Source organism: Podarcis liolepis, assembly GCF_965112155.1.
Source record: "Podarcis liolepis genome assembly, chromosome: 10".
NCBI lineage: Eukaryota > Metazoa > Chordata > Lepidosauria > Squamata > Lacertidae > Podarcis > Podarcis liolepis.
Window position 1 is genome coordinate 16084501 of NC_139562.1, and position 144179 is coordinate 16228679.

General features: G+C 44.4%; 1 protein-coding gene across 5 annotated transcripts; it reads left to right on the forward strand.

The window, feature by feature from the left end:
* Positions 1-19505: 19505 nt before the first annotated feature.
* LMO3 (LIM domain only 3) lies at positions 19506-113547 on the forward strand. Of its 5 annotated transcripts, none has more exons than XM_083461666.1 (4): positions 19506-20115; positions 42258-42471; positions 101994-102119; positions 111759-113547. In XM_083461666.1, the coding sequence occupies exons 2-4, from the start codon at positions 42266-42268 to the stop codon at positions 111862-111864; spliced, it is 438 nt and encodes a 145-aa protein (XP_083317792.1). In that variant the 5' UTR covers positions 19506-20115; positions 42258-42265; the 3' UTR covers positions 111865-113547. The 5 variants fall into 5 exon arrangements, with proteins under 5 accessions (XP_083317792.1, XP_083317794.1, XP_083317793.1 ...); XM_083461668.1 differs by lacking the exon at positions 19506-20115 and adding an exon at positions 23934-24152; XM_083461667.1 differs by lacking the exon at positions 19506-20115 and adding an exon at positions 24259-24537.
* The last annotated feature ends 30632 nt before the right edge of the window (positions 113548-144179 follow it).

Here is a 144179-nt window from a genome sequence, read left to right on the forward strand (position 1 = left end):
AAATATTAAAATCACTATGGGAGTGACAGGAAAAAATGGAGTGAGACAGATTCCTCTGGTCTGATCCTTTATGATTCTTTGCTGGTTATTGCGTATATAAATTTCAATCCCCTTGAACAAGTGGAGGAGGGGAGTCAGAGAGAAGCGCATGATTATCATATCACTCAAAGCAGCACAACTTTTAAAAAATCAGCTCCAATATAAATTCACTCTATATAAAATGACTTTTAATATTCTTTTTCTTAACATAAGTATTAAATTTTATATGATTAAAAATTTATTTACTTGCTCTTTTCCCTTAATTTGGATTTTTATTTGCTATTATTGCCGGTCCCATCTGATCTCGGCAAAAGGAAAAAAAAGGGAAACCTCTCTTGCTGCACGTTATAACACGAAAGGATGTTAAGACAAGAGCATGCCATTAACTGTGACACACTGTTAGGCTTTGAAAGTCAACTCTTTAAAAACTAAATTAAAAGTGACCTTCTCAACAGGGTGGGCATGGCCCATCATGCAACTCTGCGGCAAAAGGGGAGCCCGCGTTTCAATGGCTAGATTAGTAATTCTGTCAGAGGAGGCATGTGTAGGACAAAGCATCAAGTCCTGGTGTGTGGCCTTCATATTTAAGGCCTGTGTTCAAGGTCCAGTTCTCAATGAGGACGTAAACCTGTGACTGGGCTGCTCCAGTTCACACTGCAAGTGGGGTTCAGTTTCTTCATTGATGGGGGGGGAGGCTCTGCACATAGAAGGGCTATAGCTCAGTGGTAGAGCCAGTGGCGTAGCGTGGGTTGTCAGCACCCGGGGCAAGGCAAGTAATTTGCGCCCCCTAACCCGTGGATTTTAGTAGGGGCAGAGAGCTGCGAGTGCCAGCGCCCCCCCCCCAGATGTTGCACCCGGTGCGGCCAGCCCCCCCTGCACCCCCCATGCTACGCCACTGGGTAGAGCATTTGCTTAGCATGCAGAAGGTCTCAGTTTCAATCCCCAATCATAGAGTTGGAACGGACCCCTGTGGATCATCTAGTAGTCCCACCCCCTGCCCCTACAGGGATCAAACCTGCAACCTTGGCGTAACCGGCACCACACACTAACCAACTGAGCTATCCAGGCTATCCCCCATGGCATCTCCAAGTAGGGTTAGGAATGCATCCAGTCTGAAACCATGGAGAGATGCTGTCAGTCAACGTAGACACTAGTGAGCTAGGTGGGCCAATGGACTGACTAGGCATAAATAAGCTTCCTAAGTACAGAGTAGACACACACACACACACACACACACACACAAAGTAGGAATAACATTGTGTACAGCCCTTCTGTGCTTCACACAGACAGCAGAAGCCTGCCAATTATTTGTTCTCAGACAGCAGGGAAAAACATACTTCTTTTCCCCAAGTCATAAAACCAGGGGGAACGTTAAAAATTTATGTTTATCAAATAAAACACACTGCCTCCTCATTGTTCTGAAATCCTGGAGAGCAGCTGCCAGTCAGTGCAGAGAATACTGAACTAGATGGACCAATGTCCTGACTCAGTTTAAGGGGAGTTCCTATGTTCCTACACAGGGAAAGATTTGTTAAAGTTAGGAAAAATAAGGAGAAAATTGACAGGAAGGAAGAAACTGTGATGGGATGAAAGCATAGACAATTTCAGGAGGTGCCAGGGGGCACAGAAAATTGGGTTGGGGGTGGCACTCCCAATTTCCCACCTGTGCTTTAAAATGTCCAGATCCGGATTCAGGCCTGGTAGTAGATGAGTCATGGCCATGGGAACCAACAGCTTTTCATCGCACTCTCGGGATTCTTGCGTGAAGCCTATGGCTTTACACTTTCAAAAGAAATCAGCCCTCATGATTGAGGAGATAAATTTTAATGTGCCGTGCCAAGAATTTCCAAGGTGGGTTTCACCGGTGGCAATCTAATGATGCACTGCACACAGTTACCTGAGGAGTCACTGACATTATCATATCCTTCAAAATAGACAGCCCGGTCGATCTACATTTTCCTACCTGAGCAGTTAAGGAAGCCTCTGAAAGAGGAACAGGTAGGCCTATCAGAGATAATACCTGTGTAAGATGGCTCAGACTACAATGATATCCCCTGGGATATATAAGGAAAGCCCACAATATACACCACAGCCACTTCTTTGTCAGATCTCCCTCCCTCCCAAATTTGCTGACACATTTTACTCTGTTGGACCTCGATATGGCCCACAATGGCATCCACCAAGAAGGGCCATTTGGAGCATAAAAATATGCTTTATTTCAGGTCAGACTATTTGTCCATATAGCTCATCTAGTCAGACAGTGAGGCCTAATGTGGCCCCTACTGAACAGAACCTCCCTGTTGGTCTCAGATGTCATATGGCAACTACTGTCCCATTGCAAATATCCCCTTCCTGGGCAAAGTCCTCAAGAGGGTAGTGGCTGGACACCTTCCGTTCCTGGAGGCTATGGATTATCTAGACCAGGGTTTCCCAAACTTGGGTCTCCAGCTGTTTTTGGACTACTAGTCCAACCATCCCTAGCTAGCAGGACCAGCAGTCAGGGATGATGGGAACCGCAGTCCAAAAACTTCTGGAGATCCAAGTTTGGGAAACGCTGACCTAGACCCATTCTAGTTTGGTTTCAGTCTAGGGTTTGGTCACACTGGTGAATTATCTTCTCCAGGAAAATACAGATGGAGTCTTACCTTGTTGGTTTTCTTGGCTTTTTTCAGTGGCTTTTGGTGCCATCAGCCATGGTAAACTATCAGGTAGATTCTGCAGGATGAGAAATGGAGATATGTTGTTACAGTGGTTCCACTCCTATCTGCAAGGGTAGTTCTAGAACATGGCAGTGAGGGACATCCAATCTGTTCCATACCATTTGTGCCGTGGAATACCAAACAGTTCCGTCTTGTTCCCTGTCCTATTTAACATCTACAGGAAGTCACTGGGTGATGGCAGCAGGGGGGGTTGGAGTTGAATGCAGTCAGCATGTTACAGTGGTACCTCGGCTTACGAACTTAATTTGTTCTGGAGGTCCGTTCTTAACCTGAAACTGTTCTTAACCTGAAGCACCACTTTAGCTAATGGGGCCTCCCACTGCTGCCGCGCCACCGGAGCACAATTTCTGTTCTCATCCTGAAGCAAAGTTCTTAACCTGAGGTACTATTTCTGGGTTAGCAGAGTCTGTAACCTGAAGCGTCTGTAACCTGAAGCGTATGTAATCCGAGGTACCATTGTATTGACATTCAGCTCTATTTCCCTCTTTCGTCTGGGTCCAGAAAGTCTGTCCAGATGCTAGGCCATTGTCTGGATGTTGTACTGGGATGGATGAAGGCCAGTATAACAGATTCAGTCTCAACAAGACAAGGGCCCTGTGAATAGGTGGCTCTAATGTTGAGGAGTTAAGCAGACTTGTAATGCAGGAATCTCATGAAGGAGCAAGTGCTGGGGAGCCCTCCTGAATCAAGCTTTGATGCTGGAAGCTCATGTTGCCTCCGTGGCTCAGAGTACCTATGGCCAACTTTGGTTGGTCTGCCAGACATTGCCATTCCTGGGCAGTGATAGCCTGACCACATTAATCCACCCCCCGGTAACCTCCCAAATGTGCTGTGCTCTACATGAGGGGGCCCTTGAAGACAACATGGAAGCTACAGCCACTGCAGAATGTGGTGGCCAAGCTGCTAAGTGAAGCAACACAGAGAGCCAAACGACATTAGATTTAAAAGAATTGCATTGACTGCCAGGAAGCTCTGGGTCCAATTTCAAGGTGTTAGTGATGACTTACGGAACACTGAATTACTTGGGGCCTGGATAACTGAAGGGGCATCTCTCTATACACTGTTCTGCCCAAACATTATCAATAACATGTTGCTTTTATTCAGACTGTATGTGTATAGTGGTACCTCAGGTTACATACGCTTCAGGTTACAGACTCCGCTAACCCAGAAATATTACCTCGGGTTAAGAACTTTGCTTCAGGATGAGAACAGAAATCGTGCAGCGGCGGTGCAGCGGGAGGCCCCATTAGCTGAAGTGGTGCTTCAGGTTAAGAACAGTTTCAGGTTAAGAACAGACCACCAGAACGAATTAAGTTCTTAACCCGAGGTACCACTGTATTTTAATACTTATTTATTTCATTTATATCACCTTTTTCTCCAAGAAGCTCAAGGTGGTCACATGGTTCTCTCACCCATTTTATCCTCAGAACAACCATTTTAGCTCAGCTGGTAGAGAATGAGACTCTTAATCTCAGGGTTGTGGGTTCGAGCCCCACATTGGGCAAAAGATTCCTGCATTGCAGGGGGCTGGACTAGATGACCCTCATGGTCCCTTCCAGTTCTATGATTCTATTTTATGTTCAATGTGTGTTAGGTTAGGCTGGTCACCCAGTGAGCTTCATGGCTGAGTGGGTATTCAAACCCTTGTTGCCCAGGTCGTACTCCAAAATACTAACTTTTACACCACAGTGATTTTCTAGGTTTTGACATTTAGTATTGTAATTTTGTTTGGTAAACTGCTTCACGATCCTTGGATAGGAAGCTGACTCTAAACCACCACAACAGTAACCATGTAGATTTCAGTTAATAGGCTGGCTTCTGTTAGCGTGTCTATGTGTCCACTGCCTGTAAGATGGGGACATTTCCCCTGCATCTCATTCATCTGAAACTTGACAAGTCTGATCCCTCGAAGTAGTAGCAGAAGGCCTGGGAAAAAAATTATGCCAGCTGGATGGAAAACATAGATATTACTAGCAGCAGAAGAGTCTGCCGTTGGAAGCGATGGGAAATTAAAATTAATGGAAAGAATCAAAACCAGTGGGAATAAGGATGCGGTTTCAACAAATGAATAACAAAATGAAAGGCATTTTAACAACAAAAGCAAATAGAGTAGAATAGAATAAATAAATAAAATTCTGGCAGACCGCTGGCACTTGCACCACTCCTTCCATAGGAGTTTGATAGCCAGGGTTATACGAGAACTAAAAGGATGTTATTGTGCTACTCATAAGGTTAGGCTCTTTGGCCATCCCCGCTGTAAAGAAATGTGCAGCAATACAATGTACCTACTGAGTATTCCATTTCCCGGACTTTATTTGCTGAAATAGAAGAACGAGAGGAATCTGAACAACAGTAAATATCACATCCGAGGCATTAGAGAGTGGAAGAAAAGATTGACAACGTTAGCTCGACTGCTCCATCCTCCCCCTGCCAAAGCACAATTTAGTCTGTAGATAGATAGACTGAACTTCCGTAATAGAACTCCTATCTGCGGTAACTATCTAAGCATTTATACTTCACACATCACGGGTAGCTATCAGAGCAGTTGTGACTTCTGGAGCTAAAGGAAAATGCCTTGGGCCTGGAATTTGCAGCTGGAAGGAAAGAGAATAAAGAAGAAATAAAGAGAGAAATCAGATTCCGGGGTAGGAAAGAAGGGGTTGCATGTGTTGTGTGTCTTCTCAGTGTATTTCAAGTGTCCCATAGGATGTCCAGTTTGGGTGTTGTGTGGTGCCTCCATTTATGTGTGCGTCTGTGTTTTAGGTGTCTGTGTTGATTATGTATGTGGTTGATGGGAAGTGTTATGGTTATGGTTTATTTGGGTAGCTGAAGCCATTTAAAAAGCAAAATACGTAAAAAAATAAAACCAAGTGCAATACACTGTTAAAATAATTATTAAAACAAGGCATTCTGTGGAATAAAAATTTTCTGTGCTAAAAGAACTGGACTTCTCATCCCCACACACTTATCGCTTTAAAATTGCCGACATAAAGGCAGTGCATGCACAGACTTTCTCTTCACATAGAATTTGGTGTTTGTGTCCTTCAATGGAATGCATAGACCTGAATCACAAAGCTTTGGTGAAAAAAGGAGACTCAGCACCCAATCAGATTCTGAAATCACCAGCTCCCATTGAGAAACTGTGTACTCCCAGGTGTTGATGGTGGAAGATCACGCACATAAAATTCAAGATGTTAAGGAAATTTCCCTGCCGTAATTGAATGTCTATGTTTCAGTATGGTCTGAATGAACGTAACTGGGTGTAGAAACATTGGCCACAATTCACTCAAATTAAAATTACACTCACAGACCAGCTTTAAATGTGTTTACTCAGAAGTAAGCCTTATTTTCAGGAGGACTAAAAAAAAAAATCACAAATGGGTGTGGTAAGGTTGAGAACTGAAGTTAAGACTGGAAAAGTGGGAAACAGAGAAACCGAAAGGGAGAGATTCACCCCTCCCTACTCTCAGGTTATCCTAGCTCTGCAGGAATTGAAGAGTTGTTGCAAATGGTGTAAAGATCTACACAATACCTCCCATCGCAGTATCTTGCCCTCTTGCCCTGGTACAGCTCCCTGCATTTTTAAAAGTGCACTAACTGGGAGCATGAAAAACTCTTGTGCAAACATGCCCTTGATATAACGACACAAATCCAAATTCAGAATGCAGCCCTTATGCTTTTTAAAGCAGACATATTTCACTGATTAGAATATATAGCCCCATTGTCATTACCTGTTTTAATTAAACTGTACAGTCTGAAACTTACATGGTGACAAATCATGCTAATTACGCATGCCAGAGTTACCTCCTGAGACTGGTCCATATGTTAGACTCTGCCGTTTATTGTTTAATTGACAGGGGCACTGTGGAAAGTTAGAAGCCTCATGTTTTCTACGGGATCACACTGCTAACTACAGAAACCTTGGTGCCATTAAATGGAGGGGTGGGTTTTTTTGTTTGTTTCTTTCAGAAGCGCTAGATATGAGAAGTCCCTTGGTGCGTCCATTCCAGTGGCAAACACTTCACTGAGAAAAAACAAAAAAATTCCTTCCAGTAGCACCTTAAAGACCAACTAAGTTAGTTCTTGGTATGAGCTTTCGTGTGCAAGCACACTTCTTCAGATATCTGCACACGAAAGCTCATACCAAGAACTAACTTAGTTGGTCTTTAAGGTGCTACTGGAAGGAATTTTTTTGTTTTGACTATGGCAGACCAACACGGCTACCTATCTGTAACTTCACTGAGAGTTTGCTGAGAGAATAAGAAGGTTGGTTGCAGTAGGAATAGCTGGGGGTGGGTCCGCATTTTAAACTGGGGGGGGGGAGCCTTAGGGCTGGGGGTCAAGTCTGCTCTTCTGCACTGGCGACTGGCCACACCACTCACCTGATCTACTTTTTCCCATCCCTGGGTGTTTTTGCATGGCTGGAGTATGTCCTTCAACTCTGATAATGCCTCTCGCTCGCTTGGACGGAGGACAGAGAAGGGTGTGTGAGCATGTGCAGAAATTAGCCCACTGTACAAAGGTAAAACTCACACCCTCCAACATTTCTCTGATGAAAATAGGGACATCCTGTTCCATCATCATCATCATCATCATCAGAGCTGCACTCTGGGCAGCTTCCGACATATATAAAAACATAACAAAACATGAAACTTTAAAAACTCCCCTATACAGGGCTGCCTTCAGATGTCTTCTAAAGGTTTTCTTCTCTTGGGGGTCAAATAACTCCATACCTTTCAACAATTCTCCAATGAAAATAGGGATATCCTAAGGAAAAGCGGATCGTTCTGGGATCAGATCAGAAACCGGGATGGCTTCTGTAAATCCGGGACTGGAAAAATTCCTGGAAAATAGGGACACTTGGAGAATCTGAAAACTTGCATCCATTGCTCTGTCCTCTTTTGCCTCTGACCCCTCCCACTATTGGGATGTGGCCCCCAGAATGTTTCTCAGATGGGAATGTGGCCCTTGGTCTGAAAAAGGTCCCCACCCCAGAGCTCATGCATGGGCATCTAAAGGTGTTGGCCAGGCAGCCTGCTAAGTTTTGGGGATGGGGTCAGGAGCAGGGCCCCCACTCCCTAGTAGTCTGGTAATGCCCCTTTTATTTGAGTAATCTAGAGGGTGCAGATAGAGGACCTAAAGCGTTCCACTTATGCGGAGAATTATGCTTTTAAGTGGATGTATTTCCAAGAGAGGATTCAGTTTTATCGCCAAAGTGTTGCGTCGAGCATGCTTTTAATCAGCGCTCTCTTATCTGCAGACCACTGCATGTTGTCCTTTCCCAAACCTAGGCTCGTCTCCCTCCCCACCAGGCACCCGCCCCGTGCATCCTTCCCCCAGAGATTAATGTGCCCTCAGTGGGTTACAAATTTCAATAAATAAACACTCTACTTAGAATTATGAAAATGCAGGCAGCAGCGTGGGATTTCTAGCAGAATATCTACTTTATGAATCAGCACAGGCTTTTTCTCCCCCGCAGTTACATGTATATTAATAATAAAAAATAAGAGGCAAACAAACACCTCGGAACACCACTGAAGGGAAATAATTTTCGGAAGATTTTTAAGTTGTGGAATCAGATTAGAAAGGTGCGGAGCCGAGGAAAAGGGGACATACATCAACGGGAGGAGAAATAGCCTCGCAGCAAGGGCTGCTAAAATGCAGAGTGTAAAACAAGGAAGCTGCATTACACCCAGGCAGAATATCGGTCCATTTAGCTTGATGCGGTCTGCACTGACTGGCAGCATCTCTCCAGTATTTCAGGCAGTGGTCTGTCTCAGCTTTACCTGGGCATGCCGGGGACTGAACCTGAGACCTTTTGCATGCAAGGCAGGTGGCTCTTCCACTGAGCTACAGCTCAGGAAATGCTACTTATAATAATACGGCTTCGTCGGTAGAGCATGAGACTCTGAATCTCAGGGAAATGGGTTCAAACCCTTCGTTGGGCAACAGATTCCTGCACTGCAGGGGTTGGACGCTTGTGGTCCCTTCCAATTCTTCTTCTTGTTGTTGTTGTTTAGTCGTTCAGTCATGTCCGACTCTTCGTGACCCCATGGACTAGAGCACACCAGGCACTTCTGTCTTCCACTGCCTCCTGCAGTTTGGTCAAACTCATGCTGGTAGCTTCAAGAACACTGTCCAACCATCTCATCCTCAATTGTCCCCTTCTCCTTGTGATCTTTCCCAACATCAGGGTTTTTTCCTGGGAGTCTTCTCTTCTCATGAGGTGGCCAAAGTATTGGAGCCTCAGCTTCAGGATCTGTCCTTCCAGTGAGTACTCGGGACTGATTTCCTTAAGAATGGATAGGTATGATCTTTTCGCAGTTCATAGGACTCTCAAGAGTCTCCTCCAGCACCATAATTCAAAAGCATCAATTCTTCGGCGATCAGCCTTCTTTATGCTCTTCTTCTTCTTCCAACTCTACAATTCCATAATTCTAATCTATTTTTTGCACCCAGCCCATCTGGCTGGGTTCCCCTAGCCACTCTCCAACACAATATACAGAAACACTACCACCACCACAACCACAACACAGAACACCAGACATTAAAAACATAACAATACATGGTTGCCTTCAGATGCCTAAAGAAAGTCATACATTTATTTATCTCTTTGACATCTTCTTTAGTAGATAAGTACCGCATAGAAGGAACCAGTTCTGACTTAGAAAGTGGAAGGGTTTTGTTTCTTGCAGAGCAACATGATGTTCGATTTTATACTCCACTCTTCTGCTGCCACCATGTTGATCAGTCAGCCCTGGATGAGAAAGCCTCAGGGACAATTAAACATCTTTAATGGTGAAGTAGGGGCAATAGGAGTCTGTGGCTCAGTGGCAGAGCCAGTGGAACAGGGTGGGTTGTCACAGTGGCGTAACATGGGTTGTCAGCACCCGGGGCAAGGCAAGTAATTTGCGCCCCCTAACCCGTGGATTTTAGCAGTCGAGTCTCTTCCACTAGATTAGTTAGTGTGAGTGCGCCCCCCCCCCAGATGTTGCGGCCGGTGCGGCCGGCCCCCCCTGCACCCCCACGCTATGCCACTGGGTTGCCAGCACCCAGGGCTGGAGGGAGGGAGGGAAGGAAACAGACAAAGTATGCATGCAAATTAAACTGCCTAATGGCGTCCACGTCACACACGAGATCACAGCCACAGAAATAAGAAAATAAGGGTCATTACATTGTCCGGAGAGGTCACTTCCTGGTTCGCATGGAGAAGCCATTTTAAATAGAGCCCAATGACGGAAGCACACAGCTGTATTGAGGCAGCATGGGGTGTTGAAATTTTGCACCCCTAACGATTTTGTGCCCAGGGCCACTGACCCTGTGGCCCATCACGCTACACCACTGGGCAAAGCATGTAGCAGCTTGCAGGTTCAATGTTCCACCTCTCCACTCAGGTGGGATCTGAGACTCTCTAGCAGCAGGACTGATCTGCATCCAAGTAACTGGAATTCACAGGATAGTCAGTGTAGACCAGGGGTGAGGAACCTCTAGACCAGGAGCTAAATGTGACCTTTCAAGCATTTATTTATGCCACTTGGAACTCTGCCCAGGCCCACAGCCTCCATGCCCACACACCTCATTGACCCTGGGCTCTCCTCTAATGGTTTTACCTGTGTCCTTGAATTGAGATACTAAATTTTGCTTGCCTGGATGGAGAGTGGTATATGGAGAGTGGTTCACATCCACTTTTGCATACATCCACTGGTATGAGGCCCATGAGCAGAAGAAGACCAGGACAATGGCCCATCTACTCCAGCATCCTGTTTTCACAGTAGCCAACCAGGTGCCTGGGGGAAATCTGCAAGCAGGACTTTAGCACAACAGCACTTTCCCTTCCTGTGGTTTTTGGCAAGTTGGAAAGCATTGGCCATCACAATTACAGGTAATGCAAGATTTTAAAAATCAATGCACTGGGCTATTAACAACCAGACTGTTCACTTTCTCAAAACTGGCTTCTACAGCCACTGTCCAAATCAAATGGGAAGCTCCTTGTAATAATTGATGCATAATGTTGGACACCAAATCCCATCATTCCTGACTGCTGGCCATGCTGGTTAGGGCTGATGGGATTTGGAGTCAAACATCATCTGGAAGTCCAGAGTCACTGTCCCCAGAGTAAACAATGAGATTAACAAGCAAAGGTTGGTGTGGAATGACAATGAGCATGACCGCACAGCACAGAATCATTATTGCACCCAGAATTTTATTTCAAATAATGTTACTGCTCCATATCAATCAGTTGGGGAGGTGCCATTTTGATTTTCTGCTTCTTAAGCAAAATATTTCCAGCCAGCCATGCATATTTTGGCGTGCTTTTGTTGGGTTTTTATAAAGAGCATTTCACAATTGATGGTGATGTTAACAATTTGCCAATAATAATACAAAATAAAGCACCCCCTTAACTGAAATTTCACAGGAACGTGGAATTGAATGAAACTGCCAAATAAATCCCCATCTTTGTTCAAACACAACACAAAACACAATGGATCCTTGAAAATCCATGGCTCCATTTGCCAAAAACTGGGTCTCATGGAACTACTAGGTTTTCCTGCCAAGGCACAGTCCTAGCTGTTGGAAAGGCTTAGTGGAACAATTTCAGCTAGAACCACATGCTTCATAGCCCTTTTTACTACAGGTAAGAGAGCTCTGAAAGCCTGGTCTGGCAAGCCAGATCATGAGCCTAAGGAGAGCCCAATTAAAATCAACAGATTCTCTTTGATACGCCAGAAAATGGGAACGTGCACTTAAAATGGAACTCAGCAGTTAACATGAAAGGCAATTTATTCACTAAACATAATTACCAAAGAAAGAGTAACTCTCGACCAAAGGGGGTGGGGAATCAACCTGTTGAGTGTGAGATACAATGTGGTCACAACAATCACAAGACACTTCCCCCAGCAATTCTTCTTCCTGTCTGTCTGGCCATCCTGTAAGTAAAAGAATTTGACTCCATCACACTGTGTCTCCAGGCCAATATGAATTGAACACTAGGCACAGTAAGAAGATCAGGAGCAGATCAGAGATTTATGACGTTCTACATCTCCTCCCTTTCATCATACTTAAGCAATACACCAATGCCAACCAGAGTTCCCTCTTAACCAGAATTAACACTAGTCCCTCTAAATAGGTTGGACACAGCTCACCAATGCAAGGCAGTTGATTCAAGGCTCTATAAATCTTTCTTTTTGATGCATGCATGGCACTGCATAAAATGGGAGTGGGAGGCGTAGGAGCCATTTCCTAGTGGCCTGATCCTGGGGTCCAACAAGACTCTGAGAAGGACTCAAAGGTCTAGAGAACATTCCCGATGGCAGAGTCTTCAGTAGCTTCTCCTGTGCTCCTCTAGCTGGAGAACACAGCCATGCCACCATCCTTGGACTCAGGGGGACAAATCCCCAACAACCCCTGAATCTATTAGTATTCACAGAAGTCAAAGGATACAGAAGCAGGCAAGAACCCTTAAAAAAACACACAACTGGCTTACTTCATGGAGTTGAGACTCAATGCAGAAAAGGGTTTGCGTGCCTCTGTAAGGCCTCAGATGATTCTCTGTCCTGGTGAGGCAAGCAGGACTCAAGCACCAGGGCCCACTGGGTGCTGCCCAGGGTCCTGAATTCTACTTAGAAAGACCTTGCTTTTGTGCTTGCCTGGAAGACACTAGACTTGCCCACTTCCTCTGTGAGCTGTAAGTCTCAACAGAAGAGGAAGCCCCCAGCATTCACTACCTGAAAGAGCCACCTCACTCTCCCAAATGATCCATTATAGTTCAGCAGTTGGCTTGCAGAGGCTGGACTTTACTGCTCACCTTTGTGTGCATGCGCGCGCGCACACACACACACACACACACACACACACACACACCCTGTTTAAAATTGTGTTGGCTTGGTTTGCTTCTGCTGTCTTTCATTATTTCAGTTATCTGCTTTGGAACTGCACAAGGAAAGATGGAATATAAGTATTGTGATGAGTAATTAAGTTGCATAGGCCAGTTCTGGATGAAAGGAATCATTGCAGAGAAGAGGCTCTTGGAGGGGGGGGGGAGGCCAATCTGGTTGCCATTTCTCTGTGGAAAAAAAACCTTCTTTTGAACTACTCAGAGAAGAGAAGAATAGCGCACTGCCGAACGCAAATTTGCTGAACAGGGCTCGCTTCCAAGGCAAGACGGCTAAGATGAACCCTATTATTCTAATTTCGAGAGAGCACGTAGGTGTGGCGGGGGTGTGGTGTCATTACCCCCAATTGCTTTGTTTGCTTGAGACTCAAAATTACCATTTATCCCAAAGAACAAGAAACATCTCCTTTGATTCCCCGTAAGCATGTGAGAGAGGAGTAGCGATTGCGAATGCATGTGAAAAGGCCATTTAGAAAATTGGTAGTGTTTTAAAGTTTAGTTGTTCACTGTAATTTCTCAGAGCCATGTTTTTCATGAGCTCTCTTAACTCTCCCCCTTCAGGATAAGTTTGTTCAATTCATTAGGAATAGCTTTCAGCTGTTCAGTAAACTGTTATTGTCTGTATTTCTTTGCAGTAAGAGGTCACTCGCTGCTGCCATTATAAGCTCCACCACTCCTTTCTTCAGCTGTTTGTTGTAACTTGGCAGTTTCTAAATGAGAGCTGAAACTTGTTGTGTGTGGTTTTTCTGCCCAGATGCACTTAATGTGTATCAGCGTACACGCATTAACAACACAGACATGTTGCTGTTTAAAACATGACTATCCTGCTTTTCTAAGGTCTGCAGACAGCTCACCAAAAATGCGTGCCAAAGGAAATTAGAAACAGGAGAAACAATGGCAGAGAAGTCCTCTGAAAAGTCTGCAAGACTCTGGTTCAATCACATGCAAAAAAAAAAAAAAGTGGTTTACACTCTTGCGAATGAGTCATGGTGTACCTGAGAATTGCATGACATGCCACCCCCCTCCTACCCTCTTCTCTTGCATTTAAAGAAGAACGAAAGCTTTCAGTTTAAGAACAAACCATGGTTCCTTGTAGCATCCAAACTTTATGATTCTAAAGTTCTACAGCAACAGAGGATCTGAAACCACAGCTTGATTCTAGTTTGTTGTAACAAACTTTGGATGGTAGTCAACTAAGTAGACACAATGAAAGTAATGAACATGACTAAGTTAGGTCCATTGTTTCCATGGGTCTACTCTGAGTAAAACTGAGGTTGATTCCTCCATCCCTAGTTCTATGTCCAAACTGTGTGACTTCCCCACGAACATTACTCTGTCCCAACAAGTTTCTGTATTGATCTGCAATTTAAGGTGGGGAATCTATATGAAAATTTGCACTTACTATGTACTTTTAAGCCTATTACCTGAAAATGAAGAGGCAAGAAGTGCATCAGAACATTCAGGAAGAATGGAAAACGATGGGTAAGTAAGTCTGGAAGGTACAAATCACGTCTGTTCTACTGGAATTTATCAAATTCTTCAACCACCCCCAGTAAGAACAAACCACAGTTCTCTGAGTTCAGATGCACTGCAGAACTGTGGCTGGTTCTTAGCGTCAAAGTTACGTCTGCAATCCTACGCATACTTTCTGATGAAGAGGTTCCATTGAGTCCAATGGGGTCTACTCTGAAGTACACAATTACAGGCATAAGATTATATACATACATACACACACACACTGCACATTTCTTTATTTTTTATGTTGTCCTCTTCATCCAAGGAGCTGAGGCATATACAATTCTTCTCCTATTGTGCTTAGAAACTTCCCACCAGTACAAACAAATTACACCAGGGGTAAGGAATCACTTTCAATCCAAGGGCCGCATTCCATCACAAGGAACTTTCTGGGGGCCACAGGCCAGTGACAGGCGAGACCAGAGGCAAAAGTGGACAGAGCAACAGGTGCAACTCTTACCTTTCTACAGTAGACTACATCTCAGCCACTTAAAAGTCAAGGGTTGCTGCACACCAACACCCTTCCTGCCTTTACCCAGGTGAGCAAGAGACATGATTACGGTTCAAGGACACATTCCGGTCAGGCAAAGGCACTTGAGGAGAGCACAGAGCAGCACTGGAGATGGGGTGGGGGTGGGGGCTTAGGGAAAGTCCCAATGGCCAAATAAATATACCAATACCTATACCCAGGACTGAAGTCCCCCATCCCTATCACACATCAATGCTTTTGTCATCGTCATTGGTTCCCAGTCCATGTCTGGGCTCACTTCAAAGGGCAGGTTGTAAATCTCAGCTTGGGAGCCGGGCACCTGAAGGATCAGCTCTTATTCTATGGCCCTGTGGTCATCTGTTCATTTGAGGCCCTCATCTGAGTGTCCTGTCAAGCCAGGCTATGGAGGGTGACCATGAAGGAGTGGGGCTGTTTGGTGGTGGCTCTCTGGTTATGGAACACTTCCCCCAAGAGTATATACCAGGCATATACTTTTCTATTTCTTTGATGCCGGGTGAAAACCCTTTTTAAGAAAAAAATGAAATCCAAGGCCTTTAAAAATGTGTTGCTTAACAGGTTTACAGTTTTAACAGTTTACTGTTAGCATTCACAATGGTACAATGTTGTGCTTTAAACCCCATAAAGATTATTACTTACTATTGTTATTGATTAATTTATATACTGCTTGATACAAAAGAGGCTTCCAAGCAGATTACAAAGTATAAAAACCAGTTAACACAAACAATAATCATCCATAATTAAAATGGATAATAAAACAAACCCATCAGAACATTAAAATGTACACATCCATAATTAAAATAGATAATAAAACTATCCCATTGTGATTTTCTTCGTGGTATTCATTCTTTTGATGTTATGACTTTGGCTGAATTTGTTTTAATCTCTGGTCTGTTATTTGTGGCTGTGTTGTATTCCGTGCTGTTATATGATCGGTGTTTTTATTGCATTTTTTTTTTTTTTTTGAGTGTTGAATTATTTTCATGTTGTTCGTCGCCCTGAGAATTTTTTGTCACAGGGCGACTAATAAATGCAATAAATAAATAAGATGTGATTGTGCAGAGCAGAGAGATCAAGAAGTGAAAGGCAGAGACAGAGTAGAGAAGGCACCTCCTAGCATGAGGGGGGAAATTATATCTGATAACTGTGCGCTGGGGGCAGGAGCCCTCCCAGAAAAGAAGTTTGCAGTTCTCCACCTGGCCCCTTTGAGCTTTCCCCATCAAGAGTCCAGAGGACTGATCCCCACCACCACCAATAGTGAAGTATATTGTGGGGGTGGGGGAAGAAAATTCAGGTTTTCAATCCTAAATACATTTACTTGGGAATCAAGCTGGTTGAACTCAGTGGGCATATTTCAGGAAGGACCACAGCTCAGTGGTAGGACATCTGCCTTGCATGCGGAAGGTCCCAGGTTCAAGTGCCCAGCACCTCCACTTTGGGCTGGGACTGTCTGGAACCAATGAGAGCCATTGCTGGCCATTGTAGCCAACACTGAGCTAGCTAGACGAGTGGCGTCTGACTTGTATTCCTGTGTAACATGTGATGGGAAATGCCCTGAAGAGTTTCTGCCAGTAGGAATAGCAGACAATTACTGGACTAGATGAGCAAACAGTCTGGAATAAGACAGCATTCTATGTTCTAAGGGTTAAATGCTGTTGGCCAAACAAGTACATTTGTATGGTGATGTTCCAGTACAAAGTTCAATGCAGAAGGTACCATATATCTAATGAAAGATGCAGAATTAGAGATGGCTTAAGCCTCTGAGAATGGTCAGACCACACCTGGAATGCTGTGTCCAGTTCCGGGTGCCACAATTTTTAGAAGGATGTTGACAAGCTGGAACATGTGCAGAGGAGGGCAACCAAGACGATCCAGGGTCTGGAAAACAAGCCTTATGAGGAACGGTTGAAGGAGCTGGGTATGTTTAGCCTGGAGAAGTGGACACTGAGGGGAGATATGGTAGCCAACTTCAAATATGGTTCTGCACTTAGGAAGGAAGAATCAGATACACAAATATAGGATGGGGACATCTGGCTTACTAGCAGTACATGTGAAAAGGATCTAGGGGTGTTAGTAGATCACAAGCTTAACAAGAGTCAACAATGTGATGCAGCAGCAAAAACAGCTTATGCTATTCTAGACTTCATCAGCAGAAGTATAGTGTTCCAATCAAGGGAAGTAATAGCACTGCTCTATTCTGCCTTGGCCAGACCACACCTGGAATACTGTGTCCAGTCCATAATTTAAGAAGGATATTGACAATCTGGAACATGTGCAGAGGAGGGCAGCCAATAGGATCAAGGGTATGGAAACCAAACCTTATGAGGAACAGTTGAGGGAGTTGGCTCTGTTTAGTCTGGAAAAGAGGAAACAGAGATATGATAGCCATCTTCAAATATCTGAAGGGCTATCAGATATAAGATGGAGCAAGCTTGTTTTCTCCTGCTCTGGAGAGTAAGGCACAAATAAATGGCTTCAAATTGCATGAGACTGACCAAACATCAGGAAGAACTTTTTGACAGTAAGAGCTGTTTGACAGTGGAACAGACTCCCTAGGGAGGTTGCAGACTTTCCTTCATTTGAGGTTTTTAAGCAGAGCTTAGATGGCCATCTGTCAGGAATACTTTAGTTTAGATTCTTGCATTGCAGTGGGTTGGACTCAACCCTTGGGGTCTCTTCCAACTCTACAGTTCAACAATTCTATGAATACGGGGGGGGGGGTGTTTTGGTTTATTCAACATATTGGTTGGTTCCAAGACTATCAGCCTGCCCTTGCAACCTCAAAGAGTTGTATTTAGGAAAGGACTATAGTGCATCTGCTTTGCATGTAGAAGGTCGCACGTTCAATCCCAAGCATCTCCACAGATGACTTGGAATGCTCCCATGCCTAAAACCCTGGAGAGCTGTTGCTAGTCACTATATACAATATCAAGGTAGATGGACCCATGTTCTGACTTGGTAGAAGACAGCTTCCTTTGATCAGAAAAGGACCATGAAATGTTGGCGCTTGAGCCAGGCAATCCAAAGCGAGTTGCCATGGTGATTTTAGGGGGGGGGGCATTGTAATAATAAGCTAAATAATTGGCAATTGGTTGCCCTTCACTGGTACTCCAAAGCCCGCCACCTGCAGCTGACTCCCTGCTGCACACCAAATGCTCAGGATCAGACTGGAGGTGCAAGACATGCGCACTCAAACAGCCAGTTCAAACAGCACTGGGGCAGTGGGGGTCTGAAATCAAAGACCAAACGGGTTGTGTGAAGGCCAGTTCACTAGACTTGCCTGCATGTAGCAGACGTTTCCCCATTTTGGTCCAGCTTGCTTTACCCACATCTCTAAAGCTGCCCGAATCACAATGCACAAGGGATAAGGTGCAATTTGTTCTGTGCCTTGGCTCAGTCCAATTCCAGACAGGCTGTGATGGCGCTGCCAACTTGCGATATATTTTTGCTCACGACAGTCTGTTCAGACAACCAGTCTCCACAGCACAAAGCCATGCGTCTTGTGTGAACTGCCGCAGATTAGCCCATCACTTGGAAAGAAAATGGAGCATTTTAGCAACCCGGCGCAGAAGTTGCCTGCCACAGATTTGGTCCCATGAGCCCCCTCTACTGGGCTAGCTTGGGCCCAGTTTCCGTAGAAAGCAAAGGCAGCTTCCAAAAGGAAAGTGAGAGATCAGAAGGGAGGAGGAGGCAGAATTCTCAGATTCCAAATGCTCTCTCTCTCCCAAACTTTTTGTTTGCCTGATGGCCTTGGGCTTTTTCTCCCCCCACTGTAGCTTTCAAATCCGTTGGCAAACAGCTCACTGCAGCTCTGTGTGTAATCCTTTGGGGGTTAAAATAAAGGTAGCTTGTGAACTCTGTTCTCCTTCAAAACTAATGGACTCTTTCCCCCTCCCCCCTGTGCTTTACACACACACAGACACAGTTGCTCGCCGCCCCCCTTTCTCCCCAAATATCCCCCTTTGTCCACTTTTATGAATTGAAACATGCACTCCCAACGTGCACACACGGGGAATCCTGCCCATTAATTAAAGGACTTGTCAGCCCCAATCCTGGATTCTTACAGTGTAGGAAATGTCTCCCCTTTTAAGTGCAAAACCATAACATTACCATTTCCCCAAGTGCTCTCTGTTTTAGGCTGCTTTCCTAATTAGAGGGATGATAACAGCCCCGCTGATTGGCATTATAAAAGCACTAGTTTGGCTTCATCTGTCCCAGGTGTGCTGTGTAATTTTTCCCTCCCCCCCACCCTTCTCACCGGTTCAGAGCAATACCTCTCTTCTTCATTGTTCCTTAAAGTTTTCATCTGAGGAATTAATTCAGATAAAAAGACATTAGAAAAGAACCTCTACTGCCAAAGCCCATCAGCGAAACCTTTTATCAAAAGTACAAACTATACAAGCTAGATTTTTTTTTCTTTTACCCTTTTGTTTCTGAGGGTTAAAAAAAGGGGGGAAGAAGAAGGAGAAGAAGAGGAGGAGGAGGAGGAGGAAAGGAGAGCGAAGGAAGGGAGGGAGGAGGGGAAAAAATCCAGAGTTCTGTCAATGGACTGAATGCACCATTAAAACTGGCGTCACTACAAAGGTTAGCGTAGATCTAACTGTCAATACAGTGAGTGGAGTGGAGTCCGGTAAGGGGAGGGAAGGGAGCTTTGGTGAGAAAGAGATACTTTGATATTTTGGGATGTTAGAAGGGTGAATGTGAAAAATTGGAGGTTGGGGATCTAATTACCCAACCATAATTGGGGGCTAGGGAATAAGCTGCAGTCCTCTCAACTCACCGCAGATCAATTATGTTAAGAGAACATCTGTAAGTAGAACTTAATGAGGTCCATTAGAGCAACATGTACAGCCTCCTCTAACCGTACTTGTCAGCTTCTTGGATGAGCCAAAGAGAGCTGCTAACTAGGGACCTGGTGGAGGTGTTTAAATACTGAAGGAGGAGAGCTGGCCCGTTCAGGTCTTGCGCTCAGCTGGGGAAGAAAGTAAGGAAAGGGGGGGAGGAAAGAAAGCAAGCAGGCAGCAGCAAAGCGGAAAAATCTGGGATTTTGCTCCCATTTGATGCTACTGGAACTCAAGTGGGGGAGAAGAAGGGGAGATGTGGTGATCAAGTATAGTTTTTTGCACTTGAACTAAGGGGGTGCGAGCATCTATTTATTTTTTCTTAAAGAGGAAAAAAACCCCACCAGGATTTGGTATCTTATTTTCTCCCTCCTTGTATGTTCATTGTCTTTTTGCTCCACGATAAGAGGTGTACATCACAACGGGCATCTCTCTCTGGGACTGTACAAAAATATTACTGATCAGAGGGGAGGGGAAATTTTTCATTTCAAGAATTGGCAGGTGACTTTTTTAAAAGGACAAAAGTGTCCAAGCTGTGAAACTTGGAAGAATTATTTTACGTTATTGTTTTTTCCTGCAGAAGGCTTCTCTTGCACAAAGGTAAGTCTCACTCTCTCTCTTTTTAATAAGAAAATCTTAACACCCTTTTTAAATAACACCACCTTGCAAAATTGTACGTGCATTTTTTTTATAAAAAAAGGAAAGTGGAAAAAAGGAAGATGCGTGGAGAGATCCTCCAGCAAGGAGGGTAAAAGAAAAAGGACCCTAGTTGTTGGTGATGGTTTTGAAACATTTTAGGGGGAAGAAAAATAAAGATTGTGATGTTTCGCTGTGTGTCCGGCCTCCATCTGTAACTACACTGGACGGAGGGAGGGAACCGAAAGGAAGGTGTTTTTTGTCCGTCTGGGTTTGAGTCTTTAAGAACGTGAGGAAGTAAACAATACCGACAAATCCTGTTTCTGTGGCGATCCCGGTTTGAGGTATTTGGAAACGGCAGAGCTGGAAGCGGAGGGGAGAGCCCGAAAGCAGCGGAGCTGAGGGGGGTTTCTGGTCCTCCTCGCCCCAGAGTCGGCGTGCCTCTCTTCTTCAACTAGATGACTTTTCTCTCGCCTGCATCTCTGCCTCCTCTTCTCGCCCCCGCCCCCCCTCACACACACACCTTAGGTACTTTGGTTTTTCATCTCCGACACAACACTACCGATCACATCTGTGCAAAGTGCTTTTTAAAGTAATAAACCACTTCGTCTTCACTTTTCTCCCCTCTTCCTTCTCCCCACCCACCCCTTGCTTGTGTGTGAATAATTCATATGATTCTGAAGAAAGAGGGAGAAACTGCTTTTCCTCCTCCTTACTCCCTTCTTATTTTGCTATAGCCTCTACTCTCCTTCATTCCCTTCTTTTTATTTTGCTATAGCGCGCATATATATATATATATATATATATAATTTTCTTGCTGTAAATTGCATGATTGGGGAAAGAGCCTGCTTTCAAATAATTTAATTCATGACAAAACCTAATTACTGTCAGGTAATACCCTGTCAGCTTTAATGCATTTCATCAGTCATAATGAAAAGAAGAGCATTTTATGACCCATCTAATTATCATTACATTTTAGGGGGAAATGAATGGCGTGGAGCTGAATGTTAACTATTCTATTTTATTCCTTTACACATGTGGTTTGGCATATTACTCACCAACTCTCCCCCCCCCCCTTCTCTCTCTTTATTTTAAAAAGATCCCTTGATTGGTGGAGTGGGAGGGGGGAGAAACAGGGAACGATTGCAATTAGATGCGGAGCTGTTTGTTACACGCGCGCACACGCACACACACACAGCGCCAAAAGTGACAAAGTGCTTAATGTCTATTGCAGGATGGTGTTGACACCGGGTATCTTATTGCCACAGTCCAAATAGAGTACTAATTACTGCGCATGATGTCACCGTAGGCAGAGGAATAATCCCATCATTTAATTAGTTGAATGATTTAAACAAAGATTTGCATAGATGCACTAATCAGTTGCCATGAATTACGGAGGCGCCGTTGCCAGCGAGGGGTAACAGATCATGGGGGGGGGGGGGTTGGAGAGAGAGAGAGAGAGAGAGAGAGAGAGAGGAGAGGAGGAGGAACGGGCAGAGGGGAGAGAAAAGAGCGCGAGAGAGAATTTCATCTCCTTTAACATAATTAATTTAATTGTCCTCATTAGCTGTACCATTTGTTCTGATTTTATTTCTCCCTTTCTTCACACATAACCTCTCCGTCTCTCTCTCTTTCTCCTCCCCCTCCTCTTGAATGCCTTGGCTGAGAGAGAGAACGCGCGCGCACACTTTGCTGGGTCACTTCGGAGAGGGACAGGCGGGCTGTTTGTAGATACAGCGCGTAAACAGAGGCGGTCTGGAGGGTTCCAGGCTGGGATGAAAACTCGCCCTCTTGCCTGAAAGGGAACCGGGTGTCAGGTCTCGGCTACCGCCTCTCCCTCGTCACTTGTGCAAATCGGATCAACAGGAAGCGTGTCGGGGGGGGGGTTGCTGCTTTTGGGGGCGCGCGCACACACACATATCCACGCGCGCGCACTCCTGGATCAGAGTGCACTTTGGGTTTCGCAGCGCTTGAGCATGATTGCCAGCTTGCTAAATTAAATGAAGAACTGTCCTAGGCAGAGGCGCGGGGGGGGGGGGTGGCAGAAAACCCAGGAGTTAAATGTGCGCCTTCAAGAGAAGACACATTGCACCTCTCCTTTGGCTTTAATTATTATTATTATTCTGATCAGAATTGCTGGATTATCGGGAGGGGGAGGAAGAGGGGAGAGAGAAGAGGGTGAAGGAAGGATGTCAAATCTCTCCAAGGCCTTAAAAGCTTTTCTTGGGGGTCTTGAAAGCACCCTCTCTAATAATGGGTGTCATTTATTTTTTTTTTAGAGGATGGGGAATTCTAAGCTGACATCTTAAAAAAAGGCTTTGTGACAATCTTAGTGTGAGGCTCCTAATGGCAGACAACAGAGGAACACTTTGAAGTCTGCAAACTGCATTCACAAATTCTTAATCGGTTTTTACCCCCCCCCTCTCCCCCCTTCTCTACCAGCTGTGGGTTGACTCTTAAAAAATAGAAGATGACGGGGGATCTGAGAGGGTGGTGGTTATTTACGCAATAAATAGGCTCAAGCCTGCAAAAGGCAAGATATTAAGGCACGGCAGCAGGGCTGACAAATATTTAATATCCTATGTTTTTGAGGGTGGGGGTAAGGAATCAACCATCTTATTGCAGTTTGTTATTTAAACACCTCTATTGTCTCCAGTGCCTCTGTGATGCGCCTTTGCTCAGGGCAGCAGTCGGGGACAAGAGCCTTCTTATACATGCTTACTCAGGAGTAAGTCCCGCTGAGTTCATCGGGACTGACTCCCAGGTAAAGTGCCTTTGCTTTGGTTCGATGGAGCATGGAGAGGGATGGTAGAACGCATCTTTGTCACACCCCTTTCTCTCCCCCCCCCCAAAAAAAAAGGAAAAAAGAAAAATTGAAAGGATCCTTTAGCTCGGCTTTCAAACCACGTGCAGTGGGATCTACTGTTTGTGCAAGTGTCAAAATGCAGAGGAAACTGGAGGTCAAAGTGCGGTCCTTTGTCCGCACTTCCGTAAAAGCGCGCTATTGGCAGTTCCTCAGTTAGCGCGCAAAAGTTTTGTTGCGCACGAAAAGGAAGACTTTCTTCTCACATAACGGTCCTGAAAGCGCCACTCTAATCCCCCACCACCACCACTACTACTCTCCGGCCACAATCTCACTTTTTCTCGAGAGTAAGAAAGCAGTGTGTGTGACCATGCATGGGTGCTGAGGTCTGCAGACGTTGCAGAAATGGTGTTTAAAACTGGGTGAGTCGAGACGTTTTGCCCACCCACTTAGGACAGAAGGAAACCAGCCAGCCCGATGGGGAGGGGGTCAGGGGGCGTTAGAGCTCTGCAGCCGGATCCTATGAATGCTTACTGGGAAGCAAATTCAAACCAAAGGCTTCTTCTCAGGTTAAAGCTGCGCTTCGGTTGGGCAGCGCGGAGTTGCTCTCTCCGCGCCAGAGGTCACTTTGCGCGTGAGCCGGTGGGTCGCTCGCCGGCTGCCGCTGTCCCCGCTGCTCATGTCTAGCATATGCATATGCTTTTCTTTTCCATTCCACCCTCCCCCCCTCCCGCTGACTTGAACTCGCAGGCTTGTAAATTTTCACCCTGGGAAATTAGCGACAAAGCCCAATCTGTCTCCCGGCTGCTTTGCACTTTGCGAGAGGGAGGTTGTTGCAGAGCCGCAGATCGAGGTGGTGGGGGGGAGCGCGTTGGAGAGAGAGAGAGAGAGGAGAGGGAGGGAGGGAGGAGGGAAAGGGGGAGGAGGGGGGACGAGAAAGATAGGAGGGGGCACATACGAGAGAGTCGCGGTAAATAGCCTGAAACCGGCCACGAGCCGCAGCTTCGAGCTCGCACGTTCACACGCTCGCTCGCTCTCTCGCTTTTGCAAGCGCGCAAGCGGCGCTTGGCTGTCTCCCTAATAACAAGAGTGACCTTTTCCCCTTTGCTGTATTATGTCTGGCTGGTTAAGGGATTGCGTCCTGCAGTTGATACAGCCTCTGACTTCCTACAGCTCGGCTCCAAGCACGCTGCTTTAGGTAAGTTGCCGTTTAAACGGGGGTGGGGGTTGGTTGGGGGGTGGTGGAGGAAATCAGCCCTGGACTCCGGAGATCCACCGATGCCTTTCCAAATCTCTCTTTCTAGGTAGGAGGACACCTGTAGCTCTGCCGAGGCCAACCCAATTAACTTGGCGGCTCCGTGAGGACTTCATGATTATTATTAATAATACCAATACTAATAAAACCCAGAGACAGGCAATCGCGTCCTTGCTATCCAACCCTCCCGTCCTCCTTTCCCTTATTACTTTTCTTTCCTGTCTGCAAACAATGCTCCTTTCTGACCTTCCCGAAAGGAAGAACCAGCTCCAACCAGAGCAGCGCCGGGGTTTCTTGAACTCACCTTGCCTTGCTTTTAATTGAGAAGGTAAGTTGAGGCAGCGGTGTCCACGCCAGCTTGGCCCCGGGGGCAGATTTTTTTTGGGGGGGTCCTGTTCTTCCCCCCCCCTCCCTCATAAAGTCGGGATCCTGCTCCTCCTCCTCGACTCTTTCCCGTCTCCTCTCTGCTCCGCAACTTGGGGCTCCTCGCTCTTTTCCCCGCGGCGTGTGCGTGTGTGTGCCTGTGTGTTTAAATCAGGGGAGGTTTTCCTTATTTTTATGATGACGAGAGAGAGATGCGAGATCGGGGGCTGCAGGAGGCGAAAGAGCGGCGCGATTGGAGGGCTGGCGAGCAAGAAGCGCAGGCGAAGTTAAACAATGAAACGGGAGCAAACGCCCGCTCGCCCTTTCCCTTAAACCGCGTCGCCAAATCCGGCTGGCGCGTTCCTGGTTGCCAAACAGCGCGAGCGTGAAACGCGATGGTGAGAACCGACTTCATCTCTCCCCTTCTTCCTCCTCCTCCTCCTCCTCCTAAGAATCGGATCCCTTTTCTTTTCTTCCTTGCCCCCCTCGGTTTTATTTCTAATGAAGCTTGAAGGGGGGGGGGGTTCCCTGTCTTTTAACCCTAAGCGCCCTGCAATTTTAGTGGGAGAAAGGCCACCTTTTGCGCATGGGTTTTCTCTACTCGGTGCAGCCTTGGCCGAAAATGGGGAAAGAGGTTGGGGGAGGGACCGATCCGATGAGCAATTGTGATATCTAGCCCTCTTTTTCTTGTGATGGTGCAGTTCTCCTCTCGGCCCCCCCTCCCCGCCCGGCCACCCCTTCTCTGCCTTAGAGCCCGAGACAGGCTGGTGCAAACGCTGCATGTGACGGTTTAATCAAATCCATTTGTTAACCGCCGAGCTTAAAAAGAAGACCGCGGGGGCGGATAGAGTTAGGGACGCATGTGGCTCTTTGTAGATCGCCACCACCATTGCAAAGATAGATGTGTGTGCGTGTGCATAATCTCGCCCGCTTGCGAGTGCCTGCCGTGTGTGTTGGTAGAGGTGTCGCTTTTTTCCAGCAGTCGCTTCCCCCACCCGCCATCCCTCCACCCCCTTTCCAAAGTGCTCTGCACAATAGCCCTGTTCTCTCTTCGCTTTCAACGCAAACCTCTTCCACTTGACCCAAACTACGGGGAGGGACACGGACACACACACACACAAACACACTTGCCGCTTCTTGCTTTGCTCAATGCGAAGGAGCTACCCGAGAGTCCTTAAATCAACTCATGCAGAAAAAGGAGAAAAGTTTCGGTAAGGTTGCCATCGATTGTTTCGTTGCTCTTTTCTTAAATAGACATTATCTCTCCTCCCTTACCTTGACGAGCGTTGAGCAGACGTGCATTTTCAGTCTGGATGTTTTGGAGAGGAGGAGATTTTGGGGGATGGAGGGGGGTAATGCCTCCCCCCCCCTGACTTCAGCTTGTGTTATGAAATGCGCGCTGCCGCTTGGTTGGGTAGGCGAAGGCTTTTAGATTTTATTTTTAAGCCAGTTACTTATTTATTTTACTTCAGGTGAAGCGACCGCAGAAAGCTGAAAAACACTTTCTCCTTCCCGTCCCCCTTCTCCTGTAAAACAAAACAACATAACAAAAGCCAGCCCACACGCCATCCTTCTTGTGGCTTTGCAGGGGTGGGCAGAGAAATTAGAGGCGCCTGGCTTGTAGCTAACATTGCAAAGGGGGGGGGGGCTTCTTTGTTGTTAAAGAGAGTGTTTCCTCTGTCGTGGCTTTTTTATTTTTTTTATTTTGCATGTGAACTGCATCAAAATTGAGCTCACTCTTGCAAATCTCTTGTTGGCCTTTGCCAACCACTAGCACTTTGCTGCCATGGTAACTGTAATTAAACTGATAAGAGTGGAAAAATGTCAGTATCTCTCTGAGTCTTACAGCTGCATTGGAAGAAAGGAGGTGGGGGCTGAGAGAATAAAAATTGGCTTCCAGCAGCACCACATTGAATTGGGAGAGAGGTGAGGTTGGAGGGGGAGAGGGAAAAGAGAGGATAGGGAAATGGGTGGAGGAGGAAATATTGTGTATTTAAAAGGGTATATGGGTAAGGGACTTTAGGAAGAAAATATCCTCTTCCTCTACATCTTGGGGGGGGGGGAGAGGTGTTGGCACTTGTCCATTCTCCCAGCTCTCTAAGAAGGGTTACAGGGAAGCTCTTCGGCCCCCAACTAGCTCTCAGAAATTTAGACGATCATGACAAGTTGGGGGAAGGAGGGGGCAGCGCTAAAGAGAGGCAGAATGAAACCTTTTGTCGTCTTGGCAGTTGCCAGATTCTTCCTTCTGAATTGGTTCTCCCAGCTGTGGGGCTGCTGCTGCCTGCCTTTCCCCCCTGCCACTCACAAATAAGTTAGAACACTTTCCCCAGCCTCTCGCTTCAATGGTGCTGTTGCAATATATATATATATATAATTAATAATAATTGTTTGTGGGGAGGGAACAATTAAAGTGCAACGTAGGAGTGATTTAAGGTGGTGGTGATGTTCCTGGGTGCTAAGGAGTTGCAGTTACTTTTGTTGTATGAACTACAGAATCTCACCCTCTGTGTGTGTGTGTATGAATAGCAGAGAACAAGAGACCACAATGGAAGCAATCGAGCGTTAGGCTGGCTCACAATGCGATCCAGGCAATTAAAAGCTCACCAGAGTTTTTAAAATGAAATGGCCCCCGCTTCTTCCTGATCACCATGCTGTACAGGCTATTATTTGTGCATCTCTCTTTTTTAATTATGCTTTCCCTTAAACTGTCAAACAACTCAGAAGTAGCAGGGGCCTCGGGGGCAGAAGGAAAATTTCCAAGCACAGTCGACCTGAATGACTGACTCCTGTGCTGCTGGGAGTAAAGTCTTTGTTTATTTATCAAAATGCCTTTTCTTCAAAATAGGCCTCCACCCCCTTCATCCCAAACCTCTCTGAATAATTGTGTGTTGTGGAGGGAGCTCTGAACGGTTGCTTTATTGCTTTTGATTGGTACTTCTCTTAACCAGAAAACTTTGATATTTCTGTTGTCCGCGTGTAGTCTGAACATAACGCAAGAAATCCATAGTGGGAAAACACCTTTATTAGGCCAAACTGTTGCAAGCAAACTGTTGTTCCTCAGGCTAGAAGGCGAACAACTTGTTTTGTTTACTGTCTTGCCTGATGAAGTGTTCTGGTGAACTCGAAAGCTTGCACACTACTTGGTTAACATTTTGGCAACTGGCTGGCCTGATAAATGTATTGCTTTGCCATTTCCCTCAAGTGGACTTGGGTTCTTCTTCTTCCTATGGTCCAGCATAGCTACCTTGTTGCTCTTCCATTTTTAAGTTGTAGCATCTTAGCTTCGGTTGTGTTCATAGTGGATACAACCGAATTGTTTTTTAAACTTTGGAGCAAGTACCACCTAAATCAATATGACTTACTTCTAAATAAACATGCATAGGATTGTTTAGCTACTTAGGAAGTATCTAGCAGAAGCTGTATAGTTTTGCCTCTAGAGAAAGCCTTGGCCACTTACATGCTGACTCCGAAGTCTTCTTCTCAATGTCCCATTGCTTTTTAAAATACCAGATGTAAATTTTTGTAGGGTTATGCTTCATGTGAAAATATTGTATGCAGTAGTGTGAACTTTATTCCTAATGATGCTATTGGGGTGAAGGAAACAGCCGTAGTTCAGTTGCCTTAAATAACGTTTGCTGCAAAGTTGACAAGAGTTTTAAGACAGAAGGATTAAGCTATGGAATTGAGCTCAATGCTTGCTCATTTTTGAGGCCCAAGTAATTGGAGACAAGTCAATATTTTCTTTTTGGCGTTCTCATGCATTATATGTAAACCACCCCCACCCCGTCCTCCTGATTTCAGCAGGAGTGTGTGCTTAAGGCGACCATTGAGATCAATGGGCTTGAAAGACTTACCTGTAGGAATCTTAACAAAAAGCTTTAATCTGCATGCCCAGCGCATTGCCTGCAACATCAGCAGAGCATCCTAGTTTATGTGATGGTTTCATGCACCTCATTCCCAACCACAAACTGGTGCAGCGAGTCTTGAGCCCTATAGGATGGGCAGAAGTTTCAGGCTTCCTTACACTGCAAATCTAAAATTGAGAGTGTAGTGAATGGGGGGGAGAGAGAGAGAGGGGGGGGGAGGCTGTGTTGGGCAACAGAATTGTCTTAATCTGCAAAACCTCCACCTTAAGCCAAGCAAGTCTAAGGTGACTATTTCTCATTTGAAAACTTGGCAGGCTATTGAGCTGTGACTGTATTAATGTCAAAACCACAGCTCTACTTATAAAAAAGATGGCCAGTGGTTTGCTATAGTCTTCAGGGAAACCTGGCTTTGATTTAGCACATGCCACTTCCTAAACTGAAAGTTGGGTTGGATATTGTTGGTTTTTGTGTGTTGGATTTTTTCCTTTGTGGGTTTTCTTTGCATTCATCTAATATGGCAAGAATGGCTGTCTAAAGTAGTGCTGTGCCGGAAAAAAATTCTGCGTTGTATCCCACCCCCACCCCCGTTCTTGATCAATTAATATGAAAAGAGGCTGCATCTGAAAAACATCAAAAGGGAGAGGGGGAATTTGGTGAGAATCAGAGTTGGAAGGGACCCCGGAGACATCTAGTCCAGCCCCCTGCAACTGCAGGAATCTCAACTAAAGCATCTATGACAAATTGCCATCCAACCTCTGCTTAAAGACCTCCACAGAAGGAGAGTCCATCACCTCCCATGGGAACCTGTTCCACTGTGAGGTCCTCATGGATGAGAAATTTTGTTGTTGTTGTATGTAACTTTCATTTCACACGGGGGTGTTGATGTGAATCTTTCATTCTACAAATACTCTGCCGGCTTCTTGGACGCTCTGGCTTCCTGAAAGCCTAATGACCTCCTTGGCTGGACTTTGCAGTAAGTGCTGGAATGCTGGGAGGCTCTTTGCCATGCACCTGACAGCTGCTGCTGTTTTTTGTTTTGAAGGACAGTGTTTTTAGTTTTAAAGAAATTAGCGTGGGAAGGTTTTTTGTTTTGTTTTTAAGTGAAAGAAGAACTTCCCTCGCTCAAGATCAGTGAGCATGCGGATCTCAAAGGAAGCTGCCTTATGGTGAGCCAGACCATTAGTCCACCTTGCTCAGTGTGGTCTCTGACTGGCTCTTCCAGGGTTTCAGGTAGGGGTCCTCTCCCAGCCTTAGCGGGAGATAGCGGGATTTGAACCAGGGACCTTCTGAATGGAATGCAGTTCAGGAACTATGACGGTTCTCGGGAACTCAGTAGCCATTTTCATGAGCTTCAGATTGGAAACCAGGGGGATGTCATGAGACTACTCCTCTCCTGGGACTTTTCCAGATAAGGACGCATGGGCAGCTGGGGGAGAGTATGGGCAGAGGAGTGAGGAAGCGTTTAAAGGAAATAAAATTCTCATGTCACCCCCTGCCTCAACCCTGCACCCACTGAAATTCTGAAAGGTCCTGCAGTGAAACAGAAAAATGGAAGCATCTTTTGGGGAGAGTTTTTTTTAAAAAAAGAAATTGGAGGGAAAGTTTCCGCACAACCTCAAAAGATGAGCTATATTCGTATGCAACTATATTCGTATCCCAGTATAGCTTTTGGGGCTAATCCCATGAGTCAAAATCCTTGGGTTATAAAGCTCACCTGAGTTGCTGCCTGGCCTTAAAACAAGTCACTATCTCTCGGTTTGATCCCACATTATGAGAATAATATTGACACATCTCGCAGCATCGAGGATGTAGAAAGTTATTTGAACACTTAGAATCATAGCTGTCTACGTTTTCCTTTTTTTAAGGGAAATTCCCTTATTCCGAATAGGATTCCTTGCAAGAAAAGGGAAAAGTTGACAGCTATGCTTAGACTGTGCTGCATAAGTGTTAAGCACTCCTTAGGTTGGGGGTTTTTGTGAATGAGTTGCTGTCATCTATATGCACTAGATGTGTCTTGCTGGGGAACAGGATCGGCGGTAGTGTCTCCCATAGCTGTATAATAGGATTAAGGAAAGCATAGCCAACAAGGGACCTCCAGAAGTTGCTGGACTACAACTCCCACCATCCCTGACCAAGCTGGCTGGGGCTGCTGGGAGTTGAAGTCCAAAACCTCTGGAGTCCACCATCTTGTTTATCCCTCGACTAAGGAATGTTTGCGATGCTTAAAGGTAAAGGGACCCCTGACCATTAGGTCCAGTCGTGGCTGACTCTGGGGTTGCGGTGCTCATCTCACTTTACTGGCCAAGGGAGCCGGCGTACAGCTTCCGAGTCATGTGGCCAGCATGACTAAGCTGCTTCTGGCGAACCAGAGCAGCACACGGAAACATCGTTTATCTTCCCACCACAGCAGTACCTATTTATCTACTTGCACTTTGATGGGCTTTCAAACTGCTAGGTTGGCAGGAGCAGGGACTGAGCAACAGGAGCTCACCCCGTCACGGGGATTCGAACCGCCGACCTTCTGATCGGCAAGTCCTAGGCTCTGTGGTTTAACCCACAGCGCCACCCACGTCCTTAGCAGGACTTAAAAGTTTGGGTGTCACACTTTTGCATCCCCATTTCCTGACACTCTGGCTTTTTGACTGAAGGGAATCCTTTAGTGCTTGCCTGGGCAGAACCCTACTTTATCCTTAACGCCTTTGTTGCATTTCTCCACAAAACGGCTGTTTTCTACCTGCGCTTCTGAGCCAAGCGTTGCTTGTTCGGTCTTCAAGTTCCATGCCTGCTTCTCTGATGATAGATGCTGCCTACATCTGGCTGAGGCGATGCTTAAGGTAAAAAAAATATGCTTCTGCCATTGCCTGTTGCCGTTTGGTAAGACTATGGGAACCCTGTTGTCTAAAGAGGCACAATATGTAGAGGTTGGTGCTAATGAGGTGTTTCTCACCTCTTGCAAGCAAGCAGCAAATACAGGTAAACCTCTTTATCACTTTTCCAGCCACTGCCTTCAATAGAAAGCAGCGTGTCAAATGCTGTGTAGCATGACCTCATCTGCAATGTGGATCTTGACTATTCTGCATTCGCCTCCACTTCTCCTTTTAAAAAAGGAGTTCCTTCAGCTGCAGGGTGTTTGCCAAATTGCCAGGCAACCCCTGCTGACTGTTCTCAGTCCAAGGTTCTGTTCCATAGGTTTGCTCCTTGAAAAGTACTCCCCAAGTCAGTGCCATAGCTAGGGGGAAGGGGGTAGCCAGGACTTTTGCCCCAGGTGAAGACTCCAGAGGGGCACCATTGAGGCTCCCAGCCTGCCAGCTATTTACTCTGTGCTGGACACACAATTCTACTATTTGGAGAGACACTCTTTTCTCCAGCCTCTTTTGAACAACAAACGTGAGCAACCTTTCTTTTTCTCCTTTCTCAGAATTGGCCGTGTTTTAGGCTACTGAAGTCGGGCTGTTACTTTTAAAGCCAATTAAACATGGGGAAACTTGCTAAGCTTCAAAACTTTTGGCGAAACCGTTTCTTGACATTTCTAAACCTTCGATTGCAAATCTTGAGTTCAGCTGAAGCCTCTGGAAGCTGCCCTGCTGTAACAGAAACGTTGACAAATAATATCTTGCCTCCTTTTTATGCAATGTGTGCCTTTAAGAACAAATGTGCTGAGGCGTGCATGCGGAAACCTGTGTGCCGTGTGTGTCTGTGCCAAACCGAGTCTTTGACACAGGTGAAAGAAAGCCCGGTTTCACCCATGTCCAATTTGCAGCTTTATTTGTTTTTACATTACGATTTTATTAGTTGTTGGCTCTTTTCTATCTTCCTCCAGGATTCTTTGCTCCGCTTTCTTTCAGAAAGGTGATGGGGTTAGAGGCTGTGTTGCAGAAATGTGAGAACGGGTGGCCTGATGTAGAAGGAACATTTGTTGTTTAGTCGTTTAGTTGTGTCCGACTCTTCATGACCCCATGGACCAGAGAATGCCAGGCATTCCTGTCTTCCACTGCCTCCCACAGTTTGGTTAGACTCATGTTAGTAGCTTTGAGAACACTGTCCAACCATCTCGTCCTCTGTCGTCCCCTACTCCTTGTGCCCTCCATCTTTCCCAACATCATGGTCTTTTCCAGGGAGTCTTCTCTTCTCATGAGGTGGCCAAAGTATTGGAGCCTCAGCTTCACGATCTGTCCTTCCAGTGAGCACTCAGGGCTGATTTCCATAAGAATGGATAGGTTTGATCTTCTTGCAGTCCATGGGACTCTCAAGAGTCTCCCCCAGGGTCATAATTCAAAAGGAATTCAGAAGGAACATAGGAACCTGCTATGTAGGAGTCAGAGCGTTGGCCCACACAGCTCAGCACTGACTGGCAGCAGCTCTCCAGGGTTTCAAAGAGGGAATCTTGCCTAGCCCTATCCGGAGAGGCTAGGGTTTGAACCTGGGACCTTCTCCGTGCAAAGCAGATGTTCTTCCCCTGGGCTGTGTCCCTTCCTACAGACTTAGACTTTGTACACATGATACCTCTGAAGCACATTCAGAGCACTGCATTCTCTCAAAGACTTCTGGGCTTTCACCACTCAGAGTTGCAGTTCCCAGCAACAAACTGTAGGGCCCACAATTCTTGAAAGGGAACAGATGTGCTTCCAATGGGCTTCAAAGTTATAGTGTGTACACAGCCTGGCTTAATTCTTGGTCAACTCATGTTGAAGGCTGTGTAAACACAGCAAGGCATATATTTGAAACATTCCTCCTGCCGCTGGGGGGGGGGGGAATCATGGAAGCTGTAGTTCGTGAAATGTGTTCGGAATTGCAGTTTTGCGAGGAGTAGACTACTATTTCCAGGATGCTTTGGGTGAGAGAGTGGGCCTTCAATTGTGTTGTGTGCCTAGCCTGACTTAAGAACCTGAATTCTTTCCCAGCAAGCTCTTCATATGAATGAGGAGTGTATGCTAGGGGAAATGTCCTAGCTTCAGTTGTAGGGAAAATGCAAAGGGTCCCAAGTTAAATCCCTTGTGGCTCCAGGTGGGGCTGGAAAAGGCCTCTCCCTGAAACTCTGGAGAGCTGCTGCCAAACCGTGTTGACAATACTGAGCTCAATGGACCAGCTGCCTGAGTTGGAACAAGGCACTTTTCTATGTTCTTTTGTTGAAGGCTCTACCTATAGTGCTTGAAATAAGTTCATTGCCCTTGAGGCCTGAGGCCCCTTCCCAGGTGGGGAGAACTTCCTGGGCATAACGCATGCTGGTGGACCCCTATAAGCAGGACCAGCCCAAGGCATTTTGCTACCTGAGGCAGGAGATCCTGTTGCCCCATCTCATCCCAACCTCATCTCAGGTGTCTCTTCCTGGGAGTAACAGTAATAATAGAAATTTAACCAATAGTGCTTTCCTTCCATCGCACCCAAAAATCCCCTGCCTGGGGCAGCTGCTTCACTCTGCCCAATAGTAGGGCCTGCCCCGTTGGGCTTATCTAATGGCAGCACTAGTGATAGCTAGCTTGGAGCTGTCCTTTAAATTTCCTACAGTGTCCTAGAACACAGTCTCTAATCCACCTGCTGCTCAATGGATTGTTGCAAAAGGGAGGTCAGGGATGGATAGATTTTGCAACATGTCTAAATCTTTTGGTTGTAACAATATCTCAAAGCAGTTTGCAAGAAGAAGCAAACAATAACATTACTGAGTAGCAAAAAAACCAGTTAAAAGCCACAATTCCAAACATTTTAAAAAATTAAATAAAATAACCAAGCTCAAAAAACAGCTTAGAACACATGTCAGCATTCTAATATATCTAGACAGGTGTGTCTAAAAGTTTTTAGCAGGCGCTGAAAAGAGTACAGTGAAGTCACCTGCCCGATGTCAATAGGGAGTTTGAAAGTGTGGGCTCGCTGCCACACTAAAAGATGGGTTCTTTACAAATGTGGAATGGGTGTTATGTGGCTCTTTCAACAGTGCCAATTTCTGTAGATTGATCAGCTGAGTGGGCACCTAGGGAGTAAGGCAATATCACAAGTAAATGGGTCAACAGTTAACCTTTCCAGAGCTCTAGCACCTTGACAGTTGCCAAGAATGACTTGCTGTCTTTGCATGCATGAGGGGGCGAGAGGAGAGCATAACAAACTTGGGTAGAGCATATATTTCCCACGATTGCACCCCATTCCTTCTAGCGCGGTTATGTTCTGGTGGGCAAGAGACTCAAGACCAGCCTTATTGTCTTGTGGGGCTCATATGAGTCTATACCTATGTACACACACTGCATGACAATAGCACAATGGAGAAATGACTTCTGTGCATGAGTGAAGAACTCTTTCTGGCAAGAATGCCACTGTGCATTGAGTAAGTGGCCTGCCACCATTTCCCAAGCTCTTTGGCAAGAATGCCATGGAACAAATCCAAAATAGGAGAGTGTGCCACCACTTTAGTGCGCTTTGCAGTGTGTGTGCCACCCCTCTGATAGATTGGAATAGTTTGGCATCATAGGCAGGGAGTGGACTGAAGCCCTGATGGTAAGAAGAGCCTGCTGGATCCGGCCAACGGCTCCTCAAATCTGCCTTCACATGGCAGTTTATTCCATTTCCCTGACCTATTTCCCAACTATTAATTTCTGCATTAGTTTTGAGCTTTCGCATGATGTGAAAGCCACTTCCAGGAAACTAATGGACTGTAGTACATGCTTAGTGCTCATTTCTGTGTTGTTTCATTCCAGAAAAAAATCCATTTGCAGCCCACTTAACCTGGAAAATGGCAAGAGTTAATATGGCAGAATTTGGGGTAGTATACTGCCGTACAGTTCTTCCCTGTTTTGTTCTTTAATGGGGGAATAGGTCTACAGTTCCCAGACTGTATTAACAGTCAGTCCCCTCTTCATAGGGAATTCTTGAGAATTGTAGCTCTGTGAAAGGAGTAGGGGACCTCCTAACAACTGTCAGTACCAGTAACAAACCACAACTCCCATAATTCTTCAGGAGATACCCTGACTGTGCAAGCTGCTATTGTGGTGCTTTAAAGGTGAATGTGGCCTAAAATGGTTCTGGTTATCAGAATAGCGATGACTTCCCAGCGCTCTCAGAAGCATTAAGAGTTCTGTTAGCAAATTCATATTTTCCCAGTCAGTGGTCTCCCGGTCAATGTGGATGGAGCAAAGGGGATTGGGGGGGGGGGCATCGGTGCCATACTCCATGCCTGTGGATTCAGCCTTGCAATTACTTCTCATGCTGGTTTAAACCTGCAGCTGCTTCTAACCTCAGTCTGGCCAAGGGACAAAACAGTTTTTGAATGGGTTGGGAGGCTGCACTCAAAGAGAAAAAGTACACACCCACACCCCACAGATTTTTCCCCTTCCCCTTTAGAAATGCACGCTACCACCAATTTGATGTTTCTGTAGCTAAAGGAGGGTTGTCACACCCACCCACCCTCATAGCTGTCAACGTTTCCCTTTTTTAAAGGGAAATTCCTCATTCCAAATAGGATTCCTCGCAAGAAAAGGGAAAGGTTGACAGCTATGCCCACCCTACTTTCTTCAAAACGTGTAGCTCTGCTCTTAGGGACTCTTCTGCAAAATGGGGCTGCTAGTTCAGGTGGCAGCTTTTAGTTTGTACCATAGTAGAAAGAAAAGCCTTGCTACGTTGTTGCCCGTTTTCTACTGAACCGTTGAGCCAAATCTGTTCTTTGGAATATTGGAGAATTTTCTGCCTGTGCGACGGAACCAATATTGTTGGATGTGGGCAACTCTGCTAGGAAAGATGGGCAGCAAATTATTCTATATGTGAAATGGGCAAGGAGAATCCCTTCGTCCTTCACGAGCCTGTATTGAAAGACTACTCTTTAGTTACCTCCTTTAATCAGGATATTAGGAAATGCCGAGTCCCTTTTGCATGAAGGGAATAACAACTGAACAGGGCTTTTGGAGCAAATTGCGCACAGAATGCGCCTTACCCTTAGAGCGGTTCTGTGCATCAGTTTAATTCAACTTCCTTATTATTATTTCATTATTATTATACATTTATTAATAGTTGCAGTTTTTCTCCACTTGCTTTCAAATCTGTGACTTTAAAATTCACCAGTTCATCTGTTGTGGTGTCTGACTTGCTTGCTCTATAATGTTGACGTGTGCATTGCTTGTTGTATCCAGCGATTGTGTGAGCTGAAGGCAGTTCATGTGGTTGATCTTTCCATTCTGCACTCCTCCTCCAGCATCCTCCCATAGGTTAGGGAGCCCTCCTACACAATGACGGCTGTTTTAATTCTTTAAACTGATTTTTTTATTTTTATTATTATTAACAAATTGTCCTTTACGTATGTCTCAAGGAAATTAGCCATCATTCGGTCATACCTCGGTTGAACAGAATCTGTTCCGGAAGTCCGTTTAACTTCCAAAATGTTTGGCTCCCAAAGCATGGCTTCTGATTGGCTGCAGAAAGCTCCTGCAGCCAATCGGAAGCCCCATTGGACATTTGGCTTCTGAAAGAACATTAGAAAACCGGAACACTCACTTCCAGGTTTTGATCATTCAGGAGCCGAAACGTTGGACTCTCAAGGCGTTCGGGAGCTGAGGTATGACTGTACTCTAAAAATAGTTTTAAAAAACACTACAAAAACAACAACTGGAAACAGGTGTTCATTCTGTACTGTTTTTAAACCTAAGGCACAGCCCTTTGCATTTAGCTGAAAAAGCTTTTTTAAAAAAAAAAGCAAAAAAGCATTCAGTTGTTTCCAGAAAGCACACATGGAGGGCTGTGATGTATCTCAACAATGATGCTGTTCCATAGGCCAGGGGCAGCCAGACTGAAAGCCCTGCTCCAAATTATCCCTAGGACCTTTATGGCAGAGGGCCAGTAAGAAATCATCATCATATGGGGCTGAAGTGGGAGGGCAGAATCATCCCAAAATGGGCACGGGGATGTTGCACCAGCTAATATTTCCCCATTGCAGCTATTGCCTTCATTGCTTTCATTGAATTTCTGTGTTAGCCCCAGTTATTGGTTGCCTTTGGGTTTCTGTTAGGGACAGAGGGAGCAGGATATAAATGTATTTGGAACTGTGGAACAGCAGTGGGTCCCCTATAGCAGGCATCCCCAACCTTCAGCCCTCCAGATGTTTTGGACTACAATTCCCATCATCCCTGACCACTGGTCCTGTTAGCTAGGGATCATGGGAGTTGTAGGCCAAAACATCTGGAGGACCGCAGGTTGGGGATCCCTGCCCTATGGGTTCCTCAGATCACCTGATCTAGCTGGGCTGCCAAGCGATGACACGCCTTCATTGCGACAAACTATCAAATTTGCAATGGGCAAATCTGTCAATTTCATTTCCTCAGTTTCAGATGTTTCCAGTCTTTAGTTCTCCACATCATTTCCAATTTATTTATTTATTTTAAAAAACCCACGGCAATTATAATGTGAGTTTCCCCTAATATACATGTTTGGATGGAATATTGCTAAATATACATTTCTTTATTTTTTTGCAAACCAGTCTCACCTGAAAAAAGCAGATAATGGGGTAAAGTGTCCATTAAATGCATATATTAAGTGAAAATGTGTGTTTTTATGGACACTTTGTCCCACTATGTGAATTTTTGTATATGTTTCTTGGCTGGAGAACTGCATTGCAAAATTCGGAGAAGTGTGAATTCGGACGGAAGCCTATGCTTTGGGTCTCCTGTTGTTTCAGAGAATTCAGATTAGGTAGGCTCACCTTTAAATGTGAACCGAATCCAATTATTCCTGCATCCCATAGTCTTTAGTCCCTCCTGCCTCTGTTGCAGTGGGGTGCAACCCAGCCAGATGGACGGGGTATAAATAATAAAATAATAAATAATTCCATATTGCCTATTCTGAGCCTACACTGGCACCTTAGTCTATGTGGGTGTTTAGTTCATCTACAGCCATGTGTTTGCTGCAAGGAAAAATAAGCTCTCCAGTATTTTCCTCCAGTAATTGCGATGCTCGTAGGTTGCAATATTTATTAATTTCAGAAGATCTATATACCACTGGATTGTAATAAAACCTCAAAGCTATTTAGAAAATGGTCAGTAAACCACACACCCCAGTTAAAACAATTACCTGAAACATTCAAAACATAATAATTAAAATAAATGATAAGCTAAACAGATCTGGGTTAATTTTCCACGGAATGCACACTCGACAAATCCCAGCTAATCCTGGTCTTGAAAGCACATTTTATCTGTGGGTGCCTGTTTATTGCATTCACGTGGTGGGAGAGAATTATACGTACACCTAAAACTGCAGTGTGTGGAGAGGTCCTTTGGAGGCCAGTGAAAAGTTATGGGTTCTGCAGAACAGAGCAACTTTGAAACTTGATATTATTTACCAAAATGACACACCGCTATTAGGCAGCTACCTTTCTGTTCATAGCACTTAATATTTTAGACATCAGGTTCTAAATGCAGCTGACTTGCTTACTGCAACTGTTGAAAACGATAAATCTCGGCTGCCCCCAGATATAACAGTGGGCGGGTAAGCATTTATTTTGTAGAGAGCTCTTGGCTAGAGTTTTTCCCCTGCCTTGCACTGACAGATGCCAATCTGACCTTTTGCAAAGCTCATCTATTTTTCCAAGCCTCCCCCCACCCACCCACTGAGGAATGGGAAGAGTGGATGTGGATAACATTTGAAATCAGTGTATCCTATCCTATCTCTCATTTGCCTGTAACTAAATGGGGCACGTAGGCTGCTGCAGTATAGACAAGCTTTCCATTTACAATTAAACAAAGCCAGGTTTCTTTCATATAAATAAGATACAGAGTCACGGTTTTATGTGTTTCACGTGTTTTCTTTGGAGAAAGTCCCACAGATTTCAGTGGAATTTTAATTTCAGTTAGTTCTCCCTGGAGCACAAGTTAAAGTTTCTGATAGAAGCAGTGATTACAAACCAAATTTCTTTTTTAACTTCTGAGAGTTGCATCATCATTCCCAATATTTGCTCGCAATGTTTTTCTCCCTTTTGTCTTTACCCTGTTAAAACTTGACATGTAATCTCCTTGGGGCAGGGACCGCCACCTCGTTTAAATTGTAAAAGCAGCACGAGCACTGCCACAATATTAATAGGTTACACAGTGTGTAAGATTCAGATCCAGCTAATTGTTATATAAAGAATTAAAACATCAAGGAGTATTGTTGAAGAAAGTGAATTCTCCCCTTTGTGACTTGCAGAGAAACCTCCACCTGACATATTTCAGTCTCTGAATTTAAAAGGAAAGATGGTTTGCATCTGTGTGCTAATATTCAAAGATACAGGGCAAACGAGGTGGCAGTCCCTGCCCCGTGTGTGCTGATGACAGGACAGCTCTAAATGCATTTGCTTTCTGACTTTGTGGCATTGACACGTCTCGACACAATGCCTATATGCTGGAGAAGCGGAATAGAACTGAGGAAGCATGAGTTCTTTGAGCACTGCCATCAAAATTTGCTTGAAATGAAATTTTTTAGCCAGCTGGGAGAAGCAGCTGAGAAATCTTGAGGGAAGCAGTAAGACCGGTGGTTGTTGTTATGGGGGGGGGCACACCAGCAGGTTGCAGGCCTAACTGGAAACCAAGTGTACATTAATGCAGCTGTTTAGTGGAGCTGGTATGTGGTGTGTGTTACCTGCCTCTCACCAGCATTTGCTCTTGTGTTTGGGGGAGTCCGCAGCCGGTGAGGAAATGGTGCTGTGGGCAAAGTAAATTGGAGAACCTAGGAAACTAGTATATACCAAATTGGTCTATTTCTCCACTTAGTTTGGTATTGTCTACACAAACGCGGGTGGCGCCGTGGGTTAAACCACAGAGCCTAGGGCTTGCCGATCAGAAGGTCGGCAGTTTGAATCCCCGCGACGGGGTGAGCTCCCATTGCTCGGTCCCTGCTCCTGCCAACCTAGTAGTTCGAAAGCACGTCAAAGTGCAAGTAGATAAATAGGTACCACTCTGGTGGGAAGGTAAACGGCATTTCCGTGCGCTGCTCTGGTTCTACAGAAGTGGCTTAGTCATGCTGGCCACATGACTTGGAAGTTGTACACTGGCTCCCTTGGCCAATAAAGCGAGACTCTGCAACCCCAGAGTCGGCCACGACTGGACCTAATGATCAGGGGTCCCTTTACCTTTTACACGGACTGGCAGAGGCTCTCTCCAGGGTTTCAGGCTGGAAGCCTTTTCCAGCCCTTCCTGGAGATGGTGAGGACCAAATCTGGGACTTTTGGTGTGCAAAGTCAATGTTCTTCCCTTGAGCTGTGGAATGGTTAAAGTCTCTGAGCTGTTTTTCAGTTAAGCAAGAAAAGTTGACTAGGCAGTAGGGCTGGGCGATATATCGTCCAAAACCAGTTTTAAGTCCATCTCATGAAATCAGTTTCATAATTTTTGAATTGGCAATATATCATAAATCATGATGTGTGTGTGTATGTATGTGTGCTATGCAAAAATCACAATGCAGGAGAAACAATGAAGCCAGCCAGTGCCTCTACATAACTCCATTCTTTTTTCAGACATTGTGACATAAGAAGCATTTCTTCACACACAAGTAACTTGCAGGATTTATTCCCAAAAGATGTGGTGACTTTAAAAAGGGCTTAGCCATGATGGACATATCTATCAATGGTCCTTGGTCATGATGGGTCTATGCAGTGCCAGATTTATGTATAAGCTAAGCAAGCTATAGCTTAGAACCCCACTCTCTTGGGGGCCCCAAAAAATTAAAAGGGAAAAAACTGGATGTACATTTCCAAAATACAAGATAAAAAACAAATAAAATAAAACCTGCATACAGCAACAGTGTTTTGTGTTCTGTAGGCTCCTGTTTGTTATGTGCAAATGGCTTTAGATACCTATTAGGCCATAAATTACCATATAGCATATATTCAACACAAAAAACAGCGACAATTTGTTGTTGACAAAGGACAGCTGGACATATAAAGGGCCCCATTACCTTCAGTAGCTTAGGGCCTCATCAAACTTAAATCTGGCCCTGGGTCTATGAAACTTTTCAGTTCTGAAGCACTATGCCATTGGATAACAGTTGCTAGGGGGTGACATTGGGGAAGGCCTGGTGCCTTCTTGCACCGTGTGGGGTTTTTTTTGTAGGCACATGGAAAGCCACTCTCTGAAGGACTAAGATGCTGTGCTAGAAAGACCTCCATTCTGATCCAGCAGGAATCTTCTTACACTCCGGCTATAGACAAGACCTGCCACTGCGCTTCATTCAAAACAACATTGGGAGATCTAAATAATGTTCATTCTACACTTGCGGAGAATCAATATTTGACTACTCTTTGGAACTCCCCACGCACTGATATTAAACAGTTGCTTTTTCTGTATTGGTTTCGGTGGCTGCTAAAACCTTTGTTGTTTCCACAATCCTACACAGGCATGTAATATTATGATGCACAATAGTTTTAAGGTGGCTGATTCTATTTACATTTGAAAATGTTATCTTTAACAATGCTTTTGATACTAATTTATGTATATATATTTAAATGAGTGTTTTAGACCATCCTTTTTGAACAGCGTGCAAGTTTTTAAAATTGAGTAAACACTACACAAATTTTGTTAAATGGGTAAAAATAAATAAACGTGATCTGGAGTGGGGCTTCCCAAACTTGGGTCTCCATCCACCTGTTTTTAGACTACAGTTTCCATCATTCCTGACGCTGCTCTTGCTAACTAGGGATGATGGGAGTTGTAGTCCAGAAAACAGATTGGGACCAAAGTCTGGGAAACCCTGGTCTGGAGAATTTCAGAGAAAGAGGAAAGCTCTGATAAGTTTCAGTTTGGGGGCATAGGATCCTGTTCTGCACATCCCTTGGCTGTGTCACCTGACATCTTCTTTCCCCTCTCTCCTTCTCTTCTCGTTTCAGGTATACAAATGCTCTCTGTCCAGCCAGACACCAAACCGAAAGGTTGTGCTGGCTGCAACCGTAAGATCAAAGACAGGTATCTCCTAAAGGCCCTGGACAAATACTGGCATGAGGACTGCCTGAAGTGTGCCTGCTGCGACTGCCGTTTGGGGGAGGTAGGCTCTACCTTGTACACCAAAGCCAACCTTATCCTGTGCCGCAGAGACTACCTGAGGTAGGACTTTGCTCTTTCTACACACCTCGTACATACGCCACACTTCCAACTCCTGCTAGGTCCTTTCCCTTTGCACTGTCTGCTGCACCACTGTCGCTACGGATACTTTGCCACCCGGCTGCACCACAACAAGCATGCAAATGGTGCTCAGAGTAGAAGAATGGTGTTGTAGGCTCATTCTCAGGCCGTGTGCCCTCATAAGGAAGATGTTTTTCCTAAGTGCTATGCTGAGGGTTGTTTTTTTAAGGAATGCGTCTTTGACCGTGCCCCCTTTCTACAAATGGTGGTGGTAGCCTGGGATCGTAAGTAGCTTTATTTAAAATGAAACATCTGCAGAAATCCTGTTTCTATTTTTCGCTGGACAAGCAGCTTACCCACATGATAAAAATAGGCTTCGGTTTCTGGACTGTACCAGTTCTGATGGCTGAAGGGTGTATGTGTTTGTGTATTTCCCCCTCAGTGAGTGGGAATCCAGAACAATGGAAACTTAGCATGTCTGGGGGAATCGGAGGCTAGAATATTTCTCTTGGACCAGTTGCAGAACTGTACTCAAGGTTATGCAGCTGTTAATATTCTTTAATACTGTTAATACTTATTAATAACTCTTTATAAAGCTTGGGTTCAAAAATCGCCTTCTCCTCCTAATTCCCTGTAATGAATGGTGGCACAATGTTGACCTTTCATCTTAATCTGAACCACTTAATTTTTTACCCTGAGAGTATCTGGAGCTTATTTTACAGAGCACCCAACCCTAGTTTCACTTCATCTGCATTTGTTTCCAGTAAGTTCCCAGCAGCAGGCTATAAACCATGCAGCAAGTACTGTGTACATTTTGGAAGATGTCAAATCACTTGTTCCATCCTCACTCACTCTCAAGGACCATAATTCCTATTCAAAACAGTTAATTCACTGCCACAAAGGATAGCTCTTTAACTATCTGCACTGAACAGTGCACATTTAATTCCTAGCAGTCCCTACTAGGCTACAACTAGGCCTCTCATCTCTCTACGTTGGCGCAGAAGCCTTTTCAGTGTATTGTGCTGAGTTCAGTGGTCTGCTTAGGCTGTACTAGGTAAACTGCTATCTCTACAAATGTAGTTTTTTTGGTTACTGGGGTATAGTTGTATTTGTAGACCCTGCAATCATCCTCTGAGACCCTTCTTCATGTGCCCTGTCCACAAGAAGTCCGGAGGGTGGCAACACGAGAATGGGCCTTTTTTGTGGTGGCTCCTCATTTGCAGAATGCTCTCCTTCATTACATATCTTTAGGTGGCAGGCAAAAATATCCATTTTCTCTCAGGCCTTTGGCTAATTAAACAGTCTAGGGTCTTTTAAACTGCGTGTGTTGGGGTGGGGAGTATTTTGTTCATTGTTATGTCATGTATTTTTGAGTTTTTATACTTTAAACCACCCTTTGATCCTCTGATGAAGGGTAGCATATAAATTAAACCAACAAACAACCTCTTAATTTAATTCTGTAAGCAAGTAACACTTTGGGCTAAGTTAATTGTGTTCGCACAATTATATATTTGGGGGGGAAACTGTCCCTATGCAGTCTGCGCCAGCCCACCCCCCACAAGTGATCTGAATGCATGAGCCAATCACTCATATATGTCAACCTTGGGAATTTTCTATCTGTCTCAGGCTGAAAATGGATGTGGTGTGGTTGAAGAGGAATCAGAGAACTGATAGAAGCTTGAAAGAGGCTCAGCTGCATGCAGTATATACATTCACGTCACTTTTGGCAAATTGGTGTTACTGGTTTTTTGAAACCCCACAAAAACCTGCAACACCTATTTGTTAGAGGCAACAGGAAGGCAAAAAACTGAGGTCAAAACTAGAGAATTCACTCCCACAAGAAGTAGTGATGACTATCAAACATGCTCTACACCGAAACATCTTTTCCTGTCCAATCTTTGGGTAGGTTTTATGTGCCCCCACCCGCCACCCTGACAAATGTGATGAAGAAAGTGTTGGCCCCGAACCCAGGCCTACTCCCAAGTGATGAAGCCTGACTGGAGTGGAATAAAGCTCCCAGCTTCACGTGAGAACTGGCACTTTTGGTCCAGCCCCCTTTCCCCGATCTAGCCTTGTCTCTTCCCCATCGTGATCACTTGCTTATACTTAAATGCGCTATTTATGTTAAACTTCAAGTTGATGCACTTAACGTAATTGCAGACAGTCATTTGCCTCATTGCGCCCGTATGTACTTAGCTATGCAGTGAACCTGTAAAAAGAAATCTCCATTTTTATGCTAATCCGGGAGGTAAAGTGTGCTCCCTTTTGTAGGCAAATAAGCTTTCATATTTAGTCACTGACTTGATAGGGATACGTGGAACGAATTGTCTATGCTAATGACTGCATTAGGGTTAGGTTGCAGCTTCGGTCTACCTCCTTTAGAGGCTTTTAAAAAATCCTTTCCTGTATTTTAAGCATCTCTGAACAGGGTGTTACACACACCTGTGTACTTCTAATTCGTGGCGCCCTCTAGAGGCATGTAGGTTCTGTACCAAATGCTTTCCTCTTTCCCTTAATCATAACACTCAAGAGAGTTTGCAGAGAAGGAGGTGAAATTTCAGGTACTTGGGTCCTAAGTCGTTCAGGGCTTTAAACCCTTGAATTTGGCCTGGAATTAAACTGACAACCAGCGCAGCTGTTTTAAAACCCCAGCCAGTGATCTGGCTGCCGTCTCTGGGAAGTCCACAAACAAAGCATGAGGGCATTAATCCTCTCTCAAGCTTGTTCTTCAGCAATGCCATCTTTGAACCTAGAGGTGAGATAAAGCTATTGATGACTTCTAGCTACCGGTAGCCTTATCCTTCATGATTTTTCTCCATTTCCCTTGTAAAGCCACATAGGTTTGGTTGCCGTCACTACGTCTTGTGGTAGCAAAACTATAACAACCTAATTCCTCATTTACCTCAGGGGGACTGTACGATCCAACCTCTATTAATATTCTGCCAACTAGTCAAATATTGGGATTCTCCTTGCGACCTTCATTGATGTCTCTTGCATACATGAGGATGCAACTAGTAATGTTCCTTGGACCGCGTCAGATTCTTTGTTTTTTTAAAAAAATAAAAAAATAGTGTTCATTAGCATTTCCAGTTTGGGAAATATGAATGAGGTTAGCACTAGTTTGTGGTGCCTTCTGAGGAGAGAGTGGGCCAGTGAGATAATTGGTTTCTGTTAAAGTGGTTTGTTTGTTTTCAAATGGTTAACACTGACGTGTGGGTCACCTTTCATGGAACACTTAGAGACGTCCATCCAAAGTCTGAAACAACATGTTGAATGGAAGTCTAAAACGGCCTCCCCCCTCTTTAATTTGAGTGCTTTGTTTTAGGAATTAATGTGGGTTCATCTATCTTTCTGGTGCACTTCTGTGGTGCCCTTTTTAAGTTGGACAGGTAAATGTTGGGTGTTTCTGTTGAGCTTTAACAGTGGGTTTTATTATTGGGATTTTGCCAAGGTGTCTGAAGAACAGTCCATGACAACAAATGCAATTCCTAGAGTTGTGGAACTCTCTTCCCCCATTATTGTTTCCCTTATATTTAGGAATAGTTTTAAAGCTAGTTGATGAGTAATCAAAATCTCCAGAATCAAAGCTTAACAAATACAATTGTAGTTGGATACGGATTAGCTGAAGGTCTCCTATTTAAATTCTCAGTATGATGGACGTATTGATACTTTGTGATATTTTTCTCTCAAGCAGTAATTCTAAATTTTCTGTGTCCAGGGATACTGTTTCCTGCTGAAGAACTTCCACATACCCACCACTGAGTGCAATGCAGAGGTTTTGGGAGTGTATTTTAGAGCAGCCTGCTCCAGACTTGGGTCCTCAGGTGTTGTTGGACTGCAACTCTCATCATCCCTAGTCAGCGAGGGATGGACAAGTGTGGCTTATAGATTCCACAAGTTGGGTGTAAACTTTCCTGTTTTGTATCAACAGTCTTGCATTCCTCCAAGGAAACTTGAAGACGCTAGTATAGTTCAGGTATGGAGAGCTTTCCTCTGAGTGCGCTGTTGACCACTGCAAAAGTCCCAGGGTCCTCTGGGAGAGAGGGGTGTAAGCTTTAAGTCTGTGGCGTGGAGATGAGAATTGCTAGTCCAGAGTCCGTGTTACTTGCTTTTCACAATTCCTTCCCCTGGAAGAGGGGAAGGCTCTACATGGAAACAAAGCATAATCTCTAGGGATGCCTGAGGAATTCAATTTTTTGTGAATTCCAATGTGAATTGGCCTAATCTGGGCCTTCTGGGCTTATACATGGATTGGATTGTACATACTCTTCAGATTTTGCACTTCTCCCAAATTTGCAATACCGTACATTACAACTGTCTTCAGCTAAGAACTTATAACATGTTGCACAATGCATAATTTAGTATCAAGTATGCGTTAGATGTATATTGAGATAAAAACATAATTATGTACAGTGCTATTTTTCTAGAAAAGAGGTGCCATAACTTACCATGAACACCTCCCTTGTTCTCTTAGAATGGCAATGGCACCCGCTTAAGAGGTGCTGGAACTGAGTTCTGGCAAGTTCCAGCTGAAAGACAGCCATGATTATGTGTTTACATATGAATTTTTATGTGGATTTAAGACACAGATGAAAAACAGGATGGGATGGATTTAGGAATGAGTGCTTGCAAAGTGACACAAACTGGAAATAGGCTGATCCCTCTGGCTCTGCTCATGACAGACAGATCCCTTTCTCCCCCTTAAAATTTGGCATATGGCCTATCAAGGTCAAATTTGCCATTTAGCCCACCTTTGCATGCAAAAAGTTGCACTTCAGGTAGGGTGAGACCTTGGAGAGCTGTTGCCACAGTGTGAAGGTTAGTCCATTAGGGCAAATGGGGCACTGCCCCACCAACCTGAGTCTGCCCTCAACCAGCCCCCCAACTGCCTGCCTCCTTACTGAACAACAAGTCCAGAGGGTTCTTCCTCTGTCTCCATCTCACCTTTGCAGAACTTGGTAACAGGAGGGAGAAAACCGGAATTATTTGCCCTACAAATCCCATTGGTCACTCGTCTCCACTGGGCTTTGATGTCCAAGTGGTCTAACTGGTACAGAACAGTTCTTCATGTCCTAGCTCCACTCCTGTGGCATCCTGGGCCAGTTCCTTTTGCCCCTATGTGTTAGAGGAGCAGATAAGATTTCCAGGCAGCTGCATGGCAGCTCTGCTGCTGAAGTTAGTATCTGGCCATGTGGTATGAAATAGATGAATGCCTGGCAAGTATAGGTAATTCAGTTGCATTAACTAATGAGCTTCATCAGATGCAATGGAAATAACGAAAGTGCAGCTGTACGGAGCTGGTAGCAATGTAGGTCAATCACCCTTTTCACTTTGGGTTTTTAACTAGGCGTACCCTGCTGAGCAGCCAATGACTACAAAGTGCCGTTTCGTTTCCAATTTAATTTTGGCAGCATTTTACCAAAGAGCCGCTATTCTCCCACACGCACACACACACACACGGCTTAAATTATCTTTGCACTCTGAGACTTTAACTCCAATTTGGAGATTCTAAATGTCTCTCTGTGTGTGTGTGTGTCTTAGCAAAGATTATGGTGCCTTTCTAAAACGTTTCCCCCCCCCTTAAAAAAAACAAAACCCTTCTGCATAGAAATTGAATTACTGCACTTTATACAACTGTCATGTTAAATATTCCAGCCATGCACAGGGCTCCTGTAAAGAGGATTATCAAGCTTGAATATGGGGGGAGTTTTTCCCCCTGCCCCTTTTGAAAACTACATCTTGAAGCTTAGTGGTCTCTTCCTTCCCCACCCTCTTCTCATGGCCTGTTTAATTAGACTTGTAAATGTACTGCAGGGTTCCTCCAAAAAGAAGCTACTTCGTGACTGATGCAGCGCTAACCTGAACGTTTGGTGGAGGAAGAAATGAGCAAGGCCCTGGCAATTTTTTGAGTATCGAAGGCAGAGCAGACCCCAACGACATGCTGCCTCCTAATAATAATATAATAATAATAATATTTTATTATTTATACCCCACCCATCTGGCTGGGTTTCCCCAGCCACTCTGGGCGGCTTCCAAAAGAATATTAAAATACTGTGATACATCAAACATCAAAAGCTTCCCTAAACAGGGCTGCCTTCAGATGTCTTCTAAAAGTCTGGTAGTTGTTGTTCTCTTTGACATCTGGTGGGAGGGCGTTCCACAGGGAGGGCGCCACTACTGAGAAGGCCCTCTGCCTGCTTCCCTGTAACTTGGCTTCTCGCAGTGAGGGAACTGCCAGAAGGCCCTCGGTGCTGGACCTCAGTGTCTGGGCAGAACGATGGAGGTGGAGACGCTCCTTCAGGTATACTGGACCGAGGCCGTTTAGGGCTTTAAAGGTCAGCACCAACACTTTGAATTGTGCTCGGAAACGTACTGGAAACGTACTGAACCGTACTGAAACGTACTGAAACGTACTGGAAATGTATTGAAACTAATAGTTTCAATGAGGCACAGGCAGCTGATAGGGAGAAGAAGGTAGTGCATGCAGGGTGTGAGTTGTATATTTGGCAGCAGCAGTGGCAGCCATCAACTCTTCTCCTCCTGAGCCCTCTCCCCAGCAGTTCCCCTCTGCCGCGCACCATGCAATCTGCTCCGTGCTCCTGGAACCATCTTGCTTGTAGAGTAGAGGGCCTCATCAAGGCCAGATTTAGGTTTGATGAGGCCCTAAGCGACTGAAGGTCATGGGGCCCTTTATATGTCAAGCTGTCTTTTGTCAACAACAAATTGTTGCTGTTTTTTGTGTTGAATATATGCTATATGGTAATTTATGGACCTAATAGGAATCTAAAGCTATTTGCACATGTTGCCACTTGACCAGTCCATGCAGAATGTAGGCACCCTATATATAGAAAGGAGCAAACCAGTGATATTTTAGGGAGCAGGCTAGCAGGCCGGGCCCCTTGCTTACATCATAGGAGCCTACACAACACAAAACACTGTTGCTGTACGTATGCTTTATTTGTTTTTTATCTTATATTTTGGAAATGTACGTCCAGTTTCCCCCCCCCTTTACATTTTTGGGCCCCCCTCCAAGAGAGGGGGGCCCTAAGCTATAACTTGTTTAGCTTTTACGTAAATCTGGCCTCATCACCAAACACCAGTCTGGTCATCTTCTGCATATAGACTGGCAAAAGACACCACCAAGCTCTTGGTCTTGCCACATCTCTTTGACATGGATGGAAGTTGCACTTCCTTTCAGTGGTGAACCACCTGGGCGTTTGTGGCCTGTGGATCAAGTCTCCCTGTGCTCCATTCTGTTAGCCTTTATCCAACCTGACATGCACATAGCTGGCCGCTTGAGGTAGGGGCTAGGGCTGCACCATATATTGATATAGCATCCCAAACCCGATTTGAAGTCCATATTGTGATACCAGTTTCATAATTTTTGACCTGGCAATATATCACAAATCATGACGTGTGTGCACTTGTGTGCTATGCAAAAATACAATTCATGGGGAAAACCCATGAAGCCAGCCAATGCTCCTCTAGATTCCTGCAGCCCCTGTTTATTCTGCTGGCTCAGCTGTCCCTTGCCTCCTGCAGGGGCAAGCAAATCACAAGAGCAGGTACTGGCAAAAGCCACAAAGTGGGAAAAATCATGAAGCCAGCCAATGCCTCTATATAGCTCCATCCTTATTTCAGACACCATGATATATCGGTATATTCCTGCTTTCTGAAACAGTATCCAGACTGAAGCACAGCCATCGTTTTAAATTTGTGCTTCTCTGAAGTTTGCAGGGCAGTTCTCCAGCCAATTATAATGTGCAAAAATGCACAGACTAGGGTAAATGTGCATATAAATTTATGTATTAGTGAAAATAACAATAATGCATTGCAGTAGGGAAAACTGTTTTGTAAAAATGTGTGTATTAGCAAAAATGCATACAAAAATATCCACTAAAATGCTGATGAATTTTCACATTTGTTTTTTTAAGTTAGCAAACTGGTGTGGAGAACTGAATATACGATTGGGGAAAAAATAATTATCTTTATTTCATCAAGTTTATATCCTGCAGTTGACAGATATGCCCATTCCTTGCTGCGATCAATGCAATGTTTTGGGTGGGCTTTGGGAAACTCCCCTCCATCCTGTGTCTGTGACGAAATTCAGATTCTTAGAAAATCCAGAACAGGACTGCATGCTACTAGAACCTATGAGAATTATTTACTTGGTACTCTACAATTTTCTTTATTTGGCAATTAATCCATCAATTTCGAGAGCTTTGAGTGGGTAATAAAACACATCAAAATCTGGCCTCAGGAATAATTTGACTGGGTGTCAATTTGGGCTATGGGTGAAAGCATTTTGCTATAGAGTACCAAGTGATGTAAGGAAGATTCTAAGTTCAAAGCACAGTTAAGACTTGAGTCTACTTATGTGCCCAATTATACACCAAAAATGTATTTGTGCAGCATAATTTTGTAAATATTTGTATGCACATACAAATGCGTATGGGTAGTTTAGGAAACCTGGATTGTGTAAGTATATGATATTATGTGGATGATGCGTGGGAATTGCTTGCATTTTTGATGCACACTGTTTTTTAAAAAAGTATTCTCATCAAAATCAAAGAATGTGATGGGAACTAGAAAAAAAAAAGTGCAGATAACGCTGACATTGAGGTTTTCAGAATATTCCAACTAAAGATACAGCTATCATGACAGCAAGTCTTATCTTCCATTAATTTTTCTAATCGTGTTTAATGTCATCCTAGCCATGATGACTCACTCCCTCTTGTGGCACTGAATTCCATAGTTTAACTATGTGCTGTGCTAAGACTTCCTTTTCTTCTGCCCGGAAAGTCGTGGCTTTGTTGGAGAGGGGGGAACTTATCGCTATCCTCTGTCTCCTACACACACCTCTCATTTCTTCCTCCTCCTTTTGCTTGCTTCCCTCCCCCTAAACTAAATAGTCCAAAATGTTACAACCTTTTCTCATAGGTACATGGCCTCAAAACAATTTTGCCTGCCCTCTTCTGTACCTTTCCAACGCTTTCTCTAGCTTTCCCCAGCATGAATGCAGAGGCTCTCGGATTTGTGTAGTAGAACGATCTTGCAGAGTGTAGAGAGATGTGTGTCAGAAGAGAACAAGCAGCTGGAAGTTACTCCCTCCCCAGTGATTACCTTTTCTCTGTGGAAATGACCAAAACAGTTTCTTTCTCCAGCTTCTGATTCTGTTGCATCCTTATCTGATTTCTAGAGCAGCCAGGGAGTCCCCACTGTGTGTGAGCAGAACTGAAATGTGTTTGCATGTAGGGCTGGCTCCAGGTTTGAGGGGCTTCGGGCTCTGGTGGACCCCCTTCAGGGCCATCTTTACCTGGGGGCACCTGGGTGTTGGATTCTGGGAGGCACCTGGCGCTGAAGCAGCCTAAGCTTATTGTATTGAGCTGCTGTGCGGCAGAGGGGCCAGCAGCTCCTTTGACACGACTGATCTCGTGCCGCCTGCCTGCGAATGCTGTTGCAGGGAGAGCTCTCTGGAAAGTCTCACTCACCAAAGCCAGGAGGAGGGGGAGTGACAGGAAAGAGGGAGAGATAGGCAGAAAGAGAATGTGCCTATCTAGTGACGGGAGTGCGCACAGGCTCCGGAAGAACTCGTATATGCACGCTCGCAAGGGCCCTCCCAGATGTGTGGTGAGCCAGTGTGGTGTAGTGGTTAAGAGCGGTGGACTCGTAATCTGGTGAACCGGGTTCGCTTCCCCGCTCCTCCACATGCAGTTGCTGGGTGACCTTGGGCTAGTTATACTTCTCTGAAGTCTCTCAGCCCCACTCACCTGACAGAGTGTTTGTTGTGGGGGAGGAAGGGAAAGGAGAATGTTAGCCACTTTGAGACCCCTTCGGGTAGTGATAAAGCGGGATATCAAATCCAAACTACTACTCCTCCTCCTCCTCCTCCTCCTCTTCTTCTTCTTCTTCTTCTTCTTCTCCTCCTCCTCCTCCTCCTCCTCCTCCTCCTCCTCCTCTAGAAATAAGGTTGCTCCCACAATGAAAGGCTGCCCAAGACGGCTCTCCCATTCATGCGCACAATGCCCACCCATCTCATCTTTCAGACACCTCCCTATGACCATAAGAACATGCGTGGAGTCTTTACACCGACTCCCAATGTGTTCTTTGTCTTCTTTAGAGAAGCTGGTTTTAAACAAAACACACACACACACACAAAACTCCTTTTGGAGCCGTGCAGGCGTGAACACTATATATCAAATGATAATAGTGACATAAGGCATAATAAAAGTTAATTTGAGGGCTAAACTAAATTTGGGGGATCTTTGCACCCTGGTGGCGCATATGTTAAAGACGGCCCTGGCCACCTTTCAGGTTGATTTGGTCCCTCAGGTTTATTTGGAAGCCACATTGGCTTTAGCACATAGCCGTCCCACCCTTCAGGCAATGTGAAGTCTTCACCTCAGATGGCAGAAACCACAGGGGCAACAGATCCCAACATAGATTTTTATTCCTCCCTTGCTCCCGATGTAGATCTTCACTCAGCCCTTCTTTCCTGGTGGGGAGGGAGGCACCATTTTGTGATTCGCCTCAAGTGCCAAAATTTCTCAGGCTGGCCCTGAGCAGCATCAAAGTGTCCTGAGGTGCTCAGTGTAGCATTATTCTGGAGCACTGTAGGAAAGTAAAATGGAGGCTCATAGACTGAGCTCTAGGGCCAGGGCAGATGTAAGCACTGGTGGACCTTCTTTGAGTCCTAACAGTTGCCTTCAGATGCAAGTCACAGATCCTACGCCTGTGTACAAGAATCTCTGAACAGTTTCCACCCTACAGTTGGCAAAGGTCTAAGAGTATCCCCAAAGATACTGTCAGCTTTGAAGGGGGCTGTGTTAATGGGTCCTTCAGAGGCACTTTAAGCATAGAACCAATCTTTGATTTGAGTGCTGCTTCCTTGTTGACATTATGGGCAGTTTTCCTGACTTCGGTGTCTCATTATTTATGTGAAAATATTGTTAATAATGTGCCATGGCTGGTATTTGGTGACTTCCTGCAAGAACTGTGGGGGTGAAAAACTACCTACTTCACACTATTGTGAGTGCGCATGTAAATAAAATTCCCACAATGGTGCTATCTGTGGCATCTGGCGTTGTTCTGGCTCTACAATTCTCGTATCATTTTATCAAAATTAGTGCTTGGGATTATGTGTGGGTTTTATTCTCTCATGATTGATGAGATAATCCGTGTAGGGGATAAGCTCATTTTTGATGCATGCCAAAACTGGCAACGAAGGAATGTTTTATATAATAAAATATTGCTGAGCTAGACTGATTCATGTATTCTCATTTGCACAGTTTTCTGAGGGGCATATTCAATTATGTTATTACACTTCGTGTTTAATGCTTAACAGCAAATTTCTTCCAGCTTACGACAAATTAAATAAATTGCTACAAGTGTTCTTGCTGGTGGTCTGTCTCTTCTCTTAAAGCACAGCACAGATTAACTTATTTGTTTATACTGAATTGCTGTATAGGCTTGTTGACTTCCAAAATCAAAGATTCTGCAACCTGGAGGTGACAGCTCTATAAAGGTAGTGGGTAGCTCAAAAATGCCTTGTTGTTTTTTTTATAATTATAATTAATTTATAATTTAAAAACCCTGGGGGACTAGGGAAGCATTGGCACCCTCGTTGGTTTAAGGTTGCAAAACGGAGTTGGCATGCATACTTGAAGAGACTAATGCGATATCGAGTCCTAATGTTTTTATTTTATTTAAATGGAACTGCTTTTCAGGATCTTGGGTCCTCCCAAAATATCTTTTCCCCCCCTCAACCCCCCCCCCCATGAATCTCTGAAAAAAGCCAACACACAGTAGGAATAGCATTGTAGGAATAACATTTCCACAGTTAAAATCAACATACAGTTGAAAATTCTTTACATATATAAAAAAACAGAGCAGCAAATAGCATTCCTCAACTTAATAACTATCCTGGCTTGCCTTAATGAAAAGCAGATTGAAAAAGATTTCTTAAAGGAATTGTTTGTTTGTTTGTTTGTTTATATGCTGCCCACCTCACTGCCCAGAAATCAAGGAGGGAGACACATTTATCTTGGGCAAGTGAGTTCAATAGACAAAATATGTTGGTGGTGCCTCCACTCCCCACTTCCTATCCCTAGCCTTGTCATATTCAGTGATATCACAGGGTACTTCTGTGGCTGCTTGAAGGCCCAGGTTGGTTCATATGTGCATAAGCAGTCCTTCGGGTAACTTGGGCTTTAAATGTCATGAAACAATTTAGAAATCTTCCTTAGAACCGCCCCGAATATTCTCAAGTTCACAGCTTCAGTTAGAAACCAATGGGATAGAAAATACGATTGTACATAACATTTGCCCATTTGTAGAATCTTGCTGATCATTGTTTCCACAGCATTCCCACCACCACCTTTAGCCACAAGAGTGATGGCACCATCTCTATTGTGTCTAGAGTGGAAGCTCCTTCAATAATGGTTATGAAAAAGCCTCCCTCGCCCCCTGCTGGTATTCAGCCGTGTTTTTCTAAACTTCCTAACAGGTCACCAGCTTACTGTTTTAGGCAGTGCCAGATTTACATATAAGCTAAACAAGCTATAGCTTAGGGCCACGCTCTCTTGGGAGCCCCCCAAAAATTTAAAGGAAAAAACAAACCTGGATGTACATTTCCAAAATAGAAGATAAAAAACAAATAAAATAAAACCTACATACAGTTAGAGCTTAATAATTATTTCACAATTAATATACTTCTTCTTAATTGTATTTCACTTTTAATATACAGTACTTCTTCTTAAATGTATTTCAGTTCAACAATTACTTTGATAAAATACATATTTTGTTATGTGCAAATGGCTTTAGATACCTATTAGGTCCAAAAAATAACCACACAGCATATATTCAACACAAAAAAAGTTACAATTTGTTGTTGACAAAGGACAGCTGGACATACAAAGGGCCCCATTACCTTCAGTAGCTTAGGGCCTCATCAAATCTAAATCTGGCCCTGGTTTTAAGCAGTACTTGCCATGATTAGAATTGTACACTTCCTTGCGTGTCTGGCCCTAGATGTGAGGATCTTCTCAGCCATGTGGACCACCCTCATACTTCATGGTGGTCTTATCTTGTTACACCACGAGGGTGCCGGACTTTACTTTAACAGTAAATAGCAGACAAGACAAAAAGACGAGCCTTCTGGATCAGGCCCATGGCACATTTAGTCCCAACATCTTGTTCTCTAGGTGGACAACCCGATGTCAGCAAGCACCACCCAAACACAAGAGCACTTTCTCCTCGTGTGTTTCCCATCCAGTGGTCTTCAGAAGTGTTACTGCCTCTGACCATTATTCTCTCCAACTCCTATGAGCTAGGGCTGCCATTTCTTGAAGATATGAAGGCTGAGCCACTGCCAGCCCGAGCTGGAGAAAGAAGCGTACAGGCGAGTGGGACTGCCACTGCACCCTCACACCTCTTTCCCTGACTCGGGCTGGCAGCAGCCACGGCGTGCAGAGCCGCCCGAGTCAAAAAAAATCCCCCCATTAGAAATTTAAAAAGACATAAGACCATTGTTCATGTATGCCACCACAGCAGCAAGAATTATTGTGGTGAGGAAGTGGGAAAACGAAACAATACCGACAATTACAGAAGGCAGATACTCATGTTAGAATATTTACAACTAGAAAACTGATGGGAAGAGCTAGAGGAGTATTGAACCAGAAAATATTTGGAGAATGGAGAATATTTAAGGATTATATAAGATCATATTGTACCAACCACACCATATTAGCAGAATTTGAGTGATACTTGTAAACACAACAAAGACCGTTTGTGGAGTAGACAGGAACAATATTAAAGAATATAAAACTGTGCAAAAAAAAAACCCAATAGTATAAACAGTACAATGAGAATGATAGGAAGACTCGTTTTGTCAAAAGTCTTTTTTATTTAAGTGTTTATTAGGAAGATTAAGTTTTTTTATGCACGTAAATCTGCTTTTTCTTCTTTCTGTATTTTCTTCTTTTCTCTTTTCGTAATTGTTTATTCTTTAATTTTCTTTTTGTAGTATGAGATTGTAAATTCTTTGTATATGTGTGTAATTTAAATTAATAAAGATTATTTAAAACAAAACACCCCCCCAAATCCCCCCAACCCAGACATCTCCTTTAAAAATGTAAATATCTGCCCGGATCAATATGTTGCCCCCGCCCCACCAAAGAGGACATGTCTGGGTTTTCTTGGACATATGGCAACCCTATATGAAAGGTTGCTTCTCAGCACCCACCATTTTGTTTTTCCGCACAATGGCCTGAATACTTGCATCATCCGGGATATTGTGAGGGGAAAATAAACTCACAACTGACAGACAAATGGTCCCTGCTGGAGCTCAGGGCTTCTTGGTGAAGTGAGGGCAGACAGCAGCATGGCTAAGCAGCATGGCTCTGTGTTGGCACCAGGCCTGTTAACTTGTATATGGCGAAAAATAAATGTTTGAAATGGGGCTGCTTGAAACCTGCCCTTCTTGCTGCTTATCTCTCTACATGCCGATTCTGAAGCTCTCTCAGCAAAGGTCTATTGATTGTGTTCCTTTGAACGCTGGACTTGCTTCTGAATTTTGCCGAAAGTGAGATTCCAGGCAAATTTGGAGTTTCCTGCTAGCAGGAGCCCTCATGCCAGGGCTTACACTAGGGTACAACGCCTGAGGAATTTTGAGAGCGCCAGTATTTTGCTAAGAGTAGTGAAACTTCTCCACACCTCCCCGGAGAAGGGAAGAGTGCTTCATCTTTGCATTGTTTTATAGACTTTTTTCCTAAAGCCCAACTGCCTGGAATGAAGATATGGAAAAAATCAGCTGAAGACCAAAGACAAAACAATAACCGAGGATTGGTGCACATCTGGTGTGAAGAAAGCATTGGGCCCAATTTCTGCACACTTCAGTCAAACAGCCTAATAAGGTCAGCAGGAGGGCTAGAAAACTCCTCTGTTGAGTACATGGCTAAGGTTTAAAGTGCAGTGAGGGGGGATGGGGACCGGGAAACTTTCTTTAACAAAAAATCAAATGGCTGGAATAATTTTCTTCATTTATTATGAAATCTAGGAAGTGAAAAATTAGGGTGCTCCTACGGTCTGGCAAAGAAACCCAATAAGTATGTGTGAATATAAAATTAAGCACATAGTTCATTGGTAAGTAAACAATTGGTGATGCAATAGTATTTAAAGAGTGGATCAGGCCAGGGAGATTGTACAGCTATTAGGACTGTCCATGGTCAGCACTGATGCAATTGTAACCATGAGATCCTTGAGTTCAAGATAACCCCGGAATCTCATGTGGACATCTCTCTCATTTTAAGTCTCTGTCTGTTACAGTGAAAGCCCAGCTGCCTTTGTACATTTGTGCAACAACCAGCCGTTTGTGGAATGTTAAAGTCTGCCTGTGCAGGCTTTGCTTTCAGGAAAGAAACCCAAGGTTTGCACTCAACAAAGTCGCTGTGCTTGCACAACGATTTTTGTTCATGCATTGTAACATCTCCTCCCCTGTCTGCTCCCCCCTGGATTTTGCTCTTGGGTTTTCCCCAACCCGCAGAACAGATCTGAGTTCATGGGGGAGAAGGAGGCAGGAATCCCTGCTGCATACGCAGAAGTTGTTGGAGAGGTGAAAGGACTTTGCTGAACGCAACCCATAACTTCTACCTGAGCTTTGAAGCCTGATCTGTAGGAGATCTCTTAGAATGCTGAGAGGGCTATTGATTCAGTGCTGTTAAACTTTCCTAGGCAAGAAAGAAAGGAAAAAATGAGATGGTCTTGTTGCTGCCTTGGTGTAGCTTTTTCAGGAGAAGGCGCTGAATGTGAATTAAGGGAAGGAGCTTGAGTCCAAGTACTGGCAATAGAATCATGATAGGAAGGGATTGAACTTTTTACTACAAAGGATTTACCCAATGTCTTACTACTCTCTTCTCCTCCTCTGTCAACTTTTCAAAAATGAAGACTGCATCATTTCAATTTAGTTGATAGTTTTGATGGATGAGTTGCTCCTGAACATTGGATTTGTGGGAATGTTCAGGGAGGCAGGAGAGGGTATATTGTTTAATGATATCCTTCCTAACTTGCGCTAGCAAGTTCTATGTCGTAGCAGAGTTTAAACATTCCCCTTTAAACACACAGCGGTTTGCTTGTTGCAGGCTCGTCTGAACCTCTTTATATAAGATTCCTGGTAAAATCCCTTCTTGTCCCTCTTAAATGGAATATACACGACAATCTTATTAAAGTGAATATAAAAGTAGTTTACTCACATTCATTCAGTTCACAGTTAGATCCCTGAAGGCGGTCTTAGGTTACAAAAGTATATATACATGTGGAACTATCCCATAAGGGAGTTAGTCCCAAGTGACTACAGACAGGCAGTCACTTCTGCTCACACAGAGAGAAAAACAAAATGGAGAAGAGAGGAGCAAAAGAAGATGGTGTGCTCCTCTTCCCCAGATTAGGCCACACACACACACACTAGTCACATGCAGAGGATGTTTGTCCCAGATCAGGAGGAAACAGGAAGTTTTCTCCTGGCTGGTACAAAGCATCTCCTAGCATGTCCATTCTACGAACGTTGTACTTTACTGCTATGTGTTTCATATCCCACAGGATTATTACTGTTTTTAAACTATAGGTTGCAAATGTGCCATTAAGGGGTATTCATTCCCATGCATGAGGCAGGGTAAGTCATGCTTCTTCTGAGGTGATGCCTGCTCTAACACATGTACCTCCCCTCCATGAATATGCATGCAACCAATTAAAAACCTGTACAATTTATTTTTATTGTGGTGACAGCCCTCCTTAAGATGTTTTACTTATTTCCCAGGTTCCAGTACTAAAAGCTTACCTACCTTTTTTATTTGGGAAACCTTTGGCCCAAGCTCCTAGTCACTATTGCCCACTGCAATGGACTCTTAACTATGTTTGACTGCAATATTCTTTCCAGTCCCTCCCCCCTTCCTTCTCTTCTACACTGGAAGCCTATTGAGGCAGAGACTTGATCCCCACCCATTCTTTTGTAACTAGCACTGTCTCAATAGCTAAGTCGTGCACACAAAAACAAGAGGCCTCTCTTTACGAATTCTAAACTAAATATCAGAGCATTGCAAAATTCTATAATTCTGGATCTACTAGGTGTGTGTGTGTGTGTGTGTGTGTGTGTGTGTGTGTGCCAAGGAACCCATTTCCTCGAAATGTATGCTCTTCCTTCTGCATGGAAAACCGTGTCCAAACCCCTCCAGTTTCAAAAGACATTTGTTGATATGGCAAGGAAGACGTGACTGTCATCCCAAGCAAAAAAGCGTAAAAATGCATAGTGCCCCCCCCCCAAAAAAAATTCCTGACCCAAGTAATGAGTGTTTCTGTGCTCTGTTTCTATTTTGGACTTGCTGTTATGGAATGCCTGGAGAAATGTTGTAATTAAGTGAGGTCTCCAATCCCAGGATTTTGTTGCCTGTCATATATGAAATACTTAAAAGTGGTTTTTTAGCTCCAAGTGACTGAGCAAAAGAAGCCAGGCTTAAAGAAAATTAAGCTTTGGTATGCAACCTGACAATCACGTAATACTTGGGTATTGCTGCTCTCCCTTTCCCTAAATTGCAAATCAGCTGGTGGGATGGGAGTGGAGTTTTTCCACCCCACCACCAAGTTGTGAGAGAGCCTTAAAAACCAGTGAATGTGTTGCTTTCAAGACAGGCATATTATATGGGGAGGGATGATGACCCAGATGTGCTGTATGGGCAAAATCCCAAGCTCACTTTGTGACCTCTCTAGTTAAAAGTGATGCAGGAAAGTTTTCTGCCTAAGACCCTGGAGAGTCTCACTGTCATTGTAGAAATTTCTGGGCTAGGTGGGCGAACAGCTTGACTTGGCATAAGGTACCTTTCTGTGTTGCATTTGAGAAGGAAGGACCATGGCTTCGGGCTTAACCACAGTTACCGTTCCTCCGTGCTTTCCAGGCACGGCTTGCACTTTAACATTTCTTATCCAAGCATCCTTTGTTTTTGCTCCAAGGCTTTCCCCATGAAAATCTACTCTTTAAAGCTGAATCAGAGCAAACAGCAATCTGCAGAAAACCCGAATAGCCATTTGCTTCAATTCAGCTTTAAAGAGTGGGTTTTCATGGGGATAGCTCTGGAGCAAAAACCAAGTGACATGGAAAAGGCAAATGTGGATAAGCCTTTAGTGGCAGTACACATGACTTGCATGCAAAACATCCCAGGTTCAAGCCCTGGTGTCTCAAGGTAATGCTGGGAAATATTCCCTCTCCGAAAACTTGGAGAGTTATTGGCAGACCAGGGGTAGGAAATCTCAGGTGGAGGGCTGAACGCCACCCACCAGATCTCTTGAGTGTTTTTTCCCCCTGATTGAAATACACTTGAAATTCCTCTTACTTGCTGGGTGGAGAGGGGTGTTTGTGTGCACGTGTGTGAAACCACACTGGCTGTTGTGTGGCTGGAATGTAGCATACAGGTAAAGGTAAAGGACCCCTGGACACTTAAGTCCAGTCAAAGGTGACTGTGGAGTTGTGGTGCTCATTTTGCTTTCAAGCTGAGGGAACCGGCGTTTGTCCACAGACAGGTTTCGGGGCCAGCATGGGTCATGTGGCCAGCATGACTAAACCACTACTGGTGCATGGAGGACCATGACGGGTGCCAGAATGCACAGAAATGCCATTTTACCTTACCGCCACAGTGGCACATATTTATCTACTTGCACTGGTGTGCTTTTGAACTGCTAGGTTGGCAGAAGCTGGGACAGAGCAACGGGAGTTCACCCCATCACATGGATTTGAAACACCAACCTTCCGATCGGCAAGCCCAAGTGGCTCAGCGGTTTAGACCACAGTGCCACCCACGTCCTTTTGTAGCGTGCAATGAAAAGCTAAGGGTTGCAATTTTTTTTCCCCACCAGCTTTGCCCCTGGCCCTGTCCTCCATTGTCCTGTAGCCTGTGGAAGACTACTCATGTGGGAATGCAGCTCTCAGGCTGAAAATGGCTCCCGTTTGTAGACAGTCCTGAGCTAGGTGGACCTGAAGCTCTTGAGAACATAAGAAGCACCTGCTGTGTTAGACCAGTGGCTGGTCTCATCCAACATCCTGTTCTCACAGTGGCCAACCAGATAGATGCCATGGGGAAATCCGCAAACAGGACCTCAAGAGCACTCTCTCCTCTTACTTGATGTAAGACACCTTTCTAGACTTCTAAGCAGTTTTGTGACTGAATCTTGGGCACTGCAGAAGACCTAGCTGACTTTGCAGGGGGAAGTGCATGCTGCTCTTTAGGTCACCAGTGAGCTTTCTTTGCGCTGCTGAGATTGCACATTTTGAAAATGTAGCAAAAACCAGGGGCTGGATTGGGGCAAGTAGGAGCTGCCAAACAAGTGAAAAGTCCCGGCCAGTGTGTGTGTGTGTGTGTGTGTGTGTGCACGCGCGCCCGTATGTGTGTGCCCAAATATCCCTGCCTGTATAATAAAAATGAAGCAATCTTGTCTCCTTTATTACAGGAACAGCTTTCACGTTTTGTAAATGGGGATATTGTTTCACTTAAAGGGCATCAGATGGAATTTGTGCCTTAAAGCAAGTTATACCATATTATAAAATCTTGGTAGTAATCTTTTATGGCTTAAGCAGCAAGGTAAATCATCGGTTGCCGAGGAGGCCGACTGAACTGGAGAGGCACTGAACATCACAGAAGTGCTTAGTGAATTGAATTCTTGGCTTTGGTACTGTATTGGGTGGGGGCAGAGAGGAAAACTCCTTGCTTTGACAGATTAGCCACCTTAGTCAGTAGAAGTGTGTGTGGCTGGGTGGTGGGTGGGTAGTGCTGTACTAAAACATGCCTGGCAATTTTTCAGAACTTTTCTTCCCCCATAAAAGAGGCTTCCATTTTTCCACCTCTTTTGCATGATGCTTGGGAACTTGGATGGGTGCACAGCTGAGCTTACCTTATCCTTGAGAGGTGGCCCAGAGCAATGCATGGTGTTTACCCTTCTATGAAATATTTCTCCACTGCTCTGCTGCCTGCCTGTGGTTCCTGATGTGAAAAAGCTCTGTGGGAGGCTGGCTACTGAGGGCAGGAGAATGGTAACCTCATTTATATCATTTGATCATAGAGTTGTGAAGTTGGAGCATACCACGAGGGTCATCTAGTCCAACCCCCTGCAATACCGGAATCTTTTTATCCAATGTGGGGCTCGAAGCCACAATCCTAAGATTAAGAGTCTTATGCTCTAGAGCGCTAAAATCGAGATGTGGAAATATGGAAATAACGATGAGAGGCAGGATTGAGATTTGGAGATATGCTTCAAGGTCCAGACTATGGGAAGTCCCAAAAATTAATAATTATAATTTGGAAGATAATTAGATCTTTTTAAATTTTTTATTGGATTATGATTTGACATGTTAATTGGATGTTGTTTAATTGGAAAATTAATAAAAACGATTTAACAAAAAAAGAGTCTTAAGCCCTACTGACTGAGCTATCCCACAGGAAACTCCTTGTTTTTCCTTTTTAAAAAAAATTCGCACAGATTTGTGGAAATGTAAAAAAAGGAACACATTCGCTTAAATAAGTTGTTTGAGGCATGCTGGGTACAGTGGCGGAGGAAGCCTCTCAGGCACCTGGGGTGGGGCGCCCAGGGGCGGGGCGAGCTGCCCATAGGGACAGGGTGCACTGCGGGGCCTCTGGAGTCTGCCTGCCTCCTCCCAATCAGCCGCCCTACAGCTGGGGGGGGGGAGGCAGTGGGTGGACTGTTTGGGCAGCGTGGAGAGATGTGTGGCTCAGGAGCGCTGCATTTTGTCACCCCCAGAATTTTGTCACCCCCTCAGTGGTGAAACCTGGGTCAGACTGCACCCACCGCACCCCCTTTCTCCACCCCTGGCTGGGTAGCACTGATAGGGTAGACCAACTGAGGATGTCACATGTTTTTCCAGAGGCACAGTCATCTAGGGTGGTTGTGGAATACAGATCACTGGGGATTTGCAAAATGCAAGAAAAGACACTCAGAAATGCTCCTTGGCAATGCCAAAATTAAGGCGAAAAGCGAAAGAAACTCTGCATCCCACCCATGAGAATTTCATTATTTCACTTCTGCTGACAAGGGATTGGAAAGGTACAGTAGAAATTCCATTTTTAACAGATGCTGTGGGTTAAACCACAGAGCCTAGGACTTGCCGATCAGAAGGTCGGTGGTTCAAATTCCCGCGACGGGGTGAGCTCCTGTTGCTCGGTCCCTGCTTCTGCCAACCTAGCAGTTCGAAAGCACCTCAAAGTGCAAGTAGATAAATAGGTACCGCTCTGGCGGGAAGGTAAACGGCGTTTCCGTGCACTGCACTGGTTCACCAGAAGCAGCTTAGTCATGCTGGCTGGAAGCTGTACACCAGCTCCCTTGGGCGATAAAGCGAGATGAGCGCCGCAACCCCAGGGTTGGTCACGACTGGACCTAATGGTCACGGGTCCCTTTACCTTTACCTTTATGCCAAAACTTCCCATCCCCATTCTCTTAGCCAGCTGCAATCTCACTTGTTCACCAGCACCTACTGATCTTCATCGCTGAAATCCACTCTGAGAAGAAGGTGCGCAATAATAAAATGAACCTTCCTTGTGGCCCAAATGTGGCCCTCTGCAGTCTCTAGCTGCACATGCCCAGAGGCATGTGTGATGAGGCTAAGGGAGGCTTGCAATGGAGCCTGGGATGCAAATGTTCTTGCAAAACAGGACTGGCATGATTTTTCTAGGATCCAAAATGTGCTGAAGGAGCAAAGAAAAGAACTAAAGCAAGAACAGACAACAGCTCCTATGGTCAGCAACATACACAAGAGCTGGAAAGTGTGTGCTCATTCAGCATCTTAAGACTTGGGATTGGCTAGTTTCTGTATATCCAGTTAAATATCTTTTACCACCAGGAGCTGCAGTTTTACACCCCTCAGTGGGTTTTGCTTTACGCTTACAGTGTGCATGAATGAGCATGGGTGGGGCTTGTACCCAGGAAGGGGTGAGCTTCAAGGATCTGGTGACAGATGTAGGTAGAAAATGAAGGAATATCTGAGGAAAGCAGATAGGTGTGTGGATCCTGGTTTGATAGCTAAAGTATTGACCCTAAAGGCAGAAAATGGGCAACTCCTTCACTCTCTAGCCTGTTCTGTTCTGTTCTAACAACTTAATCAGAGCTGACCTATTTGTAAAATTCACTAGAGTTTAGCGGATTTCTTGTGCATTTGCAGGAGGCAAGGAAAGTTGAATCAACTACACTCTGCTTTTGAGCCTGGGTACGTCTTGCTATCTTAGCACATGAAAACATTTGGAGGCGATAAAGACATGGAATTCTCTTCCTTCCCCCCAATGTCATCTTTAAAAGGTCCTTTATAAAATTCTAAGGGTTACACACACGCACAAACCTCAGGTGCACACTGCTGGTTGGCTTAATTCTTTGGCGAGCTGTGTCTTAACCACCTGAATTCCTGTAGAGCAAAGTCAGATTCCTTCCTATTAAGAGTGATGCCATTCCCAAGGTAGCAATTTGTGACCAATTAGACTGGCTAATGCGAGGCGCAAGCAATACAAGCACTGGGTATCTTTGTAGATGGTTAAAAAGACTTGTGCTATCAAGTCTCTGCCTCCTACCTCGTTTTCCTTTTAGGCTCGATGGATTGAGAATCTTTTGTTCAAAATCTTTCCTTTCTTAGGTGAAGGGATTTGTCTAGATGGAAGAATTTCAGTCTTGCGGGGGAGGCTACTTGATCTGCAGTGCTTGAAATCTCAGAGAGTTTCCCCTAAACCCTCTCTAGCAGGCTGCCCCAAGCCAATGCCTTCTAGATGTTGTAGGATTTCAACTCTTATTATTGCCAGTCAGCTTGGCTAATAGTCAGGGGTGATGTGTTGTGGGGCTGTAGTCCAGCAACATTTGGAAGGTGCTGGGTTCGGAAAGCTGGTCTGCAGAGCTGCTACTGCTTCTGGCAAGGTTCTCACTTTTCCTTAAAGCGACCTCCAAACTGGAAAGTTATCCAGTGTTTTTGCCCTTGCCTTACCCCGTCTTGATGACAAAAAATGCCACATCTCACCTTACTTTGCATTTAAGAGAAAGTCCAGCACTTCATCTGTAAGTGAACACTATGGCGGAGTGATATCTGGTTTTCAGCATTGTGATATATCACCAGCTAAACATCATGATATACTGATATATCACAATGTCTAAAATAAAGATGGAACTATGGGCTGGCTTCATGGTTTCCCCCCACATTGTGATTTTTGCATAGCGCATGCACACACACACACAGATTCACAATATATTGCCAGGTCAAAAATGATGAAACTGAAATCACAATATGGACTTCGACCCAGTTTTGGACGATATATATTGATATATTGCCCAGTCCTAGTGAACATTCAACAAGAAAAAGCAGGAGTTGGGAATCTGTAGGTTTGCAAAACTTCTAAATACGTAAGTAAAAGTATCCCTAATTCAGGATGAGAGAAGGAGAACTTCATGAGGACCATGTGAGCTCAGAAGGCACCAAAATGTGACTGGCTGTTTCTGGGTAGGGGAATGTAAAACCAGGATGGAGGGAGAATGGAACGGCATGCCCTGGAAAGGACATGACTGGCTGGCTGGCTGGCTGGCTGGCTGGCTGGAACTGTGAGCTGGAGCATTCTTGCCACATCTTGCTTTGTTAGTCTGAACACTGTTGATAGATTGACCCCCTAAGACTGAGGTTTAGGGGCAAGCTGCCCTCGGCAGTTCCTCTTTAATGCTTCCACTGCAGCCAAACGGTGCACCCTTTTAGATAAAGGGGAGATGGAAGGAACAGGAAGACACTCAAAAGTACAGAGAAGAGGAAGTGATGTAAAAGACTCAGCTCTGCATCAAGAATACAATAAAATTGTAGAGGAAGTTTGTGAAAAGAAGGATCACTTGCCATGTGAGGCCAGGAATGAAAAATAGAACAATGATTTTGGGATTTAGGGTAGTGCAGGCATGCCACTTCGTTATCAATTAACACCTTGAGATGGATTGTAATGAACTGTATGTAAATGCTTCTATAATGATATTAAATACTCTCCCCCACTGCCCCCTGTATTTTAGAATGACATTCCCTTTGTGAGTATATTAGAAGGTTTGATGACTTGAATGGTAGATGATCCCAAGGCCATGACCGGTAACACGTCCAGGTGAGAAGTTGATTGTGCCACAATCCATTTGAGCGTCGAAAGTGCCTTGTGCGTGCTACTACAATCTATTCCCTTTCATCATTTTTGATGTTGTTTCCTAGTCCCCAAGGACTAATAAAAACCCACATTTGCATAATGTGTTCTTCATGATCAATGCAGCAGCAGAATTTGAAGTGGCATGTTGGTTTGGTATTAAAATTCCGTACAAGTGTGCACAGCCTTGTTGAAAAGTTTGCAGGGGTGATTTTTGGATTTCTTGCCCGTGTGAATGTTGGCCATGGAAGCACTAGGCCAATGTGATTCCTCTTTCAAGGAAGCTACAAGAATGGATGCGGGTGGCGCTGTGGTCTAAACCACTAAGCCTCTTGGGCTTGCTGATCAGAAGGTCAGCAGTTCGAATCCCTGCAACATGGTGAGCTCCCGTTGCTTGGTCCCAGCTCCTGCCAACCTAGCAGTTCAAAAGCATGCCAAAAAGTGCAAATAGATAAATAGGTACCGCTCTGGCAGGAAGGCAAAAGGCGTTTCCATGCACTGCTCTGGTTTCAGTGTTCCATTGTGCCAGAAGCGGCTTCGTCATGCTGGCCACATGACCCAGAAAAACTGTCTGCGGACAAACACTGGCTCCCTCAGCCTGTAAAGTGAGATGAGCGCCGCAACCCCAGAGTCGTCTGCGACTGGATTCAACTGTCAGGGGTCCTTTACCTTTACCTTTTACAAGGATGGCAGAGAAAAGGGAGCAGGAAAGGAGTATCTTGCTCTCTAGACAAAAGGTGTTAATAGACATTTTTGTACTACTAGCATTTAGTACTTCCACCAGCCCCAGTAAGCATGGCCAATAGGCAGGAATGATAGGGGTGGTAGACTTTAGACATCTCAGGGGCATTGGCTACTAGTTCTATAAGAGTATAAAAGAGTATAGCAAGAGCCTTGTTGGGTTGGGTGGTTCCACCTAATCAGGCATCCTGGTTTGCATAGTGGTAGACCTGACATCTTTGTTCCTTGCTGATGGGCTTCCTTGGGACAATAGCCCTCTCATGCTATTTTCCCCCAGCATCTAGAAATCGTAGACTGAGTCGGAAGGGACCTTGGAGGTCATTAGCCCCAACCCTTTGCATGGTGCAAGATCTGCAATTCAGGATGCAGCTAAGCCACTCCGAGAGATAACTGAGCCTCACAATTTTCCAGGGCAGAGTGTTTGACTGTACTTACCATGAGAAAGTTTCTCTTAGCGTTCTGTCAAGATCCGCTTCCTTGCAATTTCCACCCACTGGTTCTAGTCCTTCCCTCTGGAGCAGCGGAGAACAAGTCTGCTCCATCTTCTCTTTGAAGGCTGCTCTCATCATGTCTCCCATTAATCTTCTCTTCCCCAGGCTAAACATATCCAGCTCTTTCAACCATCCCTCCTAGGACTTGGCATTCATAGGCATACAGTGCCTCTGAAGGCAGAAGAGCCATGTATCCATCATAATTAATAGCTATTGATAGAGCTATCTGCCATGAATCTGCCTAATTGGCTTTTTATATTTGACTATGTTCTTGCAATGAAGGTGGTTGCGTGGTTTTGAACTCAAGCAAAACATACAGTATTTGGAAAGGGCTCGGAAGATGGAACTCATCTCATGGTTTACTGCTATTAATAGTATTTCATTTCATTTTTATAAGGTGCCCAGCCTGCCCATCATCATATGGCAGGCCACCATAGAACAAAACAGCAAAAAGAAAGAAAAAAGATTCACATAGAGTTAAAAGAGAAAAATAAAATGGGCAGTAGCCAACTAACTGATTCTGTTGGTGCGAGGATTTCTGCTTGCACAATAGGGTTTTTCTCCCTTTTCTCCCATCTAAATTTGTTCTGGGTCCCCCCCCCCCAACCCTCTGGAGCAGATTTGAGGAGGACACAGGGTGAGTCAGGTAAGTGCCATCACACAAGCAGAAATCCTTGCCTTGATGGAACAAGTTGGATGCCACCCTATATAGCTGGAAAATAAGGGAAGCCACAGCATGGGTCCACACTAGGGCTGGGCAAAACTGGTCTTCAACAACGTGATATATCGCCAGCTAAACATTGTGATATATAACGATGCCTGAAATAAGAATGGAGCTGGTTCTCAACTTTGTGATATATTACCAACTAAACATCACCGATATATTACAATGCCTGAAATAAGGATGGAGCTATGTAGAGGCATTGGCTGGCTTCACGGTTTCCCCCCACATTGCAATTTTTGCATAGCACCCACCCACCCACATCATGATTCATGATATATTGCCAGGTCAGAAACTATGAAACTGATATCACAATATGGACTGCAAACTGTTTTGAGACGTTGTATCGCCCAGCCCTATTCCACTCTTTGCAGCAGCAACAGTAGCGCAAAGAACTTGCAAACACCAGCATAGGAAGCGCCAGTACTGTATTTCACCGCACAATAGTCACATTTTTAATGCCAATTTTTCTTTTCAAAAAAAGGGGGGGTGCGACTATTGTGCAGTGAAAAACCTGAGGCACTACCAATACGTGAGGAAACAATTTTTATTAATGAACATACTTATGTTAATGTTGCTTCTTATTTGTTACTGACTGTTTTTGGTGCAATCCAAGTCTCTCGTGCCTCTCTCATGGCAGCTTCGTCCACCCGCCCACTCCCTTTGTGCCTTTGGCTGGCACTAAGAATGAGCGCTGAGAATGCCCTGTGACTATTATACAACGAATGCTTTGGGACCAATTTTAGCCATGCCCCCTAAAAGGGTGAGACTATTATGTGGTAAAATACAGTATGCTGAATTGAACCCTTGGTTCATCTCGCTCAGTATTGTCAACACTGACTGGCAGCTGCTCTCTGGGGCTTCAGCTGGGTCTATATTCCCAGCCCTGCCTGCAGATGCCAAGAGTTGAACATGGAACCTTTGAATGCAAAGCTACAGTCAAGGTCCCTTATCTTTGAATCACTACACTTTTTAAGCAAGAACTGCGGAAGCCTATTTCTAGGAATTACTTGGTATGTTTATCAGTGAGAAGAAGATATAAGGGATTTATTTGTGTCCTCCTGCTCTCTTCTTGCCCCCTGCTTCCCCCCCCCCCAACATTTTTAACATACCCTAATCCACCTTTCTTGGGTTTTCTTCCTCCTCACATAATAGTCTATCAGGCTCTTGTTTTGTGAAATATGTGACAGTGTGTTGTTGGCAGTTTACAAAGCTGCAGCCTTCGGCAATTGTTAATGAGGCAAGGTCCCCCCCCCCCACCGCCCGTCCAGGACGCAATGAGATTTTTTAGACAGATGAATGCTAGGAGAAGCCTGTCTACCAAAGGCAATGTTTACTGCATGTAATACATATCATTGTTTGTGTCTCCTGTAGTGAAAAATACTTGTGTCGTGCTGTTAAAATGTACTCCTGACAGAACAGTTCTGGCTGCGCTAGGGTCTACTGTTTTAAAAAAGGGGGGAAATGATATACTGTCAGAAAATACAATTTAAGAAAATTTAACACCAAGGGTAGTCAACCATGTAGGCTACTATTAAGGGGCCAAAAACTCAAGGCCGTGGTTTTTATTGAAAAGGATAGCGTGTGTACATTTGCTGCTAGCTAGCGGGAGGGAGGCTTTTTAAAAAAGAATACACAGAGAAAGAGAAAGGTTCTGAGGGACTCGCAACTTTCACCTGTAAGAAATGAGGGGAAAACAGGAATTCAGCCAGGATTTATTGCAGAAATCATTCATGGAAATGTGCAGGATTTCTCTTTAAAATGGCTGTGGTTCAGAGGTTTTGGATCATTTGCTTTCATAAATTGGTATTACTGAATGCCAGGCGTGTGGGCCATGTATAGCTTCGATTCGGATGGGGAGGTGGAATTGGGATGTTTTCCAGGTCCCGTGTTTCTGTTGTGCCACTGGAAACTTCTGCATTCACACGCCAGTTTGTTCCATTTCCCTATCAATGTCCGCATTGTGTTTGAGCTTTCACACAATTTAAATGCCAGTTCTGGAATGCTAGTGGAGGTTCGGCTCTCGTTTCAGTGTTAATTGCATGCGGGGAGGGGGGGAATCCATTTTTTGAAGCTTTTTGCAACATGCAGTGTGACATGCCGGCATATTGGTCGTAGAATCCTAGAACCGTAATAGTAATAATAATAATTAATAATAATAATAGAATTTTATTTATATCCCACCCTCCCCAGCTGAAGCCGGGCTCAGAGCAGCTAACAACAATAAAAGTAACACAACATTCTAAAATCAATTCATTTTAAAATCAATTCAGTAGTGTTGGAAGAGAGTAATCTAGTCCAACCGCATGTAATGCAGGAAGCACAACTAAAGAATCCCTGGCAGATGGCTACAGAATACAGTGGTGCCCCGCAAGACGAATGCCTCACAAGACGGAAAACCCGCTAGACGAAAGGGTTTTCCATTTTGGAGGTGCTTCGCAAAACGAATTTCCTATGGGCTTGCTTCGCAAGATGAAAATGTCTTGCGAGTTCCTGCGGGGTTTTTTTCCTCCCCCCCCCCTTTTTCCCAAGCCGCTAAGCCGCTTATCAGCTGATCCGCTAAGCCGCTTAACAGCTGATCCACTAAGCTGCTAATCAGCTGATCTGCTAAGCCACTAAGCCGCTTATCAGCTGATCCGCTAAACCCGCTAAGCCGCTAATAGCGCTAATCCGCTAAGCCGCTAATGGGCTTGCTTCACAAGACGAAAAAACCGCAAGACGAAGAGACTCGCGGAACGGATTCTTTTCGTCTTGCGAGGCACCACTGTAACAAAAAATATATTGGTCGTATGGGACCAGAAATGCACAACAAATGGAACTACAGCTTTTGGTGAGAACTAACCAGAAAAGAATCACTGGCAGGGGGAGGAAAGGAGAGGGAGAACTCTTGATTCTTGAACTTAGGCTGGGCTGCAAAGGAAAATGCCTACAGCAGATCCTAGCAGTGGCGGAGGAAGGGGGTCCGGGGTGTGTGGTCCACCCCAGGTGTCATCACTGAGGTAGGGGTGACAAAATGACAAAAATTCAGTGGTACATACGGTAGCGAATGGGATCCATTTTGGAGGCCCGTTCGCAACCTGAAAGGAACGCAACCCGCGTCTGCGCGTTGCGATTCGCCGCTTCTGTGCATGACGTCATTTTGTGCGTCTGCACATGTGCGAGCGGCGAAACCCAGAAGTAACGCTTTCCGGTACCTCTGGGTCACCGTGGGATGCAACCTGAAAATGCTCAACCTGAAGAAATGTAACATGAGGTACGACTGTATTTGTTTTTTTTAAAAAAAAAACGGGCTCACGAAACTTTTTACTTCAGTCAACAAATGTAACGAAACGCGGCTGGCACTGGGCGCCACACCGCAGGGGCCGGCACTTACCGGGGGGCCTACAGCGTGCCTGAGCCACATGCCTCTCTTGGGAATGACGTGGTGGATTGGGAGCCTGCAGGCTCTGCGCTGCCTGAAACGGCAGTGTGGGGCTTGCACCTGCCCACTGCCTCTCCCTCAGAGGCCCTACGGCTGCAGGATGTGCGTGCCACACCAGGCACCTGAGCAGCTAGCTATGCCGCTGGATCCTAGTAGGGATCACTGGCAGCAACGATCAGCTGATCTGTGCTGACTTCAACCCCTGCATTTGTCATAGACCAGCCTTACTCGGAAGCTCCAGTTATGAACTCCCAAGTGGAGCTGACCCCATATAGAGCTTGTATTTGGTGCCAGATTTAAAGGGCATTGTTGAATGATGGGGAAACACTTCAAGGCTCCTGACCATTCTTTTGCAGGTACATATTTAGGTGTCCCACACCAGGTGTTGTGTATGATGTCAGGTATGGGGCAGGTGGGCATGGTTTGGAGGGAATTGTGTTGCAGGGCAAATGAGGATCCCTGTCATGTTTAATTTGGCTTGAGGATCAGAAATTCCTCCCTGCTGATGTAAAACAATCTTCTTCTGGGTGGCAAAACCTGAGGAAGAGTTTTGGTCGTCTCAATCCCACCTCCCAAAATTTAGATCAGTGTGATGTGCATATATCATGCGCTCTTGTGTCCTGTGTTTGAATGGCCATTGGTAAACCGGGATATGTACCAATTTCATAGCACTGTTTATAGCTCCAATAGACCTTTTCTACATGCTACAACCTTGGGCTTCAGTGTGTATGGGAATGTGGAAGTGTTTTGAGGGCTGGTTTATAAATAATGTGCCTGCCATGTTTTCCATCCACTCGGTAGATCTGCTGAAGCAGACTGCTGGCTCTGAAAACTTGTGCTGTAATAAACCACTTAGTCTTTAAGGCGGCCCGATGCTCTTTGTCCTTGCGACCCTATCAAAAGGGTGCTGCTCCATATCCTTCTGACAATCCGTATTAAAGTAATGGAGGTTGCCTCTTGACACGGCAAGTGCTGGCGACTCGCGCTTTCTCCCGGCACATGAGCAATGTAATACAAGCGGCATTTCTGACCCGCGGCCGATGCACGTCAAGGGAAATGCACTGCTGGTAATCATGTTGCACTTCCCCTGAACTGCACAAGTTGGATTATATTGCCGACGCGCATGAGAGCAAACTTGTGTGAACAACTCCTCTGCATTTTGGCATGTTAGGTGGGAACCCGTGTTCACTCAGGGTTGCTGGCAGCCTTGGGAAGGCAAGCCAATAAGATTTGTTTATTTGCAAAGCGCTGGTATTAGCCGTTTCCCCCCACTAGATTGGCCTGTGCAGGAATACCTACAATTGCCTTCATTGTTGTCTCTTAAACGGCAGGCTGTCATTTCTGCAACACCTTCAAGCCACTGCATAACTGTGTGGCTTCCTTTTCCAAATATTTGGAATTGGTTCTTTTACTTTTGGCATGAAGGTTTATGCATTTAAGTTTTTCCAGTAGGTAAAGTGGGGGAAGAAAATCCTTCAGTTCCCATTTTAATGCCAACCTACCTAATTCACACTTCCTAAAACAAATCAACCAAACATCAACCAAAACTCAGATAACCTTGGAAAAGGATACTTCTCTGAATGGCTTGATACAGTTTTCCACCACACCCACCCAAAATATCGTGTGCAGACAAGTTCATATTAAGGAAAAGTGCACACACAAATATTAGACCGAGTGAAAATGGAAGGACAGAAATGGCATTGTATTAGGGGAGATTGTTTGTGAAAATGGAGACATTGGGTATAACTAAAAAAATGCTTACCTGGACTTTTTAAAAAAATAAATTAAAAAAAATAAAAATTTGCAAATGGGGGTAGAAATGGGAAGATGGGGAAGAAAGAGAAATTGAGAGAATCTGAGGCTGACATATGCATCCATCCCTACCAGAGGATATTTTAATCAGTTGTCTAATTTCTAATAAAAATTACTTGATAATTGCTCAAAACTGGGTCCCCTCCTTTGTTTTGTTTGCTTACCTTTGAAAACTACTTGGGTTGCCCCCCCCCCCCCGGTTTGGATAAGTTGATGGATGGGTGGATAGAGGAGTGACTTTTTCTACAGGTTTAATTTATCCTTAATTAATTTCCTTAACTTTGTGGATATGTAAAGGACCTTTCTCCCCACGTCAAACTGTCTAGTAACCCACCTGTTTCTTCTTCCATTTTGCCCCATTTGCCCCCTACAGCAACAGTTGAGAACCTTTGGCTTGCAGGCCTAATTAGGCTTACCCATTTGGCCCACAATGTGATTTGGCCCCAAACCATGCCCTCCTGCCCGTCATGCGACATGATAATGATGTCAGGCATGGAACAGGTAAACCCGTAGGCTCTAGTTGAAAAGGAAGGAGCTCTGCATTTATTTTCAGGCATTCCTGCAATTGAAATATTGAAGTAGCCTGTGGTGGGTTTTAGGCAAAATGGCATAGCGATGAGGACTATGGATTTTTCAAGGATTTGAGCAGAGACACTGGCAAAAGCAATATTCCTTCAGCATTTGTTGCAAGCAGAGCCCTGATGTACCCATCCTTGTGAGTGTCCGCTGTCTCTGCCTCAAGTGTCCCAGGTTAAGGGGATGGGCAGCAGTGAGTGCTCCAAAGGCCTTTTGTCAAGCTTGATCCCATGCTGAAAACTAACATCTTTGTTGTTTCTGCCAGGGCTAATGGGCCTGGGAGTCTCTGTTCCATTTCCACCTGAGGAATGAATTCTACTTGTGTCTCCATGTGGAGCCAGTGTGGTGTAGTGGTTAAGAGTGGTGGACTCGTAATCTGGTGAACTGGGTTCGCTTCCCCACTCCTCCACATGCAGCTGCTGGGTGACCTTGGGCCAGTCACACTTCTCTGAAGTCTCTCAGCCCCACTCACCTCACAGAGTGTTTGTTGTGGGGGAGGAAGGGAAAGGAGAACGTTAGCCTCTTTGAGACTCCTTCGGGTAGCGATAAAGCGGGATATCAAATCCAAACTCCTCTTCTCTGATGGAAGGGAAATGGGACAAATCCTGGAGATCTGCTGCCAGTCAGGGTAACAACAACAACAACAACAACAATTTATTTATATCCCACCCATCTGCCTGGATTTCCCCAGCCACTCTGAGCAGCTCCCAATAGAATATTACAAACATGATAAAACATCAAAGATTAAAAACTTCCCAAAACAGTGCTGCCTTCAGATGTTTTCTAAAAGTCAGGTAGTTGTTTATTTCCTGGGCATCTGATGGGAGAGCGTTCCACAGGGCGGGCGCCACTACTGAGAAGGCCCTCTGCCTAAATCCAGTACCGAGCTAGATGGATCAGTAGACTAAGTATAAGATAACTTCCTGTCTGGGGCAGGGGAGAGAAGGGTCATAGTTCCATAGCAGAACATCTGTTTGCATGCAGAAGGTCCCAGGTTCAATGATAAGGTAAAGGAAAAGGGACCCCAGACCATTAGGTCCAGTCGTGACCGACTTTGGGGTTGCGGTGCTCATCTCGCTTTATTGGCTGAGGGAGCCGGCCTTTGTCCGCAGACAGCTTCCGGGTCCTGTGGCCAGCATGACCAAGCTGCTTCTGGCGAACCAGAGCAGCGCACGGAAATGCCGTTTACCTTCCCGCCAGAGCGGTACCTATTTATCTACTTGCACTTTGATGGGCTTTCGAACTGCTCGTCACGGGGATTCGAACCGCCAACCTTCTGATCGGCAAGTCCTAGGCTCTGTGGTTTAACCCACAGCACCATCCGTGTCCCTAGGTTCAATCATAGGCATCTCCAAATAAAATTGAGAATGTTCCCAATCTGCTGCCAGTCAGTTTAGATAAAGCAGAGCTTGATGGACCCAATTGTCTTGGTTCAGAATAAAGCTGCCTCTTCCTGTGTTCCTATGAGGTAGCAAAGCCTGGTGCTTTCTGAGCCCTCGAACCAAGTGCTTGCAAGAGCCCTCTATCCCATTTGGTGCGGGTGCTGGGATGCTCCTGCCTTCCTAAAATGGATAAAGTTGTTGGAGCAAAAAAAAATATGGATAGCCATGTGCCTAACCTTCTTTTCAGTAAGCTGGGAAGTGCTGAAGTCTGTAGAAAAATGTACATCGAGGAGCCCGTGCGCTGGTCCTCCTGAAGGCGACGTGCTTTTCAAGCCTGAAGCATTTTCTCCATTGCAATTGGCTTGAGCACTTTGGAGCATCATGGGTTTGAATGGTAGTTGATTGTCTGCCCCCTGATTAGAGCCTCTCGAGTGTCAATTAAAGCCTAGTGTGAGCGGATTCTGCATCTCTCTTCTCCCTTTATGTGTCTGCCTATGATGAACGTGATTCTCCTTTTCATCTCCGAAATCAGACCCAATCTAGGCACTAAAATTAACTCTGCTTTTAATAAGTGCCAAATTTTAAGGGTGGGGTAGGGAGGGGGAGGCAAACTTGGTAGGTTTCTCTTCCATCCATCTTTTCCTCCCCCCACCTCACCCACCCCAAAACATCTCAAATCTTGGGAAATAATTAGGACTGCATCTGTGAAGTGCTCTCAGATAAATGGGTGATCTCTCCCCATTTAGGCAAGGAAGTTTGTGTGAATTGTTCTTCTGTAATGCTTTGAGAAGGGAAACATCGTCCTCCTAAATTGGGTGGGGACACACGCTGTAGGCTTAGCGTGCAAGAACTTTCAACAGACAGGAAAGTCTCTCCAAGTGAGAAGGCTGCGTATTTTTCTCTGCCCAAGTTCATACTGTATTTGCAAACTCAAATGGGATAGCAAAATTCTGTGTTGGCTAGTGAGCTATGTAGATTTGTATATAGAAAAAAGACCCTCCAAATGTCATGGGACCCTTCAGCCCTATTGATAAGGGCTTGACAATTGCTAATTGTCAAGAATGCTGAGTGTTGTAGTCCCAACAAACAAAACTGGTGTGAAAGAATGGAGCTGCGGGCCAGGATCAGAACTTCAGAACTCTTCTTCTATTTGTCTGCATTGTCTTATCAAGTGGTGGGGGAAAACGTGACCAGTTTCCCTGCTTTTCTTTCCAGATTTCAGATCTAATCAGTTTTAGCCAGGTTTCAATGCATATAAAACTAGCTGACTAGCCTAACATAAGCGAAATGGACAGGGGACGCCACTCTTACCTATAAGGTTGTAGCCTGCAGGAAGTCAATTGGGGGGCAAACCTATGATGATTTTCATATCATCATTATGTAGCGTTGTCAACCAAACTAGGTTTGACTATAGCCCAAAATTATCTTTGCTGTTTCCTTTTTATTTTATTTTGTTCACACTTGGAAACTATAGTTCTGTGAGTAGGAAGGGCTAGGGATCTCCAAAAGGGAATCATTAATACCCTGTCCAGCACATAGATTATTTTGGGGAAACCATGGTCTTGGTTTATATCAGTTTTAAGTTTGCGGTATCGGGAATGTCTGATAGTTGCTGATACCCAAACATGATGTGTCTACATTATTCATTTTCAGGGTCTTAGCATGCCTTACTTAGTTTCATTTTACCTGCAGAGGTACAATGATTTTGCAATGGTTTCGCACAGTGGCGTAGCATGGGGGGGGGGGACACAGGGGCAGTTGCCCTGGGTGCAAAATTGCTAGGGGGCGCAAAATTTCAACATCCAATGCTGTCTCAACACAGCTTTGTGCTTCTGTAGCTGGGCTTCACTGAAAACAGCTTCTCCATGTGAAGCAGGAAGTGATCTCTCCTTAGCCGGGAATAGGCAATGTGGTGCCCTTTAGATCAGGCATCCCCAACCTTCAGCCCTCCAGATGTTTTGGACTACAATTCCCATCATCCTTGACCACTGGTCCTGTTAGCTAGGGATAATGGGAGTTGTAAGCCAAAATATCTGGAGGCCTACAGGTTGGGGATGCCTGCTTTAGATGTTGCTAGACTACAATTCCCATCAGCAACCTCAAGCTAAGGGCCCTTCCAGATTACAACTGTAATGCTTCAACAATTTCTGTATTATTTCTGTCATTGATGGTTAGGGGTATGGAAAACAAGGCCTATGAGGAAACATTGAAGGAATTGGGGGTAATTATCCTGGAGAAAACATCAGGGTGGAGTGAAAATAATAGAACTATTCCAAACACCTGAAAGACTGCCATATAGAAGAGGACAAGGGTTTGTTCTCTGCTGTCCCAGAAATAGGGCAAGACCTAACAGGCTTAAGTTATAGAAAGAAGTTCTAAAATGGAATCATTTTATCTAGAGGGTGATGAATCCTTCAAACAGAGATTGGAGGATGCTCTGACTCTAGATATCAGGCATCTAGTTGGAGACTGGTCAAATTACACTTCCAACTCTTGAGTTTTTATTATACTTTTCTGGGATTGTAATTGGTTTTGCAGGCTGCCTGGAAGGCTTTAGGCTGTCTGCACACTATACCTTTAAAGCAAAATCAAAGCACATTTCCCCCCTCAAAGAATTCTGGGCCCCGAAGATTACCCCCCACAGAGTTACAATTCCTAGCAATGCTCAACAAACTACAGTGCCCAGAATTCTTTGAGGGAAAGAATGTGCTCCAAGTGTGTTTTAAAGGTATAGTGTGTACAAAGAACAAGAGTGGGAAGCTAGCATAGAAATGCTTTCAAATAAATTCTGAACGCCTTTCAGTCTTTCAGCTGCAGCTATCCTTGTAACAAGCCAAAGCAGATCCGCTGGAAGACTTAGGATTCTATTTATCATTGAGGCTTGCGGACAAAGGAAACTGTTAAAATCTTTGCTCAGGGGTGCAAGAATCTATTTTGGGGAGGGGAAAAGAACTGAAGGAGCTGTAAGAGGGATCATAGTTCAGTGCCAAAGACCACGCTTTCATGCCGAAAGTCACAGGTTCTGTTTGAGGGGTGAGCAAAACCTTTTAGTGGGATAGGATTCATCTTTGTTATTCTAGCTGGTGAATGGACATTTGTGTTGCTCATATGTTTTGTTCCGTGTTGCAGATTCTAAAAGTTTGGCATTTTAACATTTTGCAAGTCGCTTTGAAACATTTTGTAAAAAGTGGTGAACAAACATAAGGTAAAGGGACCTCTGACCATTAGGTCCAGTCGTGACCGACTCTGGGGTTGAGGCGCTCATCTCGCTTTATTGGCCGAGGGAGCCAGCATACAGCTTCTGGGTCATGTGGCCACCATGACTAAGCCGCTTCTGGCGAACCAGAGCAGCGCATGGAAACACCGTTTACCTTCCCGCTGGAGCAGTACCTATTTATCTACTTGCACTTTGACGTGCTTTCAAACTGCTACGTGGGCAGGAGCTGGGACCGAGCAACGGGAGCTCACCCCGTCGCGGGGATTCGAACCGCCAACCTTCTGATCAGCAAGTCCTAGGCTCTGTGGTTTAACCCACAGCGCCACCCGTGTCCCATGGTGAACAAACATAACCAATGATAACAATAATAAACCTCTCTCTTTCTGAGACAGTAGACAGGGACAATTGCCAGGGACAGTAGGCAATACTAGGTTAGATGGACACATCATCTGATCTGCTGCAAGGCAGCTGCCAACATATGCTCCTTGGTTTTTCCGGAGGCAGCTTGGATAGAAAGAAAAATGGAGACACAAGCATACCCAGTGGGAGAGCCTGATCTTCTTGGAGTTCTCTGGTTTCTTCTTTTCCCCCTTATCTCCACAGTAGAGGTTTAACTGCGAGAAGGCAGCATTCAAGCACACCCAGAAAGCTGCTTCAGCAGCTCATCCAGCGGCTGCTGGTTGCAACTGAGAAGAAAGGAAAATAAGGATGTGGGAAGGTCCCCTACAAAGCAACGCACCAGCAAAGGGGGAGGAGCAACCACCAGTTCCTTCCTCTCTCCAGCTACTCAGGTGCACACCTAGATTTTAGCGCCAGTGATTCTGCATTAGAAGCCTTTTCAAGGCAAGCTCTTAAAAAAAGTTAAGGGAACATATTGGATAAAACGCAAAACAAACAGCCTTGAGTAGTTTGGAGTGTGCAAAGTAGGTGGCTGATTGATGGATAAAGCATAGTTTCTAGATTAGGAAAAACTGATCAATTTGTATTCTGCTCACAGTGATGACAACAAATAAAATGGAATGATAATTTGGACATAGAACAGCAGCGAGAACAGCTAAGTCAGTGACAAAGCACAATAAAACCAGAGCCAAGTGGGATGCAGCAGACATCCTAAAAGGATGGGGGGGGGGCTAAATATATTTTCCGAGCACTGAAAGGATGCTGCACTGGGTGATCTGCTCTGGAGACAAGACCAGGAGCCACCACTGAAATGACTCTGTCTTGGTTGCTACTGACCCCTAAAAGCAGGGTGATGTTAAGAAAGGCCATGAAGGGGTGTGGGTGTCAACATCCAGGCAAGTTCGTGGGAGATCAAGAAGTCCTTGAAGTACTCTGCATAGGCCTTTAAATCTCAAATTTAGCTCTGTTTGGACTTGATATCCCACCTTTCACTCCCCTTAAGGAGTCTCAAAACAGCTAACAATCTCCTTTCCCTTCCTCCCCCACAACAAACACTCTGTGAGGTGAGTGAGGCTGAGAGACTTCAAAGAAGTGTGACTGGCCCAAGGTCACCCAGCAGCTGCATGTGGAGGAGCAGAGACGCAAACCAGGTTCACCAGATTATGAGTCCACCGCTCTTAACCACTACACCATGCTGGCTTTGTAAATTGTGCCTGGAATTGGGGCTGGTGTCAGTGTAGCTTCTGTAAAATTGGCATTGTATATTAGCAGCAACCATTCCCAATCTTGACTGGTCTGTTGTGTACAGCGTCACATGTCACCAGACATGTGGTTTTTTGTAGATTTAGAATTATGGACCACTGGACCTCTGAGTCCATGTTCAGCCTGGGAATTTGTCTTCAAGACCACAACTATTGACTTCTGGGCTAGTACTGATCCTGCAGGCCTTTCACTTACAAATACACTCCTTCTTTTCTCCCACATTTCCTTTGTTTCAGCAACCTAATTTGGGGGAGTGGGGTGCGGAGAGTTGCTGTTGCTAAACTGTCAGGAGTAAAAAGCTAATCAGATCACCCCAATACTTACTATCCCTGGTTTGGGCAAGAGAATAAGAAGAATGCAAAATTGTTCCTGGCTTCAGCTGTGAAATGTTAAAGGGTGGGTTAAGTCCCAATGACTCTCGATTATTGTTGGAAGTTAATTACAGTGGTACCTCGGGTTAAGAACTTAATTCTTTCTGGAGGTCTGTTCTTGACCTGAAACTGTTCTTAACCTGAGGTACCACTTTAGCTAATGGGGCCTCCCGCTGCTGCCGTGCTGCCAGAGCACGATTTCTGTTCTCATCCTGAAGCAAAGTTCTTAACCCGAGGTACTATTTCTGGGTTAGCGGAGTCTGTAACCTGAAGCATCTGTAACCCGAGGTACTACTGTATTATTATTATTATTATTATTAATAATAGAGTGTTTGAGTTGTGTGTGTTTTTCTACCATGTTTCTACTCTTTGAAATGTGAAGTTCTCCTTGCTAGGGGCAAAGGAGTGGAACAGATAATGGCACCACTCTGACGCTTGAGTAGGATTTGCTACTTCTAAGGGACTTCAAGGAGCAGCAATTAAGTCTGTCCAACGAAGGCTCTTAAGGGGCAAGGGCTCCAATTCGCCAATCCATTCCTTTCTTAATGCGACTTGATATAGATGGAGTGAGGGCCTATCAGGTGTGAAAAGCCCGGCTGCTCCTGGCTTGGAATGGCCTCCAGACAGCGATTTGGCGGCATCAATCCAGTCATGCTTGATTTCGATGCTTAACGTGGTAAGGCAGGATCTCTCTACCCCTGATCAGCTTCTCAATTAGCAAGCTGCCTTCTGTAAAGACCCTTGTTCTGCAATCCCTCTGGGCTGTTTGTGCCTGTGGCGGGGGACGTTGGGGAGAGAAAACTCCCTAATACCAGAAGAAGAAATGAAACGGGGGGGGGGGATAAGAGATTTTCTAATAGCCTACTTTTCTTTCAAATTGTTTGCTTTCCTGCGTTTCATTCATTAGAAAGCATGAGATATAGGTGTCTTTTAAAACACTCATCATCTTGGTACCTGACAGCTTTTTCTCTTTGGATATATGCAAAGTTATGAAGTTAGGGCTTGTCTTTTGTTCTGTGTGTGTCTTCTGTGCTTTGCTTGTGTTACGCTAAAGAATCACCCTACATACATTGCATAAATTATATGGTATCGTTTGCTCTTTTCAGGGGGCATTAGAAAGTAGGATCTGCTACCTTGTAGTCCGTGCTAGCTGTTTTTATTCTTTTTCAAACATGCTGGGGTGTCACGATGTAGGCAGCATAAAATATGAAAAGCAGACAAGCAAAGATAGGTGTGTGGTGCGTATATCTCATGCTTCCAAATTTCCTTTCTCCTGTTAGGAATCCAACTATTGTTGCATTAAATATTCAAACTGTGCTAAATCTCCAGGGCTTTTTCCTTCCTGCAATGTGTTGCTAATATTCATACATGGGAAGAGTTGTGACCCAAATACAAACAGCACCTTTATCTAATGAGCAATAGGCGTCAACATGACACCTGCTTTTCCATTTTAAGGTGTTGCCTTTATGGATGCAGTAATTGAAATGTTTACTAATGTAACATTTCATTAGTAAGTGTTGTGGTGCTGTGCCTGTTTTAAAGATTTAAAGGTAAAACAGGGGATGTGCCTGTTTTAAAGATTTCATTTGCCTTAGCTTACTCAACATATCAAACTTCCAGAACAACCCCTGACGTCTGTTTCTATATAGCTGTTTCATTGAAATTGGTCGCCATTTATTGGGAAGCCAAGTCTCCTAAAGAATTCTTCTCTCGTTCTGTGTTTTCCCACCCAAGCAGGGGACAAAAGGCAAACCCTTATATACCTATAGGAAAATGTGTCTGTGGGTCTGTATTGGATCTGCAGCTTCATTAACCTGCAAAATAAAGACATTTTAAGCCATATTTTAATGGAATTGGTGGAGACAATCTTAATTTTTGGAGTCATTAAAATATAAAAAAGCACAAAGGCTTAAAAATCGGATAAGAAATATCAAGTCCATATAAAATATTATGCTTGATAGCTTGAGCTAAATGGAAAAAGAGCCTTTGCTGGATCAGGCCTATGGCCCATCTAGTCCAGCAATCCTGTTCTCACAATGGCCAACCAGATGCCTATACAAAACCCACAAGTGGGATGCAACAATCACAACAAGTTTTCTCCCCACTTGCAATTCCCAGCAGCTTCAATTTTTAAAAACAGCATAAAGGGTTAAGCTGTGGGTTCCAGATTGGTTTACCAATAAGCAACATTCCATTGGGCAAATACGGCTGCCGGCCTGTGTTCACTTTCCTAGAATAAGTCACGCTGAATGCACTGAGTGAAAATGCATAGGGTCGTGTAGCAAGCTGCACGTTCGTGTCTAGTTAATTCCAACACTTGTTGAAACAGCTCTATAACTTTTTTCTCTCTCTCTCTCCCAAATTCCATCTCATAGCATCTTGGTTTGTTTGTTTGTTTCCCCCTTGGAATTAACAGACTCCAAGGTTAGCATTCATGCATATGTACTTCACAGCAATGATACTGTCTAGGAGCACACAGGATCTATCGATAGGCAGTCCGTGTGCTATTTGTACAGTGGGTGCACGTCTTCGGAATAGCCGGCTTTGATTTCCGTAACTGTTTTAAGGTTTTGCTTAAAATTCTGAACACTCTGTGTACTGTAGCCCTTGCAACGCGGGACTTCAAACAGCAAGTCCTAAAGGTGACACAACAAAGCCCAATGCCTTGGATGCTCGTGCCTTTTATAAATAAAAGGAAGAATATGCGCACAGTCCAAATACAGGGAAAACTTAACCCATTTCTTTTTTTCCCCTATGAAAAGTGTCAGGTGCATTATTAAGAAATAGCTTTTCTGGGAGGAAATTTGCAAAGCAGTCGAAAGAGACTTAGCATTTCTCCACGTTTTGCTACGTGGAAGGCTTTTTTTAGAACCTTGTTTGTGTTAACATTACTGTACGGCGGCATTCTAAATTGTGTCGAGTGTAATTATAGGGTGCAGGAACTTGCATCTCTTTCTTCTGTCTTAAACCTTTTTTTTCTTTTTCTTTTTAATCTGAAGAAAGACACCCCCTCATCTCTGCGCACAAAGCATTGGCCGCATTTCTCTACCTCTTCTGCAAATCCCATCTACAAAGTGAATATTTGGGATCTTTAGCACTGTGTGCTTGCAAGCAGAACTGACAACAGTTTCACACGCATATGCCCTAAAGAACTGCGGATGCTTCCAAAGCATCTCTCTCTTGGCACGTTCTGTTAAAAAGCTTAACCTTTCAGTGTGCTTATAAGGCAGTTTAAAATGCTCCCATTTATTGAGAGGTAAACTGAGGGTCACACCATAAGCTGCTAGAGGGAACTTCTTCTTGATATATGGTATTTTATTATTGTGACTGTGTTGGATTTTAAAAAAAAATATGTACAAAAATATAGTAAACCCAGAACACAAAATAAAATAAAATTAAGGTGCAGTTAGGAATTTTAGATGTCATCAGGGGCCTCATCTTTTGTTCTTCTGTGTTTCGGATGATGGCTATGATTATTGCTCGAGAGCGCCTGTATTTCAGGCAAGTTCTCTGCTTCAACACATTAACTATTGTTATAAGCAACAAAGTTAACCTATAAGGTTAAAAGCAGGTATGAAAGGCATAAATCTATTTGCTTTAATAATAAGATACGCGGCCATGTTGCTGTAAGCTTTGTATGTATGAGGGAGGAGGTAATTTCACTCCAGATTTAAAGGTGAACTGAATTCGCTCTCCCCACCCCAGAAAAAGAGTAGGCAAATCAAAACACAACCACCATTTGAAATTCACATTGAAATTCTCTCCAGCCAAGTAAGGTATACAAAAGATGCATGTGCTAGCCCAGAGCATGTATAAAAGAAGAATAGAGAAAATAATATACACAAATGAATTTTATTAGGGGAAATGTGAATATTCGGCAGATTTGGATACAAAAATGCATTAGGAGAAATTTGCGCTGAAATGCTGGTGAATTTTCATAAGGAATTTTTAAAAAATTATAATAATTGCAAAATGATGTGGAAATGTAAAAGAACTAAACTGAAGAGTGAGGAAATGAGAAACTGAAGTGGTCAGATTGACCAATCCCTACTTGTGTAGGGAACCAAAATGTCATCACACTAAATGTTTCTTTAAATGTTCAATGATGCCCTGCATTAATTCTGAACAGAACGAATATCAGACAATTAAATCCAAGGGTTATTGCTGAGAATGCTATTCCTGAAATGGTGGCCCTGCATGCCTTAAATGCAAAACTGAATAACTTGATTATTGCCATTTTGAGTTCTGCGCCTCCTTTGGCTGCTGTCAATATTGTACTTTTGGACGTGAATGGTGACATGTGACTCTATGATTATGGGAGTTGCATCGTTATTGTGCGTCATTGGAGCCAGACAATTGAAAAACCAATAAAATTGTGCCAAAGGAATCCAATGTTATGTAAAATAATTAATGCCAAAAAAAGCACTCAAAATCTGGTAGCTTACTTTAGGAAAATGCAAAGTTTAGCATTCAATACCAGAAATATTGAAGGGTGTGTTTGCTTGGGGGCTTGAGCTATATAGTGACTACTCTGGAAATACTGAATCGTGCTGTTTCATAGCTGGGCATTTAATCAGATCTTCTGTTTCTGTGCCTGCCTTGCATTATGTAGTGTAAATTGGGAGCCAGACAGACTGACTACTTGTTTGTTTTAAGATCTGGCCACTAATTTTCTTCACTCAGCTCTATACACAATGTGGTTTGCTGAATGAAGAAAATGCCTGGCCAGATCCTATAGTTATGCGTAATGCCCCAGTTCTGTTATTTATAGGAATGAGATAAGGGAGAAATTCAGTCCACTTTACATTTAATGGCAAAGCTACTTTTATTCAAACTTTCTGAAACAATATGCAAATCAAAACACAGCTACCCTTTGAAATTTGCACTTTTCCAAATTTTGTGATGCAGTTCTCTAGCTTCATAATGTATACTCAAAGTGCATATATTTGGGTAAAGTGTGCATAGAAATGCACGTGTTAGTAAAAATAGCATCAAAATGTGATCGTTAAAGGAAACTGTGTTGCAAAAATGCATATGTTAGGCAAAGTAGTATACACAAGTGCAGTGCAAAAGGCTTTTAATGAAAAGGCTGTTTTTATGGTAATTATCTTACATTTTAATAGATTGGCTATAGAGAGAGAGGGAGTTAGTTTTAATTCTCTTAATGTTTAATCCTTTTTAAATGATTAGGTACCGGTATATGTTTTTACCTGTTCTTATTTTATCTGTAAGCTGCCTTGAATTCTGAAAAAGATGGGGTATAAATAAATAACCTGTCCTTTGCTTTTTTGACACACAACTTGAGGAAGAGTGCTAAGGAAGCTTGAAAGCCATGTTTGGTTCAGTGCTTCCCAAAGTGGTCAGTAGCGCCCCCTGGAGGGAGCAAAGAAGCAAGGGGGTGCTGGGGGTCTTAATGACCATCAGACTTGGAAAAGCTGGTATCAATGGATCAAATTCATCAATTGGGTTGAATTGATTAAACTAAATAGTTTTTACTGAATTTGGAATAAACGTGCACCTAATTATTACCCAGAGTTGTCCTCGACTGGACCTAACGGTCAGGGGTCCCTTTACCCTTTAATTATTACTGTACAGTGGTACCTCCGGTTACAGACGCTTCAGGTTACAGACTCCACTAACCCAGAAATAGTACCTCGGGTTAAGAACTTTGCTTCAGGATGAGAACAGAAATCGTGCGGCGGCAGCGCGGCGGCAGCAGCGGGAGGCCCCATTAGCTAAAGTGGTACCTCAGGTTAAGAACAGTTTCAGGTTAAGAACAGACCTCCGGAACAAATCAAGTTCTTAACCCGAGGTACCACTGTATTGAATTTTATTGTGCTATATCTTTCTTAGTGGGCCATGCAAACCACTATTCTGGACATTGCCCTTTGTATGGTAGGTTTGGGTTGGGTAGGATGAGTTTTTGAAATCAAGCGCATGGTATCCCGATAAAGTTTGGGAACCACTGTCTTATTTGGCCCTCCTAAAGATACATTGACACAACTTCTACCTTGCAGCTTTGTTGGGATAGACCGAGGGTGTTATGAGATCCTTGGAGGAAGAGGCGGGATGCAAAATGTGAGGGAGATAAACAGGTAGAATTCTCCCCCTCGTGGCTTCTCACAATTTTTGTGTGTAAGGGAATTTTCCAGCCCCCAGGAAGCTCTGTGCCCATGACCTTTACCAGCTCCAGTGGCTCTGCTTAGCATCGCGTCCTTAATTCAGTTTCCTTGGGCAACATCTCTGGCGTGTTTCCTAGGAGCAAGTCGGAAGTGTGTCACCTGACGCTTCACAGGTTCCGCCTTGACGTCTCTCCCAGCAGCCCTGAGTCTCGGAAGCCTGACAAGGAGCTGAGTTCCGCCTTCATTCTTCCTCCTGCCTTCTTTACCCATGACGCCATGAGCCTCGAGCAAAACCACTAATGATTATTGAATATTCATTCCCACGCGTTGCCTCTCAGAGTGTGCTTCTCACCTGGAATGACCCGCATGCCTGAATTTCAAAGGAAGGGCACCTATGAAAGTAATTTTGTACGTGGTACATATTTTCTCCCCCTCAGTCCCCTGTCTCCTAAAAGCCCTTTATTAGTGGAGAAGTGCTTACGGCATTCTTCAATTAGCATGTGCTGTATTGTGACTGAAACAGCTGTTTACCATTTAATAAAGCATGGCATAATTTCTTTCGCAGCCTAGCAGCCTTCTTGGCTGCTATACCAAGGGGAGAGATTCAGCGGCGACCCGGTTTGTAGTTGCAACCAAAGTAAAACTTTGAAAAAGAAAAAGGTTTGACCTAGGGGTGTAGGGTACTGCCTTAAAGTGGCCTCAGCCAGGGCCAGGGCCTTTTCTGCTTTGGCCCCAGCCTGGTGGAACACTCTATCGCAGGAGACCAGGGCGTTTGACCCCCCTCTATGGGACCCTGTAAGCTACCTCTTTGGCCCTTTTATTAGCTCATGTGGGGCCAACAGGGATAGCTGGCCCTGATGAATACTTGAGGTTCCCGACCCCTATGGTTGTAATTCGTGGGCAATCATGTCATTTTATCCTGATTATAATTTTCAAGCTGCATTTTAATAAATTGTTTGGTTGTATTTTAATGTAGAGTGGTACCTCGAGTTACATACGCTTCAGGTTACATACGCTTCAGGTTACAGACTCCGCTAACCCAGAAATATTACCCCAGGTTAAAAACTTTGCTTCAGGATGAGAACAGAAATTGTGTGGCAGCAGTGCAGCGGCAGCAGGAGGCCCCATTAGCTAAAGTGGTACTTCAGGTTAAGAACAGTTTTAGGTTAAGAACAGACCTCCAGAACAAAGTTCTTAACCCAAGGTACCACTGTATTTGATATTTGATGTTAGCTGCCCTGAGCAAGGTCTTGGCCAGGGAGGGCGGGGTATAAATAAAAATTAAGTTAGTTATTTACTTAGGCGGACACCAGGCCGTTGAACCACTAAGTCAGTAGTGGGCAGTGTGGTGGTACTGAGATGCTTACCTGACCTCCCAGCAGGTGAGTCACTGCTGCTTGCTTGGACGAAGAGAGGCGAGGTTGTGGCAATGTCAATGTAGTGCAATTGCACTGCTGGAGCTAATCCAAAACTCCTGCAGACGCATTTTCACCACCTCTCCTTCCCAGTAAGCAACAGTGACTCACCAGCTGGGAAGTCATATGAAGGTCTCTGCCCCACCACACCGTTGGCTGCTGCATCTACCTCAATATTGTCTTCACAGACTGGCAGCACCTCTCCAGGGTTTCTCAAGAAGTATTTCCAACCATATCTGGAGGTGCTAGGGATTCTGTGGAGCAAGTGTTTTCCACTGAGCTATCCCCCCTTCCTATCCCCTTGACCTCCTCTGTTTTAATAGAGGTTATTTTCATATTTGCCCACTTAACTGCTTTGATTGGCGGAATTGGCACTTTGACAGGTGCCACATGGTACCTGACATCGGTAAGAATTTGATAGTGCAGTGTGGCAGCACCGACACTTTTGCCTATTGATTTTGCCTATTGATATCAGGCCTCCGCTGTATTCTTTTCGGCTCCTCCTGAAGACATTCTTGTTTAGACAAGCCTGCCCAGATGTTTGGAAAGTTTGTGTTTTAATTTGATTTAGTCTATTCTATTGAGTTTATAACTTGCTGTACATTTTAAATTATATTTGTAATTTTTTATCGATCGTTTTATTGTTTTATATTTTTCTGAAGTCAAGTGGTATAAATTTTTTTAGTGAAATAAATAAAATAAAATAAAAAACAATTCTAGATGCCTGGAAATCCTCCACTCCCCCCCCCCTTGAGTTTTGGGACAGCATAAAAAAATGTGCCTTTAGTCTCCTCTTTACCAGACTAAACATAGCAAACTCCCTCAATTGTTCCTCATAAGGCTTGGTTTCCATACTCTCCTCTGCACACGTTCTAGCTTGCCAGTATCCTTCTTAAATTATGGCACCTAAGACTGGACACAGTATTCCGGATGTGGTCTGACCAAGGCAGAATAAATCAGTGCTATTACTTTCCTCAGTTGGGTCACTATGCTTCTGTTGATGCAGCCTAGAATAGCATTAGCTTTTTTGCTTCTGCATCACACTTTTGACTCATGGTAAACTTAAGATCTACCAAGACCTCTAGATCCCTTTCACATGTACTGCTAGTAAACCAGGTGTCCCCATTCTATATTTGTGCATCTGGTTCTTCCTGCCTAAGTGCATAACCTTACATTTGTCCCTGTTGAAATGCCATTTATTGCATGTGTTCCTTTTAGCATATCAAAGAAGCTCAATGTGCGGCATACATGGGCTATTAGGGCATGTTGAATTTTTCAACTTACAACTTTTTAGCCCCCTTCATTTGAAACACAACCACTGGTTGAATGTCTTCAGCTCCTGACATTCCTTCACTTTACACAGACAGATGGATGTGAATGATCTGCTGAACTGCCTACTTTTGTCTGCATGAGTATGGAAGGAATGGTAATATTCACTAGAGGTACTAAACATTTAGGTCAGGCATAGGCAAACTCGGCCCTCCAGATGTTTTGGGACTACAACTCCCATCATCCCTAGCTAACAGGACCAGTGGTCAGGGATGATGGGAATTGTAGTCTCAAAACATCTGGAGGGCCAAGTTTGCCTATGCCTGATTTAGGTGAATGAACAGTGAACCTTGAAAGGATTCGTAACTGGGTGTGTTGGATTTTTGGTACAGTCTAGGTGTTTTGTAGTATTCTATAAACAAACAAAAAGCTTGCGAATTACTTGATATGAACTGTATAACTTCTCTCCTCACCCATCCCCAAAACCATTGGTATGGTCATTGTGTTGCTTCTTTATTTTGCCTAAAGTGAAGTTTTCAGGTGCAGTTCTTTGCTTCAGTAAAATATCATTCGAGTTCTGCAGAAGGAAAAATTAATTTTGAATAAAGGCACCACTTAGGCTAGTGAAGTTTCCCAGGAAGGTTCCACATGGTCCTACAAGGGGGTCACACAAAATAGTAATGCAACGTGTTTGAGCTGCTGCAGGGAGAGGTTTGCATCCTGTGCACTAAGCTCGCTGCAGGGGAATATATTTTTGAGGTAGACACAAAGGAGACTGGGGGTTCTTGAGGAATTGGTTCTGTGCAAATTCTCATATGAACTGACCCCAATCTGCACTTTCTGAGACTAATGCATGAATCAGAACACAGTTATCCTCTGGACTTTGCCCCTCTCTGAACTTTGAGATGCTGTCCTTGGCTTAAAAAAAAGAATAAAAAATGTCTATTTTAAGATAAAGTACATTTAAAAATGCAAACGTTTCGTGCGGGTTTTCAAATCCGTATTTTTATGTTGTGAACTGCCCTGAGATCTATGGATGAAGGGCGGTGCACAAATTTAATAACTAAATAAAAATTGGATTAATACTGAAATGTGATGGAACAGATTTATGAATGAATATATGTGAAATAGATAGTTCTGCCCATCCCTGCTGGAGATTTTGCCACACCTTTTTGCTATGGCAGTGTCAAACTAATACCGACTCCTCAACCCTTTTCCTTCCAGCCTCCCTCCCTTGTGTATCTGGTTCCTTAGAGTATTTGTGTACACCTTAACTGTTTGTAGCACAAAAAATGTGGCTTTTCTCAATCTGGAAATGTTCTGGCTCGTCTTCAACATGCTGCTTTCATTCTAGATTGATTCTAGACCCTGTCAACAGTGAGGGTGGGTATAGGTACTTGATATGCTTTTGAATACCCTCCCCTTGATTAGGTTATCAACATATTTTTCCTTCTGAACATGCCCAGGTGAATGAAGAGGTAATTTCAGCTTTGTTATATTATACACCTATCCTTGAAAACATCACTCAGCAGATGTGGATATGTTCCCAATCTCTGGGACCACCCATGTTTCTTCTCATCCATTTTCAAATGGACACACTGCGGGGCAAAATAAAATTAATCTGCCATGAGATTTTATTTTCCAAATGAAACCAGTTTCCCAAGAAGCACTTTTCAGGGGCCAAAAAAATATACAATAGGTCTGGATTGTGTGTAGACTAGGTAAAAAACACACCAAGAACTCAGTATTTACTGGTTCTAGTATGAAATATTGTGTAAATGGAGCCTAAGTCTGAGAGGCAAAGTCCCTGCCTTTCTGTTGCTGTTGTTTGTTTATAGGAACTGCTCCAAAAAGCAGCAGCACCTGAAATTTGCCTGTGGAGTCTTCAGCCTACCTAGGGATGGATGAATCTGTCAATTGCAGTATCTCTCAGTTCCTCATTTTTCCAATCTTAAATTAAGTTCTCCATTTCCACATCAGTTTCCGATTTTTTTAAAAAAAGTCCTCATGAAAACCCATCAGCATTTTTGTGTTAATTACTCCTACTACACAAATTTATATGCAGCGTTGCAAAGCCATTTTTTGTTTGTTATTTTCAAGAATATATGCATTTCATACACAATCTAGTAAATGTGTTTTTGTAGATATTACTTGGATGGAGAACAGCACTGCAAAATCAGGAGGAATGTGAATCTTGGTGGATAGCTGTGTTTTCGGTTTCATGAATTGTTTTGGATGGTGTGGATTTGGTAGGCTCTCCTTCAAATGTGGAGTGAATCAAATTCCTCCCTCTTCTGTATGGCTGACTTTGCCTAGTGATAGGAGCAGCACTGTCCCTAGCAAAGATTTGGGGCTATTTTCTGGCCAGGGATTTTCTTTTGGCTTTTTGCAGCATTTTTCTACCCAGTTGTCCTGCTGCATCCCTAGTGGCTGGTCTGGTCCTGCTTAGAATTCTAGGCACTGCAATTGACGGCAGTCTTGGTATCAATGAAGATATGGACTAAAAAGGTAAAGGTAAAGGACCCCTGACAGTTAAGTCCAGTTACAGACAAGTCTGGGGTTGCGGCTCTCATCTCGCTTTACTGGCCGAGGGAGCCAACCTTTGTCCGCAGTTTTTCCAGGTCATGTGGCCAGCATGACTAAGCCACTTCTGGTGAAACCAGAGCAGCACACAGACATGCCGTTTACCTTCCCGCCGGAGCGGTACCTATTTATCTACTTGCATTTTTTGGTGTCCTTTCAAACTGCTAGGTTGGCAGGAACTGGGACCAAGCAACAGGACCTCACCCCATCACGGGGATTCAAACCGCCGACCTTCTGATTGGCAAGCCCAAGAGGCTCAGTGGTTTAGACCACAGCGCCACCCACGTCTATCCAACCCTTTTCCTGCAGTTTCGTCAATTGAATACGATGCTGAAATAGTAGCTACTTTGCCTCCTTCACCTTGCACATACAGCAATCTGCCTGCCCTACCCTAGTTTCCTACCAGGAAGGGAGGGTTTGGAGGTGGAGAGCCAAATACATCTGGAACTAAGATACTGAGTCTGCACCTTTAAACCCAAGCCGTGATCCTGCTCATTATGGGCCCAAGAACACATGTTGGCAGTTAATCGGTATCGATGAAAGATATTGAACACACCCCTATTGAATGCACAGTTTAATTTGGAGACGTGGTGGAAGGTTGTGAAAGGTGCTATTGGTTGCTGGTTCATGCTGAGATTCTGTATTGGGGTAGTCTACAATAGTGCTGTGCTATCTGAAAAACTGTTTGCTTGTTAAGCACACAACTGTCTTTCCTAAAAAATGGAAGCACAAATGAAGCATTACGTGTCACACATTCATGAAAATCAGAAGAGCTCTTTCCCTGGAACCCCACTTTTGAGCCGGAACTCACATGTAAAGAACCCCTTATTTCCTCAAAATACAGAGTCAATGGGTTTTGGTTATTTTGTTTGAGTGTGTCTGTTTTATATCATAACACACTATAGAACTATGGATAAATAAATGCTTCCCCACCTACCACTGTGTAACCCCTTGTACATTGGAGCGTGGGTGAAATCACTGGCAGGTCTAGTCCAGTGCCTTAGGAAGACAATAAACTGGATCACTGCTTTCTATTTCTGTTGCATTCCTATTAGATCTTTTGGAGCCCATGCTATTTTGAAAAGTTTTAAAGGCCTGGAACTGCAATATAACAGCAACCTATGTTTTCCCTTGAGGTGACTGTAGCAGTTGCATATGGAAGCTGTCTGCTAGCATTGCCAACTGCTTATTCAGTTGCCTTTCTTGAATGGAAAGCTGCAGTATACTGTCTGCTGAATAAAGACACTGAGTGTGAAGCAGCACTGACAACACTGAAGGGATTGGAAAGGGGCTCCACAAGAGTGCCTGTAGTAGCTGTCTGGGCAAATAGCTGCTACTGGCACTTGGAGCCTAATTCATAGGCTACTCGCTGAACTGTGCCTCTGCCGGAGTTTTCTCTCTTTAACTTGAAAGGAGTCTAAGACGAGTCCTTCCAACCAGTCTGACTGGTGATGCATTTGTCTGGCAATTGGCCCTGGGACCTGAAAAGCCAGTGGATTCTACATTCTGCTAGCCTCTGCTGTGTCCTTCCATATCCTGCTTTCCTCCTAACAATGGATTCTGACCCCTGGCGTGAGAAATTCTTTTTCAAGCCCCATCCATGGCTTGCCAGATTCTTCCCCCTGGTTCTCCTCTTGCTCTACCATCCCAGGCATCTCATCTGCAAAATCAAAATGTGATAGTTTTAGGCTGGATGGAGGTGGAAGCATGTAGAAAGACCAACAATATAGTCGGAAGCAGAGTGAGACAGTGCTTAGGGCCAAGGCCAAGGTGAACCTGTCTTGGTGGAGGGACTATTTCTTGCCTTGAGTAGAATTTTTCTTCCTTTCCCAGCTAAACAAAAACTTGGCTTCAGTTTCTATTATCTTGAGCCTCTTAGAGAACCTAACCAACGCCACCCCTGTGCTCTCTTTCTCTCCCTCTCTCTCCCTCCCTCTCCCTCTCCCTCTCTCCCCAGCAAAGGAGTAGGCAGTGCCTGGCTACTGACTGATCTCTTGATCCTTGGGACGAAACGGAGGGAGAAAAGTCTAACAAGTGCGTCGTTTTGCAGTAAATTAGATCAGATTTCCGCATCTCCGCACTCGGTCTGTGAGCTTGACAGTTCAGTAAAATGTTCCCTTGTAAGGTTCGCCCTCTTAGGGAAAGGGGCAATAATTCATCATTAGGATTTCAGAGTCCAGGTGCAGATGAAAACTGATGGAGCCTCCAGCGAGGCAGGAGAAGTGCGGGGAAGAAGAAAATTTTATCTGAAGCCTAATTCCCTGGTTACAGCAGAGAATAATTAAGATAATATTGCTCCAAGAGTTCTTTAATGATTAAAAATCACATATGCAGAATCCATAAATTGGAGAGCAACAAACTGGGAAAGGTATAGTATTGGGAAAGGCATTTCTTTCCTTCCACCCCCTCTTTTTTCCTTTTTTTTTTTAAATGCACATTATACAAGAAAGTGCACCGATGGCAGAGCGTAACCGGCCCGAGGAAAACCACAGGAGACCAGGCCCGTTCCAAGGACTTTGTTTAGATGCAACAAATCATTTGTCTGTTATTAACCCAGAGCTTGTAATTATGCAGATTGCCATAGATTTTCCTGGGCCTGGAAGTGAGATTGAGGGTTGTTCACACTATACCAGGCAGCTCGGGGCTGGCCATGCATTACTGAACTTGCCACATTTATCATGTTGACTGATGGCAGGAGAAGCAGGTCTTGGGTCCCAGTGGTTAATGTAGTGGGTAATTAACTGTCATTTGCCTAGTAATAGGCTGATGATCAATGGTTTGTGTGGAAACAAATTCTAATCAGGTAGCTGATAAATGCTCGGGGAAAGAAAGCAATTGAAAATTGGGGACGGTGGAATAGAGGAACTCGGTTCAGAATTTCAACGTGGCATTGTGGGGTAGTGGTAATAATAATATAACAATAGCAAGAGGGGGACGGCTGTTCTTAATGCAAACAAGCAGCTATATTCAGAATTAACACCCGCTCATATTTAGCCCTGGTCTTAGTGCAAGAACGCAACTGCAAGAAGTCTCTTGGGCAGCCTTAAAGCAGCTAAGATTTTAGAATAAGCTTTTCAGCAACATTTGTGGGAGTCCTACATAACTAGACAAAGTGTGTGTGTTTTCTCATTCTTCAGGATTTATACCTTACCCTAACTCAGTGTGTAATTCATGAAGGTTAGGTCTATCAACAACCATGATCCATACTATCAAGATACCTCTGGGAGGCAGATGCTGGATGGGAGAGGGGGCAGAGGGGGCTGTTGCAATTTCTGCCCTACTTAAGGAGCCTCCAAAGGCCACCTGCTCTAGGGAGGTTGCCCAAAAAAGAGGAGATGCATTGCCCGGAAAAGAAGATTCAGATTTGCATGAAATTTGCCTATGCTGACTTATGCAGATTTAGGAATAATATACAGTACATCCCACCATAGCAAAGAAAGGTGACGAGGTGGTATGTGCCTGTTCAGTCTGTTATCCAGGCGCTCACTGTTGATGGACAACTTCAAGGTCCCTGCTGCTCTCCCTTCTTATGTTACATATGGATGGATGGATCAAGCATATCTTCAAATAGAGGACTGCAAAGTAGGATGTGTGGACACCCCAGCCTTCCCTCTGTTGGTGACAAAAGAGTGGGCTTAGGGTTGCCATATTTTGAAGTGCAAAAAAGAGGATATACTTCCCAACTTCTAACTATGGATCGCTATGATGACTCTAGCCATGAAAAAGAGGGTGTGTCCCAGAAAAAGAGGACATATGGGCTTTCTTGGTCTGATCAAGTATATATTCCTTCAGCTTAATAGTCCCCCAGTTCTGCAGAAGATCACCTTCAAAGTCACATACATACGCTACCCTGCACAGTTAAGATCAGTTCCTTAAGACGCGTCCTTCCCTCTTCATTCATTCTTCATTCATTTATTGAATTTCTATCTATGCCCTTCATCCGTAGATCTCAGAGTGGTTCCATGTAGATTGTTTTCTCCAGCTGGAGTCTTTTGGAAGAAGAGAGTCCTTTGGGGAGGGGTTTTACCTTCCCATCCCCCCTTCCTTCTTTCTCTTGACACTGGGGATGGGATGAAGGTCAAAGAGGCAGCTTTAGGTTGACGAGAACCCTCCCCAAGAAACTGATGAAGGAGCAATGCCTTTTGGAATGTTAATGCTGTGAATCTCCACCTAGGGTCAACCCATATATTTGTCAAGGAATGCGAATAGGGCACAATGTCAGAAGCCTCTCCTGATGTCCTCTACAGTGGTACCTCAGGTTACATACGCTTCAGGGTACAGACTCAGCTAACCCAGAAATAGTACCTCGGGTTAAGAACTTTGCTTCAGGATGAGAACAGAAATTGTGCTTCTGTGGTGCGGCAGCAGCAGGAGGCCACATTAGCTAAAGTGGTGCTTCAGGTTAAGAACAGTTTCAGGTTAAGAACGGACCTCCGGAACGAATTAAGTACTTAACCCGAGGTACCACTGTACAAGGATAACCACCAGAACCTCCCAAAATCTCTCACGGCTCAGAGAATTGGGGCATGCAAATTTAGATGCAGCATATAGTAGAGAATGAATAATCCCATCTCCTGGTGTGGCTTTCCATCAGTAACACTTGTGTTTGGTCTATCATGGAGTAAGGAAGCTTTTACATGTTCATAACCTGGATTTAAAAAAAACAGGTGCCACCACCAAATGGATCCGTCCTATGTACTCCTGTTGAAAAGCTGCAAAGCAGGTATGAGGCATCTGTGGTTTATAATACATTGATGGAATTCAGCTCGCATCATTCTTTGAGCATTTGCCATGCTGTTTGAGTCTGTTGGGAAGTGAAGTCTGACACCTTCAGGTCCACAGGTTCCCCACCCCTTCTTTAGAGAACCTCAATTTTTGATGCAGTTTAGGGCCCTGGTAATTGAAATGAAAGGAAATAATGATACTGAATTGCTCATTGTAGTCCCCGGTATGGTTCTATAACATATTAGTCAATTATTCTTCAAAAGCGACAATAAGGTGCTGCTGTAGATTGGTGGTTTCCAAATGTTCTCCCCCATGGACCACTTGAAAATGGATGGAGTCTTTGGAAGACCGCTTAATGAATTTTCTGCCTATTGTAGAAATTGTAATGCAATAGACTAGGAGCTGCGTGGTGTTTAATTGTATTTTTATCTATGGAATTCAAATTGTAATACAGTAGAATGCGGCATGAGAGATAAAAGTAGCAATAAAAATACAATTAAAAATCATTATGAATATTTAATGCGGACATGCCGTGGGCCACCTGAATGAAGCACGGTTTAGCAACCCCTGCTGTAGATCAAGAGATCTCAAACCTTGTCTAAGGTAAGCCTTCCTAAATGAAATTAATTTACGACATGTATATCCTGACCTCCCAATGAGTTCAGTGCCGCATACGCAGAGCTCTTTTAACCTTGTGAGCTAGGCCTTGCCAGTTTCTTGGTGAGCTCTGTAGCTGAGCCGCTCTGAGTGCTGGAGGTGCCATTTTTCAGGATTAACCCATTTGAACTGCCTGCCTGCCTAGTCGGAAACTGACACGTGTTCCTCCATCAGACTGAACATTGGAGGCTGGGGACACAGGGGTGAATTCTATCCATACCTTGGCACTATTTAGGGTGGATCAAGTTCCATACGTGTATGGAAATAGGACTCTGTCCCTTTGGTAACAGCATTCACGCAGTGGTGGAGATTGGGCTTTCAAATTTCAGCGGCACCTTGTGTGATACCAAAATTTGGTGTGTACTCTGCCTCTCATGTTCCATTCTACATAATTGTTGTGGTGCCCTCTCAGCTTGGTACCCACTGCAGGTGAACTGGTCCTCTCCCCTCTCACTCATTTATCCTGCTGACCCTTAAAGCCCTAAACGGCTTCGGCCCAATATACCTGAAGGAACGTCTCCACCTCATCGTTCAGCCCAGACACTGAGGTCCAGCTCTGATGGCCTTCTGGAGGTTCCCTCACTGTGAGAAGTGAAGTTACAGGGAACCAGGCAGAGGGCCTTCTTGGTAGTGGTGCCTGCCCTGTGGAACGCCCTCCCATCAGATGTCAAGGAAACAAACAACTATCTGACTTTTAGAAGACATCTGAAGGCAGCCCTGTTTAGGGAAGTTTTTCATATTTGTTGTTTTATCGCTTTATTATTATTACTAATATTCTGTTGGGAGCCGCCCAGAGTGACTGGGGAAATCCAGCCAGATGGGCTGGGTATAAATAATAAATTTTATCTATTATTATTATTATTATTATTATTATTATTATTATTATTATTATTATTATTTCTCCTCTTCCTGGCTCTGCCAGAGCCCTGTTCCAAAAAGTCTCTCTCTGCTGCTGTTCTGGTAGTAATAACCATGTTGAGCCAGCTTATGCCGATATCCAGTGTTGTTGGCAGGCTGAGTGTTGTGTCCACACAGGGGTTCAAACCTGGATTGGCCTTTGCTGTGCCATTGCACAGCATAGCTGTTGGAGCATAGTGCTAACAAAGACTAATTGAAAACAGGGGACTTGCTCTCCTGACCAAGCTTCTTGGAAACAACCTGTGGTTGTTATTTTAACTCCTCAAGCTGTTAAATTAATTTAGATTAATTTAATTGCCCAGGTGAGCTCTGTGGCTAGTAGCACCTTCCACCAACATTGCCTGGAGTATCAACTGCTGCTGCTCCTGAATTGGCATAGATTGACTATGGTCGTTTTAAGCATGGGTAACGTCAAGGTGTGATTATTGCAAACTGGGGCTTCGCTTGCAGTTGCTCAGGAAGCTGCTGTTAGTGCAGAACACTGCAGCACGGTTGCTGATAGGCCTGAGATCCTGCCAGCATATTGCACCTCTGCTCAAACAGGTGCTGATTTCCAACCATGCCAAGTTCAAGGTCTTGCTATTATAATATAAAACCCAAAGCCTTTCGTTTGTTTCACCAAGCCTCTCTAGACTTGGGAATAACTTATGCATATCTGTTTTCAAACATTGCTTCTTTTATTTGTACATCAGTAATTGTTTTGATTTGTTCAATGTACGCTGCTTAGGGGCTATTTAATTAAGCGGTATATACAGTGGTGTCTCGCAAGATGAAAAGAATCCGTTCTGTGATTCTCTTCGTCTAGCGGTTTTTTCGTCTTGCAAAGCAAGCCCATTGACGGATTAGTGGATTAGCGCTATTAGCGCTATTAGCAGCTTTTAGTGGCTTTTAGCGGCTTATCTGCTGATTGGATCAGCTGATAAGCGGCTTAGCAGCTTAGAAAAAGGGGGGGAGGAAAAAAAACCCGCAGGAACTTGCAAGGCATTGTCGTCTTGCGAAGCAAGCCCATAGGAAATTCGTTTTGCGAAGCACCTCCAAAACGGAAAACCCTTTCGTCTAGCGGGTTTTCCATCTTGCGAGGCATTCGTCTTGCGTGGCACCACTGTAAATTATTTGACATAAATGAATGCATTTGTGAATAGTGGCCTCAGTTTTACCCTGAAGTGCCTCTCTGCTAGTTTTGAGCCGTTGTGTTGTATTAGTCCTACTCAGAGTAGACTCACTGAAGTTAATAGTACCAACTTAGTCCCATTCATTTCAGTGAGTCTACTCTGAGTAGGGCTTAGTTGGATCCAGCCTCTTTTTGTTTTTGAACTAGCATGGCTTGCCCAAGGCCATTTGAGAATTGCTGGGGTGGAATCTTTTGAGAAGTGATTGTGGAGAGACACACAACCCTCTGTCTCTCTGTGTGTACATATAATTTTAATCATCCGTCTTCACAATTAGCAAAATGAAGTTGACATGAGCCTGAATAATAAATCTACCAGGAGTTGATGAACATAGGGATGCTGGTGATTAAGCCTTGTTGTTGTTTTGTTTATCTCTGAACATTTTAGATATATAGATATATATATAAAATCAGGGTAAACTGGTGCACCAGACAATCAGCAGAAAAGTGGTTCATAACTTTAAAAATAAACATGCCGTATGTATTATGCAAAATGTGTGCACTGGGCTGATGTCAGGGCTTGGTTAGCTATGCAGGCACCGCTGCTGCACCCCTTCAAATGGGAAGGTTTGCGTACATATGTGTGTGTTGCCAAACCAAGTTTTCGACTGTAGCACCTTTGAATTCATTAGCTCAGAACTGCTTTTAATTCGGCATTTCCCCCGAGAGCCATTAATATTTTTCTGCTGTCAGCCTGATGTTGAAGAGCAAAAAGGAAGGCGGCAGATGTGGCATTTTCATCTATTTTGTATCATACTTTAAAATGGCATTAACAGAGGAAGAGCATTGCTACTTTTTTTAAAAGGGGGGGAAACCCATTTGCATGTATTAAGTAGCTGTGCATTAAAGTTGGTTTCAAAGATCGGCGGTGTGTGCATCCGAAAAGGAAAGAAAAAAAGTTTATAATCCTCCCTTATTAGAATTAAAATTCTGTATAGATGTGTGTAGGATTATTTCATTATTTGGAACATACCAGCTGTGCGCGGAGGAGGGGGACCACCTTGAACAATGTGCGACTGTGCTCGTATTCACGCGCATCTGTTTAAAAAAAGGAAGTGGGTTCTCCCCACCCCCCATCACCAAAGTTAAAACATTTCATAAGAGATTTGAAATTGTTCCTACAATATAATGTACCTGCGCTCCTAATGTGGCTATATATAGCTGACTGCCTCATTTACTTTAATGGGCTACTTGAATAACATAATCATAGCTATAAGCATGGTACAAGGTTGGAAGGTGCATGAACCACTAATGCTTTCTGACGCTTTAAATGACTTCTTCATAAAATGCTCTTTAATAATGGTAAAGCTTTTAGCACTAGGTGTCAAAAATGACTGCAATGGGAGCCTTCCCCGCACCAGCGCCAAACTATTATTTCCTCTTTTGCTAAAGCTTGTGTGTTACAAATAAATAGCACTGAGGCCAAGGTTTTACATCACACTCGTATTTACAGTGAGCGCCAAGGAGTTGTGGATTATTATTATTATTATTATTATTATTATTATTATTATTATTATTATTTTACTGCACTATCGGACAAACTCACTCCATAATCAGAGCCATAGGCTAACATTTTGCTGAGCTTTATTTATTATTATTTCTTATTTATTTAAGAAATTTCTATACCCTATAACATAGTCCTGGGCTTGTTGTTTTCCCCTTCCTTTATCGTCTTTCCAAGAATGAGAATCCTTACTCCCTACCACATCGAGTAACTTTACATACTGTATGCTAGCTATGTAGATTTTTCCAGCAAAGGGAGAGAATAAACCATTTCCCCACAGTTCCATATCTTTCCGCCTTTTGTAGAAAGCTTTATGACAGTAGAATGCTTATCTGCGAGTGGAGATGAAAAGCAGCTCGTGCCTCCACCATCGCCCTCTCGGTGCATTTGCAGTTTAGCATTTCCGAGAGAAGTTTAGTCTCGTGGTGAAATCAAATATAGATTTATGTCCGGGAAGGAAGAAAAATGCAAGTGTGATTATTGGGTACTATATAGGGGGTTTCTCTTTTCTTGACCCAACCTATCATGCCTCCTCCACTCATCTTTTTTTTAAATTTTCTGTAGGTTATTCGGCGTTACGGGGAACTGTGCAGCCTGCAGCAAACTCATCCCTGCTTTTGAGATGGTGATGAGGGCCAAGGACAATGTTTACCACCTGGACTGCTTCGCCTGTCAACTTTGTAATCAGAGGTAGGAGTTTCTTAAGTCTCCTTCCATGTACGGAAACCAACTTGGGACTGACCTAGAATTAGGAGGGTATGGAGGTACAACAGCTTGCTATCATTCTCTGGGCAAAACTGGACACAGTGTACCTGCTCTCACCTACCTCTTATCACAGCAACCCTACTCTTGCACAATAATTACACTGGGCAACAATTTTTTGCTTTTTGAATGTTGTATAGATTTCTACAACTGATTTAGGGTATTTTTGCACTGCTGAATCAGGAAATGGCATCCGTTTCTCTCCATCAGGTCAGGTTTACAGTAAACTGAATGGTGGGCATTGATAAAGGTAAGTACACGTAAATTGCATGTTGCTTCACCATTTTTCAAACTTCAAGGCTTGAACTTCCGTTTATTGGAACTCCTGGAATGCTCAGCGGCAGGGAGGTCTCTCTTCAGAGTCCAACAGTAGTCAGTCATCATGACTGCGTCCCAGTGACCCTGATACCTGGTCTCCATCTCTTTCATGTCCTGATGGAATCTCTCCCCCTTCTCGTCACTCATTGAACCCAGGTTCTCAGGAAACCGGTCCTTATGTGAAAATAGGTAGTGCATCTTGACGCTCATGTTGCAGCCCAGGTTTCTGAAAGCAGTCAGCATGTTGTTGACAAGTTCTGCGTAGTTTCTGGCCTTATTGTTGCCAAGAAAGTTCTTCACTACCAGAACAAATGCCTTCCATGCTTCCAGTTCCACTTCGTTCATTGAGTTTCCGAACTCTGGATCTCTGATGAGCTGACGGATCTGAGGACCGTCAAAGATGCCAGCTTTCAACTTCTCCATGGTCAATCCTGGAAAAGCCTGGCACAAGTAAGTGAAGCAGTCACCATCCTTGTCCAGAGCCTTGGTGAACTGCTTGATTAAGCCAAGCTTGATGTGCAGTGGTGGGAAGAGTATTCTGTCTCTGTCCACCAGAGGGTCATTGATGACGTTCCTTTCTTTGCAAGGCACCAATTCCTCCCACACAGGCCAGTCCTTCTTCGTGTAATGCTGAGCACGGTCCCTACTATCCCACATGCATAGAAAACATGGGTACTTGGTGAAGCCAGACTGTTGTCCCAACAAAAAGTTCACCATCTTCAGGTCAACACAAATAAACCACATGCTGATCATAACCAATTTTCTCCAGCACATACTTCACCGCTTCATAGTTCTCCTTCAGTGTACTCAAGTGAGCCAGGGGTATGGAGGCAAACTGGTTGCCGTTGAGCAGAACACATTTCCGTGATCGCTTGCTGCTGTCAATGAACAGTCTCCAATCTTTGGGTTCGTACTGTAGCACTCCAAGCTTGAGCAGAAGCTGCACAATATCTGCACAGTACACCAAGTCCTTCTCTTCCAAGAAAAAACAGAGGTACTCTTGATGCCTGTTGTGGAAAAAGCTGGTGCGACACTGTCAGAGAGGAGGTTTTTTTCCTTCAATCTGGATGCCAACAGTTCGGCAGAGTCCTTTGACAAGCTGAGGTCGCGAACTAGATCATTCAACTCATTTTGGGAAAATGGATGTGGAGCATCATCTTCAAGAACTACTTCTTCTTTCTTCATGTCCTTCAACACTGGAGGCATCTTCGTCACTAATGTCAGGAAGTTCTCCGAAGATAGGCACTGGAATTTCATCACAATGAGCTACAGGACGACGTGCTGATTGAAGATCAGGATTAACTTAGTGTTGATCCCCCAACTTTATGCTTTGCCGCACCAATTTATGGAAGATTTCAAGGTTTTATGACTTCAAACTGATCCCTTTTCGACATAATCACCGAGAACTATCGGACCTGAATACTTCTTGTCATTAAAATGATCATTTCCAATCAAAACAATTATTCGACATGGCATTTTACCCCCACCAACGTCTTCTAAAATGCTCCACACAAGCGTACATGTGAACAAAAGAGTAAAAAAAAGACATGTGGCCATAGCTCAAAAACTTGACCTGATTGGGCAAAACCAATGTGATTTTTGGATTCAGCACATCAGATTCGTCCAAAATCAACTGAAAAGACACAGACAACAAATTTGTTGTTGACCAGTGTTATCTGTGGTTCAGTATTACAGGCATGAACTTAGTGCTCCCCTTTGCCCCACATCTACGGTGATTGCACTGTATACTTTGTTCATGGTTTAGCGGCAAATATGGTAAACCATGGCTTGCAAACCTGAGGCCATTCTTGATTGTAATGCTAAAATCCATTGGTGCAAATTGCATCTGAATGCAACTCCGAATTTGAGTGACAGCTCCATCATAATGCTGCCACCATCACTGAGCCCCAACATCACATAGAGCAAAACCTTCTGTGGCCATGAAATTATGGAGGTCCTATCCTTTCGGAGATCCGCTTCATTTTGACTTTGAGCATGTTGCCTTGAATCCAGACTTGGACCTGCAGAAACCAACTGGGCTCAAGGTGGCTACTTTTAGACCCACTGAAATCACTTGATTCTTCTCTGACCATGACTAAGTCCAACCCATTATAAAATTGTACATGAACAGTTTCTTTTGGAGTCTCAGGTTAAAATGCTGCAGGGCTGCAAAACTTTAAAACTCTGATGGACCCCAACATTCGCAGAATATTATGATTCAGTTTTCAACACTTCATAAGTGTTGAAATGCACATTGGGCTGTATCCACTGTTAGGATATTGAGTTTCCGTTCCACCTTTATAACAGGAATGTGGAATTTTTTGTATGTCACATGTCTGTTTACTTCCAGCAGAATTTCCATTGTATATAGCTTTTGCCTATGCTTTTTGCTTGGACACGAAGAGAAGCAGACATGTTTCTCCCTTGTTCTAATGCTGAATAAGCGCTTGTAAATATGCTTACATATGCCTCTGTCCGCTACTTCCATTGCAAAGAGTTCTTATCTCTGCTGGCTTGCGTGCTCAGTCTCTAAAGGTTTCTGAGGCTTGAGTCACAGTTTTTGATGCTGTTCCAAGAACTGGAGTTCGCCCTGGCTGCCGGGCAGTGGGCTGGAGCCAGCTGGAGGCCAGCCAATTGCCCCTGTCTCCCAGGACGCATCCCAATATCCACTTGCACAGCAAACTTCCATGAGCACAAAAGAAGTTCCTCTTCTCCTGGCCCTTCCAGCCGCCATGTGCACCCTGCAAGTCAGATTTCAGGGAGGTGTTAGTAGAGCAGAAGAAGGGGGAGTTCTCTTGGGTGAGCGGAACTTTGCTTGCATAACAATGGGTACAGCCCATTTTTTGGGAAGAAGGCACATGTTAAATATGTTATAGAATACATAAAAATGTTTGTTGAGGTGGCTCTCCTACTTCCTGAACCTTAACTGGCTTAACATGGAAGCCACTAATGGAATGTCACTGCAACTAACCTGGACTGGAGTGGGGCAGTGTCAGGGACTGGCAGGACTCTGGAGTCCCACTCAGGAGAGGAGGAACAGTGGCCCATGAGTTCCTGTACCAACCAGGAGGCAAGAATCAGAGGCAGGGAAAGCTTAAGAGCGGAGGAAGAGGCAGGGCAGGCAAAGAAAGTGCTGGGTGCTTCCCTACCCTCTCCTGCACCACTCTCTCCCAGAACCAGAAGGCAGTTTCCACGCAGGCATAGTCTCCAGCTACCTGTGCACACCCTTTCAGGGGAAGGTACATAAACTGGTGGAAAGGGAGTGGTCTCCAGCTGCTGCAACAGCTCCATACAGCACAGACCTGGAAATAGCTGCCTAGATGCCAGATTGGTGTGCAGAGGTATCCAGAGCTGTAGAGGCAACTGTGCTTGCCCTGGTAGGGCCGCCAGATTGGTTCCAGTGCTTGGTGGAGCCCCAACCTCACAGCTGCCCAGCCCTACCCCAATGGCATCCGGGCAAGCTGCAGCAACCCCAGTGCCAGGAGGGCCATTCTGTGGCTCTGCCTCACCACATGGGCTGCTCCTGTGGAGACAGAACTGAATGATGGGTAAAAACAGGGCTAGCCCTCTAGATGTCCTTGGACCATAACTCCCATCAGAGCCAGCCAGCATGGCCAATGGTCACCTGATGATGGGAGCTGTAGTCCAACAGCATCTAAAGAGCGTCACATTAGCTAGAACTGGCTTTAAAAAAACCCCACAAAGTGTCATGGTCAGGAAATGAATGGATTTGCCCGTTGTGTGGGGTAAAATAATGGAAGAGGCAGCCCACGCTGCTCCGCTTCATTCTGTAGCGACATAGTGAGTTTTAAAAACACACACGCACACATACAGCCGAGCATCCCTCATGCAGTGTGAATTGTGCAGCTGCCATAATTATAGCTTTCTACAATTACATTCTAAAACAAAGCCAAATTGACCTTTTTCATCACGATGTGCAGAAAATTAAAATATCAGACAAGTAATAACCACTGTTTAAACTATGTAATAATGCTAAGCAATTAGAAGTTACAGGGCCATTTACAGTTCCTATACATCAGCCTTGTTTTGGTGCAGAACTAAAGACTCTGCATTCAAAATAAGGTCAGCCTTACCCTACCAGTGGAATCCATTCAAGTACGAAATAATTGCATACTCTTTTGAATTGAAACTCTTAAAGACTTTCCCCCATCCTTATTGCTCCAAACCACTGTTCTAGTGTCATTATTAAAACTGTCTAATACGTTCTTGTTGTTCGCTTCATTTATTGCATGTCGTAATGGGCCTGCATATCTTTAGCGCTGGTTATGCACAATTAGCACTTAGTTACTGTCTTGTCACTTCATCCCGTACAAGATAAACTTCTTTAATGCAAGAAGTCGGCTAATCTTTATCAGTCAAGCAAGGCAGATAATTTTTGTTAGCCACAGAACAAAAGACGGTGGGCTTCTTTTTCAGTGTATAGAGGTTTTGGATTAGTGACAGGTTTTCTTTTCTTTTTTTTAAAAAAAAGATAGTGGCCATCGCTACAATCTTCTTGCCTGCAAAAAAAGGAAAAAAGAAGAAGAATTAAAATATAATAATAATATAAATATTTGCAAGTATGAATGATTTGTGTAACCAGCAGAGAGGGGGATTCTAGGGGCACAGCTAGACGTGATGTTGGAAGTTAACAGATTGATTTAAAATCGCAATTTAGCAAACAATAAAATAGCACAGGACTTTTTAATGGCCAAGTACTAACTTTTTCAGGCATGCTTGCATGTTGTAAATAGTGTTGAAATAACTCTTTGGTCAAAGCCTGTTCTCACCAGAGAATAGGACATCCAATGAAGAACATGAAGAGGGCTCAGACCTCACTGGAAGCTGTACATGCAGAATTTCTCAGGCTCAATCTTTTGTGCCTCTGCCTCAAAAGGACCAGGTAATAGCAGATGGGAAAAAATTCTTCCTGAGACTTTGGAGAGTCACTGCCAGTCAAAGTACAATTACATAGTACTTGGCTAGATGTACAAATAGGTCCGATTCAAAAATAACAGTGTAATTTCAATTTTAAACCATGGTTCATTAGACCAAGGAGTCTTGTGCCTGCACCCACCCCCTCACCTTGCCTGGCTTTGACATTGACATCTCTGCTTGTTAAACCACTGTTTCCTGTGATGCCTAAACCGGGAAACTGTGGCTTAAGTGCTCCTTACAAATCAGAATATACGGAGAGCAGGCGCTGGGAGAGACATTTGCCTGAGACCCCAGACAGCCGCTGCCACTAAGAGTAGATAGACCACTGGTTTGTGTAAGATAGCTGATGGGATCCGCAGTCCCAAAGGGTGCCAGGTTGGCCAAGGTCAATATTAGGAAATGTCATATTTTCTTCTTTGAAAGTAGAAAGTTGGAAAACAACTGTTCTATCTACATTATCTAGAGTGGCATTCTTCAGACTTGTTCCTGGACTGCAACTCCCACCCCCATTATTCCTGTCTATTTACTGATCTGGCTAAGGATGATGGGAGTTGTAGTCCAGCAGCAGCTGGGGACCAAGGTTGAAGAACCCCATCGGTGTTGTCACTGCTACCACCACCATGTAAGTCAAGCAAGGGGTCGGGTGGGGGAAGGCCATTTCACCTTCTTTATGAAACATGATATTGGAATAGGTTTGCAAGCATTGCCCATGGCAGGGGTGAAGAACTTGCATCCCTCCAGATGTTGCTGGACTCTCATCATCCTTGACAATGCCTATGCTGGCTGGAGCTGATGAGAGTAACATCTGGAGAGTCACCAGTTCTCCACCTTGAGCTTATCTGTCAGCCCAACAGTCCACCAGTACTGCATTTACATAGGAAGCTGCCTTATATAGAGTCAGACCGTTGGTCCACCTAGCTCAGTAATGACTATACTGCCTGGAAGCTGCTCTCCACGATTTCAGGCAGGAGTCTCTCCTAACCCTACCTGGAGATGACAGGGATTGAACTTGGGACCTTCTTCTTGCAAGGCAGATGCTCTTCCACTGAGCTATAGACCTTCCCCTTTGTTCACCTTTGTTCTGGTGCAACTCTGGGAAGGTGTGAATGAGGCAAGGCTACCATTGTTGTGTTAAGCAAGGAGAGGGATGCGGGTGGCACTGTGGCCTAAACCACTGAGCCTCTTGGGCTTGCCAATCAGAAGGTCGATGGTTCGAATCCCCACGACGGAGTGAGCTCCCGTTGCTCTGTCTCAGCTCCTGCTAACCAAGCAGTTCAAAAGCACGCCAGTGCAAGTAGATAAATAGGTACTGCTGTGACGGGAAGGTAAACGGCATTTCTGTGGGTTCTGGTTTCCGTCACGGTGTCCTGTTGCACCCAAAGCGGTTTAGCCATGCTGGCCACATGACCTGGAAAGCTGTCTGTGGACAAACGCTGGCTCCCTCGGCATGAAAGCGAGATGAATGCCGCAACCCCATAGTCGCCTTTGACTGGACTTAACCGCCCAGGGGTCCTTTACCTTTGTCATTGTTGTTTAGTCATTTAATAATAATAATAATAATAATTTATTATTTGTACCCCGCCCATCTGGCTGGGTTTCCCCAGCCACTCTGGGCGGCTTCCACAGAAACCAAAAAACACTAAAATATCATACATTAAAAGCTTCCCTGAATAGGGCCGCCTTAAGATGTTTTCTGAATGTCAGGTAGTTGTCCATCACCTTGACATCCGATGGGAGGGCATTCCACAGGGCGGGCGCCACCACCGAAAAGGCCCTCTGCCTGGTTCCCTGTAGCTTCGCTTCTCGCAATGAGGGAACCGCCAGAAGGCCCTCGGCACTGGACTTCAGTGTCCGGGCAGAACGATGGGGGTGGAGACGCTCCTTCAGGTATACTGGGCCGAAGCCGTTTAGGGCTTTAAAGGTCAACACCAACACTTTGAATTGTGCTCGGAAACGTACTGGGAGCCATTTAGTCATGTCCAACTCTTCGTGACCCCATGGACCAGAGCAAGCCAGGCACTCCTGTCTTCCACTGCCTCCCGCAGCTTGGTCAAACTCATGTTAGTAGCTTTGAGAACACTGTCCAACCATCTTGTCCTCTGTCATCCCCATCTCCTTGTGCCCTCAATCGTTCCCAACATCAGGGTCTTTTCCAGGGAGTCTTACCTTTACCTGAGGATGGACCACTCTGGCCACAATCAACAGGGGAGATGTGATTGGGAGGCAGACTCTTCCCCCCACCAACACACCCCCAGTTATATATTCATACAAGCTTCTTTTTATATAACTGAGGTATGCTTTGTGGGAGGAAGAACTCTGCAAGTATGTGTGGCCAGAAAAGCTGTTTAACATGGGGTTTTTTTTTTAATTTTTGCAGAGAAACAAAAATGGTCAGGTGCTAAAGAGCTCAGAAAATAACTGCTTTGCCTCTGCAGGAGCCCTTTTTTATTTCCATCTGCTCCATTCAATAAGATGTAGGTGTAATATAACGAAATATAAAAATATGTCGGGGAAGTGTGGGGGGATCTGAAATTAGGAGTGTGTGTTTTCTCTATGAAGCTGCTTTGACCATAAATAACTTGAAAAGCATTTTCAGGACCAGTTCCATAATCTGTATTTTCAGTCAAGAGCTATGAGCGGGTATTAATCCGAGAGATGGCGGAGAGAGTGAGGTGGGGAGCAGAGGGGAGTCCACACATAAACAGCCCAATTTTCCTTCAGGAGCCAAGCTAATTCTTTTCAATCCACTTTTTTTATTACACTATTTTCCCTCACTCTATTTAGCGAGCATAAGGATAAATTTCCAAAGCTACCCGGTTGGAAAATAAATGGGTTCGCTGTTTGTCTAGCATTCCAATCTTTACAAATGTAAATCAGCCCAACTGCTGCCCCATTTAAAACCTCACAACTTCACAAAACATTAAAGGCCTCCTTTCAATACACAATTTACTCTGTGACAATTCCCTCAGATTTCTGCTTCAGACATCATTAGAAACTGACTGACTGATAAAAAGGGTGGGGAGGGTGGGGGCCCCACAATCGAAGGTCGCCAAGGTCAACTTGTGTAATTATACGTACTTTTACTGGGTCAACTACACCAGACACCGCTATTTGAAGGTTAAATTGTTACAATTAAGTACATATACAGCCTATTCCCATAGCTACTCTGTTGTTAAATCTACCGTAAACAACGTGCACATTTATTTCTGCTTCTAATTGTGTCCAAGATGTCGCTCGCTTGGAAAATTATACGGCAAAAAAGAACATTGTAATCCATTACCGAATTAAACAATAGTTTCGAGAGTAAAGCGGGTAATTAGCTGAGGGAGACTGGTTTTCATCTGTCTGCCTCAATGCTAAGAAGTTCATTTAGGTTACTCGATTTGGTTTAATTGGAGCTTTTGGGTGTCGCACCTCCCAATATGTTTTTATAGATGGAGCGTTGGCCACAAACAGAATGTGACCCCCCGATGCATGACCATTCATTAGCGAAAGCTCTTCTGTGCGCCAAAAGACCCCTTGGGGTGTGGTGCTCCCCCTGTTTCTCCAGGCGGGCGTTAGAAGAGAGCTCTCTTTTTGTTATTAAGGAAAAATGAACCCATTGAAAAAGTAATGCCCATGCCACACTTAGTGCAAAATTAGCTTGGCTGTACATAAAGGCCAATTCACATGACCCTTCCCGGGCCTGAAATGTTGATTGACAGCGATGCGGATGGAATTAAATAGTGTGGTGAAGCCAGCAAGTGAAGATTTTTGTGAAGCTGTGGTCCAACTTCCCTAAGCTGGGGCTGATGGGAATTGTAGTCCCAAACATCTGGTGGGCATCAGGTTGGGAAAGGCTTCTGTAATGTCTAACATTCTATAGTGCCACCAAGAGAAGTGGTCAACAGTGGCTTATTCTTTATACAACTGCTGTGGTCCATGGGTTCGTAACCCCAGGGCTGGATTACTGCAACATGCTCTGGGTGGGGCTGCCATTGTCTATGCTCCAGAAGCTCTAGCTGGTGCAGAAATTGATGAGGGAACATGGCCCACAACATCTGACACCAATGTGGAAATGGTGCTCATCTACTACCAAGCCTGGTTCATGGTCCTTGTATTAATGTACAAAGCCCTGGACAATTTAGGTCCCTGGGTATATTCCAGTTCAAACACTGAGGTCATCGGCAGGAGTGTTTCTGGTTGTTCCCCTCATTGGCGAGGCTCATCCGATGGCAACAAAAAAATGTGTGTTTTCCTGACACTTATGTTTTAAATGCAACTTGGATCCTCCACATTTCTCATCTTATTTCCCCCCTCTTGTATTTCCAGATTTTGCGTGGGAGACAAATTTTTCCTAAAGAACAACATGATACTGTGCCAGACAGACTATGAGGAGGGTTTAATGAAAGAAGGTTACGCGCCCCAAGTTCGCTGATCCGATGCCTCGTCGCGGAGAATATTGAAGCACTATGTTCTTACCCTTTCTTTTCTTTGCTTTTGTTCAACGTGTATATATATATACATATATATATATATATTAAAAAGAAAAACAATGGCAGAACCTACTGAATAGCGTAGAAATAGGGAGACAGGATGGTCATGTGGAATAAAAGGCGGACTTCAAATATATGTAGTGGAAATTGCACCAGTTCACAGTTGAATGTTTATTAAAAGATAATGTAAATACTTGCTGGAGTTTTTTTCCCTTTCCTTTTTCTCTTTTGCTTGCTGTTTTGGTTATCTTATTTTACTTTATTTTTTATTTTGCGTCATTTGGCATGAGATGCTTATTTTGGACCAATGTATATAATGTACTGTAATATTCAAAGCACAAATGTAATACAGTTTTATTGTGTTACCATTTGCTTCTTTGTATTGTTGCATTTAGTACAATCAGTGTTTAAACTTTATTGTATATTTATGCTTTCTGTATCTACCAGCTATTTTGAAAGAGCTGTATCTTTCTAGTAAAAACAAAACAAAAGCAAAAAAAAGAGAGAGAGAAAAAAAGAGAGAGCCAATCCCATGCATTCTTCTCCGTTTTAAGAGCTTCACCAATGCTTGATCTATTGAATTAAAACTGATGGGTAAAACTGGCCAAAGTTAAGTGTGCAGTTCCATTGACTTGAATTGGGTCTATTTAAGTGCATGCTAAACTCTCCCATTGAAACTGATGGGATTTGGAGGTACTTAATTTCAGACTGGATTATAATTCTAGCCACCACGCTGAAGCTTCCAAGGTTCTCAGTCTTTCATTAGATCTCATGCAAGCTTTTCTTATCATTACTATTATTATATTGAACGATGTGAGCTATTTTATTCCATACAGTTCAAAAAGTACTTTCTGTTTGCTACGGAATTTCAGTGGGGGTTTCCCCCCGCAACTTTGTTGGCAGTACTTCTCAACCTTACGGAGTGGGCATTTAATTATTTGGGGCGGGGGCTACTGTGTTCTGTATACTTCCCCCTCCAATATATATATATATATGTAATTGCTTGTTTCCAATATAACTGGGAATGAGGAGCTGAGCCCCAATGCAAATCAGTGCCTTTGGGTGTCATGTAAAAATTTTATATGTATATATATATTTCTGAAGTTATTTTAATGTAGCATAGTGATTTCTGCTCCTGTACAGAAACGTTATTTATGAAAAGAAAAATCAGTGTCCTGCCTAAACATCTATCCAGTTTGGGTAGAGCATGCCTAAGAGACTGTCTCCCTCCATATGACCATCACAGCCCATAACGTTGACCAAGAGCGCCCTCTTGAGGTCACCTCCTGAGCACCAACGCAAGACATCTGGGCCTTGCAGAAGGGCATTCCTAGGGGCTGCCCCACAGCTATGGAAGTGCTGTCATGCTGGAGACTCGCCAAAACCTGCATAACCTTTCAGAGGCATTTTCGATACGAGCTGCTGTTTTTCGGTGGGGGAAGGGGAGATGGAAATGAAGAACCTCCACTTAGAGCGCTGAGGCTATCACATCTGTGGACTTTTGTAGATGCGTTTAATCAAAAATTCGACTGGATATTGTATTCTTTGTTTCTTAATTTATTGTTGTCCATTCCAAGTTGTTTGGGGTGGGGCAGTCTAAAAATAAATAAACTCTAAGGATTGGATGGCAAAATCTCAAGCTGGTGCTTCTCAACTACCAACTCAACACCACCACTTTTTTTTGGGCCAACTACCAGTTCCCCAGTTACCACATTTGCCACTGGTTTGCAAAGAAGACAGCGGCCATCACTTCACGTAACCTAAAATTTCTCAGAAAACAATTTTGAGTACTTTTCAAAAAGTTCTCCTAAGCTGATAGAGAATTTCAGTCCTCCATTAGAAAAAAAATGATCAGTGAAATTATCTTTCCAATCCCACCATCTATGAATTTGGGGTACAGCTGTGGATCCAATTTTAATCTCTATTGGCTAACATGAGTTTCATTCCTCATTATAAGTGAGGATCAGTTTCTCGGGAGAAACCCTTGGGAATATTTCACCGCTTCCCCAAAAGCATGCAGCAAAATGCTCTCCCCAAATAGCATGGGATGTTGGGGGGGGTGTTATTTTAGCACCAACCTTTGCAGCTCCATGGTGTCATCCAACCAGAACCCGCTCCTATGTTTGACATCTCTACCTGATTAAATCATGCAACCCTTTTTAGACAGCTTGGTGGTCGTACAGCAGAGGTGAGGAACATCAGGTCCAAGAGAGCAATGCAGTTCTCCTGGCCTCTATCCAGTCCTCAGGACCATAAGCTTCACCGGGTTTGCTTCCCATCCTTTCTCCTGGCTGGAATGTGCCCTTAAATGGCAATAATGCCTCTTACTTGCCCAAATGGAGGTGTGTGTGTGTGTGTGTGTATTAGGTGGCTTCTGCACAGCATGAATGGACCCTGCTGTGGCACCTGTTAAGAGTGGCACCTGCACTTACTTACTTACCTCTACCCGGCCCACCTGTGGCATCCAGCGCCTTCAAGGTTGCCCTCAAGGTATTGCAGCCTCCAGGCTTGGGGAGGGGAAAACAAACCCTGCTCTACACTTTTTCTACAGGAAGGCGATTGTGTCATAGCCAAGTAGTAGTATTGGTTCCTTTGGGGCAACACTGACTGCTTTTCCTTTGGGGTATCGCTGACTGCATTTGGTTGGTGGTAGCTTTTCAACACATCATGCAGGGGGTGATCCTGTTTGTTTCCACCATTGCATGTCAGATACTGACCCCAAAGACAGTTTGCTATGGAGCTCCAGCTGTGAAGTGAGGGTGACCAGCTACATTATCCTGTCATCTGCCTACATGGCATGTTTAGCACAGCTGTGAGTTTAAGAAGCATCCAGAATAGGATGCAGCCATACTAGAAAAGAGGCAAAGCTATGGGATATGATCAAGATCAGGCTTCCTCAGCCTCGGCCCTCCAGACGTTTTTGGCCTACAACTCCCATGATCCCTAGCTAGCAGGACCAGTGGTCAGGGAAGATGGGAATTGTAGTCTCAAAACATCTGGAGGGCCGAGGTTGAGGAAGTCTGATCAAGATGATCCTATTTCCTTTCTTAAAAGCACACACCAGCAAAGATACTCATACACAGATGTGCAAGAGCACAAGTCTCAATAGGAATAAAAATCTAAAAACAGCTATTGGCCATGAAAGCTTAATTGAATTCACATATGCAGAGGCATGTGTGATAATGGATAATATAATAATAATTTATTACTTGTACCCTGCCCATCTGGCTGGGTTTCCCCAGCCACTTTGGGCAGCTCCCAACAGAATCAAAACAGAAAACATCAAACATTAAGAACTTCCCTAAAGAGGGCTGCCTTCAAATGTCTTCTAAAAGTCAGAAAGTTGTTTATTTCATTGACATCTGATGGGAGGGTGTTCTACAGGGCGAGTGCCACTACCAAGAAGGCCCTCTGCCTGGTTCCCTGTAATCTCACTTCTCGCAGTGAAGGAACCACCAGAAGGCCCTTGGCGCTGGACCTCAGTGTCCGGGCTGAACGATGGGGGTGGAGACGCTCCTTCAGGTATACTTGGGCTTGGGAGAGACTATGGGTTTAGCCACACCTCCATTTGGCCCACCACTTCCCCCTGGGGAAACCCAATCTTTGGAACAAATGGCAGCAGGGTTTTCTGCAGAGTGCCAGCAGGGCAAAGGCAAAACTGCTACGGCACAGGACAAATGGAAGTGTGGTTTAGCCCTGTTGCAGCTTTTTGTTTGCTACAGAGGCAACTGGAACACATTCCCAGGTTTGTCTGCATTTATCACATAAAGCAGTGGTCCCAAAGCTTCTGCCCAGAAAGCAAATTGCAGCATGGCAACACCAACATCTTTTATTATATGTACAAGGAGCTGCACCCCTGCTTGCCAACCACACTCCCCCCTTGCGGGGTTTCCCAGCTCCTGCTGCCACTGAGGGAAGCATAATAAAATTCAGGTTTCTTCCACATGCTTTCCAAAGGAGCAGCAGTGATGGCAGCCTTTCACACACACCTTGCCACTGCCCCTGCCACTGGCTCTTTCACTGTAAATCCATAGGACAATCTCCCCTGTTCTCTCCTTACAGGTGGTCAGTGCTATTGGTTGGGGCTGCATAGAAAGTTGCTCAAATAAATTGGCTACAGAGGGAGTCCACGGCTCCCTTAACCAACTACTGTGGCACTCCTGTGGGGCTCAGGAGCCCAGTTATGTCACCCCTTTTCTGCAGAGCTGGCGCCTTCTCACCCTTTTTCGAACACCCTCCCTTGTCCCTAAATGTTCCCTCAGCCTCCTCTCCCCTCTCCTTGGGAGTCATCCAGGCAGCTGCTGCTGTCCCTGGTGTCTGAAGTGCCCCCCCCCCGAGAGGTGCCCCCAAGAGGTATCATTCACTTGCAGAACTTGTAGCCAGGGCTGCTGTGATAGAAGAGGAAGAAGAAGAAGAGTTTGGATTTGATATCCCACTTTATCACTACCCGAAGGAGTCTCAAAGCGGCCAACATTCTCCTTTCCCTTCCTCCCCCACAACAAACTGTGAAGTGAGTGGGGCTGAGACACTTCAGAGAAGAGTGACTGGCCCAAGGTCACCCAGCAGCTGCATGTGGAGGAGCGGGGACACGAACCTGGTTCACCAGATTATGAGTCTACCGCTCTTAACCACTATACCACACTGGCTCTCAGTGTGCAAGCTGTGCAAGCCTTTGGGAGGCAGAGACGCAAGAGGGCATCAGAGGAGGGAGGGAGTGAAAGAGGGACAGAGGTCAATGTTGCCTGCAGCACGCCTGGCTATCATTCAAGGCACCCCAGGGTGCCACGACACACTGGTTGAAAACCACTGGGCTACAGTGACTCTCTATAGGGGGTTGGTTAGCTGTGGTTCCTGCATGGCTGGCAATTGGACTGGGTGGGACATTAGATCCCTTCCAATTCTCTGATTCTAGGACTGGCAGCAGTTCTTGGCAGCTTCTGACAGTTGTCTTTCCCTCCCCTACCTGGGGATGCCAGGGATTGGATCGGGACCCTCTGCATGTGAAACCTGAATTACATAAGCACGGCCAGATTGGAGCACTGTGTTTGGTGGAGTTTTCTCCCGATCATGAGTCATCACTCTTTCAAAAACCACATGTCCCAATGTTCTTTCTTTTTAAAAGAATTAAAAATAAAATTAAAAGAACGCCTCCCCTACATCAGTTTGCAGTTGGTTTTTAACTACCAGTGAACAAAAGTGTTCATCAGAGAGAAAGACAGGGGGAAGGGGAGCAATCTTGTTAACATTTTTGGACTCTGCAGGCAAAGGGAGGGTTTTAAAGAGTCCCACTACCAACACACACACACACACACACACACACACACACACACACACACAATGTAATGCTAAGTAGTTTCTTGTAATTTTCTCAGCAGTGGGCAGTTTGCAGTCATCTGTGCCTAGAACAAATCTTGTCCAAAACCACACCCCCACTCCCAGAAGATCTGGGGTGATTGCTGGGCATAATTTGATGCATTTAATTGATTGTTCTGAAAGCTTCATCCGTGCTGCCATCGCCCAACTACATTATCAATTTGCCCATTTGCAGTTCGAGGGATTAAACAAAAAATCCACCTAAATCCTATAAACGAATATTGCACATGGGGTTTAAATAAAGCATAGTTTCAACGGCCCTTTGTGCCATATCATGCCCCAGCACCACAAACGAAGGAAATGCAGTGTGCCATCCTAAACCCCCATGGCCGAAGTAAAATAAATAGCAGCTCCTCCCCCCAACTTAAATGCATCGGCTTCCTGGTTCTATGTTCTGCACCCATTGCAAGTGCTATTGAATGGAATGGGCATTGCTCAAGAACTCTCCTATGACTGAAAGAAGATCTCTATTCTTTTCCATTTCAAATGGTGTCCATACAGGAGAAGCAAGCAGTTGTGCTCCCCACAAAAAAAGAATACCACTCAATTGCACATACTCAATTATAATGCCAGAGAGCGATGGGCAAGAGAACAGCTTAACGTCACTAGTTAGCAGTATTATAGAAGGAGTGGTGTGAAGGAAGGCATCTGAAGCTGTCAGCCACCTGGCTCAGGTACATTCTGAATGCCCTTTGGATGATTTAGTTCTCCTGGACCTGCCATTAAGGAGGCTACAGGAAGGATGCTCGGCTCCTTCCTTCTCTCCAGCATGTCCCTGGGACGAAAGCTTCCCAGAAAATATCTCATGTAATCAATGTGTTCAGAGAGTTACCCAGCACAAATTACTCATTAATTCAATAGCGCACAGTAAAAAAAGAACAATTAATTAATGAGTCACCCTTAGATCACTTTGATTGCAATGCGGTTAGGTTGACGCGGCAGGCACTTACAAATGAAGCTGCTTTCCCATGTTATAGATATATAGATAGTGCCATGGCCAGTGTCATATTTAACACACGCCTACGAGTAATTGTGTGATTACTAGCTTCATTAAAGTGGGGCATAGAAAGAGTGCCTTCTGTCGTGGATATGCTCCAAGACAGAGGAAACCAATTATTCAATTCTATTTGATTTGCAAACTTCGCCGTTCTTATCTTCTGCTCACTAACAAGATCGGCCATCGTTGTTATTCCCATTTTACAGATAAGAGGCTGAAGCTAAAGGCTTTTCCGGATTATCCATTGGTAGTTCAACTCTGCAAGTTGTTTCTCATTTCTTGTACCAGAGCCAGCTGTCTGAGACTGAGCAAACAGAGGAAGGGGACACTCGAACTCGCGGCTATCTAACGAAGCTGAATGTTGGGACGGATGAAATAAAATACTTCTCCAGGCAACACATTGTTAGTTAAAACTATGGAACTCGCTCCCAAAGGAGACAGTGATTACCACCAACCTAAAGTAAAGGTAAAGGGACCCCTGACCATTAGGTCCAGTCATGACTGACTCGGGTTGCGGCGCTCATCTCGCTGTATTGGCCGAGGAAGCCAGCGTACAGCTTCCGGGTCATGTGGCCAGCATGACTAAGCCTCTTCTGGTGAACCAGAGTGGTGCACGGAAACGCCGTTTACCTTCCCGCCAGAGTGGTACCTATTTATCTACTTGCACTTTGACGTGCTTTCGAACTGCTAGGTTGCCAGGAGCAGGGACCAAGCAACAGGAGCTCACCCCGTCGCGGGGATTCGATCCGCCGACCTTCTGATCGGCAAGTCCTAGGCTCTGTGGTTTAACCCACAGCGCCACCCGCGTCCCGACCACCAACCTAGATGGCTTTGAAAGAGGGTTAGACAAATTCATGGAGGAGAGGGCCATTGATGTCTACTAGCCATGTGGACTATGCTCTGCCTGAAGGCAGCAGTGCTTCTTGGTGGAAACAACCGGAGGAGAGAGCGCTCTTGTGTTCAAATCCTGCTTGCAGGTTCTCCACAGGCATCTGATTGGCCAATGTGAGAACAAGATGCTGGATTAGATGAGCCACTGGCCTGCTCCAGCAGGAAGTTCATGTGCTCTTACTTTGTGGAGGCCAGGTAAGGTCGTGGCTAAAGTGTCCCTCCTTTGTAACTTCAGAAGAGATGCACATGGGTATGTGTTAGTCCCAATCATCCTTCTCCTCTATCCTGTAGGCCAGGGGTCAGCAAACTTTTCCAGCAGGGAGGCAGTCCACTGTCCCTCAAACCTTGTGGGGGACCGGACTATATTTTGAAAAAAATATTGAACTAATTCCTATGCCCCACAAATAACCTAGAGATGCATTTTAAATAAAAGCACACATTCTGCTCATGTCTAAACACCAGGCAGCCCCCACAAATAACCCAGAGATGCATTTTTGCATGGCAAGTTCCCGCCTCCCCCAGAGGAAATAAAGACATATGACACCAGTATTTAAGGTTAATGGGCTAAAAATGGCCACAACTTGTGGCTGGTGCCAATTTGCCACAGGGAAAAATTCCTACCAGGCCCCTCAACGGCGACCAACCGAGGTCCATAGCAAGGTCAGATGGACAACCTAAAAGGGAGGGAGGGTGGGAAACCGGAGCGTAGAAGTGGCCAAAGAGGGAGATCCCCTGGGCACGCCAGCACTAAATAGCGCTAGCCACACCCAGCCAACCAGCTGATTGGCTGGCCAGGCGGTGACGCAGCCGGGAGTTCCCTCAGTCGCGCGGAGGCTGCAGGCTAGCCCCCGCGCATGTGGGGTGGACGTGAAGCCCGCAACCCCACCTCCTCTCCAGTTCGGAAGTGGCTTAAATAAAAGCACACATTCTGCTCATGTAAAAACACCAGGCAGGCCCCACAAATAACCCAGAGATGCATTTTAAATAAAAAAACACATTCTACTCATGTAAAAACATGCTGATTCCCGGACCATCCAGGGGCCAGATTTAGAAGGCGATTGGGCCGGATCCGGCCCCCGGGCCTTAGTGTGCCTACCCATGCTGTAGGCTCTTCTTTCTGAAGGCCAAGAAACTATAGCCTTTGCTTCTTAACATGCCCTAATAGCTCAGCGGGAGAATACATACTTCTCATGAAAAAAGGTTCCAAGATCAATCCCCGGCATTAATCTCTTCAGTTTAAAAGGATCATAAGGCCAACCTAGTTTGACACCAAATGCATCGTTGTGTTTAAAATGCAGGTTTTTAAAAAATGCAAATAGTATCAACTGGAGGTGGGGGCAATAATGATCAGGATCATGGCAGGCATGGAGTGGGAATTTAACTCAATTTGCATTGCAGAGAAATCCCCTACCAGGGCCAATGGGATATTCCCCCCCCCACAAAAATACATTAAGCTAACCCCACCCCCCTGCCTCCACCTGCATTCCTGCTCTGCTTCCTATAATTATTTTCATTGGGTGGGTGGGAACTGGTGCTTATTGCATTTTTGAAAACTTGCAGGTTAAAAGCAAAGATACATTTGACATCCCATCTAGCTTGGTCTTCCAATAGGTGATGTGGAAGCGCACCTTCCTGGAACTCTTGAGAGACGCCACTGTACTGGGTGAGGGGAGAACGTGACGTTGTGCAAGGCAGCTGCTTGTATTCTGAAGGGCTACCCTGCAGAAAATGGAGCAGGCTTTTTAATCTGTTGCTCCGAAAGCATCAAGGCAATTTATCTGATGACATCACATCTCCTCAAGACACAAAGCTACAGGCTCATAACTCTGAATCATGTCTCGGTTTAAAAGCCCTTAGGCTTTGCCAAGCTTTGACTCGGTAGACTATTACCTGCACCCTTAAAACAGTCAAACGTTAACTTTCGTTCTGTATCTCAAGAGCATGGGTCAGCAAACTAAGGCCTGTGGGCCGGATCAGGCCCAATTGCCCTCTGGATCCGGCCCATGGACAGTCCGGGAATCACCATGTGAATCGCCAGCGCATGCGTTCTTTCCCTCTCCCTCCCCCTCCGTCTCCCTCACATGACTGTGGTGGCACCCCCTCCCTCCCTCCTCCTGGCTTCTCCCCGCCCTGCCTAGAGGAGGAAGGGGGCTGGGCTTTATTGGTGCCAGCAGCAGCAGTGCTCGAGTGGCCACCATTTTAAGCAGCTGCTCATTGTCCCCCCGCCGCCAGCCCCTGCCGCTCACAAGACACAGGTAAGCAGCCACCGGGATTCGTGGTGCTCTTGCATCATCCAAAAAAATATATAATCTAACCCCCAACAAGGTCTGAAGGACAGTGGACCAGGCCCCTGCAGAAAAAGTTAGCTGACCCCTGCTCAAGAGCATTTAACATCTGTGAAGACTTTACAAAAATGTTCAGTTTTGCATTTCATTCCTTCAAATAAAATTCACTTTTGAATGAAGAGAGCTCTTCATAAAATACTCATTAGTAATATAATAGAAGATAGCCCATATTTTTAAGTAACTCATTCTGGTACATTTAGCATCATAACCACATTTATTTAGGTAAGTGAATAGCACCCCCCCCCCAAAAAAAAGGGCTGCACACAAGACCCCAAAGTCCATAAATCCACAATGGATTGTGTGTTTGTAACCCGGGGCTTCATTAGGAGGAAGGATGGTGTTATGTATTCAGTGGTCTGTGTTTGCCTGAGTTTGAGTCTGGACTAAGGGTTCTGAGCCTGTGTTCTGATTTGATACATGATATCCAATCACAGAACATTTCAGGATTTGGGCCTCTGCCATTGGCCCTTAAACTCTGAGTCATGATTCGCAGCTTGGAAGTTTAGACAGCCAATCACGTTGCGAGTGGGAGTGGCCCAGGCCTTCAGAAATGTATATAAGCAGTTGCTTTGCTGCTGTTGTCGAGTTCTGTTAGTTTAATAAAGGTTCTTGCTGTTATCATTGTGTCTTGCCTTGTGGGAACCCACCTACACTTCAGGTGGGGTACAAATTAATAATAATGATAATGATAATATTTCCCAGTGTTCTTCCTTTTGGGTCACGTTGTTAATCTAGCTGATGTTTCAGCGCAGCAATCAGCCACACTTTCAGTTCTGTGCAGTGTCCCAGACTGCAAAGCAATGCCAGGTTGGGGGCACTTTGGCAAATCGAAAGGGTGGCTCGATCTGGTGACCTAGCACTTTAAGAGGAGTCAAGATGAAAGCCAGCTGGGGCCTTGCTAGCTGTTGATAAACCCCAGCCATCAGCCTTGAATTCTCTAGCCAAAGAAAGTCAAGATGTAAACCTTTGAAACAACATTCAAAAATGACTCATTAAGTCACAGGGTTCACAGAGTTTTTGTGGTAAGAACAGCCTGCCCACCAAGCCCACATTTTGTGTTGTGGGGAGCCTGAGAATACTCTGTGGGCTGTTGTCAATGCAAAATATCAGAAACTAAAACAAAGGTAATTTTAATAAAGTAGAAGAGGAGAGCCAAGTGAAATTGGCAGCCATCCCAGGCTTTTTGCACATTCTTCTTTACATTTCGATAGACTGTTGCCTGTATTTTTCCTTCTTATATCTAAAGATGTAAGAAGGGCAAGAGAGTATTTTCTTTTTGTTTGTTTTGTAAATCAAAAACACTGAAAAATCTGGGTCCTGGTCTGCAGCAGGAGCTTCTGGCTGTAGTCTCACCCATTCCAGTGACACCCAAAAAGCCACTCCTAAAATCCAGGAGAACTATAGTAGTCGCCTCCGCTGTAATCTGCTGTTCGAAACCAGAGAAGTCATATTTGCGTATGTAGAAAGACTTGTGTATGTCCATGGGCACCTTTGGATCCTGGCTCGTGTTATGGACTGGTTGGACGCAGAGGCTGGTGAAGAAACATGGGGGTCTTCCCCTCCTGCTACAGCAAGCTCCCCTCCCACCTGGTCTCTCAGAACCAAGAGAGGTGTGAAGAGGGTGGAGAAGTTAGCTTCATGTAGGCATAGTCTCAGAATTCTTGGGGGAAACTCTGGAGAGGAGGGGACTTAGGCAGCTGTGAGGGAGAGGGGACCTTCAGGCTCAGAAACTGCTTCATGAGGACAAGACCTACCAGAGACGAGTTGCTGTGCTTATTAGGCCTCATTAGGTTCCTGCTAAGAAAGAGTTAAGTCCAGCTCGCTCTGTGTAATTTACTGCTGGCTTGCTCCTGTCTTTCAGGGTTGGATTGAAGACAATGAGTAAGGTAAGGACTATATCACAGTGCTAGAGTATCTGCTTTGCCCTACACAACAACATAATATACAAAACCCTCTAAAAGAGGGCATGCCCAGTAAAACCATTATGTCTAAGGTCTAAAATTGTCTGTATCACTTGATGCAGGGTCACATATTATTATTATTAAAATAACGAGGTGTTTCCAGATCGCTTGTCATTGCTAGAAAACCCACTGCAGTCAGTATCTGTTTGGCAACAGATTCTACAGCCACAGATTGCAAAATATGGTGGCTAGGAACAGATTTTTTGCAAAGCTCCTTGTTACCTCACGTTTTCTCCCTTCAACCCCCGAGAGAAAATCCTAATAAAAGAACACAAAGTCACCACCTGAAGTTCCTACACTACCTTGGTTAAATGCCATTCCACAAAGCTTATAGTGTAATTATAACAGTTCCCTTAGGTAAGTAAGAAACATCTGTTAGTAACACATAGCAGGTGTTAGCAATTACACATACTGATTTTTTTAAAACAAAAAAAATGGTTTTAATTAAAAAGAATTCTGTTGTCTGAAAAGCGGGGCATGCTAAGTCCAAACACACTCTTGTCAGCGTGTCTCCACATAATGTAATATGCAAACTTAGATAAAGGTTTGTGTGAGGTTTTCCTACAGAAATGGGAAGGGGGGGAGAAGAAATCAGAAGAAATTAGAAAAGTATGTTTTACGGAAGATGCCAGTTCGCCGCAATCCAGCTGGCATTGTGATTCAGTGTAGTTCATTTACGCTTTCATCTAAAACCCACAACCAATTTGTATTCCAGCATGAGGCTTGGTAGAATCTGTACAGTTCATCTGATCACCGAATAGCCGAGCAAAAATATTTGAGTGCAAACAGAATGAATGCACTTCAGGAGCGAATATAATAGCCAGACTGGGAAAGCAGACAGCAACAATGCAAGTATTAATTTGCAAACCAAGGACTCTGCTCTTCAGTTCCTTTTGAGAGAGAAACACTTACACTTGGGTTTTTGAATTTCCTATACCTGCACCATGGTGCCGCACTGACCTTTATTATTCATGTTTAAGTTAATATAGGTGTCTGACACCTGCAATTTTGATATTTAAACATTAAGAACACAATGAGAACTCTGCTCAATCAGACCAAGGTTCCATCTAGTACAGCATCTACTTAACCACTATAGAGCCAGATGCTTTTAGGAACATAGGAACCAGTTGCCCATCTGGCTCAGAATCCTGCTTTCATAATGACCAGTCAGATACCGGTGGCTGGATCTGAGCAGGATCTGAGCACAAAAGCACTTCCCACCCCTCTGGTTCCCAGCACCAGGCATTCAGAAGCATACTACTTCCAACAGTGGAGGCAGAACATAACCACCAGGTTAAGGTAAAGAGACCCTTGACCATTAGGTCCAGTCGTGGCCGACTCTGGGGTTGCGGTGCTCATCTCGCTTTATTAGCCGAGGGAGCCGGCGTACAGCTTCCAGGTCATGTGGCCAGCATGACTAAACCGCTTCTGGCAAACTAGAGCAGTGCACAGAAACGCCGTTTACCTTCCTGCCGGAGCGGTACCTATTTATCTACTTGCACTTTGACGTGCTTTTGAACTGCTAGGTTGGCAGGAGCAGGGACCGAGCAATGGGAGCTCACCCCGTCATGGGGATTTAAACCGCTGGCCTTCTGATCGGCATGTCCTAGGCTATGTGGCTTAACCCATAGCGCCACCTGCGTCCCTCACCACCAGGCTAGTAGCCACCAATAGCCTTCTCCTTGACAAATTTCTATAATCCTCATCCAAACTGGTGTCCATCACTGCCTCTTGTCAGAATGCATTTCACCGTTAAGCCATGTGCTGCGTGAAGTAGTACAGTGGTACCTCGGGTTAAGAACTCAATTTGTTCTGGAGGTCCGTTCTTAACCTGAAACTGTTCTTAACCTGAGGTACCACTTTAGCTAATGGGGCCTCCCACTGCCGCCACACGATTTCTGTTCTCATCCTGAAGCAAAGTTCTTAACCTGAGGTACTATTTCTGGGTTAGCGGAGTCTGTAACCTGAAGCGTCTGTAACCCGAGGTACCACTGTACTTTCCTTTGTCGGTCTTGAATCCTCCAACATTCAGCTTCATTGTCTGTCCCTGAGCTCTAGTGCTTAGAGAGAAGGAGGAAATCGGCTACCATTGGGCCTTGCAAATTCCATTGCACCATGCTTTCTTTGCAAAGCTAGATGATCAGCTGATCGATGAGGTCAGGTACAGGGCAGGTGGGTGCGGCTTAGTCAAACAGAGACATTCGCCTCAATGCTAGCTCATACTCTCTGTAAGACATGTCTGCAGTTATCGACCATGGCATACCCTCCAGGGGTCCCTATTTTGCAGGGACAGTCCCAGATTTACAGAAGCCATACTGGTTTCTGATTTGATCCCAGAATGTCCTGCTTTCCCTTAGGACATCCCTATTTTCACTGGAGAAATGTTGGCAGGTATGGAGTTATGCAACCCCCGAGTCAAGGAAATAAATAACTATACATCCTTTAGAAGGAATCTGAAGGCAGCCCTGTCTAGGGAAGTTTTTTAATGTTTAATGTTTTATTATGTTTTTATACATGTTGGAAGCTGCCCAGAGTGGCCAAAGCAACCCAGTCAGATGGGTGGGGTATAATAATAATAATAATAATAATAATAATAATAATAATAATAATAAATAATTAATAATTGAATAGGGCACCCCTATTTTCATTGGAAAAATGCTGGAGAGTATGTCATGATCCATGTGGTGTTTATATCCAGGCAAGGCTATTGCAATATGCTCTGTGTATGGCTGCCTTTGAAGATTATTAGGAACTTTCAGCTGCCCTTTTTGATCTCTTCGTTTCACTTTTCCACTCTTTCTCCTAAAGAGAGCGAATCTTCACCTTGGTTTCCTTCAGGATATTAATGGATGTCATTGATGTTCTCAAGGCCCAAATTCTGGCCACTGGACAGTTAGGATCAGTTAGATCTTAGGCTATGCTGGGGGTCAGGAACACATCCTACGGTCAACCGTGGTTTAAATGGAATTTAGATTTATTAGTGCAAATAGGATTTAGATTCACCCCACAGCATGCCTGCGCCAGCTACTGCGCCCTCATTTTGCTCTCTGGCAGCCAAAAGACACATTTCTTCTGCTGGCCCCGAGGCAATGAGCCTCAGAACATGGCGATATGCTTCTCTCTCTGCTGCCTTACTCATGAATTAATGGCCAGGACTTCTTTCCATATTTAAAGAATTGCCTCCACAAGGCCATCCACTTTTCACAGAGTTATGATTCCACCTCATTCAGGTGGCTGAAGTTCCCAATTAGAGAAAATCAGTGAATCTCTTTTGTGTGTGTGTGAAAACGAAGGATTGCACCTGCCCTGCTTTCCCCCTATGAATACTACAACTGTTTAATATTTATCAAGTGTCAAGAACATTCTGGTCTTCTACGGAATGCAGAAGTGACCAGGGATGGGTTTGCTTTAACACAAAAGTTATGGCACAAGACCACAGCTAAATTAGGGATCGCCAATGGGAATGTTTCAGAGAGCAGGGAATGGCTACATCAGAATCAGCCCAGGAAAAAGAAGATTGAACGTTCAAAAATGGTGTCATAATATAACAAGCTCTAAGTCAGGGGTAGGGAACCTCTGGAAGCACCAAACAGCACAGCCAATTATTGGGGGTGGTGAGATCTATCCACACTGTACATTTAAAGCACTTTGATACCATTTTAAGCAGTCATGGCTTCCCCCAAAGAATAGTTTGTAGAGGGTGCTGAGAATTGGTAGGAGAGGTTAAAGTAGAAACAATACAATGGGCTAAAGATTTTGGATATAATATTCAACTAGAATCTTGGGGAAAGTTATGGAACGAATGTATAAATTTCACTGCTTGTGATGCATTGAAAGAGAATGTGATGAAAATGATGTACAGGTGGTATTTAACTCCAACTAAACTTGCTAAAATGTACAGGACAAAAAATAAGGAATGTTGGAAATGTAAGGAAAAGGAAGGTATCTTCTGTCATATGGTGGTGGAGTTGTAAGGAAGTAAAAGCTTACTGGGAAATGATATATAATGAATTAAAGAAAATGTTTAAGTACACCATTGCTAAAAAACCAGAAGCTATTTTGCTGGGTATAGTGAGGGAAGAGATACCATGGGGAGATAAAAAAAATTGTTTCTGTATGCAAAACTGGGGTAAGAATTCTTTTACCCCCAAAATGGAAGCAGGAAGAGGTACCAACAAAGGAAGAATGGCAGGTGAAGATGATGGACTTTGTGGAGCTGGCAAGACTGGCTGGAAAAATCCGACACCAGCGTGATCAAGCATTTCAAAAAGACTGGAATAAATTTTGGCATTATTTGAAGGACTATTGTAAGCAATTAACTTCACTAGCAGGGTTGCTGGAAGATTTGTAAAGAAAACAGTATTATTCTATTCATAATTACTAAAATAAGAGATCATTGTAATGTCTGAAAGATGGATTGAAAAGGCACAAATGCTAAGATATAAAGATTAACTTGGAAACCCATGTGGCGGGAGGAAGGGAAGGCAATGAGCTCTAATAGAGCGAAAAAGTAAAGCAGATAACAATGATGTGGTTATATAGTGTAAAATGTAAAACCAATAAAAATGAGAGAGAGAGAGAGAGAGAGAGAGAGAGAGAGAGAGAGAGAGAGGAGAGAATTGGTAGGAGATCCCTATTCCTTTCACAGAGCTATAGTTCCCAGAGTTCCTCAGGAAGAGGGATTGATTGCTGAACCACACTGAGAACTGTAGGTCTGTTAGGGGACTGCCATCAGTACAGGGAAGGGAGGCAGAGGGGCAGTTGGGATTCAGGGAACCTCCGAAAATCTTGAGAAGCAGTTCCTCTTCCTGCGGTGGGAAAAGCCACACCTCCAGAGGGGAAGATACCAAAGGATGCTGCTGGGAGCCCCAGCGCCGCACCTCCTCAGTCTGAGGGTGGGGAAAGCCACACCTCCCGGGTAAAGGAGGGGAAAGGGCTAGAGGATGCTGGCCAAGCCAGCCAGGAGGGAAGCACGCCTCTTCCGTCGCCCACCTTGCGCAGAGGTGTACAACGCAAAGAAGGAAGAAGAAGAAGAAGAAGAAGAAGAAGAAGAAGAAGAAGAAGAAGAAGAAGAAGAAGAAGAAGAAGAGTAGTAGTAGTAGTAGTAGTAGTAGTAGTTTGGATTTGATATCCCGCTTTATCACTACCCGAAGGAGTCTCAAAGCGGCTAACATTCTCCTTTCCCTTCCTCCCCCACAACAAACACTCTGTGAGGTGAGTGGGGCTGAGAGACTTCAGAGAAGTGTGACTGGCCCAAGGTCACCCAGCAGCTGCATGTGGAGGAGCGGAGACACAAACCCGGTTCCCCAGATTATGAGTCTACCGCTCTTAACCACTACACCACACTGGCTGGGGCTGACTAAGCTATTATGTTGGGGGAGGACCCGGAAACGACCACTCCCGGATTCTGCTAGCAATTGAGGCAGACATGAACTTATGGATCTGCACTGTAAATAGTTTTGCACCAAAATAAAACCTGTAAACAACAGGTCGGAGTCCTGACTGGTTTCTCACGAGCAACCACCATTGCCACCTGACAGCCTCCTAACAATACTTAACAAACTACAGTCCCCAGAAGTCTCTGGAAGAAACCATGTCGGTTTGAAGTGGTATGATACTGCTTTAAATCAAATAGTGCAGATGGGAACCTGAGGTCCAGGTAACATCTAGCCTGTTACACCATCTCAATTCTAAACTGAGGTTAAATAAATTATTCCCTCATTGGACTAAGACCTAGGAGACCAGATTTCAAATCCCCACTCAGCCGTTGAACTTGGCCATGTTACTGTCTCTCAGCCTCACCTGCTTCACACGGTTGTTGTGGAGATAAATTCAGGGGAATAGAAACTTGTGTGGCACCTTGAGGACCTTCAAAATGTGGTAAGCCAGCCTTGCAGCATTTGGGGGCCCCAGATTTCCATTCCCAAAGCCCTGTCCTGATGACACCACTGGCTAGAAGTGTGCACAAAGCAAGATAGCACATATAACAAATGACCCAGTGCTTCAGGGTGTGGGGAAATTCTGGCTTTCTGGACATTGCTGAACTGCAATTCCCATCATCCCTGTCCATTGGTCTTCCTTGTTAGGGATGTTGGGAGTTGTAGTTTAGCAAATCTGGAGGGTCAAAGATTCACCACACCTGCCATGTGGTGCCCATTCCAATCCGGAAAAACGGGAAGGTTCCATCTACAACCACACAGCCTATGATGTGAACAGGGGTCACACCGAGTGACAATTGTCCAGCTGTACTTCCAGATCCTTGTCTCTGTCTACACTGCACTTAATTCCCCATCTTGCAATTAATTCTTTTGCTGGATTGGATCATTAGCTATATAAAGTCCATTACAGGGTTTACGATCCCCTTGAACCCACTTAGCCATTCTGTTGGGTTACTTAGAGAAACACAGTATTCCTGGTACACAATGTGAATTAATAGGCCTTTTGTTAAAAGCAGCCAAATTTCAACAGGCTTCGCAGCAGAAATGCCCCCAGGCACCACCTATTAAAGGGTGGTTTGACAAAATATGGGGATTGCTTATAATGGACAAAATATCTATGTAAATTAGGGCTGCTTTGCACCCTCATTTCAAAGATGATTTATGGGGGAAATGTTACGCATTTCTTATTGACTATAAAAAGAGGATATGTAAAAGGCCTGCTAAATTCAACCCCCCCCCCCCCCCGGTGTGTGTGTGTCTGTGTAAAGAGAGACAGGGAGATTTTATGTTATAATTTCAGTGTATTTGATCTCTTGTGACTCTAGAAACAGAATATAGAAGTGAAAATTGGTGGTTATGTTTGAAATGAATGCTGAATGTAATGTTGGTTAATGACATGCCGGTTAGTGCATTGCATTTTTTTTGTAACTGGGGGGTGGGAGTGGAGAGAAACCCTTCAGATAAATAACAATAAAAATGTCTCCAAAAAATAATCACTTTGCACAGGCAGGGCCGGGGAACGCCATTCGTAATTCAAACCATGGACTTTTTGCAGTTAGGACGTCTGGTTCATGCCCACTTCCATGCGTCTGTCTTGTATTGCTCTTATTTAAAATGTGCTGTTTGCACAGCTCACAGAGACAATGCTGCATTCTATCGCTGAGGACTGCGTTTAAAAAAAAGCAGCAGCAGCTTTGAAAGCCAGACACGTAGCCAATGAGTTATCAAAGAGAAGAGGAGGAGGAGGAGAGGGAGGGAGGGAGAGGGAGGACAGTGCCTTGCGGCCCTGAAAGGGTTAATGGCAAGCCCCTAAAGTTAAAGGTGTCGTCACTTCTAGGCAGTTCATCAAGCGATGGAGTCAGGAAACAAGGGAGAATAGATGAAGGTGCTCGGGATAATAATAATGGCAAGTCGTGATTTCCCTAGAGATGATCTGATCTATGGCCAAAAGCACAGAAAAAGAGGCCAGAAAGTGCTATAACGCTACCTTGCAGCGCTTAACAGACTCAGAAACAGTAACCTGGTGTCAGAAGAGAGTAGTGGGGGCCGGGAGGAAGCCCATCATCCTGCTCATTTTTAGCGGTGGGGGGTGGGTGGGAGCAAGAGTTATGCCGAGGCACAGGAAGGGAGAGCAGAATTCACCTCCAAAATTAAACAGCTGAAAGGTATGATTTAACAATGCTCAAAACTCAATAAGCCAAAGATAAACAGCAAATTAGATGGCTCAATGTCAGGAGGTAAGGGAAGGGGGGGAAGCATCTTCCATCGATCCCATCGTCAAAAATTAATCTGCTTGAGAATGCCCTCTGCTCCAATCGCGGTACTGATGGAGAGTGGAGGAATAGAGGGATAAATATATATGTACACACACACACACACACACTGCGTTCGTGCTTCACCTTCAGGCTAGACCCTGATTACAATCTCCTGTGAGACACCTCGGCTGGAAGCGCTTCTCATGTTGGGACTGCAAAATTAAATTGCAATCAATACTTTACAAAAATAATTGGGGGGGAAATGTTTCAGAAGTCAGAGATGTACTGCGTGCCCAGCAAACATGAAAAAGTTGGGTGTTCTCTCTCTCTCTCTCTCTCTCCTCTCTCTGTCCCCCGCCTCCGTTTTATGCTGCTTACCTTCCTGGAGGTTATTCTTCAGGACAGATCAGTTCAAAGGTGTCTCTTGATAATATGGTTCTTCGACTGGTTTCGCACACCTTGTTAGGGAATTGCCAGGGCAGGTGATAATCATACATACAGAGCTCCAAATAAATCATATCCCTGCAACCTTCTGTATATTTCCTCTGTTTCTTCTGTATGCACCTATAACCAGATTTATACAATATTGTGTTGCTGCAGTCGCAAGCTGTTTTGGTTTTATTTTCAAATGAGAGCCTGGTTTGAGCAAGGATGGTGGGCGGCGGTGAGGTTTGAAAATCCATATATACTGTTCCAAACAGTGTGATAAAGAGAGAACTGCCCACCCACCCATTAGGATAGTTTTGGTTTTGGTTGTGTGGGGTTTTGTTTTGTTTCTTAATAGCCATTTAAAACTTTCATAGACTGAAACAGGGAGGCCAGTCATTAAATTCAAAGTACAAAATGCATTTAATAAAAAAAACCACACTTGTTTTGCCTTGAGCAACACTTGCTATACCAGCTCTGCTAAATTCCCTCAGTTAAAATAGGTCTTGGCTTGGGTTAAAGAGTGCTTTAAAAAAAATTTAAAAATTCACACACACACACACACACAAAAGTGGGGAGGTGAGAATTTCTTCCTCAACATACGCAAACACTCAGTTGTAAACAATGGTAATGTATAATTTATTTATAACCTAACCTAGCAGTTCGAAAGCATGCCAAAAAAAGTAGATAAACAGGTACCACTCCAGCGGGAAGGTAAATAGTGTTTCCATGAGCTGCTCTGGTTCGCCAGAACCGGCTTAGTCATGCTGGCCACATGACCCGGAAAAACTGTCTGCGGACAAACGTTGGCTCCCTTGGCCAGTAAAATGAGATGAGCGCCACAACCCAGAGTTGTGTGCGACTGGACTTTATTGCCAGGGGTCCTTTACCTTTTTTAATAATTTATTTATTGCATTTCCTCACATTTCTATCTTCCATCATGAAACCCAAGTGGTTCTAGGTGCTGGCCAGACCTAGGCCTGCTTATTTTCATGATGCACCTTCAGAGCATACTCTAGCCTGATATATTCAGCCTTGTACACATTTACAGGGGTCCTTCTTTGGAAGCCATTTGGGACCAGGCAGTAACAGTCTCCAATTAATGTGGCTCAAAAGAACCCATCAAACATAAAAAGCCAGTGGCTCCTTATGAGAAGTAGAACTGTGGCCAGTAAAGATGTATTCAGAAAATAGCCCACCAAATACTGAAATACCCTTGAGAGTGATTGGAGTTTGAAGTAGGCCAATGTAGGGGACCTAATTCCTCTCCAGCCATTTTTTATCTTGGCCTGGTGGGATCAGGCTAACAACAACAACAACAACAACAACAACAACAACAACAACAACAACAACAACAACAACAATTTATTTATACCCTGCCCATCTGGCTGGGTTTCCCCAGCCACTCTGGGCAGCTCCCAACAGAATATTAAAAACACAATAAAACATCAAATATTAAAAAGCTTCCCTAAACAGGGCTGCCTTCAGATGTCTTCTAAAAGTCAGATAGTTGTTTATTTCCTTGACATCTGATGGGAGGGCGTTCCACAGGGCAGGCGCCACTACCAAGAAGGCCCTCTGCCTGGTTTCCTGTAACCTCACTTCTTGCAGTGAGGGAACTGTTAGAAGGCCCTCGGAGCTGGACTTCAGTGTCCAGGCTGAACGATGGGGGTGGAGATGCTCCTTCAGATATATGGCCCATCTAGTCCAGCATCCTGTTCTCACAGTGGCCAACTAGATACCTGTGGGAAACAGGCAACCAGGAGTCAGGCACAAGAGCCCTCTCCCCTCCTGTGGTTTCCATCAGCCCATTCCAAAAGCAATTGCTTCCCTTGAAGGTTAGGCAGGCAGTGACCCCTTGGAGAGGGGAGCCTTGCTCCACCTCTTTCTCCTTCCATCAGACTCACTTCTTTCCAGAGCAAAGGTCTATCCAGCCCTTGAGGGGTGGAGAACCTGCTGTCTTTCAGATGTTGTTGAACTGCAGCTCCCACCAACCCAGACCTTTTGGCCTACAACATAAAGATGGCCACAGGTTCCCCATCCTTGGTATGGATATCTCCTTCGCCTTGGGCTTGTGGTCACTGAACTATAGCCCCATCATATCTAGCCGCTATGATTTTTCCAGTAAGGATTATGGGATGTTATTTATTTAAAAATTTACAGACCTGCACCTTAATGAAAAATACAGCAAGGTGGTATGCGTAAGAACACAATATCGCAATAAGGTCAATAGAAGTGTCAATAAAAACATCGGTAAAGAAATTGGTTAAAGAAATTCATATCTCAACAAGCCTGTCTGAATAATGCAGTTTTCAGGAGATGCCCAAAAAGAGGCAGGGATGATTCCTGGCAACGCTCTTATTCTATCATCATGCCCTAAGCATATCACAAAAAGGATCTTCTGAATCCATTTCAATAAGGTTTCTGGATAGACAGCTTTTAAATACCCCCCTCTCTCTCTCTCTCTCTCTCTCTCTCTCTCTCTCTCTCTCTCACACACACACACACACACACACACACACAATATCTCATTAATTTTGGGAGGGGGTGGAGTGGAGGAAACAAACTGGGTCACTGAGGAACGAGTGACAATGACACACGTCTCCCCTTACATTGTTGGCAATTGCTCTCTTTTTAATCCCTAGACCCAGCGTTCCACTTGTTAGTTAAAACTTACGAGATGGTGGAGCAAACTAAAGCCCCGAGTTTAAATGGTATTTGTACGCAGTAACGGCAGGGCTTATATTTTCCAAATCATAAAACACAGCGGGGAGTGTGGTTTATCTCTAAGTGGGGGGAGGGGAAATCAATCCTTTGGGATCTTATAAATCATAGCCAGATGCCTATAATCCCCCAGAGGTGTGATTATCTCATGGCAGCCACTTTCATTGAAGTTGTCTTATGGAAACCGCTAAAATAAAATAATAATAATAATAAAATCTTTATTGTGAAAGAGGGAGCTGTGAATTGTCTGCTGTGAGGTTGTTTCTGGGGGCGGTGTGTGTGTGTGTGTGTGTGTGTGTGTGTGAATGCAGAATACTCAGCAGTTAGATTAACCATCCCTTCCTCCCCTTCCACTTAGTAACCCAAACATTGCTAAAAATGTGACACATCCTAACAGTCCTCGATGCATAAAATTCTGAGCCATGACTGTGTTTTTCTGTGATACATGTACAAGATGAAGACAGGTGCTCAGGATGCCTGGGTCTGGTCAGTGACTGAATAGGTGATCACATATGCACTGCTTTGGGTTCCATAATGGGAGAAAGGCAGGTTATGGGAGTAAGGGAATAATACATAAACAGAGGAAGTGATCCAAAAGCACCCTCTCTACCCTGAAAATGCAAGCATATTTTTCTATCCCAGAGTGAACTCTGGAAAAAGAAAAGAAAAAAAGAATCATCCGGCAAATTTCCAGCATGCCAGAGGAAATCAGGTGTTTTGCACCTTGAGGTGCCCCAAGTGCAGGAATAAATGCAAACCAAGCGCATAATCCCCCATATTACAGTAGGGATGGGAGATAAAACCGATTCAGTTAACATTTAAAGGTGGATGTACCCGATTTGCAGTTCGCCGAATTTTGCAATGTAGTTCTCTATACGGGTTGTTGTTGTTGTTGTTGTTGTTGTTGTTGTTAATTCACTTTATACACCTTCCTATACTCAGAGGTCTCAGAGTGGTTCACAACAAGACAAATATGTACTGGGATAAAGCGTTCATGAAAAAAAATCACAAAGCATACAGAATGCATTGTAAGGGAAATATGTCCATATCATCTAAAACTACATGCAAAAAGGTGTGAAGAAGAAGAAGAAGAAGAAGAAGAAGAAGAAGAAGAAGAAGAAGAAGAAGAAGAAGAAGAAGAAGAAGAAGAAGAAGAAGAAGAATAGAGTTGGAAGAGACCACAAGGGCCATCGAGTCCAACCCCCTGCCAAGCAGGAAACACCATCAGAGCACTCCTGACATATGATTGTCAAGCCTTTCTTCAAGCCTGAAGAGAAGAAGTTGTTGTTGTTAGGTGAAATTCACACAAAAATGTTGATGAATTTTCATGAGGATTTTTTTAAATTGCAAACTGGTGTAGGAATTAAGATAGGAAAAATGAGGATCTGAAACTGAAATTAATAGATTTACCCACCCTTATATCACAGTGTACATTATCCCTGCTCAACAAAAGGAATAATATTGTGTTTGAAGAGACTCTAAAATTTCCCTCCACGCTTGCAAGCAGATTCTTTATAATACCATTAGCAACCTCATTTAAATTAGAAGCAGCTTCTTGTGTTTTATTACTTCAGCTCAGCTACCAGCGAGTGCACAGATATATGTATATATATATATTCCTCCTCCGGTAAGCAGACCATTGATAAATCATCTATGTTTAGAATGGACCTAATTGTCAAATCAGCTGGGTCACAGGTTAATACCAAATAGTCTGCTTTTTGCCTCTTAAGCTATCTATCTCCCAGTTGTGTCTGACCTGTGAAGTACTTTGAAATACTGCTCAAAGTGATACCAAGGAAATGCAGGCGGCGGTCGTAGCATCGCGTTAAGTTCTTTGTGCAGAATTACCTCAAAGTCAAATATTAGCCATTAACTCCCTTGACCCGATCATCTTTGAAAGACAGGTGAAAAGCGGAAGGCAGACCTAAGACTCTTTTATTATCTTCAGCACTGACATAATCTTAATTGTTTTCACTGTTTTTCCCCCCTTTAAGAGAGAGAGAGAGAGAGAGAGAGAGAGAGAGAGAGAGAGAGAGAGAAGGCATAAGTGGATTTTAGAATGTAGCAGGCTGTAGAAGAACCGATAGTTTTAGGATAAACTGACCAAATCTCAGAAATTTATTGGTGAGTAAAAATTATTTAAAAACATAATTCTATTTTTGGAAGTGAGAGCTGGACCATAAAGAAGGCTGATCGCCAAAGAATTGATGCTTTTGAATTATGGTGCTGGAGGAGACTCTTGAGAGTCCCATGGACTGCAAGAAGATCTAACCTATCCATTCTGAAGGAAATCAGCCCTGAGTGCTCACAGGAAGGACAGATCCTGAAGCTGAGGCTCCAATACTTTGGCCACCTCATGAGAAGAGAAGACTCCCTGGAAAAGACCCTGATGTTGGGAAAGATGGAGAGCACAAGGAGAAGGGGACGACAGAGGAAGAGATGGTTGGACAGTGTTCTCGAAGCTACCAGCATGGGTTTGAACAAACTGCGGGAGGCAGTGGAAGACAGGAGTGCCTGGCGTGCCCTGGTCCATGGGGTCACGAAGAGTTGGACACGACTAAACGACTATACAGCAACAATTCTATTTTTCTTTTTCTTTTGTATTCAAATGTCTCAGGAGAAATAACCACTTGGCAAACTTCTTGCCATATCAAGCCCTAAACAAGAATTTGCTTACACCTGGGGTGGGGAACCCATAGCTATCCAGATCTTGCTGGACTACAACTCCCCTAATCCATGATCATTGGCCATGCAGGGTGGGGCTGATGGGAGCTGTAGTCCAACAACATCTTGAAGACCACAGGCTCTGCATCCCTAGTTTACATCAAAGTGGGATGAGCCTAATAAGACTGTGAGTATGGGGATTTCCTGTGAGTCTCTAGTCTCTTAGGAGAAAACATTGGCAAGACAGCTACAGCAATGGCTCGCCTCTCCAAAAGGATGAGGGAGAATATGGTGCTAATGACCAATACCAGGATGAAGGTCTACCAGATTTGCATGTTGTGCTCGCTGCTGTAGGAAAGTGAGTCATGGGCAACTTACAAGCTTCAGGAGTGATGCCTCAATGCCTTCCACATGTGCTGCATCAGGAAGATTTGGGGCATCTCATAGTAGGACAGAGTCTCAAACAAGGATGTGCTCTCCCAAGCCCACATTTCCAGTATGTTCACACTCCTGACTCAGCAATAGCTACGCAGGCTTGGTCATGTCCATAGAATGGAAGATGGCAGTATCTCCAAGGATGTGCTCTTTAGGGAGCTGGCTGCAGGCACCGGCCTGTTGGCAGACCAACCCTGCGCTGCAAAGGTATCTATAAATGTGACATGGAGGCTGGCAACCTCAACCCTGCCTTGTGAGAATCCCTTGCAGACAACCACAGTGCCTAGAGACAGACAATCAGGTCGTATATCTACAGCAGTGACCAGAGGAAGAATGACTGCTGGAAGGACTGCAGAGAGAAGAAATGCTATGGTGCATCTGCAGCAACACAAGCAGACACAAATGTTGGGTACCAACAACACTTGAAGGGCATCAGGTTTGGGAAGGTTTCTCTGAGCCCTGGATTGGACCCTTCCAATCCAGTTGTCACCTGGATGAGCCAATCTGGGGGTGCAGAAAGAGTATAAGAAGCATCTTAAGAAAAAACTGGTTGGTACATTTCAGGTCTATGATGGGGTGGAAGGCTGCCCAAGTGCTGTTGGAGCCCAGCTCCCATCTGCCCCAACCAAAATGTGTCATCCACCACTAGACCTTTTCCATCTATTTAATGTGAGCACCAGGGGTTAGAATGGTTGGGCACCTGCTGCGTCTCATTCGCCACCTGGGGACAACCACCATAAGGCCCCTGGTTCTGCTGCGGCTTTTGACCACTAGGAATGGGCAAAACATTTTTATTCCCAGAATGAGTAATTTTTGCACATGTTCACTCTTAAGTCATTTCTGTTCCAGTTTCATTAACCTGTAATTAAAAAAAAAAAGTGTGAAAATTCACATTTTAAATATACATTTCCAAATGTGTTTTCTCTCAAACTATGCATCTCTAAATGTATTTTGATATGTTTTCATTTTGCTTTGAGCCAAGAACTGCCTCTTGAATACTCGGGAAGTGAGGAAGCTGGTGAGTTCCTGTGTTCTGAGCTGCACTAGTCTAGCTAGTGTGGATCAGATCAGTCCGCACTGGAATTTGTGAAGGCCAAGTTCCTCAGGCGCCCCTAGCTGCCACCTGCTGCTCTCTGGCCAAGAAAGCATGAACAAGTGACTGGTAGCAATTGCAATTATGAGCTGACGCCTCTTGCTTTGCTCACCTTGGTGAGTCAACACCTGGGAGTAATGGTGGCAAGCCCAGTGAGAGTTTATGGAAAGGGGGGAAAGTACATTAAGGGTCTGAATCAAACCAAGTGACAACAAAGGAGATGTTGACTAAACATCAGGAAAATCTTTCTGATAGTAAGAGTTGTTCAAAAGTGGAACAGTCTCCTTCAGGGGGTTGTGAACTTCCTTTGAGGTATGTAAGCAGAGGTTGGATGACCATCAGTCATGGATGCTTTAGCTGAGATTCCTGCATTGCAGGGGGTTGGATTAGATGACCCTTGGGGTCCCTTCCAACTCTACAATGATTGTATACCTCCTCTCCCCCCCAAAAGCCCACTGGAATCAGCATGGTCTGCAACAGGGGTGAGAACCTGGTGCCAGCTGTTGTGCCCAACCAGCATGGCCAATGATCAAGGATGATGGGATTTGCAGTCCATCAGAAACTGATAGCCAAAGGTTCCCCAATCCCTGAAATGAAGAAAGCCTGAAATGCATAGAAGGTTTCCTTCGCACACAAACCCAATTGGGAATTCAATGTATGGCTTGAAGCATTCATTCCAGCAAGCCAGACTTCCTCAGCCTGGTGTCCTTGAGATGTTCTTGGACCACCATTAATCCCGGTGAGTTTAGCCAAAGTTCAGGGGCGACGGGAGTTGCAGTCCAGCAACATCTGGAAAGGCCATAGGTTCCCCATCCCTGGTCAACATGGTTGTCCCCTGCACAGCCACCTCTCCCAACAATCTACTGAGGTTTCCTTAGGAGCCATTTATTATCCGTAAATACTTTTAATGGATCTTGTGGTGGCTCAGGGTGGGGGCAGGGGTGGCTAGCAAATGCTTTCCTTGCAGGAATAAAAAGCTTCTCTTAAATGCCTCGATTTGATTTTTCCCCCCTTATTTTTTTTATTTCATTTTCTATACAGCAGGGTTCATATATTAATTCCTTTTATCAGGGATAACTGATGCTATCTTCCCCTTTGCTACAAAAATTAAAGCCATTCTTAAAAAGTGACCCGAGTCACTGCATAGCGGAAAGGCATCTATTAGATAAAGTTAAAATGAAAAGCTAGAAAGAGTCGTCTGTCTAATCCTTCCTCTTACCAATGACTCAGATAGATCTTTTCAAACAGAAAAATGAAAGGACTCGCAGTTTCTGAAGGTTTTTTTTTTCCCCTCTCCCCCTCCCTTCTTTTTTTAAAGGTTCAAACTACAGTACCTGGGAGAGAGAGGGGGGAGGGGGAAAATTGCCAAAGTTGTAGAGTATCTAAAAAGGAGAGAAGATCAAATTTATTTTTCTGACACAACGACTCTTTTTTATTTATCTTTTTGCTACTGGCCATAAAAGTAAAGAAGCAAAACTTCAACAAAATATCTAAAGGTTCCATAAACAGCCCCTTTCGTTTCAGATGCTACTTTTTCTTTTTTTTACAAACCGAAACCAGTTAGGCACTTACAACCGTGTAAAGCAAATGGGTGGGTGCGAGTTTGGGCTTACTTTACTTATTTTTCTTAATTTTTATCTGTTACAATTTGATTTGTGGACGTTTCTGTTCCCCTTTCTCCTTCCTCTGCCAGGAGAGCACTTTCTGCTAACCTCATTTAGCTGAATCCTATCTGAGCCATGAAGAAGTTTCATTTTCCCACTTGATCTGTGGAAAGACAAATCGAATGAATGCTGCGACGCTGGAATAAAACATGGCCCTGATGTGAAGCAGAGACGCTGAATTATTTCATGTGGGGGGCAGCTAAAAATGCTCACTTACCCACTATTTGAGTAGGCATTGCGCGGTGTTATGCTGCCATCCGTACAGTTAGCTTGGATTTGTTGATAGCTATCCTTGTTTTCTGATTGATTTTCTGATTTGCAGGGGCAATCTCACATTCATGGCAGCTACAGGGGACGGGGAATGGATGGAGAAGGCAGTGCGGGGAGGTAAGTTTGAGAATGTCAGAGTCTCAAGGGAAGTTTTTTAAAACACAAAAGATGAAGGAACTTGGACGGAACATAGTAAGCTACCTTATACTGAGTCAGATCACTGGTCCATATAGCTTAGTATTGTCTACACTGCCTGGCAGTGGCTTTCCATGGTCTCAGTGTTTCACAGTCTTACCTGGAGAGCCCAGGGATTGAAGTGCAGACTTTCTGCTTGCAAGGCAGAAACTTTAAACGCTACATCCAGGTTCCGCAGCTGTCTGAACAGAGCCAAATATCACCCTTGGTGTGCACATGCTGAAAGGCTTTTTAAAAGGTACCTCAATCTATCAACCCAGGAGCAAGCTAGGGACACAGATAGGCACAAAAAAATATGGCATGTCTCTGGCAAACCAGTGGCAATTTTAAGAACCAGGCTTTGCCTTAGCATGTTCTGCTACAGTACTAAAGCCCTATTCCACCTCTGGGACTTCTCAAACTCTAGAACCTAAATAATGTTATTGGCAATGAAACAAACCTAGCTTGAGAGCTGTGGCTCCTACATCTAAAGCGAAGCCCATTGCACGATGATAGTTCTAGTGTATGCTCATTGGCAAGAGCTTTGGGAAACCTGAACAAGACGAGCTCCTTGCAAGACATCTGCTGCAAGAGAAGTAAAACAAAACTTTGCTAAACCTGAGCCATCAGCAATCTTACCAGGAAGCTAAATCCACCTACTCATAGGCTGTTGTTGTTTCCTAATAGAGTGAAGAAATAAGGACTTAAGTCTGCTGCTCTGCTTTACAGAATGAAGGTATGTAGCATCCTAGTGGTTTTATTTTTCTGAGTATACTTTGGGGGATACGATCCAACCAAATGCAAATATTAAAATATTTATACACCAAAGCACAAAGCAAACTGTGCATCGAAAAAGCCGTATTAATGCATAATATGATGTGAATACAAGATGCGCAGATGGCATCATATTGCTTTGGCGAGGAGGAGAGGTCAAACAATACACCAATTGACTTTGACTGCTATCATATAAACTACTCTAATGTGGAGCTGTGAGCTGCCAGATTGCACTCCCTTTGACTAAGTATCTTACGGCATGATGTAATCACCAGGCACAGGACAGATGCTCTCCCTGGCTGTAATACACAAAGCCCGAAGACAGTGGCGCAATATTTAGGTGTAATGGATCTCTGTGCTTGGGAGCATGTACGCAGTCATGGTGATCTGTATTCTTGTTCTTAAGGACATTCCACAGGACTTAGGATAGTGAAAGCTGGCATTCCAATCTCGGTTTCATTGCATTGACAATATTTATATGCTGCCCGGCAATGAAAGTTCCCTGGATGATTTACAAGTGAAAATTAAAACCATTAGATTTATAAATAATTAAATAAATAAATGGCACGAGCGTGAAACAGAGTTTAACCAGAAACAGTGAAGGTTATCCTTTAGCCACCTTGGGCACTTGGTTCTGGAGTGGAAAGGCAGGGTAAGAACATCAAAATAAACAGTCCAGAAGGAGGGGAAAAGAGGGGGGGAGGGAGAGACAGAGATAGATAGATGATAGATGATAGATAGATAGATAGATAGATAGATAGATAGATGATAGACAGATAGATAGATAGATAGATAGATAGATAGATAGATAGATAGATGATAGATAGATGATAGACAGATAGATAGATAGATAGATAGATAGATAGATAGATAGATGATAGATAGATAGATAGATAGATAGATAGATAGATAGATAGATAGATAGAGATAGATAGATAGATAGATGATAGATGATAGATGATAGATGATAGATAGATAGGTGATAGATAGATAGATAGATAGATGATAGATAGATAGATAGATAGATAGATAGATGATAGATAGATAGATAGATAGATAGATAGATAGATAGATAGATAGATGATAGATAGATAGATGATAGATAGATAGATGATAGATGATAGATAGATAGATAGATAGATAGATAGATAGATAGATAGGTGATAGATAGATAGATAGATAGATAGATAGATAGATAGATAGATAATAGAATGTTTGGCCCAAGGTCATCCAATAAGCTTCTGTAGGGTAAAAGTAAAGGACCCCTGGACTGTTAAGTCCAGTCAAAGCCAACTATGGGGTTTCAGACTGAGGGAGCTGGCATTTGTCCACAGACAGCTTTCCTGGACAAGTGGCCAGCATGACTAAACACCATGGGACACCATGACGGAAGCCAGAGCACATGGAAATGCTGTTTACCTTCCCGCCGCAGCGGTACCTATTTATCTATTTGCACTGGCATGTTTTCAAATTGCTAGGTTGGCAGGAACTGGGACAGAGCAACGGGAGCTCACCCCGTTGTGGGGATTCAAACCGCCAAGCTTCTGATCAGCAAGCACAAGAGGCTTAGTGGTTTAGACTGCAGTTCCACCCTGTAGGATGACAAGGTGAAGTAAGAGGGGTGGACTTCTCCCCAGGGTCCCTCTACCAGCTACATGAGTGTACAGTCCTTGTGCCCAGGAGGAGGAAGCTGAAGAAGAAAGAAGGGGGAAGGGAGAAGCAAGCAGGAAGCAAGAGGAGGAAAGAGAGAACAGAAAAAGAAAAGGGAAAAAGGAACAATAAAGAAAAATAAAAAGGACTTCCAATTTTCCATCTGCCAGTTATGATCATCGTATCTAAAGGGCATTTTCTCTCCCTAGAACCATAGTTTCACAGTAAATGTGATGATGACCATCAAAACTCCATCATAAGGCAGAGGGGATCTTGGGTGGGCAGAGCCAAGAAAGCCAGGTAGAGCCAGAGAGCAGGGTCTCCACTGCGACTATTTTAAAAAAACTAAAAATGCTTGTTTTCTGAAAACAAGAGCTTGTTCTTGAAATGGAAATGGCCACATCTCATAGTACTAGAACCTGGCGACCATCCAGTGAAGCTGAACGTTGGGATATTTGCGACAAACAAAACGAAAAGCTTCCTCACACAGTGCATGCTTCAACTATGAAGTCCATTCTGGTGTCCACCATATTGGATGGCTTTAAAAGAGGATTAGACCAATTTCTGAAGGAAAATCTCTCAGTGGCTACTAGCCAGCTATGTTCTTTCTCCACTGCTGAAGGCAGTGTGCCTCTGTGCACCAGTTGCTGGGTATCATTCCTGTTGTACTCAGATTCCTCTTGTGGTCTTCCCACAGGCACCTGCTTGGCCACTGTGAGAACTAGATGGACTTTTGGCCTGCCCCAGTCAGCCTCTTCTCCCCTTCTCCTCATGAGGCGCTATTCCAGATCCCTCAACCCCCAGAAGCCTACCATTTGTCATTGTGCCCACTCCCTCATTTAAGACAGTTGCGAGAAACTTGGCTCTTCAAACCCCATTCCATGTGCATTTTAGCTGCCGTCGTTGTTGGTTTAACATGTTAACACCTGGGTTTTATGGCTTCTGTTGTCGTTTGGAACAAGGTGCAATTCACTGTTTCCCATTCTTGCATGACTACTGTTTTGTTAGCCGCCTTGAGTTCCATTTCTGGAAATAAGGCGGGATGTAAGATTCGACCACCCTTCCTAGTCAAATCCATTTGTACCATCAATTGAAAAATAAATAAAAACAAACCATGGTCTCT

Bases quoted from the DNA above. Each gene is read 5' to 3' on its own strand.
- LMO3 (XM_083461664.1), top strand. From the start codon at position 25,759: ATGCAGAAAAAGGAGAAAAGTTTCG. The intron at 25,784-42,257 runs GTAAGGTTGCCA...TTCTCGTTTCAG, and splicing joins GAAAAAGGAGAAAAGTTTCG to GTATACAAATGCTCTCTGTC. The intron at 42,472-101,993 runs GTAGGACTTTGC...AATTTTCTGTAG, and splicing joins TGCCGCAGAGACTACCTGAG to GTTATTCGGCGTTACGGGGA.